General features: G+C 45.0%; 3 protein-coding genes and 1 non-coding gene across 6 annotated transcripts in view; 1 reads left to right on the top strand and 3 right to left on the bottom strand.

Annotated features, from left to right (window-relative positions):
- The window catches only part of LOC137531934 (ubiquitin-like FUBI-ribosomal protein eS30 fusion protein), a 45175-nt gene extending 25998 nt beyond the window's left edge, over nt 1-19177 (bottom strand). Inside the window, exon 1 of one of the 2 annotated variants that reach the window (XM_068251970.1) lies at nt 19155-19177. The gene's annotated coding sequence lies outside the window, so the exon portion shown is untranslated. Of the gene's footprint in view, nt 1-4570; nt 4662-19154 lie in introns of those variants that run through there. The other variant, XM_068251969.1, reaches the window with a different exon arrangement.
- A 347-nt stretch (nt 19178-19524) lies between these two features.
- On the top strand, nt 19525-28356 carry LOC137531933 (uncharacterized). The gene is made up of 3 exons (XM_068251968.1): nt 19525-19913; nt 21459-21625; nt 26685-28356. The coding sequence occupies exons 1-3, from the start codon at nt 19752-19754 to the stop codon at nt 28180-28182; spliced, it is 1827 nt and encodes a 608-aa protein (XP_068108069.1). The 5' UTR covers nt 19525-19751; the 3' UTR covers nt 28183-28356.
- Nucleotides 28357-52082: 23726 nt separating this feature from the next.
- Nucleotides 52083-140920, bottom strand: PRPF39 (pre-mRNA processing factor 39). Of its 2 annotated transcripts, XM_068254153.1 has the most exons (14): nt 140795-140920; nt 128436-128769; nt 115931-116056; nt 115207-115325; nt 112719-112886; nt 100187-100340; nt 98829-98936; nt 96377-96541; nt 95932-96058; nt 85868-86136; nt 70008-70192; nt 69847-69921; nt 61163-61283; nt 52083-52660 (listed from the first exon to the last, which is right to left on the bottom strand). In XM_068254153.1, the coding sequence occupies exons 2-14, from the start codon at nt 128745-128747 to the stop codon at nt 52604-52606; spliced, it is 1986 nt and encodes a 661-aa protein (XP_068110254.1). In that variant the 5' UTR covers nt 128748-128769; nt 140795-140920; the 3' UTR covers nt 52083-52603. The 2 variants fall into 2 exon arrangements, with proteins under 2 accessions (XP_068110254.1, XP_068110255.1); XM_068254154.1 differs by lacking the exons at nt 128436-128769; nt 140795-140920 and adding an exon at nt 115453-115557 and having other exon boundaries at nt 115931-116015.
- LOC137533748 (small nucleolar RNA SNORD127) lies at nt 70261-70335 on the bottom strand. The gene has a single exon (XR_011024212.1). It is a non-coding gene; the product is annotated as a small nucleolar RNA SNORD127 (small nucleolar RNA).
- Nucleotides 140921-144179: the final 3259 nt, after the last annotated feature.

Here is a 144179-nt window from a genome sequence, read left to right as displayed (position 1 = left end):
TTTGGAGCACACAGCATTTCATTAACGTGGCCACACACACACAAATATAATAAAATGATCCAATTTTACAGTAATTCAATAAAACTGGTTGTACAGCAATGAAACTTTTTTTAGTTTGAGAAATCTGATTGAATTTACTGGGTTTTTTTTTCAAGATAAGTTGGTTGGGAGTGGGGGAGTTTTCTGATTTATTGTTTCGATTTTTCAACTATTATGAAAATTGAATGGTGTACGGTAGATTGTCAAATTCTTAATGTATAGACTAACGCAATTTATTTAAAATGTTTTCAGTGTGTGGTATATTGGTGAGATTTTTCACTTGTTACAATCAAAAAATGTGATTGCAATTCATATATAAAAAAATAAATTAATAATAATAATAATAATAATAATAATAATAATAATAATGGCTGGTGCACACCAAAATTGCAGTCCCACTCGCTAGCGCTTAGCGATTTTGATTTTGCGAAGCGATTTTAAGATCGATTTTTGAATAAATTAACGTTTTTGCTCATTCATTCAAGTTGATTTGCGCCAAAAAAAAAAAAAAAAACACAACGCTGCTGTGGGAACACCCTCATAGGGATTCAATAGCCAAGCAATTTTCAAAATGCTGGCGATTCCAAAAGTGTGAAGTGCTTTTGGTGTGGACCAGCCCTGAGAAACAACAAATAGGGCTGGTGCACACCAGAGCAGTTCAGAAGCGTTTTTTTTAAAAAAAAAACCGCTTGCAGTGGGAAAACCGCTTGGCTAATGAAAGTGAATGGGCTGGTGCACACCAGAGCGGTTCGTTTTTTCCACAAACGCAAACTCAGGGGCTGCTGCATTTTTTAGATTTGAAGGGTTTAGCAAAGTGGAAAACCTCTCTGAAAAACGCTAGATCAGAGCATTTTCCAGGCGTTTTAGGTTACAGAAGCTGTTCAGTAACAGCTTTACTGTAACAATATTTGTAATCTGCTACACAAAAACGCTCCAAAAAAAAGCTAGGCATGTTTAGAAAACGTCTCTAAACATGCCTAGAATCGCTCAGAAATCTGCTTTGTTCACACTTAAAATCGCAGAACGCCGGCGATTAACCCGCGATTAGCGCGGAAAAAATCACTGGACACTGTGGCGGTTTTGGAGCGATCGCGATTAGCGTGCTATGCACGCTAATCGCGGAGCGCTCGTCGCCGGCAAACCGATGCATGCATCGCGGTTGCGGTTACCGCTGGGCGGCGGCACGCCCCGCACGGCCCAAGAAACGGTCATGACTAGGGGTCTTCACAAGTTTGCCTCAGGCAGCAAAAAAAGTCTAGAACTGTCGCTGGGAGCATCACACAATCATAGCACAGATCTAGCAGTTTGCCGTGAGCGGGAATTGCGCTATTCCCGCTCAGGTGAGAACGGGCCCTAAAAAAACCTGTAGCGTTTTGCAGATCTGTTAGAGGTTTTTGGTGTGCACTGGGCCATAGTCAGGATTTTCATAATGGATACTAGGGGCAGTGCAGTTTCTAGGCTAAAATGCACCCAGGGCGAAGGTGTAAAAATTGCGCCCCCCCCCAGAGCAAGGTATGGGTGCCCGCAGTATAGGTTTGCCAGGTCTAGTTGCACTTAGTATAGGTCCCCCCAGTATAGGTAGCCAAGAATAGGTACCCCAGTATAGGTAGCCACTTATAGGTCCCCCCAGTATAGGTAGCCAGGCATAGGTGAGCCAGTATAGTTGCCCCCGCTATAGGTTAGCCAGGTAGGTGCCTCCAGTATAGGTAGCCAGTATAGTTGCCCCTGTATAGGTTAGATAGGCAGGCGCCCCCGGTATAAGTTAGATAGGTAGGTGCCCCAGTACAGGATAGCTAGGTGGGTGACTAATATAGGTAGCCAGAATAGTTGCCCCCAGCATAGGTTAACCAGCTGAGCGGTCTGGACGAGCTCAGCTCGTCCAACACCGCCAGCGGCTGCCGCTCAGGCCCTGCTGGGCCGATTTTAACGAAATAAAAAGCAGCACACGCAGCCGGCACTTTGCCAGCCGCGTGTGCTGCCTGATCGCCGCCGCTCTGCGGCGATTCGCCGCGAGCAGCGGCGAAAGAGGGCCCCGCTAGCCGCCTGAGCCCAGCGTAGCCGGAACAAAAAGTTCCGGCCAGCGCTAAGGGCTGGATCGGAGGCGGCTGACGTCAGGACGTCGGCTGACGTCGATGACGTCACTCCGCTCGTCGCTATGGCGACGATATAAGCAAAACAAGGAAGGCCGCTCATTGCGGCCTTCCTTGTTTATTCTGGGCGCCGGAGGCGATCGGAAGATCGCCTCCGGAGCGCCCTCTAGTGGGCTTTCATGCAGCCAACTTTCAGTTGGCTGCATGAAATAGTTTTTTTTTTATTTAAAAAAAACCCTCCCGCAGCCACCCTGGCGATTTAATCAGAACGCCAGGGTGGTTAAATAGGTAGGTGCCCCCAGTATAGGTTAGATTAGGTAGCTCCCCCCCAGTATAGGTTAGATAGGTAGCTGCCCCACAGTATAGGTTAGATTAGGTAGCTGCCCCCCGGTGTAGGTTAGATTAGGTAGGTAGCTGCCCCCCGGTGTAGGTTAGATTAGGTAGGTGCCCCCCAGTATAGGTTAGATAGGAAGCTGCCCCACAGTGTTGGTTAGATAGGTAGCTGCCCCCCAGTGTAGGTTAGATTAGGCAGGTGCCCCCCAGAGTAGGTTAGATTAGGCAGGTGCCCCCCAGTATAGGTTAGATTAGGCAGGTGCCCCCCAGTATAGGTTAGATTAGGCAGGTGCCCCCCAGTATAGGTTAGATAGGTAGCTGCCCCCCAGTATAGGTTAGATTAGGTAGCTGCCCCCCGGTGTAGGTTAGATTAGGTAGGTAGCTGCCCCCCGGTGTAGGTTAGATTAGGTAGGTGCCCCCCAGTATAGGTTAGATAGGTAGCTGCCCCACAGTGTTGGTTAGATAGGTAGCTGCCCCCCAGTGTTGGTTATATTAGGTAGGTGCCCCCCCAGTATAGGTTAGATAGGTAGCTGCCCCACAGTGTTGGTTAGATAGGTAGCTGCCCCACAGTGTTGGTTAGATAGGTAGCTGCCCCCCAGTATAGGTTAGATAGGTAGCTGCCCCCCAGTATAGGTTAGATTAGGTAGCTGCCCCCCAGCGTAGGTTAGATTAGGTAGGTGCCCCCCAGCGTAGGTTAGATAGGTAGCTGTCCCCCATAATGGAGGGGGGAGCCGGAGCTGCGGGGAGGGCAGCCCGACCTCTCCCTCCCTCTCCTGGGGCGCCCTCCGTGCTCCCCCCTCAGACGCATACTCAGGCAGGAAGCGCCGCTGTTTACAACTCACCTCCCTGGCTCCAAGCGCTGCTCGTCTCTCGCCGCCGGTCTTTTCCTCTCTGCCTACACGCTGATACATACGCTGCTTCCGGCAGCGTGTGTATCAGCGTGTATACAGAGAGGAGACCTGCGGCGAGAGAGCAGCGCTTGGAGCCAGGGAGGTGAGTTGTAAACAGCGGCGCTTCCTGCCTGAGTATGCGTCTGAGGGGGGAGCATGGAGGGCGGCCCAGGAGAGGGAGGGAGAGGTCGTGCTGCCCTCCCCGCGGCTCCGGCTCCCCCCTCCATTACAGCGCCCTGGGTGGCGGCACGCCCCGCACGGCCCAAGAAACGGGCATGACTAGGGGTCTTCACAAGTTTGCCTCAGGCAGCAAAAAAGTCTAGAACTGTCGCTGGGAGCATCACACAATCATAGCACAGATCCAGTGTAAGAGCTGGTTCACACAACAGCAGGCGGCGTTGGAGCGGCCGGAAAGCAGCGTCGTGTGATGTCTCGTTCGGGGGCAGTGATACGGCGATCATCAGCTTCCCGTCGTGATCAGCATTTCTCGTCCCCGCAAGGAGACATGAAGCCAAGGCGGCTAGCCAGCCCTGGACGTCACATGCAGTTTCTAGGGCCGGGTGAAACCACACATTAAATAGGGATCGGAACGCCGCATTTCCGCAATCGCCGGTAACCGGGCAATGCTAACCACTCCCATTCACTTAAATGGGTGCGTTTAGCCGACGAGTCCCAAACGCTTGGCGGTAAACGCCACCAAGTGTCACTGTGAACCAGCCCTCAAACCGGCAATAAGAATTTGACAACAAACATAGGGAAAAAGTTTTGAAATCAGGATTTATTGGCTTAACGTAAAAGGTTAGCCAAAAAAAAAAAAAAAAAAAAAGTACTTATCCGTTAGCCGGGCGCATCCGGCAGGTGGCGCTAATTACTATTCCCCCTCCAGGCCGACATGGATAGTAGGGAAAGATGTAACTCGGGTGGAGTTTTGTCGCCACCTGCCGGATGCGCCCGGCTAACGGATAAGTACCAAAAAAAAGTTATCATCCGGATTCAAAACGTCTTGCTTTACTAATGGCTAACACGCTACAACAAACATAGGTTAATCAAAAATAGCTGCATACAGCAAATTTACAGGTCCACTGACAGCCATATACTAGACATGTCCAAACATGCCTCAAACACACATCCCTGAAAAATGCATATATAAAATACTGAACATAATCATCATCTACAAAACTAATATTTATGCCCCATATGCTTTCCTGAATAAGGTACCTTATATTATTCAGCTCTTCAAAATGTACCAAACACAGCAGCCCCAAGATACTATGCTATATAGGTTACACAGTCCAGGCTTCAACACCTGTTACATCACCTGCTTGGACAACAGTTCACTTCTACAGACCACACCCTGTCTGTCAATCATCTGCTAGAGTCAAGTGGCCTCTTCTCTGGTCATGTGATCTATTTTATACACTCAGATATTATCAGTTGTCTAAAAAACAGACAGAAGGTTTGTTCTTTTTATTTAAAGGGGAACTGAAGTGAGAAGAATTTGGAGGCTGCCATATTTATTTCCTTTTAAACAATACCAGTTGCCTGGCCGCCCTGCAGATCTATTTGGCTGCCGAAGTGTCTGAATCACACCAGAAATAAGCATGCAGCTAATCTTGTCAGATCTGACAATAATGGGCTCTATTCATAAAACTTTACCGCAAGTTTTCCGCTCAAAACAGCGGACTTTCCCGACCATTTAGCAAAGTGAGCATTCATAAAGGCTGTTTCCGCAAGAAAAGTTACAATTCCCCAGCAGAGTGAGAAATTTCCGCCTTGTGCTGTGTTTTTTTAGAGTTATCTAGAAAAAAGTAGCAAAATGACCATTTATAAAGATTAGAGGAAGCTGTATGTGGACAGGAAATACCGCTTCCTCTGATGTAGCGAGAAGCCTGCGGATTACATACAAGTGAATGGGACAGACCTCCCAGAGAGAGCAGTGCACGGAGGGACTCTGCCGGCTTAAGTGTTTCCGCATGCCTTCCGACAGCTTACCGCCAGCCTTCAGCGGAAGATCTCCGCTCTGCGATCGCAGCTGCCAACATTTTTATGAATGCCCACCCAGAAGTCTAAAATACCGATGCGGTATTTTCCCTCCACGAGTATTTTCGCCCCAAATTTTTTATGAATAGAGCCAGGGGCGGACTGACAACTCATGGGGCCCCCGGGCAATAGGAGATTATGGGGCCCCCATACCAGTGTTTCCCACCTTTCACGTTATATTTTTACAGACTAAGATATAATCATTTATTGACAGCGCCAAAAAATGGGTGTGGTCACGCAACAGAATGTGGGCGTGGTCATGGGTGGGGCAAAATATACATGACCTTAGCAGTGGTGTAAAAGGTCTGCCGGGGAAGTCTGAACTCTGCCATAGTGTTTCCCCCCAAAATACATGTAATCTGACAGCATTTCACCAAAAATCCATGCAATTTGGCAGAAGTTTCTCCAAAATACAGATAATATGGCAGTCGTTCCCCCAAAATAGACGTTATCTGGCAGCAGCGGTTCCCCCAAATACACATAATTTGGCAGCGGATCACCCAAAATACATGTAGCAGCAGTGGTTCCCCCAAAATACACAGAATCTGGAAGCAGCAGTTCCCCCATTATACACAATCTGGCAGCGGTTCCCCAAAAATACACATAATCTGGCAGCTGTTTCTCAAAATACACTTAATCTGAGAGCAGCAGTTCCCCAAAAATAGTTAATCTGGCAGCAGTTCCGCCAAAATAGGTGCCCCCAGTATAGGTAACCAGGCCAAAAGGTATCCCCAGTGGAAGTATCCAGGTCTATAGGTTTTCCCAGTGCAGGTATCCAGGTCTATAGGTGTCCCCAGTATAAGTAGCCTAATCTACAGGTGCCCCCAGAATAGATAACCAGGTCTATAGATGTCCCCATTTAAGATAGCCAGGTCTATAGATGTTCCCAGTTAAGATAGCCAGGTCTATAGGTGTCTCCTGTATAGATAGCCAGGTCTTTAGGTGTCCCCAGTATATGTAGCCAGGTGTATAGGCGTCCCCAGTATAGCCAGGTCTATAGGTGCCCCCAGTATATGCAGCCAGGTGTATAGGTGCCCCCCAGTATATGCAGCCAGGTGTATAGGTGCCCCCAGTATATGCAGTCAGATGTATAGGTCTCCCCAGTATAGCCAGGTGTATAGGTCTCCCCAGTATAGCCAGGTGTATAGGTCTCCCCAGTATATGCAGCCAGGTGTATAGGTGTCCCCAGTATAGCCAGGTTTATAGGTGCCCCCAGTATATGTAGCTAGGTCTATAAGTGCCCCCAGTATATGTAGTCAGGTGTATAAGTGCCCTCAGTATATGCAGCCAGGTGTATAGGTCTCCCCAGTATATGCAGCCAGGTGTATAGGTCTCCCCAGTATAGCCAGGTCTGTAAGTGCCCCCAGTATATGCAGCCGGGTGTATAGGTCTCCCCAGTATATGCAGCCAGGTGTATAGGTCTCCCCAGTATAGCCAGGTCTGTAAGTGCCCCCAGTATATGTAGCCAGGTGTATAGGTCTCCCCAGTATATGCAGCCAGGTGTATAGGTGTCCCCAGTATAGCCAGGTTTATAGGTGCCCCCAGTATATGTAGCTAGGTCTATAAGTGCCCCCAGTATATGTAGTCAGGTGTATAAGTGCCCCCAGTATATGCAGCCAGGTGTATAGGTCTCCCCAGTATATGCAGCCAGGTGTATAGGTCTCCCCAGTATATGCAGCCAGGTGTATAGGTCTCCCCAGTATAGCCAGGTCTATAGGTGCCCTCAGTATATGTAGCTTGGTCTATAAGTGCCCCCAGTATAAGCAGCCAGGCTTGTAGGTGTCTCCAGGAGGGGAGACAGCCAGTGAAGGAGGGCGATGGGCATAGCAGCGGAGAAGGGGGGAAGTTCCCCCCCCTTCTCTCACCTTGGGGCCCCCCTTCCTGGCTGTCCCCTCCGTAATCTGTAATGTGTCGGACAGCTGGAAGCGGCTGACAGCAGGCGGAAAGTTACCGCTGTTCAGCCACCGGAGGCATCGCTGATCTGTGTGCAGCTAGTCTGGGCTTCTCAAGCCCACACTAGCTGCACACAGATCAGCGATCCCTCCGGTGGCTGAACAGCGTCTCCGCCCGCTGTCAGCCGCTTCCAGCTGTCCGACACATTACAGATTACGGAGGGGACAGCCAGGAAGGGGGGCCCCAAGGTGAGAGAAGGGGGGGGGGAACTTCCCCCCTTCTCCGCTGCTATGCCCATTGCCCTCCTTCACTGGCTGTCTCCCCTCCTGGTCAGGCTTCTCTGGCGGGTGGCGGGCCCCCCCTGACCACGGGCCCTCGGTCCGTGCCCGAGTGCCCTAATGGTCAGTCCGCCCCTGAATAGAGCCCAATGTCAGAAACACTAGATCTGCTGCATGCTTGTTCAGGGTCTATGGCTAAAAGTATTAGAGGCAGAGAATCAGTAGAGATGTAGCAAACGGTTCGCCGGCGAACGGTTCCAGGCGAACTTAGGTGGTTCACGTTCGCCAAGAGAAGGCGAACTTTTGAGGAAGTTCGATTCGCCCCATAATGCACTATGAGGGTCAACTTTGACCCTCTGCATCACAGTCAGCAGGCACATTGTAGCCAATCAGGCTACACTAAGCCCTGGAGCCCCCCCCCCCCCCCCCTTATATAAGGCATGCTCGCCGGCCATTACACTCACTCGTCTGCCTGCTATTAGACAGACCAGGGCGAGCTGCTGCAGATTGTTCTCCTAGGGAAAGATTAGTTAGGTTCTTGGCTGCTTAGCTTGCTCCTGGCTGATTATTATTGCTTTTATAGCACCCCTCAACAGCTCTTTTAAGAGCTAATTCTGTTCTTTGGTTTTTGTTTTTTTTCTGTGTGTCAAACTGACACTTTTGTTGCATACACAGCCTTGCTAATTCATACTGTGTGTGCCACTGCCAGCAGCCCAGCACATTCAGTGACTACCTGTGTGTGTGACAGGGAGCTGCACATTGTACTACCCAGTACTGCATATACCCAGTACCTGTTGTATTTAGTTAACCCACCTCATCACTGCATATACTGCATGTGCCCTCTGGCTAGCACCAGACAGCTCTCATATAGATGGAATGTGGAGGACTGAGGGAGTGGTCCCTTGCAAACACTTTTGAACAATGCCCACCTTTGGGTGGAGCCTCAAGTAAAGCCCAGGGGTTGGACAGGGGCGGTGAGCTCCCTGGAGGGGTGCTCTATGTCCACCAAATATGACATTTGCCATATCTCGGCTTACGCTTTCCGCACACACATGACCATCACATATTCATATTTCTCAGACTAGGCCAGTTCATATGATACCAAACTTGGGCATGTTTGCATGCCCGGTTAAAAAACGGTGGAATCCCCCGAGTTCTGGTTATGCCAGTGGCCCCAATTTAATATCAAAATACTCACAAGATCCGGACCAGCAGAAAGATATAACTTTCACATTTCTCACCTGAACGGTATTGCTTAAACATGCTCAAAATCCTAAACTCCATGCTTTCTTATTCTGTCTATATGGCTCCGGCCAGTCTCAGGGGAAAGCAGGTTTTGAATAGCCCCCTGCTGGGATTAGCTTCCTGAACTCAAGGGTTTGTTCCTGCTCCTTAGCATATCAAAAGAGCCATCCTGCAGTTAAGCTGATGCTATCTCTCTGCTGAGAAAAGACTGCAGATGCTCCTACACAATCAATCCATATTCTATTGATCTGAAGCGCAATCGATGCAGAGAATCGAGTGCGATCGCTTTTTCTTCACGGGCGGTTCCAGGACGCGTCTGCGGCCCCGCAACCGTCCGTGACAACTACCTTTACTGTTCAGTGAACCCACTTCACTGCATCTAACTACCTGTTGTAATAATAAGACAGCTTTTCACCAGCAAATGCACATAATAAGACAGCTTTTCACCAGCAAATGCACATAAGAGACAGATTTTCACCAGTAAATGCACATAATGACAAACAGCCAGTGTCCCCAGAATATATAGCCAGGGATATATGTGCCCAGTATATGTAGGCAGGGGTATATTTCCCCAGTATATGTAGGCAGGTGTATATGTCCCAGCATATGTAGGCAGGTGTATATGTCCCAGCATATGAAGGCAGGGGTATATGTCCCAGCATATGTAGCCAGGGGGTATATGTGCCCAGCATATGTAGACAGGGGGTATATGTGCTCAGCATATGTAGACAGGGGGTATATGTGCCCAGCATATGTAGACAGGGGGTATATGTGCCCAGCATATGTAGACAGGGGGTATATGTGCCCAGCATATGTAGACAGGGGGTATATGTGCCCAGCATAGGTAGACAGGGGGTATATGTGCCCAGCATAGGTAGCCAGGGGGTATATGTGCCCAGCATAGGTAGCCAGGGGGTATATGTGCCCAGCATAGGTAGACAGGGGGTATATGTGCCCAGCATTGGTAGCCAGGGGGTATATGTGCCCAGCATAGGTAGCCAGGGGGTATATGTGCCCAGCATAGGTAGCCAGGGGGTATATGTGCCCAGCATAGGTAGCCAGGGGGTATATGTGCCCAGCATTGGTAGCCAGGGGGTATATGTGCCCAGTCTAGGTAGCCAGGGGGTATATGTGCCCAGCATAGGTAGCCAGGGGGTATATGTGCCCAGCATAGGTAGCCAGGGGGTATATGTGCCCAGCATAGGTAGCCAGGGGGTATATGTGCCCAGTCTAGGTAGCCAGGGGGTATATGTGCCCAGCATAGGTAGCCAGGGGGTATATGTGCCCAGCATAGGTAGCCAGGGGGTATATGTGCCCAGAATAGGTAGCCAGGGGGTATATGTGCCCAGCATAGGTAGCCAGGGGGTATATGTGCCCAGCATAGGTAGCCAGGGGGTATATGTGCCCAGCATATGTAGCCAGGGGGTATATGTGCCCAGCATAGGTAGCCAGGGGGTATATGTGCCCAGCATAGGTAGCCAGGGGGTATATGTGCCCAGCATAGGTAGCCAGGGGGTATATGTGCCCAGCATAGGTAGCCAGGGGGTATATGTGCCCAGCATAGGTAGCCAGGGGGTATATGTGCCCAAGTTAGGTAGCCAGGGGGTATATGTGCCCAGCATAGGTAGCCAGGGGGTATATGTGCCCAGTCTAGGTATCCAGGGGGTATATGTGCCCAGTCTAGGTAGCCAGGGGGTATAGGGTCCCCGTTTAGGTAGTTAGTGACAGGAGCGCTCCCCTCCCCTCTAGCCGCTGCCGCCGCTCCCCCTTCACCTTGCCGCAGCTTCAGACCTCAATCAGCGGGCGACCCGACCAGTAAGAGGGCGCTGGACGCACCCGCTCTATATGCGGAAGTGATGTCACTTCCGCATATCGGTGCGGCGTGCTAGGTCCTAGCGCCCGCCCGCCTGATCGAGGTCTGACGCGGCGGCGCCGGTGGCTATAGGGAGCGAGCGAGCTTCGGCCACAGGGGGAGAGCGGCGGCCGGGCGGCGCCTCTCAGAGGCAGGCGCCTGGGTGCCTTGCACCCGCCCAGGCTCGCCCCTGCCTCACTGCATCTAACTACCTGTTGTGTTGAGTGAACCCACCTCACTGCATATAACTACCTTTACTGTTGAGTGAACCCAGCTCACTGCATATAACTACCTTTACTGTTCAGTGAACCCACCTCACTGCATAAAACTACCTTTTGTGTGGAGTGAACCCACCTCACTGCATCTAACTACCTGTTGGGTTGAGTGAACCCAGCTCACTGCATATAACTACTTTTACTGTTGAGTGAACCCAGCTCACTGCATATAACTACCTTTACTGTTCAGTGAACCCACCTCACTGCATATAACTACCTTTTGTGTTCAGTGAACCCACCTCACTGCATATAACTACCTTTACTGTTCAGTGAACCCACCTCACTGCATCTAACTACCTTTTGTGTTGAGTGAACTCACCTCACTGCATCTAACTACCTTTACTGGTGAGTGAACCCACCTTACTGCATATAACTACCTTTACTGTTCAGTGAACCCACCTCACTGCATATAACTACCTGTTGGGTTGAGTGAACCCACCTCACTGCATCTAACTACATTTTGTGTTGAGTGAACCCACCTCACTGCATATAACTACCTTTACTGTTGAGTGAACCCACCTCACTGCATATAACTACCTTTACTGTTCAGTGAACCCACCTCACTGCATATAACTACCTTTACTGTTCAGTGAACCCACCTCACTGCATCTAACTACCTTTACTGTTGAGTGAACCCACCCTCACTGCATCTAACTACCTTTTGTGTTGAGTGAACCCACCTCACTGCATCTAACTACCTTTACTGTTGAGTGAACCCACCTCACTGCATATAACTACCTTTGTGTTGACTGAACTCACCTCACTGCATATACTTATCATCCCCCCGAGATGGACAAAATGGACAAACCAGGTAGAGGAAGAGGTAGAGGCAGACCCAGAGGAAGGCCACCGGGCACCGCAGGTCTGTGCGAGGTGGTGTTGCTGTGATTTCGTGCGGACCTGGCCCAAAGTACAGTGCTCAGAAGAAGGCACGTGCCATCACTTCCCAAAATTGTGAGGACGTGGTTGAGTATTTAACACAGAACACCTCATCTCCCGCAGCCAGTGCCACCAGCGCTAGTACAAGCACCACATCTGCTGCATTTGACACTTCGCAGGAGTTATTTGGTGGTGGGTGAAATCACTGATTCACAGCCACTACTGCAACAACAAGAAGAAGGCGCAGGTACACCACCTCATACGTCTGAGTTAGGTGGCGATAGTATGGACGTAATGTGTGAGGAGGGGGATGATTAACCACCTGATGTTGGTGCAGTTGTGGAGGTGTCTGAAGTAAGCGAAGCTGGGCAGGAGGATTCTGATGACGATTATACGGATGCGACGTATGTTCCCAATAGAGGAGATGACCCGGGGGACAGTTCAGAGGGGGAGTCAGAGAGGAGTAGGAGGAGACGAGTCCATGAAAGAAGCAGAGGGAGCTCGTCCTCAGAAACAGCTGGGGTCAGTGTCCGGCGCCATGTATCCCCAGCTATGGACAGCCAGCCAACATGCCCTTCAACGTCAGCTGCTGATGCCACCGTAGCGCCATCACCCTAGGGGGGCTCAGCGGTTTGGAAATTTTTTAACATGTGTGTCTCAGATCGGAGCAAAGCCATCTGTTGTCTCTGCCAGCAAAAATTGAGCCGTGGAAAGGCCAACTCTCACGTAGGGACAAGTGCCTTACGAAGGCACCTGTAGAAAAGGCACAAACAGCTATGGCGGGAACACCTGAGGAAAAGCAGCACCCAAAAGACAAGCCACCCTCCTTCTCCTCTTCCTCCTTCAGGTGCATCATCTTCTTCAGCCGCTTTCTCCCTTGCACCTTCACAGTCACCCTTCTCCACACCGACTCTGCCCTTGAGCGTTTCCTTCTCCTTTGCCCACAGCAGTAGCCAGCTGTCCGTGAAGGAAGTATTTGACTGTAAGAAGCAAATGTCTGCCAGTCACCCTCTTGCCCGGCGTCTGACAGCTGAAGTGGCGGAACTATTAGCATTACCATACACGCTGGTGGAGTCAGAGGCTTTCCGTAAATTTGTGGCCATTGGGACACCGCAGTGGAAGATACCAAGCCGAAATTATTTTTCTCCTGCCACCTCCTCTACGCCTGCTACATCCTCTTCGCTGTCGTCATCCTCCTCCTCCTCCTTGGCTGGTGCCGCAATCTCCTCTCCAGCTACACAGCCCCCGCACCCCAGGGCCTATGCTGCATGCCAGGTACGACGATGTCACGCTGGAGATCGGCAACGTGGTGTGTGACAACGGCAGCAATCTCATTTCCGCGTTGAATTTGGGAAAGCTGACACATGTACCCTGCATGGCACATGTGCTGTATCTGATTTGTAGACAGCCCCTATTCAGTGTGCAGCAGGCTTTTCTGTACAGAGCCCTGCCCCAGGGTTGGCAGGAGGGGGCACCATCCAAAGTTTTGCAGGGAGGCCCAGTGAGTTCTAGTTACGTCCCTGACTGGCACTAGATGCAGCTGAGCAGTGGCATAATTACAATTCATGGGGCCCCCAAGTGAAACATTGATGAGACTCCCCCATTGTTCACACTCCTTCTGATGCCTCCCCTTGGTGCCCTTCATAGCCTGGGGGCCCATCTCACAAGGGCCATAAAAAAACACTGCCCATCATGATCCTCACACCCATAACAAGTGTAGCCACAAATACACCTGATTTGAAGTAGACTGACCATACGTCCCGGATTGCCTGGGACAGGTCCCGGATTCGGGGTCCCCTGTCCCAGGCTGGCTTGGGTCCCGGGAAACGTCCCACATTTAGATGCAGGACGTCCCAGCTGCGGGAGTATGTGACGTCAATGTCCCGCCCCCCGACGCCCTGCTGCTACTGCTCCCCTCCCTCCGTCTTCTGCCTGCATTGGCTAAGGATTCCCAGCGCTGTCTGGACCCGCCCCCCGCCCTGATGCTCCTGCTCCCTCCCTCCCTGTCTTCTGCCTCCATTGGCTAAGGATTCTGTCGAGCAGGGCTACGGCAAGATGGCTGCCGAAGCCCTGTACTAGGGACTGTGTCTCAGGGGCTTCGGGCGCCATCTTGCCGTAGCCCTGTCAGCGCGGGAGAGAAGATCAGGAGGAAGGTGGTCCCGGGAGCAGCGCGCCAGAGGCCGGAGACTTCTGCCAGGTGAGTAAATGCTTTCTTTTCCAGGTGAAATGTTTGCCCGCATTGCGTTTATTTTCCGGTGAAATGTTTGCCCGCGTTGCGTTTATTTTCCGGTGAAATGTTTGCCCACGTTGCGTTTATTTTCCGGTGAAATGTTTGCCCGCATTGCGTTTATTTTCCGGTGAAATGTTTGCCCGCGTTGCGTTTATTTTCCGGTGAAATGTTTGCCCGCGTTGCGTTTATTTTCCGGTGAAATGTTTGCCCGCGTTGCGTTTATTTTCCGGTGAAATGTTTGACGCGTTGTGTTTATTTTCCGGTGAAATGTTTGCCCGCGTTGCGTTTATTTTCCGGTGAAATGTTTGCCCGCGTTGGGTTAATTTTCCGGTGAAATGTTTGCCCGCGTTGCGTTTATTTTCTGGTGAAATGTTTGCCCGCATTGCGTTTATTTTCTGGTGAAATGTTTGCCCGCATTGCGTTAATTTTCTGGTGAAATGTTTGCCCGCATTGCGTTTATTTTGTACTGACATGTTGCCCGCATTGCGCTTATTTTGTACTGACATGTTGCCCGCATTGCGCTTATTTTGTACTGACATGTTGCCCGCATTGCGTTTAGTTTGTACTGACATGTTTGCCCGCATTGCATTTAGTTTGTACTGACATGTTTGCCCGTGTTGCGTTTATTTTGTACTGACATGTTTGCCCGCATTGCGTTTATTTTGTACTGACATGTTTGCCCGCATTGCGTTTAGTTTGTACTGACATGTTTGCCCGCATTGCGTTTATTTTGTACTGACATGTTTGCCCGCATTGCGTTTAGTTTGCACTGACATGTTGCCCGCATTGCGCTTATTTTGTACTGACATGTTGCCCGCATTGCGCTTATTTTGTACTGACATGTTGCCCGCATTGCGTTTAGTTTGTACTGACATGTTTGCCCGCATTGCATTTAGTTTGTACTGACATGTTTGCCCGTGTTGCGTTTATTTTGTACTGACATGTTTGCCCGCATTGCGTTTATTTTGTACTGACATGTTTGCCCGCATTGCGTTTAGTTTGTACTGACATGTTTGCCCGCATTGCGTTTAGTTTGTACTGACATGTTTGCCCGCGTTGCGTTTATTTTGTACTGACATGTTTGCCCGCATTGCGTTTATTTTGTACTGACATGTTTGCCCTCATTGCGTTTAGTTTGTACTGACATGTTTGCCCGCATTGCATTTAGTTTGTACTGACATGTTTGCCCGCATTGCGTTTATTTTGTACTGACATGTTTGCCCGCATTGCGTTTATTTTGTACTGACATGTTTGCCCGCATTGCGTTTAGTTTGTACTGACATGTTTGCCCGCATTGCGTTTATTTTGTACTGACATGTTTGCTCGCATTGCGTTTATTTTGTACTGACATGTTTGCCCGCATTGCGTTTAGTTTGTACTGACATGTTTGCCCGCATTGCATTTAGTTTGTACTGACATGTTTGCCCGCATTGCGTTTATTTTGTACTGACATGTTTGCCCGCATTGCATTTAGTTTGTACTGGCATGTTTGCCCGCGTTGCGTTTATTTTGTACTGACATGTTTGCCCGCATTGCGTTTAGTTTGTACTGACATGTTTGCCCGCGTTGCGTTTATTTTGTACTGACATGTTTGCCCGCATTGCGTTTATTTTGTGCTGACATGTTGTCCGCATTGCGTTTATTTTGTGCTGACATGTTGCCCGCATTGCGTTTATTTTGTGCTGACATGTTGCCTATTGCGTTTATTTTCTCGGGTCCGGGGTAACTGTTATTGCATTTATTATTTAATGGTCATAGGTGGCTATGTTTGCTGCTTTGTGGTTACGGTATACTATTAGCATCACACAGTTTCTGCACACCCATGATGCAAAGTCTCGTTTGTCCACATCATGGCGTAAACACTGCTTTCTTATGCCTCGCTGTTACATCATTACGTTAGCTCTGCCTATACAATGTCATGGCCACGCCCATTTTTCGCGGTGGCGCAGCCCCCCCCCCCCCCGGTCTTCATCGCTGCGCGCTCCTCAGTCCTCCCCGCTTTTCGCCGCGGCGCACTGCGCCCCCCCCCCGCGACCCCTCCCCGTCCCAGGTTGGACCCACAAAAATCTGGTCACTCTATTTGAAGTGACACGTGCTGGCAAAAGAAAAAAAGACAAACGGACACCGGGAGCCAGATCTGGTGTAGTATCGCCAGGTGGAGTGGATATATAAAGTAGATCAGAAATATACTCACAAAAGTGGGTTGCTCCCTGAGGAAACTACTCGTATAAGCCTGTATAGAAAAAAAAAACGTCCCGACTCGGTCTTTTCCAGATGTTGTGGTCGCTGCTCCTAAAAAAGTTCACTTTGCAGAATCTACGAACATGAACACCCTACAGAGTAGGGTATATAGAAATATGCTGGATGTGTGCAGGAGGCATCCAAAAAAGATTTCCCTTCATATTAACATTTTAAAATTAGTAATATATCAAATTAAAGGATGGAAATAAAGTTTAGAGTCAATCAAACACATTTATTAGTAGAGAAATATATTTACATAGAAAGAGGGACTAAGTCCTGAAAGAGGGACAAATGAGGAGGAAAGAGGGACAGAGGGACAGGGTTCTCAAAGAGGGACTGTCCCTCCAAAAGAGGGACAGTTGGAAGCTATGCTATGGTCCCCACGTTCCAGAACTGGATCCCCCGTTAGCAATCTCCGACCTGAGACTTCACTTCAAATCAAATATGCTGGATGTGTGCAGGAGGCACCCAAAAAAGATTTTTTTTTAACAAGATAATAAAAATTCTCACTCCAAAGGAGTCTGTAAAAAAGGTTTCCAAATGTATTATAAAAGATACAAACGGCACAGTACAAGATACTGTAAAGTCACCGTGCCCTTTGTATCTTTTATAATGAGTTTGGAAACCTTTTTTACCGACTCCTTTGGAGTGAGAATTTTTATTATCTTGATAAAAAAAAATCTTTTTTGGGTGCCTCCTGCACACATCCAGCATATTTGATTTGAAGTGAAGTCTCAGGTCGGAGGAATTTGATATATTACTAATTTTAAAATGTTAATATGAAGGAAAATGAACCAGGATAGAAAGGACCAGTGTGGTTTGAATTATAAAACAACATATTTTTCTTATAAAATCATTATGGTATGTGTGACTAGGGGTGTGACGGGGGTGTGATCAGGGGTGTGGCTTAAGTGTCCCTCTTTCCCATCTCAAAACGTTGGGAGGTATGCATAGGAGGAACGGGAAGGGTCTATAGAGGAAGCAGGAAATTTGGGCGCATGAGGCAGGTGGACAAAAAGGGCGCCGCCATCCACTCCTATAATAAATATCGTTTAATGGGCGCCCAACAGGAAAAAATGGCGCCGGAGAAAAATAACGTTTTACAAGCGGCGCCCGGAGACTTTTAATGTTTTATAACTGCTTCTCATGATTACACATTATTTCATGATTTATAATTTTTTAAACATTATTTTTAAACGAAAACAGCACAATATTTTTTTTAAAACGTTATTAATGCTTATCACAGGGGGGTCTTAGGTTTAGGCACCACCAGGGGAGTCTTAGGTTTAGGCACCACTAGGGGAGTCTTAGGTTTAGGCACCACCAGGGGAGTCTTAGGTTTAGGCACCACTAGGGGAGTCTTAGGTTTAGGCACCACCAGGGGGGTCTTAGGTTTAGGCACCACTAGGGGGGTCTTAGGTTTAGGCACCACCAGGGGGGTCTTAGGTTTAGGCACCACTAGGGGGGTCTTAGGTTTAGGTACCACCAAGGGAGTCTTAGGTTTAGGCACCACTAGGGGAGTCTTAGGTTTAGGCACCACAAGGGGGTTCTTAGGTTTAGGCACCACCAGGGGGGGTCTTAGGTTTAGGCACCACCAGGGGGGACTTAGGTTTAGGCGCCACCAGGGGGGTCTAGGGGTTAGGGGTAGGTACAGGGAAGGTTCTGTGTGAGAGTAGGGTTAAGTATAGTTTTAGTAACATTCTTATTAATCTTTTATAAAACGTTATTATACATTTCACTTTTTAAACAGGGAGATTAACGTTTTTACAATTCCCGATTTCATACACATTATTTAATGATTTATAACTTTATAAAACATTATTTTGAAACGAAATATAGCACAATTTTTTTTAAACGTTATTCATGCTTATCGTTTAAAACCCTGCGCCCTTTTTTCCCGGCGCCCTTTTTTAACGTACGTGTCTATAGAACCCAGAGCCTTCCCTCTCCTTAGGTATCTGGGTTTTTTTTGTTTTATTTACACTTCAGACTCTCTTTAAGATGGCCATACATTATTTGATTTTCCTGTATGGTTCACCAATCGATTTAATCACTTGAAAGGATCGAGGGAGAATGGATTATCGGTATGTTTAATTCTACTCAAGCAATGGAAATTGGACAATATCTGGTTGAAATGACCAACTTACTGGATTGGACAGGATGGAAGATATCGGTAAGTCGTAATGGAATTGGCTACTGTTCACATGCTTTCGATTGACACAGGATGGAGTTTTGGTTTCAGAGCATGGAGGCAGGCACAACATCGTTCAGATATATAGTGAAGGTGAACCGCATAGGATTCGTTTCTAGCGTGTATAGGCCACTATTTGATCGAATTTTGATCAGCCACATTGTAGCTGATCACACAATAAAGTTGATCGCTTACGTTTAATGGAAAACTGAGTAATGTATGGCTACCTTTATTATTGCTCTAGCACAGCATATGTTACTCACTCGGGCGATTAGCGGGTAATTCCCACTAATCACCGAAGCAATATAGCTTTTTAAAGCGCTAGCGCAATACAAACCTTATGTCAGTGATCTCACTGCCGCAATTGCCACCGATCACGGGTGATTCGCAATTAGCAGCAGTCGCTAAATGCATTGCAGCATTTTGCCACGATTCTGAAACAATCACACTACAAAAAAGCGCTGATCGCGATCGCTTGTGAATCAGAAGAGTGTAGTGATTTTGCCACGCTAATCGTGGAAAAATCACCTGCGCAAACCTCTAGCATTTTTGCGATTGCCAGTGTGAATAGGCCCTCAAGGCCATGTTCAGGGTCGTGCTTTAGCAATATGAAACCTGTCATGAGCTCCAAAATAAGGCAAAAGAAGCAAGAGTATTGGTCAAGGAGAAGACACTCACATTCATAAGGAGCAATTTCAGCCTGACCACATCAAATACAGTACTCTGTTATAGTACAAAGCTTTATTTTTTTTACTCTTCATCAGAAATTATTTTGGCGGAGCTCCTTATGTTGAACACTTGGTGCAGAAGCCCTCTATATACGGCCACCGCTCTCCGCTCTTTAGCGCCCCCTACACGCCGCAACTGTGAAACTGTGAGAGTGGAGGAAAATGTGTCTTGACGTCATTTGCACGCGCGCTCGCATCCAGGAAGTAAAAGCTACCGAACCACTCCTGCTCCACCCACTCTACGCAAAACGTATAGCAGGAAGCGGAAGCGCGGGCTTTGGCGTGGTTTGCTGTGGAGCGCATGCGTGGAACGCTTTGCACATGCGCAGTTGGCCGTGGAGCGCATAGTGCTGCGCAGAGCCTGGCAAGTTTGAAATCGCTGTTGGTTGTATATTTGTTAGCAGAGTGTGAGCTGCTGCTGGAATTCATTTGTCCTAATGGTTGGGTGGCATTGAATGCAGAGACGCACCAGTGGGCAAGTCCAGAGCAGGCTATAGAACACAAGGGTTGCCCAACCAGTTATGTGTTAGGCTGGTGATTTCACCCCATGGCTGCCTATCACTGCTGTGTTCCCTTCTGTAACAGTGATGCCAGGTATAATGCAGACAAGAAGATCTCCTTTCATAGAATCCCAGCCTTCCATGTAGAGCCGCAGAGACACCGCGACTGGCTGACCAGAATTCGGCGAGAGCCAGGACCCAACTTTAAGGTAATGTCATTATTCTGGGGACTTGGGCTACATTCACAGCGACATGTTGCATTGGACAGTATAATCGCATTGCTCACACAGTGTAATGATATTGTAATGGTACGTGTTAGCAGTACGATGGAGTGCGTTTCCTTGCATGCAGTGTGATAGCGCATAATGTGCATGTTAACAGTCACACCGCATGCGATTCAAACCGATTTTTAAAACATGGATATTGTCATTTGTAAGAGCACCGTGATTAACGTAGTAATTGCGGTGCCCTGTATCGATTGGTGCAATACGTTTTTAACCCAATAGCAAATCTAGGGCCTGCTGCAGCTTGCCTGCATTTTCAATTAGGGTAAATGAATGGAAGTGCATGCAAATCGCATAGCAAATGCGTTGATATGTGATCTTCCATTTGAAAAGCGTATTGGTGCGTTTTTTATTATTACTCTGCTAAAATCTTGTGGTATGGATGTTGATACTGGTGTTAAAGCGGGATTGTCACCATAAAAATCAAATTTCAACAGCAACTGGTCTGAGCGTATTAAGTGATAAAGATGCAAATCCTGCATTCAAAACTTTGAAAACTTTTTCTGCTGTTATGGTTTTGAGTTATCACATACCTTAGGAGCACTGGCCCTTTAATAGCCATTGCCATTCAGTTGAATGCTGGGGTTTTTTTTTATCTATAATATATTCCTCTGCTCCTCTGTTTCCCTTTACTTCCCTGCCTAGCTGAAACATGATCCTCTGCTCACTTGTGTTTACAAGCAAGTCTAAGGTGACTCAGCAATTGGAGGAGAAATAAAAAAAAAAGGAATAAATTACATCAGTATTTAGCCTCAAACTGTGGGCAAAAGACATAGCCCCCACCAGGAACAAAATTCTCTTAATTTACTATATAAAATTCACTGAAATCAAAACGTGCACAGTGCAATACATGTGTTATGTAAGTAGATCAAGTATTTATCTACTTATATACGGTATGTGTTTTTCTCCCTGGCATAGTATGGCTGATCCTCCTGCTTTAAGTTAGTTGTGTGCACATTTTACAAAGATTTGTATGGTCCAATACAAAGCTTTGTAAAATTCAGCTTGGACTTGGACCAATGTCATCATCCTCTGCATTTGACTAGTCCAAGTCAAATGCAGAGGTTGATGACATTGGTCCAAGTCCAAGCTGCATAAATTTGACACAAACTCAAAACAATATTTCTCGAAGCCTAATCCTATCCAAACACCCCCACCACTCAATGCCTAACTGATCACTCCGCCGCAATATCTACTGATAGCCAACACTCACCTACTACGCCTTGCCGCAATCCACGCCGATATATCCTTTGTCACTGAATACTCCTTTCTTTTACGCTAATTAACAGGCGATGGCAGCCTAATCCCGCTATTTATCGGGCACCACCAATGCCCATATTTCCCACGAGCGACACAATAGCCACAATTACCATTTATATCCTAGCGCCGCCAGCGCCCAAATTTTCTGCTTCTGAGAGGTCTTATAAGATGTTGGCATATCCTTATATATTATGTTCTCTCTTATTTCAGGTGTCCAGCTGTACCAGGGTCTGTTCCAAACATTTCCTTTCAACAGACTTTGTAAAAACGTTAACCGGTAAAAGGAATCTCAAGCCTTATAGTGTGCCATGTGTATTTCAGTGGACAACCAGTGAGCTAACGGGAGAACAGCTGTCCACGCCAAATAAGAAGATTGGGTAAAATACTCTTCGTTTACTATTGTGACTTTTTTTCAGGGGCGTTGCTAGCCCTAAAGATCAGTGGCACGTGTCCCGGATCTATTCTGGGGTGCCACAGGCAGAGTCAGCTGTGGTGCCTCAATGGCGGCCATACTGGGTGCTGTGGTGTCATGCTGGGTGCTGTGATGCCTTTATTGGGGCATGCAGGGAGCTGTGTTTCTTTTGTGGGGGCATGCTGATAATGGTGGTGCCTCAATAAAAGGCCAGTGGGAACATGGGAGGGGGGCCACTAGACTGTCAGGGAATGCTATGGGGGAACTGCCAGATAACCTGGCAGTCGGCCAGCAAACCCAGCAGAATTTTTTTTTTTTTTGGCCCGGGGGGGGGGGGGGGGGGGGTCTGTATTAATGGAGAGGGGCTTCATCCAACACTTTGCTGGGCAGGCCTACTTAGCTACTTAGGCTGCTGTTAAGTGGAACCTTAAAAGATACCCGAAGAGACACGTGACATGATGAGATAGACATGTGTCTGTACAGTGCCTAGCACATAAATAACTATGCTGTGTTCCTTTTTTTTTCTTTCTCTGCCTGAAAGCGTTAAATATCAGGTATGTAAGTGGCTGACTCAGACAGGAAGTGACTACAGTGTGACCCTCAATGATAAGAAATTCCAACTATAAAACACTTTCCTAGCAGAAAATGGCTTCTGAGAGCAAGAAAGAGATTAAAAGGGAAATTTCTTATCAGTGAGGGTCACACTGTAGTCACTTCCTGTCTGAGTCAGAACTATGTCAGCCACTTACATACATGATATTTAACTATTTCAGGCAGAGAAAGACAAAAAGGAACACAGTGTGCTAGGCACTGTACATACACGTCTATCTCCTCATGTCACGTATCAGTTCGGGTATCCTTTAACTGAGAAGGGTATGGATGTTTCCTTTTAAACAATACCAGTTGCTTGTCAGTCCTGCTGATATCTTTGGCTGTAGCAGTGGCTGAATCACACACCTGAAACAAGTATGCAGCTAATCCAGTCTGACATTGGTCAGAGCACCTACCTGATCTGCATGCTTGTTGAGGGACTGTGGCTAATATTAGAGACACAGGATCAGCAGGAGAGTCAGGCAACTGGTATTATTTTAAAAGGAAAAATCCATATGCTTCTCAGTTTAGGTTTCCTTTAAATTTATGTAAATGTGGCTCCACCCATGACCACACTCACATTCTGGTGCGTGACACACCCATTTTCCTTCTGGAGTGCTCAAAAGTACCCCGAAACTCTTAGGATCCTAGCAGCGCCCCTGCCTTTTCTATCCCTGTCTCAGAATTCAGCGAAAGGATAAGGGTGCCACTGTAGTGTTATAAACAATGGATCCAGTGGTATACCTGTATATATTCATTCAATATATTTCTCACAAATTGGATAAAAATCACAACTTTGCTTGTTTCCATGTTGGCTGCAGCAGAAGGGAGTGCTTGAGAGAGCCGTGACCTTAGCACTGTATAGCAGAAATTCAGTGGTTTTGTTCTTATTGGTTTTCTGAATGGCTAGTGAAAGGGCAGCAGATCAGAATACAACTTGTTCCTGCTTCAAGGCTGGTACCCACAATATGACTTCTCGTCAGAGCGAGGGGTCAAATTGATAATTTCCGGCATGTCTGATCTACTCCCAATCAATGGATGAAATTTGTGCTGTAATTATTGGAAAATGATCTTGTTATAGATTGGGAGCAGATTGGCCTTGTTGGAGATTGTTTTGATCTATCGCATCAGGCATCAGCTAGAACAGTGTGACCCTGGACGGTGCAGCAGAAGATGAGTGGTTGGAAAAAAGGAAATCAACAGCCTGTAGTTGCTAAGAAGTGAAGAGCAGGGCTGTGGAGTCAGAGCAATTTTGGGTACCTGAAGTTGGAGTCGGTGGTTTCATAAACTGAGGAGTCGGATGATTTTTGTACCAAATTCACAGCCCTGGTAAGTATTAGACTAAGGCGTCGGGGTCGAGGAGTCGGAGCCATTTTGGGTACCTGGAGTCGGAGTTGGTAGTTTCATAAACTGAGGAGTTGGGCGATTTTTGTGCCGACTCCACAGCCCTGGTGAAGAAAGCACAGGTTTTAGAGTGAACACTTTAATCTACCGCTGTTATTTTATGGAAACCTATGCAATCCTGCAAGTGGCCTATAGTTGCTCTCGTTTCTGGGCAGATTCTTCAATGCTTTATCTCTCAGAATCAGGCATGAGATCTGGTGTTGTGAAGTTAAGTACCCACTTGTAGATCACTGGCAGATGGATTGGGGATCTCTGCCGATAAACGTTTGTTCCCTAATTAATCTGGCTGAATCTGCAAGTGACAGTTCCTGCAAAAGATCAGTTTCTGCAAAATGCATTCATAGTCTATGATATCTGCAGATCTCATACACACATTGTTTAACGGACAATCATCGGCCGATCAGATCCACCAGGATGGATCTTTGGATCAGCAGATGATTGGCTGATCTGCAGATGAATGTCCGTTAAACTAGGTGTGTATGAGGATCTGCAGATATCATAGACTATGAATGCATTTTGCAGGAACTGATCTTTTGCAGGAACTGATCTTCTGCAGATGCTGATCTGTTGCATGTGTACAGCATCTATGTGTCCAGCATCTTGCAAAGATTTTTATCTGATGGAGAGTTCAGCTCAATAGAATAGACTGTGTAGAATATGGCTCTCATACTACATGAAAGGGGGTAAAATTGAACTGTGATCTTTCATTTTCCAAAGACTTTTATCTGATGTGTGTACCCACCTTTAGAGGGATGAGGAACAGGACTGACAGAGCGGGCGGGTTGTGTAGGGACGGCCTGTACTCATCTGTGACGATCCACCAGTCCAGGTCGCTGAAACACATTGGAGAGGATCGGGGGCTTCCGTACACATGCTGGGCCTAAAGCTAGGAACATGCTTTATATCTAACTCGGTTGACATGGTTATTCCTGATAAGGATATGGGCCAGGAATATAAAGTTCGTACAGATGTTTGCAGGCCTTCTTTAGCAAACTGCCAGGATTGATCGCCTTGCCCGACATCCTTTTGTTTCTTTGAAGTTCCGGGAACAGCATCATGCTGCTTGCACACATACCCTCCTCTGCGTTTGTCACCAAATTGCTCTTACAGACATCTCCTAGAGTAGAATTCTAGTCCTATATCTGTGCTGTTTGTCCTTTATGGCCACATGTTAGATTCTTTTTGTATTAGAATACTAGAGGCACTCACTGAAAAAAGATTTAAATGGGGGTGTTTAATTCAGCACCCTTGACATAATACATTCAAAACCCAGTTTAGACGAAAACCTTTAGCTTAGGCCTCGTTCACACTTGCGTTTTGGCTTGCAAACGGACCGGATCGTATCAGGACCTGATCCGGATTGGAACCGTACGGTTCCGATCCGGATCCGGTCCGTTTGCATCAGGCATGCATCAGGCATGCATCCGGATCCGTGGGGTTTAAAAACAAAAAAAATAACAATTACCTTGGGGTCTGCAGAAGGTGCACCTGTAGAATCAGGTCCTCCGCTGTAGGCCTCACCTCCACCTCCCGACATACTGCCAAACCGCTCCAGCACACTCCAGCACGTTTAGTCACTGCTGCTCCACTGCTCCCCATGTGTCCCCATCCGAAATGGCCGCTAGAATCCGCCTAGGAAGTGGGGTAGAACGTCAGGTGTTTGCATCCTGTGTGTTCTGTGCTTTCCGTTCCCCATAGGTTTCCACATCCGCATGGTGCAGTCAGGATCCGGTCCGGGTGCGTGGGCCGGATGAGCCGTACCCAAAAAATAGCGCATGTTGGAAAAGCCTCTAGAGTCCGGATCCGATCCGGCTCCGCACTGTACGGAACGTACGTATGTGAACGTCCGCATAGCCTTTGCATTGCTATGCGGAACGTACATTCCATTTGTACAGTATACGGTCCGGATCCGGACAGGGAACGCTAATGTGAACCGGGTCTAACAGTTGCTCATACAGCTTTGCTTTCTCCAAGTGGGACTAATCCCCAACAAAGTGCATTAGGTGCTTTAGATCAAACTCATGAGTAAAATGTTTCACTTAGCTACTTAACAAAATAGTGGGAAGCCTCTTTCAGATCTTCTGCAATCTCACCACTGCTGGCAGAGACCCTCTTCACCTCCATGGCCTCCCCCATGGTTATGTATTCGCGTTACCGTTGTGCAGAGGTGCAAGTATGGCCCACGCATGCCCAGTAGCACGAAGCCGCTTGTGCAAGGAGGCAAATAAGCAGCTTTGTACTACTAGGCATGCGTGGACCATACTTGCGCCCATACAGGGACCATTTCAAATATATGCTTATAGGGACCCCGTGCAAGAACAGTGGGCCACAGGAAGATCTGGGTAGCCTCAGGACTACCCAGAGGCTTCCCCATGCTGAAGTAAGGCTACACACATTCTATTTTGGTTAACCAATCATTGACCAATTTTACCATCTCCATGTACTATGAGGGCCAGCAGAATACTATGAACAGATATAGGTAAATAGGTAAGCTCTCATACTACATGGGCATGGTAAAAAATTACCAATAAAAATTGCATGTGTGTACCAGAATGTAAAACACTCACTCATCTTGATTGTTTTTAATTGCATTCTGGTGGTATGTGGTTCTAGATTGAAGTCCCTCAGTTATATCACGCTTTTTCCAGTGTCCTCCTAAAATAGTTTCAACGTTTTCAGATCAAGCAACCTTTGGCCCTAATCTTCTACCATTTTTTGAGAAGCAGAACTAAAAAAAAGTCCCTGAGATCCATTAGAGATGGCAACATTTCTCTACATTCAGTAACCTAAACTCTGAGTACAATTCCTTCTAGTCTATTAATTTCTGTTGTTTGAAATATATTTAGAAACTCCCTGTTTTTGTTGCCTTTACTTTTCTTTTTTTTCTTTTTGGGGTTCCTAGAGATGTAAATGATTTTTAGATGTTTTGAAGTTTTGTATGTATTTGTTTATGGCTTTAATTCACTTTAAAGTTTGTTTGTTTTTTTGTTTTTTTTTACCAACCTTTTTTTTTTTTAACTTGTCACTAGGTCTGCGAAAAACATTCTTCAGCCTATTTTGCCTATACAAACTTCAGTACAGAATAATAATAAGCCACTCCAGCCAGCAGAGATGACGGCATCCATCCTGGACCACTGTTATGACTTACCCCCCATGACTGATGCTGAGATGCTCCATGCAGCTCGTGAAGAGATCGCAAGGTTGCAGCAACGCAATGCTGCTCTGGAAAAAAACAGGTTCTTTCTCGAACGGTTTTGCACAGACTCCAGCCTTATAAACTTCTACACCGGATTCAAAGATTATTCAACTTTAAAAATTGTGTTTTCAACACTGACTGAGACAGAAGGCAGCTCAGAGAAATGGAAGCAATGCCAACAGGTAGGAAACACGAGTGTTAACCGGCAGCGTGTGTCTGAAACCGAGACCATGTCACAAATGGACCAGTTCTTCTTGTTTTTATGCAAAGTTCGGCAAGGATTCCATGACCAAGATTTGTCAGTACGTTTTAACATATCACAAAGTAGGGTTACTAGGATTGTCATTACATGGGCTCACTACTTGTACCTTGTGCTTGGGGAAATACCGCTGTGGCGCAGCCGAGAAACCGGTTGCCAAGATGTGCCGGAGTGCTTCAAAGCGTCTTACCCTCGTGCCCGGGTGACCTTGCATTGTGCTGAAATTAAAGTGCAGACCAGCGATATGGATAGTGTAACATCCCAGATATACTATAATCACAATACTTACAAATGCTTACTTGGCATAGCCCCCCACGGAGCAGTGATCTTTATTAGCCCTTTGTACTCTGGCTGTGCCTCAATAAGAGACATCACAAAGTCTTCTGGCATCTTGGAGCTTTTGGAACCTGGTGACTGGGTCATCACTGACAAAGACTTTATTATACAGGACCTGATGGAGTCTGTTGGAGCATTTGTGGTTGTTCCTCCTATCGTAACCACTACCTTGCCTCCAGAATGCCGTGAAGTCATGCTAAGCCAGCCCAAAGCAGATAAAAATACCATGTACATCTTGGCGTCTTCTGCTGAAGAAGGCCAAGAAACGCTGTTAGTGACTACCTCTACAGGCATGGAGGATGCTGTGGTGGAATTGGAGCGTTCCATGAGTGATGAAGAGGTTGTTGAGGAGGTTGTGACAGAAGAAAAAGTCATGGAAGTGGTGACAACCTCCGATTGCATTATTGAGGTTTGTGAAGAGACTGTCTCATCCAGAATAAAAAATGACGCCTCGAAAAACTTACAGGGTAAGATCGTTATGAAAGATATACAGGCCAGCCGAGAAGAGGTGGTCACCACTTCTCCACATCTGGGACGGAGCGTTGAAGATCCCAAAGGACTAAGCACTGATATTAATTCTCTTGCTCGTCTAAGAATTTGCATCAATCAAGATATAAATAGAGTTCGTCAGTATCGCCTCTTTGATAATATTTTGCCATTTGCCTTAGCAGGCATCACAAATCAGCTATGGGCAGTATGTGCTATGCTGACCAACATTAATGGATCACTGAGCTAGAGGTGTATTTATTTTTTTTCTGTTAACTGTTCAGTTAAGGTCTTTGGTTTTTCCCTGACACAAGTTTAGCATTTCCTTTTAACATTCTACAAAATGTTTGTGTTTGCTCTCATTGCAGATGCAGTACAAATTGCTTTCATTGGAAAAGAGGGTTAAATAAAAGCTATTGTGTTTTGTAACATTTGTAAGCTGGCACTGCTGTTTTAAGGGCATGTTAGTTTCTGGTAAAACAATCAGAGCGTCTAGAGGACCTCTGCCAGTAACAGTTCTCTCATTAGTTTAAAGAGGAACTTTACTGAAAGATGGGGGGGGGGGGAGAAAATCCGTTCATGCTGTTTGATCATTCATGAGCTTGCAAGTCATCATCTTTACTGCTTGCAGACAAGAGGGGTATAAAAAGACAGCACACTAACTGCCATTCTCTATTAACACACCCTCTAACAATGTGATAGGGTAAAAGGTTGATTGTCATACATACACAGTATATGCACAGAGAGATACTGCTTGCTGGGCAGTTGGAAACTGGTTATTTTCCACAGTGTTGCGAGATTCACAGCCATGGCCCTGACATCACACTGTAGGAGGGGTTTCACCACAATATCAGCCCTGGTGATGTCCCTGATGATCTATTCGAAAAAAAGGTAAGATTTCTTGTGGGAAAGGGGGTATCAATACTTATTAGCATGAAGTTCAATCCTAGGGTTAAAGTTTTCATGGTAATCCGGCCAGCACTGGAGCGCGGCTGGACTACATTCACGGACGCACGCAGAAGCGCGTGACTAGTGGGAATTACCAGAGCAGAGTTCCCCAACTCTATCCTCGAGGCCCACCAACAGTACATGTTTTGCAGGAAACCACAAAAATGCACAGGTGAGGTAATTAGTTTCTCTGCAGAGCTGATTAACTTCCTCTGTGGATTTCCACAAAACATGCACTGTTGGGCCTTGAGGACAGGGATGGAGAACACTGTACTAGAGGACAGCAAGGGACCCCATGCACCTAATGGGGATGGAGGAAGCCCCAGGTAAGTTTAAATAAACCCACAACGCCCATCTCAGGTTCCCTTTAAAGAGAGTCTGAAGCGAGAATAAATCTCGCTTCAGACCTCATAGATAGCAGGGGCATGTGTGCCCCTGCTAAAACGTCGCTATCCCGCGGCTTAACGGGGGTCCCTGATCCCCCAAATCCCCTCCGTATAGCGGGGGAGCGCTTCCGCATTGGGGCAGGGCTAACCGCCGCAGCCCTGCCTCCCGCGCGTCTATCAGACTCATACTTCCGCCTCTCCCCCGCCCCTCTCAGACTTCCTTCACTGAGAGGGGCGGGGGAGAGGCGGTGATGCGCGTCTGGTAGACGCGCTGAGAGGCAGGGCTGCAGCCGTTAGCCCTGCCTCCAGGAAGAGCAAAATTTACGACCAAGTTGGTCGTTGATTTTGCAGGGGGGGGGGGGCTTGGGGGTGAAGGGACCCCCCCATTTAGCCGCGGGATAGCGGCGTTTTAGCAGGGGCACACATGCCCCGCTAACTATGAGCTCTGAAGCGAGATTTATTCTCGCTTCAGAGTCTCTTTAAGCATGGGTTTCTTTTATTGCAGTCCACCCATTGCAGGATTGCTGTAAATTACCATTATCACAACAACAAAAATTAATATTTCAAATACACCTACATGTAAGATGTACGTTTTGTCCTAGAGTAAAATAAGAGTTAATGTAAAACAATTTGTCAGTGCCAAGCCACACAGCCCATAATACAGCTGTCACTGGCTGCAACCCTCATTTCCAATTTTAGATATACCCGGTTATAGCGTGTATACATTACACAATAACAGTCCACAGCCCTACTAAATATAAGGCGCTGTAAATTACTTTTGACTTATTGTGACAGGTTTTGGATTAGTCTGTCTTCTCATAGGGGATTCACAAAATTTCCGTTATAATTTATGAAGAGGACTTCCAGGAAATGACCAATTCAACAAAGCCAGCCACCCTACCTCCTTGTATGCCACTATTATGGCAGTTGGACTGTCCCACTGATGCCCAGACAACGATTCTGAAAATAAATGGAATCCCCTCCCCAGAACTGTCAGATTAAGGCCTGGTTTCCACTAGTGCTTTTTGTGTCAGATTTTTCTCTCAGAAAATTTGCATTGATTTTGCAACTAATGCTAGTGAATGGTGCTGTTTCCATTCAATGCAACTTTTTGTACGCGTCTGTACACGTGAAAAAAATCTGAGGTCATATCATTTTTTTTCGGACATCGCATATGATTCGCGTACAATGCTTTGTATAGGCAATGCAAATTATTGCGTTATTTGCCCTAAAATTTGCATTAGATCCATGTTTACAGGAAGTTGTCAGCAGTCATGACTAAGCTGTTACTAGGCAGATTACTTTATATTTAACTATTGCGAATTTTCACGTACGGAAATTTGTATAAAAACGCGTAAAAATTAACATGCAAATTTTCACCAATCTGAAAAATCTTATATAATTTTTTTTGCAGGCAAAAATTTCAGGCTACAGTGAAAACATACCCTAAATCTAGGTTACAGTTATATTGGAAAAAATCAATTTACAGTATAGTGTATGTAATTCTAGCTCAAATGTGCATTTTACATGTATGTGTGTATATGTATTTTTAATTGTACAGTTGTTTGTTTTTTTGCGATAGTGGCCGCGTTTGGACTGTTCCCCAGATTTCTCTACTACTTCCTTGTTTCACTGCAAAAGGCAAATGAGTTTGATAGGAGATAAATGAAATGGGTTGAAATGCTGCCCCTAATTGTGCCCCAAAATCACAACTGTGAGTGAGTGCTTATTTTCCTGAAAGTTTAAAATGGTAAGATATAACAAAAACAGTGTTTAATAATAATGGGTTATTGGATTTAAGTCTGGACACACGGAAATAAATACCGTAATTGTTATTATATTCGTGAAGCACAAACCTCTTCAGTAGTGCCTCACAAAACGCAGGAAGACGATACTTGTCTGTAGTGCCTCACAAAACGCAGGAAGACGATACTTGTCTGTAGTGCCTCACAAAACGCAGGAAGACGATACTTGTCTGTAGTGCCTCACAAAACGCAGGAAGACGATACTTGTCTGTAGTGCCTCACAAAACGCAGGAAGACGATACTTGTCTGTAGTGCCTCACAAAACGCAGGAAGACGATACTTGTCTGTAGTGCCTCACAAAACGCAGGAAGACGATACTTGTCTGTAGTGCCTCACAAAACGCAGGAAGACGATACTTGTCTGTAGTGCCTCACAAAACGCAGGAAGACGATACTTGTCTGTAGTGCCTCACAAAGCGCAGGAAGACGATACTTGTCTGTAGTGCCTCACAAAACGCAGGAAGACGATACTTGTCTGTAGTGCCCCACAAAGCGCAGGAAGACGATACTTGTCTGTGGTGCCTCACAAAACACAGGAAGACGGTACTTGTCTGTGGTGTCTCACAAAATGCAGGAAGACGATACTTGTCTGGGATGAGAAGTGATTCTTGCAGTGTAGCCCTCATATAACACTTACTGTACATTATAATAGTAGAATCCCTTTATAGTAAACTCCATAGGGACTAGGTAATTAGTTTACTATATCAGAAGTTTAAACATTGTATATTTATACAGACGGAGTTGCTGGGACCTGAGGGCTGAGCTTACTATATCCAGAGGTTTACTATTATTAATGTTTACTATAACAAGATTCTACTGTAGGAAACTCCTAGAAAGAGGAATAGTGAAACATTCATATTTACATTTGCTATATGCCAGTTTCCTGTATGTTACTGTATGCTTTGGTGTTAGCAGTTTCTGAGTAAAGCACGATTCTAGGGAAGCCAGGCTTGAGTCAGGGCATCTGATTTGCACACTTGTAGTGGGTTAGTGACTTAGAACGTATCGAAGCAAGGGACATTTTCATTAGGCGAGTAGTGATGAACGCTTCCACATTGTATTTACTTTCAATAAAGCTGTTACACGTAGATTCTCGGATATAGTAAACTCAGTCAGGTCCCAAGCATAGGCCTGTATGAATATACAATGTATGACCAATCCTGATATAGTAAACTCTTCCTGGTCCCTTGGAGTTTGCTATAAATGGATTCTACTGTATTCTAATATATTCTTGGTTTTTGCATGCAGTTTTCAAACTTGTGATTTGCAGCGAGTCTGGCTGTCACAATGCTGAACCTTGAAGAAGACTGGGAAGGGACTGCACTGGAAGCTTGAGTTCAGAAATAAATACCTAAGGAGAGCAAAGCCTCTGGACCCTAATGAAGGTTCCGTTGGCATCCTCCGATCCTCTGCCGCTCTCCGCATCCTCCTGCTGACTGGGGCCACACGCCTATGCTAGCACAAGCGCAGCCGTGCTGCAGCCACACACTAGCACGGAGCTGCACGGCGGTACTTGCGTGTTGGCGGTGCAACCACACACGTCATTTGAAGAGGAGCACATCCCAGATTAGATTACTGATAATTCCCTGTCAGTAATCTTTGGAGGGTCCACGATGGGAGAGTGGTGGACACGGAGGGAAGCTTTATTAAGATCCAAAGGCTTCCCTTTGTATTTGTTCATTTTTGATTTTGTACCTGGGCTTCAGTATACTTTAAACAAGTCAAAATTTGTACAATGCAGCTTTGCATGCTTGAATTCTGAGGTATTCTTATATGCTCAAAGCATGTAGGCACATTTATAGCTAAATGCATAGTAGGATTTTAGTATCTTTTATTACCTTAAAGTGTCCCTGCAGTCAGATAAGAAAGTAATTCATTTTTTACGGACCCAGTATTTATGGAAATTTGTCTTGTTGTGATCTCCTGATGAAATGGAGCCCAGTGCAGCTGCAAGAACAGTATAAAAGTATTACTTGCTGTAGAGGTCAGCCAGTCGACTGATGTTGCTGGCAATGTCCACTGATTCCCTGTTATAAAGAGCTACCCAGATACAACGTCTGCATAGAACTGAAACAGATCATTAAAGGAGAACTGTAGTGAGAGGTGTATGGAGGCTGCCATATTGATTTCCTTTTAAGCAATACCAGTTACCTGGCAGCCCTGCTGAGCTATCTGCCTGCAGAATCACACCAGGAGCAAGCATGCAGCTAATCTTGTCAGATCTGACAATAATGTCAGAAACACCTGATCTGCTGTATGCTTGTTCAGGGTCTATGGCTAAAAGTATTAGGCCACATACACACATCAGACCATAGTCTTTTGAAAATAAAAGATCACAGACCAATTTTACCCCCTTCCATGTAGTATGAGAGCCATACCTACACAGTCTATTCTATGGAGCTGAAGTCCCGATCAGATAGAAATCTTTGCAAGATGCTGCACACAAAGATGCTGTACAGACACAAAAGATCAGTATCTTCAAAAGATCTGTTCCTGCCAAAAATCATTTCCTGCAAATTGCATTCATAGTCTATGAGATCTGCAGATCATCATACACACCTTGTTTAACTGACATTCATCTGCAGATCAGACCATCGTCTGCAGATCTGAAAATCCATCCTGGTGGATCTGATCTTCAGATGAATGTCTGTTAAACAAGGTGTGTATGATGATCTGCAGATATCATAGACTATGAATGCATTTTGCAGGAACGGATCTTTTGCAGGAACAGATCTTTTGCAGATACTGATCTTTTGTGTCCGTACAGCATCTGTGTGTGCAGCATCTTGCAAAGATTTCTGTCTGATGGGGAGTTCAGCTCCATAGAATAGACTGTGTAGAGTATGGCTCTCATGCTACATGGAAGGGGGTAAAATTGGTCTGTGATCTTTCATTTTCCAAAGACCGGACGGGAGCTGCTGATTGACTTTTTTTGTGAAATCCCTTATGCTGCCCAGCCTCATCCTGACTTTGCCTCCTGCAGCCCCCAGGTAAATTGAGTTTGAGACCTCTGGCTTAAAAGGAAATCAATATAGCAGCCTCCATACCACTTTCACTACAGTTCTCCTTTAAGTTGGGAAATGTGGTGTCATATGACCATTAGATGTCGCCATCTTTTCATTCTGCCCATCTACCAGCACAGAGCTATGCAGAAGTTCCTCAGGACTGCTTTGAAGGGGGCTTACAAGGTAGATGGTGTACTGTAGTGAAAATAATGTAATTGATAAAATTTGCTTTTTTTTTTTTTTTTTTTTTTTTTTTTACAATATTCATTTATAAATGTTCTAGTCAGTGTTTATCTATTGTAAAATATTTCCTCTCTCTGATTTACATTCTGAAATGTATCACTGGTGGTGACATCTTTAGTTCTGCCAGGTGATCTGTACGGAATGTTTGTTACTGAGAGTTCTACGCACAGAGGGAGATGTTGCTTGCTTGGCAGTTGGAAAAAGATTTTTTTTTTCCCCCCACAATGCAACAAGGTTCACAGATGGCAATCTGTCAGGACCATGGTCATTACATCACACTGTGGGAGAGATGTCACCACAATTTCAGCCACAGAACTCCCTGATGATCTATTTATTTATTACGCGTATATTCCGGCGTATTAGACGACTGGGCATATAAGACGACCCCCAACTTTTCCAGTTAAAATATACATTTTAAGATATACTCGCCCTATAAGAATATCCCTCTTGACTGTTGGACATTTGTATACTGTACTGTGTGTACTGGTGCTATACTGTATAAACAGGTACAGATACTGGTGCTGTACTGTATGTGGCACCCAGTATAGAACAACCAGCCAATCGCGGCAAGCGATGTACCTTACCGGCAATTGGCTGGTTGTTGTATACAAAGCCTGCATGGATTGGTCAACTATCCCTGTCTCCAAGACTATCAGAGTGGTTGTGCAAACATGCCTCTTTCACCTGCCTGGCCCGCCCTTGTATACTATTACCTCCTTCTCTGCCTCTTAGATCTCGCACTTCTCCATCCTGGCTCGGAAGTTTCAGCACCCGCCCTATAAGACACCTGGCGTATAAGACGACCCCTGACTTTTGAGAAGATTTTCCTGGGTTAAAAAGTAGTCTTTTTTTATACACCAGAATATTCAGTATTTATTGTATTTATAAAGCGCCAACATATTACGCAGCGCTGGACATTAGTGAAAGTTACAGACAATATTTATGGGTGACATACAGCAATAAGACAATACAGGAAAACAAGTAAAACCAGATCACGCAGCCCAGTATAAGTACAGCGTAATGCTTAGTAAGTCACTGGATGGGAGCATGGGGATTAGGCAAGTCAAGTTCACTTGGCTTACAATCTAGAGGGAGAGGTGGGGACACAAAAGGGAGGGGACCAGAGATCTTGATCAGAAAAGGTAAAAAAATAAATAAAAATCAATACATTGAAAAGTGAGCAGTTACGAATGATTGACTGTGGTGTAATCCTTTCATGCTGTTTGATCCTCTTGAGACTGCAAGAGATCATCATTGCTGCTTGCAGACAAGAGAAAAAGACAGCACCAACGGCCATAAACCTAACTTCTAACAATGTAATAGGATAAAAGGTTATTATATACACAGTATATGCGCACAAAGGGTTATGCTGCTTGCTTGGCAGTTGGAAACTGCCTTTATTTTCCATAATGCAACAAGATCCACAGACAGGAAGCTCTGTCAGTGTCATGGCCCTGACATCACATTGTGGGAGGGGTTTCACTACAATATCAGACATACAGATGTCCCTGATGAGCTATTTAAAAAAAAAAAAGTAAATATTTCTTGTCGAAATGAAGGTATTGGCTAATGATTGGAATTAAGTTGAATCCTTAAAGTCCCTCTTTAAAGTAAACCTGTATCCCAAATGTATATTGCAGAGACTCAGATGGATTTTGCCCATCACCATCCCTAGTTTGGAGAATATTGGTGACAAGATCAGAGGATTATTGATTTCCCACAAGAAATCATTACCGCATTATTGAATAGATCATCAGGGACCTCTATGTGTCTGATTTTGCAGTGAAACCCCTCCCACAGTGTGATGTCATGGCCTTGGTCCTGACCGTTTGCTGTCTGAACCTCATTGCATTGCGGGAAATAACAACTTTTCCTAACTGCCAAGCAAGCAGTATCCCCCTCTGTACATAGAACTCTCAGTAACAAACATTCCATACAGATCACCTGGCAGAACTAAAGCTATGGCCATCAGTGATACATTTCAAAATGTAAATCGGGGATAAGAAAGATTTTACAATGGGCAAACACTGACTAAATAATCTATAAATAAATTGTGAAAAATAAGCAATTACATTCATTAATCTGTTATTTTCACTACAGTTCCTCGTTAAGCAGCAGTGCCAATTTGCAATGGTTGAAAACTGTGAAAGATTTACTAGAAAGAATTGTATGTTGGAGAAGCCTTTCAGGAACTTGTCCGACTTCTAGGCTGTACACTGCACCCCTCCGCACTACTGATAGCTAGAGGAGTGGTGCAGCTGTGTAGCCCAACCCTCAAGCAAAAGAGGTGCTTTTCTATTTGGAGATAGAGAAGTGCTTATAACCTCTTGGGCTGGGGGTGGGGCTACAACTTCAAGCTGGCAGAAATTACCCTCAGAAAACTCGGCTAGTAGTTTGGTTTTTATTTACTCCGGATAGAAAAGGAAACAATTTCTGTAAATTGCACAATCGCCTGCAGCAGATTATACAACGCTTCCAATCGCCATAACAATAATGCCAGAAATTGCTTTAGCAAATGCTAGAAAAAACACAGGGCATTTGCTACAGTGATTGGCGATCTGTAGTGGGCCACAGGCTTTAGGGCTGGAACCCACTAGATCATTTTTTGAGCGTTTAGGGATCGCTTTCAATTGCTAGCGATTTCCCTAAACGCTCTGCCAATGTAAGTGGATGGAGCAGATACCACTGGAGCGATTGCAATTAGGCAAATCGCAATCACAAGACATGCAGCATTTTGGGAGCATTTTTCACCAGAAAACTGGTATTGTTTAAAAGGAAATAAATATGGCAGCCTCCACATCACTCTCACCTCGGGTTTACTTTAAACTTCTGTTCTAAGGCTATATAATAGTTGTGGAACATAAGTAGAAGTAATCTGCCTCCTCACACAGGTTACATTTTGTTACTGGTTTTTGTAATATGTGCATTGTTTAGTCCTGTGCAGTTAGTGCACGAAGTACACACATCTGTGACTAAACTGAATGTACTGACTTAGTGATATGCTGTTAAACAATAGCCTTCACTAAACATCTGTAAGTCTCCTCAAAAGAGTCTCCAAATGGGTTTTTTATGCCTTTTCCCTTTAATCCATGTACTGTATATGCTTAACCACTCCACTAAAGCAAATATTTTGACTTTCCTCTGCCGCAAGTTTCAACATCTGACAGCCTTTCATCCGTCTTTAGAACAGCTGATGAGAATTGGGACCCCCCCTTTATTTAGTTTCTTCCAGTTGAGAAGACTTTTAAAGCAGTATTGTCACCATAAAAATCAAATTTCAACAGCAACTGGTCTGAGTATATTAAGTGATAAAGATGCTAATCCTGCATTCCAAACTTTTTCTGCTGTTATGGTTTGGAGGTATCGCATACCTTAGGAGCACTGGCCCTTTATTAGCCATTGCCATTCAGTTGCATGCTGGGGGTTCTTTTTATATATAATATATTCCTCCTCTTCCCTTTATTTCCCTGCCTAGCTGAAACATGATCCTCTGCTCACTTGTGTTTACAAGCAAGGCTGAGGTGACTCAGTGATTGGAGGAGAAAATAAAAAAAAGTTAAGGGAAGAAATGACATCAGTATTTAGCCTCAAACTGTGGGCAAAGACATCGTACCCACCAGGAACAGAATTCTCTTCATTTACTCTATAAGGTTCACTGAAATCAAAACCTGGACAGTACAATACATGTGTTATGTAAGTAGATCAAGTATTTATCTACTTACATACCGGTATGTGTTTTTTTTCCTGGCATAGTATGGCTAAGCCTCCTGCTTTAACAACTGTCATATCTCTAAGCATAGCTGCTGTGAGATATTGCCATGAAGTAATAGTTTTTGAAGTGGAATATAACAAGTGAAAAGTTCCCTTGGACCCTCTCTTTACCATTATGGCCCAGTGCACACCAAAACCGCTAGCAGATCCACAAAACGCTAGCGGTTTTGGGTGCGGAGTACAAGATTTGGCGCAGTGCACACTGAGCGGATTTGGATGCGATCCGCTTGGCTAATGTAATTTAATGGGCTGGTGCACACCGGCGGTTTGAGTTTTTTTGCAAACCGCAAACGTGCAGCAGGAGGCACGTTTGCGGTTTGCTAAAAACCTCAAACCGCCGGTGTGCACCAGCCCATTCAATTACATTAGCTAAGCGGATTTTCAGGCGGATGCGGCCAGCGGATCCGCTCTGTGTGCACTGGGCCTAAGTTAGCAAGCAGCAGTTTTGATAAGCTATTAGCTTCTTGACTATAGGTATAGGAGAACTTCAACATATTTTCTACAGTGGTCATTAAAAACCAAATTGGATTTTTTTTTTTTTTTTTTTTTTTAAATCCCTCTGCGCTTTTAGCTTTGCCACACTATTATTATAAGGTCTAAGAACGGTAGTTTGGTTTAAAAAAAAAAAAAAAAGTTCATGAAATAGTTAAACCTTTGCTTTCACTTTCCATGGACTCTCATGGGGTGATTACACAAGAGAGTTTGGTGAGAGTTTTGCTTCTGTTTGAAGAGTAAACAAAAGTGGAAGGTAAAGGTGCCCATACATCAGACGACTTTGGAGGACGATTGACCAACCAATTTGATTATTATTATCGAAATGGTTGAAAATCTGTGCCGCCAAGTGCAGGCCCGATAGACGATGCAAACAATTTTGTGCCGAAATTGGTTGCGTTAGTCGATCACGCCTGGTGCAAGATGTTGGGCCGGGTGTGCGGTGGCCGATTTTGGAACGAGCACGAAACCTGCAGTATATGGGCAGCTTCGACTAAGCTACACATTTATCTCTAATCAGATTAGAGATACATTTGTCTCTGTCAAATCTGCCCATAATCTTCTGATGTATGGGCACCTTTGCATTATCTGAGTGACTGATCTACACAGCTGTGCTGACTAGCATCCCTGTCAGCCCAGGAGATAACTGAAGATGGCTGCTGCCATCGCTAATTGCGTGGGAATTTTGTCACGCAGACAATATAAATTTGTCTAAAGCCCCATCTACACGATACGATTCTATTTTCGATTCGATTAAATCCGACATGTCCGTTGAGGATTTGATTCAATTCGATTTGCCATTGCAAAACAATGACGAATCAAATTTGATTCAATTTGATTTGTCATTGTTTTGCAATGGCAAATCGAATTGAATCAAATCAAATCCTGAACGGACATGTCGGATTTAATCGAATCGAAAGTAGAATCGTAATCGAATTGTACAAAGAATCGCATCGTGTAGATGGGGCTTAAGGCATATACTCATATGGGAAATGGACCATTCAGAAACAGGTTTTCATTGTGCGTTATATCAGACTGTAATTCCACTTAAGACATTTGTCCCTCAAAGTGGTCCAACAAGGTTGGTTTGTAGACTGTTTGAGAGAGTAGTGGTGGCTTGGGACTATGGATGTTGAAGTCAGATCCACCTGGTTGACATGCTTGTTCTGTACCTAAAGTGGGAGTGGCCTCCCCAAAAGTGGAGCAGCTGTGTACTGTAGAGTAACCAATCAAAATTATTCATCTGTGCCTCTGCTTCAGGTTTCACTTTTTTTTTTTTTGCACAAGTTTCAGTGACTGCACCTGTGGCACACTGGGGCTTGTCCAGTCCTGCCATAGATGGTTCATAGTGTTTTGTTTCTTTAACCTTCATTTTACCAAAACTGTGAAAACAAGGACACTGAATGTCTTTGCACAAATTCTGTGCTTTTTACATAGATAATGACAGACTTGTATGAAATTGTTGATATCTCAGTGTTCTCAACTGGAATCCTTTTTTTCTTCACCAAGCTGTATGTCATTCTAAAAGGATGCCACAGATTCCAGACTACTCAAGATTGAGGACAGCATCTTAACCTTCCATTAGTATTGCACTGGTAAAGCTGTTTCAATGGCAAACATGAGGTGAAAATTGCAATAAAGTTTGGAAACTCCTTGCAGTACTTTTCAGTAACAGTGTTGTGTTCCTTTTAACGTAGACTGATTAAGATCCATATTGATATTGAGAGCAATGTTTTCTCTCAGTTCTATTGCTCAGAAACCACTTTAAGAGATGTACATCTGGATCATTCTGGTAATGTTGAAGTGAATAAGATGGTAGTAAACTAAGTTTATAGATATGCAAACAAAAGGTGTGTGGGATCAGATTTGTAGGTTCAGGTTATGCATTATGAATGTGAACTGCTATGGAGACTGGACATATATAAAAAGCCTGCATGTAGCAAGTTAGAATAGCGCAAACTATTACCTAGCAGTACAGTGACCAGACCCACAAAATTGTATGGGCAGTGAGCGCATGCAGGCTTTGAATAAGGTTGTGTTCACATTGGCGGACGGCCATGTGTTCGGAACACAACGCGTACGAACGCACGCCATCCACATTTGTATGCATTGCGCGGCTTATCCCATTTACTGAAAGTGAAAGCTGCGTGTTTTGGGAAAAATTGGGTGCAGCATGCAATCCCGGACCGCATGCAGTGTGAACATCAGACAGTGCAGTCTGTGCACTGTCTGATGCCGTGCGTGTCGGACTCCTGCACACGTTCCCGAAATGCGGATGGGAACGCGTGCAGTGTAAACGGGGCCTAAGTCCAATGTCCAGTCTCCATTGCAGTCCACACACTGTGAATCCAGCATTAGTCTCTGGCCTAACTGGTTAGCAGACATCTGTAATACTACATGTTCCTGCTCATGCTGGCATGTGCTGCTCATACATGTACACCATGCCCTGGATCTGAACATACAGCCATTTATGTATAGATCAGGCTGCAGGGAGAGTTGTGTAAACATCACACACAGTATGGAATGTGGCATTATGACCGGTTTCCAGTAATAAACTTGCATTAAAAGCAAAAGTGAAGGTATCTACACAATGCCTTATGGTAGGTGAAAATCACCCGTAGGAGCTACTCGCCTCAGTAGGGCAGTGGTTCCCGACCTTTTCCAGCCCAGGGAACACTGTCTGACCAAAATTTTCTCCGGGGAACGGCGCGGGGGGGTGTGTGCAGCCCCCGGTTGTTTGCGCGACCTAGTGGACAAGGCCGTGCGCAGCAGGCTATGGGGGGGGGGGGGCCTAGGGTGCGGCTGCATAGCATAGTTGCCCCAGTGTAGGGAGTTTAGTTGCCTCAGTATAGCCAGTATAGTGCCCCAGTATAGCCCCACAGTATAGCTAGTATAGTGCCCCAGTATGGCCAGAATAGTGCCCCAGAATAGTTCCCCCCGCCCGTCCCCGCCGCTGTTATTACCTTAACAGCTGCCGCTCTCCCGTCTCCGGCGCGTGTATATTTCAAGCAGCATATCTCCGGCTGCTCTGTGTGATGCGGAAGGAGGCAGGGCAGCGGCTTCCTGTAACGGCGATATGTATCGCTGTTACTATGGAAACCGAGCCCTGCCTCCTGCGCATCACACACAGAGCAGCCGGGAGATACGCTGCTAGAATAAAAACATGCGCTGGAGAGGGGAGAGTGGCCGCTGCTAAGGTAATAGCAGCGGGGACGTGCGGGAGGGGGGATAAGAGCACAGCACATCAAGCAACGCTCCGCGGCAGAACCCTGGTTGAAAAACGCTGGTCTACAAATCCCTTCCACCGCTGGGACCCCTGGACAAAAGTAAACAAAAATAATCCCAGTCAGGCCCTGGGGAGGGGGGGGGGGGGGAATAGCTGAGCCTGATTGGTCTGCTCTACTACGCAGGTGTCAGCACCTAGGCAGTAAAGCGGACCCGATTGGGCTTGACCATTTCCGCCAGAGCCCATCAAAGAGCTGGTACTTCGCCTGCACATACCTCCAACAAGCCTTGTTGGCGGACTTTTTGGTTGGTCCCAGCGCTGGATCCCCTCTGCTAAGGAGGAATGGGGAAGCCTCTTTAGGATCCATAGGCTTCCCCATTCCTTTCAGGTACACCTGAAGTGAGATGCACATGATGAAAGCCATATTTATTTGCTTTTAAACAATACCAGTTGCCTGGCAGCCCTGCTGATCTTTCTGCCTTCAGTGGTGGAAACGAGTATTCAGCTTGTATAGCCACACATCAGTCAGAAATATTTGATCCGCTTCATGCTTGTTCAGGGTCTATGGCTAAACTTATTAGAGGCAGATGATAAGCAGGACAGCCAGGCAGTTTGCTTTGTTTAAAAGGGAATATATCAGCCTCCATATTTCGTACTGCAAGTGTGCTTGAAGCTTCTAATTAACCTCCTGAGCGATAATCCCGAGCTGAGCTCGGGATATATCGCGCAGGAGGATTTCTCAGGCCCTAGTGGGCCGATTTGCATATTTTTTTTTTTGTTACACGCAGCTAGCACTTTGCTAGCTGCGTGTAACTTCCGATAGCCGCCGCTCAGCCCCCCCCCTACCCGACCCCTTGCGCAGCCTGGCCAATCAGTGCCAGGCAGCGCTGAGGGGTGGATCGGGACTCCCTCTGACGTCGTGACGTCATCCCGCCCCGTCGCCATGGCGACCGGGGAAGCCCAGCAGGAAATCCCGTTCTGAACGGGATTTCCTGCTTACTCTGATCGCCGAAGGCGATCGGAGTGGGTGGGGGGATGCCGCTGCGCTGCGGCTATCATGTAGCGAGCCCTGGGCTCGCTACATGATTTAAAAAATAAAAAATTTAAAAAAATAGTGCTGCGCCACCTCCTGGGCGATATAATTGTATCGCCCAGAGGGTTAAAGTGCAGAGGCTCAGTATGACGGCCAAGAAACTTTTTCTTTCAGTAGATAGCTGTCCGTAATGGCACGGCTTTCCTACTAGTACGATGCCATTGTGTCACAATATCTAAGTTGCTTGCATTTATATTCTGGTGTAATTTGCAAGAAACTTGAGGTTCTCTAGTTTCTGCTGAGCTTTCCCACAATCACCCTACTCATTTTGTAATTTAAAGTACCCTTGACCTTGTTGTATAATACAGAGGTCCCCAACCTTTTCCAGCCCGGGAACCGCTTTCTGACCAAATGTTTCTCCAAGGACCTGGGGGGGGAGGGTGCTTGAGATGTGGGGGGTGCGCGACCTAGTTACCCCAGTATAGCTAGTATAGTCCCAGTATGGGTAGGTAGTGCCCCAGTATAGTGTCCAGTATGGGTGAGTAGTGTCCCAGTATAGCTAGTATAGTTGCCCAGTATGGCTAGTATAGTTCCCAGCATAGTGCCCTAGTATAGTTGCCCAACATAACTAGTATAGTTCCCAGTATAGGTAGGTGGTGCCCCCGCCACTCCCGTTACCTTATGAGCGGGCAGCCGCTTCCGGATTCCTCCAGGCACCTCTCTCCTTCATGCAGCATCTCCGATAACAGCAGCGCGTATTGCAGGGGAGGGAAGGAGGCAGGGCAGCAGCTTCCTGTAGCGGCTATATGCTACGCCACTTCCTTCCCTCCTTACAGCAGCCGCAAGATGTGCTGCGGTTATCGGAGATGCTGCATGAAGGAGAAAGGCACCTGGGGGAATCCGGAAGCGGCCGCTCGCTCTTAAGGTAACAGGAACGGCTGGGTCGAGAGGACAGACCCGCCGCGGCCCAGCTGGAAACTGGCAACGGACCGGCAGTGGGCCACGACCCGGTGGTTGAGGACCCCTACAATATACTAAGTTTAATGCTCAATTTATTAGCTGTGCTGTGACTTAAGAGTCACAGCACTATCCTCCCCCTTCAGCACCCCCCGCCCTGCAAATCCGTAAATGCAAAGCTCGAGGATGGTCTGGTAGGAAGTGTGAGTACTTCCTCCTCTCTGCCCATCATTTATAACATCCCCTGCACTCACCACCATTAGTTCCTGTTTGCACACCGCGCTGCGGACCTTCGCTAATTTAGATCAGAACGATAGTATACTATCATTCTGAGCTAAATTAGTGCAGGACCACACCCAGCGCAGCTCCGCAGCGCGGTGTGCAAACTAAAAATTGGCGAGTGCAGGGGATGTTACAGATGATGGGCAGAGAGGAGGAAGTACTCACACTTCCTACCAGACCATCCTCCATGTTTCGCTCCAGTCGAAGATTTTGGCTGAACATAGCTTGGGGGGCACTAAAAGAAGATGCTGTGATTTATGTCAATGAATAAATTAGATAAACATTAAACATACTATATTATACAGAGAGGTCAGGGGTACTTTAAGATTTGCATTCTTCTTGCCTTTACTATACTGTTGAGGCCAGGATCCTGCCCATACCAGACTGATGAGCCCCAAGGTTCCCACTAATGATACAATCCTGACTTTAAAGAGACTCCGTAACAAAAATTGCATCCTGTTTTTTATCATCCTAGAAGTTCCAAAAGCTATTCTAATGTGTTCTGGCTTACTGCAGCACTTTCTGCTATCACAGTCTCTGTAATAAATCAATGTATCTTTCCCCTGTCAGACTTGTCGGCCTGTGTCTGGAAGGCTGCCAAGTTCTTCAGTGTTGTGGTTCTGCTATGAACTCCCCCTTCCAGGCCCCTCTATGCACACTGCCTGTGTATTATTTAGATTAGGGCAGCTTCTCTCTTATCTTTTACAAGCTGGATAAATTGTCCTCTGAGCTGGCTGGGCTTTCACATACTGAGGAAATTCAGACAAGGGCAAAGCTGTTTGCAGGAAGAAAAGAGCAGCCTGAAACTTCAGTGCATGAGAGATGCAGGGGGAAAGAAACACACAATGATCTCTTGAGATTCAAAAGGAAGGGTGTATACAGCCTGCTTGTGTATGAATGTATTTTCTATGTGTGGACATACTGTACATCAACCTACTTCCTGTTTTGGTGGCCATTTTGTTTGTTTATAAACAAACTTTTTAAAACTGTTTTTAACCACTTTTAATGCGGCAGGGAGCGGCGAAATTGTGACAGAGGGTAATAGGAGATGTCCCCTAACGCACTGGTATGTTTACTTTTGTGTGATTTTAACAATACAGATTCTCTTTAAAGTCTTACCAAATTTATGTAGTAGAAGGGTAAAAATACTTTGAATGGGTACTTTTGGTATTTTCTCATATTGCAAATGAATTGGTAAGATTGTACAATCAAGATTAGTGAGCTCCATTAACCAACTCGGTACTGTGATAGCGATCACAGATTGCAACATGAAAACAAAAAGCTCTGGTTCTTAAAGGACATCTGTAGTGACAGGTATATGGAGACTGCCATATTTATTTTCTTTCAATCAATATAATATCAGTTGCCTGGCTAGGCTGCTGGTCCATTTGGCTGAAGTAGTGTCTGAATCAGACCTGAAACAAGCATGCAGCTTATCTTGTCAGATCTGACCTGCTACATGCTTGTTCAGGGTCTATGGCTAAAGGTATTAGAGGCAGTGTCATCAAGACTGCCCGGCAACTGGTGTTGCTTCAAAGGCAATAAATATGCCAGCCTCCATATACTTTCTACCTCAGTTGTCCTTTAATGGTGCCAGAGCCTGCTGTACACACATCAAACTATTAGCCAATTTTATTTTAATATGAGAGGTTACCCATCTGTTCATAGTATTCAAAATCTGTTGACCCTCACTAACATGGAAGTGGTAAACATGGGCAACACAGTAATTTGTTAATCAAAATTAGGTGTACCGTATTTTTCAGACTACGACGCACCTAGGTTTAGAGGACAAAAACCAGGAAAAAAAAAAATACTAAACCTAGTGCATCCATGGTGAAGAGGGGCATCTTGTGAATTAAGCCTCCTTAGTACCTCATGCCCCCTTGTGTCTCCGTGTTCTTCTCTGTCCCCATGTGTCCTTCATGCCCCCTTGTGTCTCCCTGTGTACTTCTCTGTCCCCATGTATCCTTCATGCCCCTTTGTGTCCCCCTCTGCATGGGCACAGTACAGGAAGTCCAAGACGTTGCAGTGGGTTGGAGGTTCATATTAGCAGGCTTTAAGTACGGAACTCCTGCATTTGGACTATAAGATGCAATGTACACACACACACACACACACACACACACACACACACACACACACACACTTTTGGGGGAAGAAAAAGTGAGTCTTATAGTCAAAAAACAGTACATACTCACTCCTACGCTCTTCAGGACCTGCTTTCCCAAGCTCCAGCAAGGGCAAAATATGCTACCAGAAAGGAAAGCGGTTCTAACAAATCAAGGAACTAAATCCTTTACTTTTCTTATTCATATTTTTTTTTTTTAAGAATTTTGAATATGTATACAGAAATTTTCATTGTATCTACAAAATTTTTCATCATCAATTGAAAACCGGTAGGTGCAAGCTGAAAAAAAAAAAAAAATCTACTTACCTGGGGCTTCCTCCAGCCCTTAGCAACCGATTTGTCCCTTGCCACAGCTCCAATCCCAGCCACTGGCCCAGGGTCCTCTCTGTTTCAGAAATCAACCGGCATCTACTACGTAGGCATTTGGCCGTGCCGCTCATTATTGCGCTCATGTGGCCTGGAGCGTTCCGCACAGGCGCAGAAGTACACTCCAAACCACATGAGCACAATAACTAACTTCATGCAGGCAAAGAAAATGCTGACCTGGTGAGATTGGCATCTGCAACGGAGTGGACCCCAGGACATTGGCTGGGAGCAGAGTTGCGGTGAGGGACAGATCGGCTGCCAGGGGCTGCAGGAAGCCCCAGGCAAGTAGTTTTTTTTTTTTTCCCCCAGCTCACACCTTCCCTTTAAAAGCAGGCGATGTTTTTTCAGCATTTTCTTGCTTGCTGGGGCTTAAATGGTATTTTATAAACTATGAAAACATTTCCTGTGGGAAAACTTAAGAGACATGTTTAAATTTGAGGTCCTTGATACTCATTTAATTCAGTAAGTCACCTGCTTACACAAAACCCAAACCTTTACAGTCTTAAAAAAAAAAAAAAATACCCATGTTTAGGCCCCATTCACACCTACAAGTACAAAACGTCTGCGATTACCGCCAGCATTTTGCGGTGAGTGATTGTTCCGTGATCGCAATTAAGTGCTTCTATAGCACTAAAGACGATCGCCGGGAAATCGCCTGAAAATGGTGCAGGCTACACATTAGCGTTTGGCGATTTGCATTAATCGCTGGCAATTACCGCAAATCATCCAAGTAAGAACAGGCCCATAGGTTATTATTGAACTGGCACTTTAAAAAGCGCTAGTGCTTGAGCGTTTTGCCGAAATCGCCGGCAAAACACTTGTGTGTGAATGGGGCCTTAATCTACCTTTCCAATCAAAAGGAATATTGGTAGCATGCAAGTTCAGATCCTTCTGTGTAGCTAAAAAAAATTCTCAGCTGTTCTCATGTGAGTGTGAGAAAGCAGTGTGTGTGACTAGGCAGAAACAAATAGTATGGACTCGTTCACACTGGAGGCGCTTTGTGATTTATTTATTTAAAGCGCTGGCAATTTTTCAAAACTGCCCTGAAAGCACTTGTGCAATGATTCTCGATGAGAGGGTTCACATCGGAGCAGTTCCTTTCCGATCCACTCAGAAAAGCATTGCATGGGCCATTTTTGAGGCAATTCCGACTCAATGGAAGGGATAGAAGAAAAAAAAAACCGCAAAACGCTGACAAAATTGCTTTGTGCAGCGATTGTGTTCACGGTTTTAAGAATACATTGTATTATTTTCCGGGTCAAAGAGTTCACTTCCTCACTTGCATCAGGGAGTGAATTAAAAAAAACACTTGGGAAAAAACACTTCACAAAAACGGAACACACCCCCAAGCGCCGGGAATCTGAAAAAAAAAATCATTACAAAAAAGACCACCGCCAACGCGATGGGAACGCAATGTGAACAAGGCCTAAAGCATTCCTTTGTGAATAGTGAGAGAAGTGGGACCCCTGCCATAGAAGCCCATTGAATTTATCAGTAAAGGAAAAATTGTGCAACCAAAAATGTCCATAGTGTGCAAGGGCCCTAATACTTTTAGCCATAGATCTTGAACAAGCATACAGATCAGGTGCTCTAATTAAAGTCTGACTGGATTAACTACATTTGTTGTAGGCAGAGCACACACTTGTATAAGTTTTCTGTGCATGTTTTACTGCATAACTTTTCTGCAAAGCATGTGTGTTTGCATGTAGGAAACCTTTTTCCCAGAAACTAATGTCATTTTAGGGAAAATGTACACAGTGCTGTACTGCTGTCAGTTTTTCTTCCTGCATGTTAAAAAAAAAAAGCTTTCAAGTGTGAACTAATCTATTAACATTAGTTCTCTTGATTAACATTGGTGCTCAGTTTTCCTGTGCATTAAACACACACAAAGAGACAAGTGTGCTTCCCTGCCTTAGCCGATAGCCAGGCAACTGGTATTGTATAAAAATGATAGCAGCCTCCACCTCTCTCTTACCCATGGTTCACTTTACATGCACTGTTGTGATTAGCTCAATTTCAAGCTGCATACAGTTTGCACAAATTGTCTGTTACAAGAGCCCACCAAACCCCTGGTTTGTGAACTGTGTTGTGGTTTCTCTTTGCATGTGATGCAAAGCAGACGTACCACATCACCGGGTGGGCCGACCTCTCTTCTAACCGCTGCCAGCAGCATACATCATACAGCTCCCGCTGCAGGTCACATGACGAGCAGTGGGAGCTGTACAGAGTGTGCTGCACCACAGCCAGCAACTGTAGGAGAGGATGCAGTATGTCTGCTTTTCTGTGTGCTGCTCTGCATGGCTGTGGAAGGATCCCACTTGTTAAAGGGAACCTTAAAGGAGAACTGAAGAGAGAGGTATATGGAGGCTGTTATGTTTATTTCCTTTTAGACAATACCAGTTGCCTGGCAGCCCTGCTGATCCTCTGCCTCTAATACTATTAGCCATAGCCCCTGAACAAGCATGCAGCAGATCAGGTGTTTCAGTGGTTCAGACTTATAAGTCTGATCTGACAAGACTAGCTGCATGCTTGTTTCTGGTTTTAATCAGATACTACTGCAGAGAAATAGACCAGCAGGGCTGCCAGGCAACTGGTATTGATTAAAAGGAAATAAACATGACAGCCTCCATATACCTCTCTCGTCAGTTCCCCTTTAAAAAGGAGCTGTTAGGTATAAGGTCTCAGAGAAAATAAACACATATATCAGTAGCTAAATATAGGCTGTACTTACATTACATATGCATTTCACTGTCCACGTTTGTACTTCACAGAATTTTTATATAGTATATGCAGAGATTGATGCTCCTGACAGCTCATGGCAGGTTCCATGTTTTTCTGTCTTCTATGAAGCCAATTGTGTCGTCATGTCCTCCCTGCTTCCTGATCACAGAAAAGCTCGTACTGAATAACACAGTGTGCAGTGAATATTAATTAGCCATGTGGCTAGGAACAATAGCTGACTCTTGCAGTGTACTCTGGCCGGAGATTTATCAGTGCTACGCGCTGGACTGATTACAACCTGCTGTAACGGCTCATTAGCAGCCGAGGGGAGGGGCCCCAGAATGCTTTGCAGTATAGTATGCGGCTTGCGTCCTGCTTGGGTCTAACAGCTTTTCTGATAAGCACACATCAAAGGTAAGAGAGATTTTTATCTTCACTAATGCCTTTTTGGCTTCCTTCTAAACTGTTTAACACAGGAGAATAGAGGTTTAAATTCGCTTCTGCAGCCTGACAGTTACTCTTTAACTCAAAAAAAATCCATGAGTTTCACTTACCTGGGGCATCTACCAGCCCCCTGCAGCCATCCTGTGCCCTTGCAGCCACACATGACTCCTCCAGTCCCCCGCTGCCAGCTAGTTTCGTTTTTGCCGACTGGGAGTCGGCCGGCCATGCGTACCTTTTTACGCATTCCCGCTGGTGTAGAAAGCCAGAATCGCGGACGTTAACAAGTACATTTTTACGCATTACAGGTGCAATGCGTAAAAATGTACGCATGACACCTGTTACACGTAAAAATGTACTGGTTAGTGTCGGAGATAGCTTTCTGTACCAGTGGGAATGCGTAAAAAGGAAACCTGCAGGGAAAGTAAAGTGCTTAGGTTGGGTAACTACCTCAGGGAGAGGGAAGCCTCTGGATCCTCCAAAGGCTTTTCTTCTTAGGCTGTTCCATTGCTGAGGCCCCAGCAGCATGGCCACACTGGACCTGCACAGAAGCACCGACCCAATAGGGATCCGCTTTGTAGGTTGTGGATTGGGATTAATCCCCTCCATGCAGCCCTCGGTCTAATTCATTAAATACATAATACAATATTCTATTAGTGTAAAGTCACAAGTAGGTTATCTTGAGGCTTTTTTATTTGGGGGGGCAGGGAGTGTGATGTTCTAGGCAATAAAGAAAGACCACAAGCAAGATTATAACATTTGTGATATTGTACAGTTAAACAGGACTCCCTCTTCAATAACTAATACAAATGTTCGATTCCTACTCACCCTTGGGATGCAATTGCTTTTACATGGGTACTCCTGGATCTAAAAATAAAGCCACTGCTGCATGGCCCTCCTATAGTAATGGCTGGTTCACACTTGGCGCTTTTTCAGCGTTTTGCTGATCGCTGGCAATCAGCAAAGCGCTGCTACTAATGTATGCCTATGGAAACATTCACACTGCGGCGTTTGCGATCAATCAATCGCAAAACGCACTGCGTGCATCATCCTTTGGGCGATTGTGTTGTGATTCTTGTTCTATCACAATCACAAATCGTGGCAAATCGCAAAGTTTGTGCTGAGGAATCACAAACGTAATTGCAATAAAGCGCCCAAAGTGAACCGGCCCTAAGATTTGCTATTAACAGATAACTTCACAAAACAAAATATTTCCCTGAATTACAAGATAAAAAAATGGTGGTCTATAAAGATCTGTGTCCTCTGAGCATCAGATTCAGTACTCCCCCTGCAGGCAGGACTTTGTTGCACTGCAAAGCCTGAAGGAAATGTTAACTGAGTAATAGGCAAGATTGGTTTCCTAGGGCAGGTTTCCTTCACAACAAGGCTGTAGAAAGTGGTGATACTTGCCTCTCTCCCCAGGGCAAAAAAAGGGGCGGAGCCAGACAATATCTTTGTAAGGGTGGCCATACATGGTACAATTTTCCATTTTTTCAATTAGATAATTTCGTTCGATTATTCCGTTAGATCAAATATAAAGATTTGGTACTTATCCGTTAGCCGGGCGCATCCGGCAGGTGGCGCTGTTGATCTTAATTCCAATCATAATTACTTCACGTCAACCTGTGAATGTTAACGCCGGATGCGCCCGGCTTAAACAAATCAAGCCGCCGGCTTGCTTCGTGTCTCGCTCTTCTCCCCCTCTTGCCCTCTCTCCTATAGAACACTGGGGAGGGGACATGCGTGTCCCCCAGAGTCGTTCGTCGCAATGCCGCGACGAACGACTCTGGAGGGACACGCATGTCCCCTCCCCAAGGCTTATACGAGAGAGGGCAAGAGGGGGAGGAGAGCGAGACACTCACGAAGCAAGCCGGCGGCTTGATCTGTTTAAGCCGGGCGCATCCGGCGTTTACATTCACAGGTTGACGTGAAGCAATTATGATTGGAATTAAGATCAACAGCGCCACCTGCCGGATGCGCCCGGCTAACGGATAAGTACCAAAGATTTTTCCAGCATGTCCGATCTGATTTTTCTTGAAAAAAAAAAACGGGATAATCGTTAGAATTTCTTGATCGAAAAAAAATAATATATTTTCAACTTTCATTCGATTCGATCATTTAGATCGAATAAACGGGATAATTGAACGTTTTTATTGTACCATGTATGGCCACCAGGTTCAACTGTAGTCCAAGCACAGCCAAAATCGACTCAAAAGCCATCTACACAAGTTACATCAAACAAATGGGATGAAACATTTCATGCCATTCTAAAAATGTCCACTTCAGCAGTGTAAGTATCCAGTTCATCAATTGGAGTAATTCTTTAATGTAGCTCAAAGTAAATATATCGATGTCTGAACTGTTTATTAACAAAACATGACAAACTGTTAAAAAGAAGATACATACAAATGAATATGTATACAGAAAACCTTTCAAAAATCACGATGTTCCAAGAGAAAATAAAAAGTCTGCACATGTGTATAAAGCTGGGCGATTTCTCCATCTGCACTCACCCAACAATGTGCATTTGTCCCTTTTGGAAAACCATTCTTCAGGGAAAAGTTCTATGAAACTAAATGGTATTCAGAGCCACTGTGACTCTCCAATTTGTACAAAATAAGGGAGGGGGAAGGACTCCAATTATAGAGATTTTTTTAAGCATAAAGTGGAATAGAGTGTTATGAAGCGGTTGTTCTTTTCCGCAGCCTTCACTAACAACCAAACAAGATCATGGACTGTGCTCAGACTCTGGATACAGAAACTCCAATACCATAAACCTTCCCCCAAGTGAAAGACAAAATTAGCACGTTTCATGACTTAGGTCAACTTCAGCTGTGAAAGGGACTCTTGAGATGAAACAGTGCACCATCAGGTGGGAGGAGGATTGTAATAATGTCCATAGTTCCAGGCATTCTGGTAGTTGTACTGCAGAAACAAAGAAAAAAAACAATTAGATGTGAAGACAGCAATTTATTTTACATTTTAAAATAAATTCCCTCCCAACCTCAAACGTATGTCTACCACTTCCTAATAATCCCCTAAAGAGATCCTCCATGCAACAGATCCTACAAACCTCAGAAACTAAACCACAGACATCTCCTCTACATAGTAAAGCAGCAGATTTCTGGAAAAACTAGACGCCTTGAGTGAAAGTATCCTTTAAACATTTTAATTTTCCATTTCCAAGGTGTGTGACAGGTGTGTGTTCCTAATAACCACTGTTATGCATTTATATAGCATGGCCATCTTCTGCAGCACTTTGGACTTTGAGCTACTCTGAGGGCCCATTAAAACTCTAGAATACCCATCTAATGCCCCCTGCTGCACCCCAAGGCCAAGTTTTCATGCATTGCTGATACCAGGGCTGTGGAGTCGGTCCAAAAATCCTCCGACTCCAACTCCTCAGTTTAGGATTCCACCGACTCCGACTCCACGACTCCGACTCCTCTAATTTGCATATTACAATTTTGTTGATTAAAAGTATGTAACATGAAATTCGTCTCTTAACTGCCAACGCTTAGGAATTTTACAAGACAACTGAAGTGAGAAGGATATGTAGACTACTATATTTATTCCCTTTAGACTAAAACTAGTCCTTGGTAAGAGTACTTGTATAAGGTACAAACCGGAACAAAGAACATCTATCAGGCCCTAGGCAATGTAAGTGTGGGTACATGTAAGAATGATGTGCAGGTACTCTGCAGGGGAATGAGGAGATTGTAAACAGACAACACCTCTGTGTTCAATGTGCACAGCATTCTCAGTGGATTCCCTGTAGCTCTGTGGGGAGTGCATATGTAGAGTATAGTACTACTGTGTAACAAAGTAAACCTGAGACAGATGAAATTAAAGTTTTATACATACCTGGGGCTTCCTCCAGCCGCCTTCAGGATAATCAGTCCCTCGTTGTCCTCCTCCATCACCTGGATCTTCTGCTATGAGTCCAGGTACTTGAGCCAGTCAGGCGTAGTGCGCATGCACACACTCCGCCGCCAGGAGCATACTACACCTGTGCAGCACTATTGCGCAGGTGCAGAATGTTCCTGGCTGTGGGAGCGGCATGAGGCCGGACAGCGCTGACTGGCTGAATTACCAGGACTCATAGCAGAAGATCTGGGTGGTGGAGGAGAGCGAGGTACTGATTAGCCTGAAGGGGGCTGGAGGAAGCTCCAGGTATGTATAAAACTTTACTTTTCATCCGTCTCAGTTACCCTTTAATTTGTAGTCACCAAACCAAATTTTAACAACATATCAAATTATTTGATTTCATCAGCAAAGGGAGTGCATACATTTGCATAAATCAGCATCAATGCAGAATTATTTCCATCTCGTTGACCATCTCTATTAGTGACACAGCTACACATCAGGCTTTATTCTTACAGCATAGATGTTATTTAGTATATATAAGAGATTCCTGTGTACACATCATATATACAGTCACAATCAGATATGTATATCTGACCTTAAAAATACGGGGACTGCTTTATTGAAGCAGCACAAGTAACTAATTTTGATTGGTTTATTTCATTTTTGTGGACTAAGCATAGCTATTACTGTATATATACTGTATATATACATTATTTTTAATGACTATTATCTGAGAAAAAGAACATTTTATCATATTTTCTATTTTAATTACAGTTACAAATTCATTAGGAGTCGGAGCATTTTTTCCCGACTCCGACTCCAGGCACCCAAAATTGCCCGACTCCACGACTCCGACTCCACAGCCCTGGCTGATACAACCTATGTGATCCTTGAGAGCTTTATAATTCGCGTAAATAAAGTAAGCAAATGGGCACCTCTAAATCGAAATAATAAGAATTGATCTTTTGAGTGATGGCCTGAAGATCTGTTACAGCTTACAGGCATCCTCCCTGCAACCCACCTAATCCTGTTACTCTGACACATCTTGCAACAGTGGCCTGTATATAGAACTCACAAGCCAAATATATCTAAAGCTTCTCACAGGGGCCTATACACTGGTTGATTTTAGCAAGCGATCGACGGCCGATTTGACCGTTCTGATTGAATCTAGAAACTGATACAGCAGAAAGATTTATCGATTTCCAGCCGATTTTGATCGATTTGCTCGATCGGTCCGGACGGAACATCTGGGTTGATCGGCTGCTGGCAGAAGATCGCTGGCCCATAGGGTTGCATTGGATCGAATGGTGCAACACTGCATTTCCATCGATTTTCAATAGATTTAATTCTGAAATCTATTGGAAATCTGTTCCTAGTGTGTGGCACACATCAGATAGATTCCTGTCAGATTCAACCTGACAGGCGTCGGACAGGAATCTGATGGTCGAATCTGCTGCTTGTCTAGAAGTGTATGGTCACCATAACACATGCTAGACTGAACATGACCTAGGTAGCCATCTCAGTCTATAATCTAGCATTTGTACAAGCTTGCCTGATCTTTCAGCAATGACGACAACAGCAGAGTTAATTATTCCTCTCCTTACCCGAGAGCACCTGTGCCATTACACACTGGCCCATTGTCCCTCCTGCCCGTAGCGTACACAACGCTTCTCTGTAGCCTAGGATACATTCATCTGTATGAGCCCATGGCTTGAACTGTCCCTTCTAGGGATCTAGTCGTAGGTCCCTATGGACGATAGTTATGGTGCATATGTATGCACCTTTAGAAACTACTAGCATGACTGTCACTCAAAACAACCATAAATGATTATTTCAGACAATTCAATCTGAAATCTGAACACACAGGCAAGCACACAAGTCAATATCTCTAATGAGCAACAAGCCCCTCTAGCTAAAGTGGTAGTGAGTGCCAAGCAATGCCTAGTAGCAGTTATTCTTATGTTTTTCCAAACTTCCGGTGTAAAGTGCCCTAAAAAGTATCAGGATTCAAGAGAAAAAAAACAAAACAAGTTAAACAGCTGTGCCTTAGGGATAGAAATTTCAAACTTTAACAGAGAAAATTTAGAATCTTCCAAATGACTTTTTTCCATCAGTACAGAAAAAGTTTGTTAAAGAAAAACTGTAGTGAAAATAACAATGAATAAAATTACATATAGTTTACAATATTAATGTAATCAGTGTTTGCCCATTCAAATCTTTCCTTTCCACCGATTTACATTCTGAAATTTATCACTGGTGGTGACATTTTTAGTCCTGCCAGGTGATCTGTACGGAATGTTTGTTACTGAGAGCTCTATGCACAGAGGGAGATATTGCTTGCTTGGCAGTTGGAAAAACACATCGCAAAAAGGATCACAGACAGAAAACTGTCCGGACCATCATCAGGACATCACTCTGTGGGAGGTGTTTCACCACAATTTCAGCCATGCAGGCCCCCCTAATAATTTATATGAGAAAAGGTAAAGGATTTCTCACGGGAAAGGGGGTATCAGCTACTGACTAGGATGAAGTTCAATTCTTGGTTAAAATTCTAATGCCTGGGCCCCCAATGTAATTTCCCATCAGATAGATGAATCAAACAGATCATTTTCAACAGGTCAGATCTGATTTCCAATTGTTTTTGTATAGAAGTGATCAGAAAATCGATTAAAAAAAAAGCAATCGGAAATCAGATTGGACCTGTTAGAAATGATCTATTTGACCCATCTTCTACCTGATGGGAAATTGCATGGTGTGTACCAGGCATAACACGTGAGCACTAAGAATGGGAACCAATGTTTGAACAATGACCTGATCAAATGATTATGTTATCTTAGAATCAGATGTGATTTTTGCAACAGACCAATAGGAGATGACCTGAGTCCGTGATGGCTAACCTTTGCACTCCATCTGTGGTGGAACTACAAGTCCCATGAGGCATTGCAATACTTTAACAGCTCTAAGCATAACGGGGAGGCAGAGGCATGATGGGATTTGTAGTTTTGTCACAGCTGGAGTGCCAAGGTTATCCATCACTGACCTAAGTCTTCCACCTTTTGCCGACTGGACTTGCTGCTATACATTGTTCATACTATGAGACTTTTACGCTGTGTAAAACATTAAAGAGGACCTCCTTGCAAAAACTAAAAATCCGGCAGCACTGCTGTAATGCAGTTATATTTACCTCCAGAGTCTTGTCCCACAAAGCCGTCCGCAAAGTCCCTGCATCACTTCACTTCCGCCGCTTGGCCCCGCCTACTCTCTCCTCCGAGAAAAACGCCAAGCTATTTGCTGCAGTTAACAGCTTGCGTTTTTTTCTCGAGAGAGGGAAGGCGGGGCCAAGCGGCGGAAGTAGAGTGATGCAGGGACTTTGGGAACGGCTTTGTGGGACAAGCATCCGGAGGCAAATATAACTTTGCATTACAGAAGTGCTGACGGATTTTTAGTTTTTCCATGGAGGTCCTCTAATAATTTCGGGCTCATCTAATTTTTCTACATATTTGTTACATCTGGCAGTGTATGCTACACCCAGTTGCATGCAAGTACCTGTTGAACATTCATAATCACTAGAGATGGGACAAATCCCAAATTTCCGCAAATTCGAATTCAAAGAGATTCTCGATTTTCTCTAATTTTTTTAATCTCAAATCTAACGAATCCTGTACATAAGAATTGTGTGATCCGTGTATGAACAGTAGTTAGACTTAAAATAGTATAGTTTGAGTCTACCTACTATTCTTACACAGATCATACAATTTGTCTGTACATATTGAGAATCAGTTTGGATTCGTATTCAAGGAAATTTGGAACAGTTAATTGCATATGGGCCCATATTACATTGCTGCAGTTTTCTCTAGGGATTTACTGAACAGGCGAGTTTCTGCAATCTGAGATGGTACCATACATGTATGAACACATGGTAGGACAGCTTGTTTTCATTGTGGCAGGTATTTTTGTGATTTTTTTTTCCTCCTCTAGAGACAGCAGAAAATGGGCTCTATTAAAGAGACTCTGTAACAAAAATTGCATCCTGTTTTTTATCATCCTACAAGTTCCAAAAGCTATTCTAATGTGTTCTGGCTTACTGCAGCACTATCACAGTCTCTGTAATAAATCAATGTATCTTTCCCTTGTCAGACTTGTCAGCCTGTGTCTGGAAGGCTGCCAAGTTCTTCAGTGTTGTGGTTCTGCTATGCACTCCCCCCTCAGGGGGGAAAGAAACACACAAATGATCTCTTGAGATTCAAAAGGAATGCTTTATACAGCCTGCTTGTGTATGGATGTATTTTCTATGTGTGGACATATTGTACATCAACCTACTTCCTGTTTTGGTGGCCATTTTGTTTGTTTATAAACAAACTTTTTAAAACTGTTTTTAACCACTTTTAAAGAGACTCTGTAACACATTTTTTAGCCTTAGTTCTTCTATCCTATAAGTTCCTATGCCTGTTCTAATCTGCTCTGGCTTACTGCAGTCTTTCCTAACTGCACTGTCTCTGTAATAAATCAATGTATCTTTCCTCTGTCCTGTTTGTCGGGCTAAAGCTTGATTGTGTGGAATGTGCAGGGCTGCTTGTGATTGGTAGAAGCGATACACACCCTCTGCAGGCCCCCTGCATACTCTGAATGACTCATACACTATGCTTAGCTGAGCCTATTAGAAGCTGGTTAGTTTGTTTGTAAACACTGCCTAAAACTTAATTACAAGCCAGGATTGCAGCAGGGAGTGGCAGAAACAGCACAGAGGGGCACAGGAGAAAATAATGAATAGAATGGTATGCTTTTTATTGTAAGAATATTAGAGTACAGATTCTCTTTAATGCGGCGGGGAGCGGCGAAATTGTGACAGAGGGTAATAGGAGATGTCCCCTAACGCACTGGTATGTTTACTTTTGTGCGATTTTAACAATACAGATTCTCTTTAAGAATGGCAATCAATGAAGCTTTTTTTCGCATTCCCAGCTTTTCAGATAACATTCAGCACTGAAAGAGAGTTCCTAATCAGAAGTAAAACTTAGAAAGTGAAAGTCTTTGTTATGTTACGACAAATGAAAAAACAAAAGCACTAGTGTCAGGTGCTGGAAACAAACAGACCCCTATGGGGGTCCTTCAAAAGACTCACAGCGCTCAAGTGAGCAGAAATGTGGAAAGAATAATGAAGAAGCAGGGTAATTGTCCGTTCTATGAACATACAGATCATAATCAATGACTTGTTAGTGACAGATTCTCATTTAGATCACAAAGCGCAAAGAAATGGCTTAAAGCAGACCTGAACTCAACTTTCTGCTCTAAAAAGATTAGCAGCAGCATAACCACCTTTAAAAATGTACCAGAGCTGACAAAGTAAACATTTTATACATACCTTGGGCTTCCTCCAGCCCCATTTGCAGGGATTGCTCCCACACCACCATCCTTACTCTTCTCCCTCTTTGGTACCGGATCCCGTAACTTCTTCCAGTCGTGGCCAGTCTGTGCAAGAGAAGTGTGCCCTCTACATATCTCTCCGGCGGCTGCTGGAGAGATACGTAAATAGCGCACTTCACATGCGTCAGACTGTTCGCGACTGGCTGAAGTGGCGGGATCCGGTACCGAAGAGGGAGAAGACTGAGGACGGCGGTGTGGGAGCGATCCCTGCTAATGGGGCTGGAGGAAGCCCCAGGTATGTATAAAATGTTTACTTTATGTCAGCTCTGGTTTCCTTTAAAGAAAAAACAATTATTTGTTACAGCTGATACAAGTCCTGCAATAAATCAAGATTTATTCATGGAAGCAGACATAGGGTTAACATCCTGTGATTACAAATTAGCTGCTCTGCCATGGCAGGTGAGATTCCTGAGCTGACACAGCCAAGATATCAAATTACAGTGGTGATTAGTCACAGATGAGGGGGAATTAGACTTTACATACATACAGTGTGCATTTCTCTATGTTCTTCTGTTCAAGAGTTCAGATCCACTTTAAATTATGCAAAGAACACCACTAATTTCAAAACTCTGTGCTTCCTATAGCATTGGGACTGGTGCTCATTATGGCAGCTGATTAATGAGGAATATAAATGTGCTAACTTCAATGCGTCCCATGAACAGAATGCCAACGCCTAAAGGATATAACCAGCACACACATTTGTTGACACCCAGTACAGATGGCAGTGGTCTTCAATACAGATGACAAAGATGGTGCTGCACACAGCAATTAAAAACTTTAAATTGTCCAATGCGAATATAAGAGGCAAAGTAGTGCGTATGCACAACCGCGCACATTTAAAAGCAGCAGGGATGTGCCACCAGAATCAGCTTTGTAGACCTATAACCGATAAAGCTAGAAAAGCTACAGGCAGAGGACCTCAAAATATACCTTCCACTTTATTAAAGAGACTCTGAAGCTAATCTAAAATCTCCTTTTTACCTTCTATTCATGTTAAGCAGTATCAGTAGACCTAAAAGATGCATTCCCGCGGCGGAACGAGGGGTTTAGACCCCCCAAAACCTTGGGGCAAATTTCAGGCAGCGCTTCCTGTCTACTGTAGTCAATCTGCGCTGATCGCCGCCTCTCCCCGCCCGTCTCAGTCTTCCTTCACAGAGAGGGGCGGGGAGAGGCGGAGATCCGCGGGCAGAATGACATCAGTAGAGGCAGAGCTACAGCTCAAAGCTCTGCCTCCTCGGGCAGGAAAATCCACTAGTTTCAAAGTCGTGGATGTTTTCCCCGGGATTTGGGGGGTCTAAACCCCTCGTTCTGCCGTGGGGATGCAGCATTTTATGTCTACTAATACTGCTTAACGTAAATAGAAGGTAGAAAGGAGATTTTAGATTGGCGTCAGTGTTTTTTAAGCGAATACTTACATGCATATACTCTGTAGTAGATTGGCTGGCTGTTTAGGTATGTTGGGTGCATCCAGGAAAAGCGGTTTGCATCATTCTGGATGATTGTAGTTGTAGATTCACTGTAGTACACTGAACAAGAGTCTGTAGACACACACACACACACATGGGATTGGGAATGGATACCTCTGGTGACAGAGTTTGTATAAGTGTCACTAGTCTACAGGCTAACCAACGTGTTCGACTGCCATGCAAGGGGGGGAATGGAAAGACACAGCACAGTGCCCCCCCCTCGCGAAACCATAGCCTCTACAATGAAGTTCAGAGCTCTGTAGCCACACCCACCTGTATTGCCATGGACCGCCTTCAGCTTGATTCAGGGCAGCTGCCAAGCTGGGGGCGTGCCATGGCAACACTGGTGGGGGTGGCCACAAAGCTCCAGACTTCATGCTAAGGTCTAACCAATCCTAGGTTCAGATACAAAAAGGGTTCTGCCTCCAATACAAGGAGATCAGGGTTCGAATCTCAGCTCTTCCTGTTCGGTACACGAGCACCTATTTAGCAAGGAGACCTTGGGCAAGGCTCCCTAACACTTGTACTGCTTATAGAGCATGTCCTAGTGGCTAAAGCTGTGGCACTTTGGAGTCCTCCAGGAGAAAAGTGCAATATAAATGTTCTTATGTCTGTCAGTATTTGAACATACACTTCAACCACCCTTTAAAGCGTCCACAAGATTTCTTACCTGATACCAGTTAGAGTAGTTGTAAGCAGACTGTGCACTTGCAGCAGTCGCTGGAGCAGTAGCAGCCGCCACCACTGAGGCATCGTCTGCGTGGTACCTCTTTGAATCTGGCTGTTCCAACCTATAAAAACAACCCAGTAAGAAGTTAAAACCTTTAGGACAATGTTCCAATTCAATAGTCAGTACAAGCAGCAATGATATACAGCAAACCACAGCAGTGGAAAACTACAAATCTGCTGTAAGGCAAGTCACACCATGGCCACTTGTCTGATATTAATCAATATTAATAAAAAGCACTAGAAAAAAGAGAAATAAAGAAGGGCACTGTAATACAGGGTAGTGGCATAAACAGCTGCACCAGCTTTAAAGACCATGCCACCTGCAAAATAAATTCAGGTGTTCCTTGTGATCCAAAAAGTATTTGCTGGGGTTCCTCCAGGGTAAAAAGGTTAAGAAAGGCTGATCTAGAGGCGGAAGGAAGTTTGGATGTCTGTTGCTACTGACCCTGCAGAAAGTTGGAGACTTCTGGTTGTTCCCAATTGCTTTCACTTTGTTATGATACCATTAAAAAGCTGGCCATGGAATGCCAAGTCATGAGGAAATTAAACTGAGGTTCAATATGCACAGCATTTCTTTCAGAAAAGATTCAAATGTTGAAGAAAGACACAGGCTATTGTCAGACACCAATTCCTTTGGGTTACCTGCTGCTGAACACAAATCTCGGTAAAGCAGCAAATGTTACATAATAAACTAATGCAATCTCTGGCTATTTTAGGCCCCGTTCACACTGCACGCGTTTCCAGCCGAGTTTTGGAAACGCGTGCAGGTGGCCGACACGCACGACATCAGACAGTGCATAGAGTGCACTGTCTGATGTTCACACTGCATGCGTTCCGGACCTGTGCGGTCCGGGAACGCATGCTGCACGCATTTTTTGCCAAAACGCGTGGCTGTCCCATTCACTTTTCACTGATGGGATCAGCCACGCAACGCATACAAATGCGGATGGCGTGCGTTAGTACGCGTGGCGGTCCGCGTTTATAATGTGAACGGGGCCTAAAGGGGCACTATTGCTAATTTCATCTTTTTTAGTCCCCTTAAAGAGAACCCGAGGTGGGATTAAACTATGCTAGTGGGGCACAGAGGCTGGTTGTGCACACTAAGACCAGCCTCTGTTGCCCCATGGTGTGCCTCCATGTCCCCCCTGCGCGCCGCTATACCTCCCGCAGTGCTGGCGACACGCAGGGCGTCGCCAGCACAATGTTTACCTAAGCGCTGTCTGTCAGCGACGCTCCCCCGCATCGCCGCACCCGCCCGCGTCACTTCCCTCCTATCAGCAGGAGGGAAGGGACACGGGCGGGTGCGCCGATGCGGAGGAGCGGCCGCAGACAGACAGCGCTTAGGTAAACATTGTGTTGGCGACACGCTGCATGTCGCCAGCACTGCGGGGGTATAACGGTGCGCAGGGGGGACATGGAGGCACACCATGGGGCAACAGAGGCTGGTCTTAGTGTGCACAACCAGCCTCTGTGCCCCACTAGCATAGTTTAATCCCACCTCGGGTTCTCTTTAAAGGAATACTTAAGCCTGCTAAAAAAAAAAATGACTTATTTACCCGGGGCTCCCCTCAGCCCCCTGCAGCTGAACAGTGCCCTCGCCATGTCCCTCCGATGTGCCTGGACTCGCCGGCGGCCACTTCCGGTTTGGACATCACCAGCAGTCAGGCTGGGAACGCGGCTGATTATCCACGTTCCCGGCCACAATAGCGCCCTCTATAATGCTATATAATCAGCCGCGTTCCCAGCCTGTCAGGCGGTGACGGCAAAACCGGAAGTGGCCGCCGGCGAGTCCAGGTGCATCGGAGGGACCCGGCGAGGGCACCGTTCAGCTGCAGGGGGCTGAGGGGAGCCCCGGGTGAGTAAAAGTCATTTTTTTTTTAGCAGACTTAAGTATTTCTTTAACATACATATGCCTTACTAAGCAGGGCACAGCTGTAGCACTTGTGTCTGCTCTGATGTCGCCGCTGCTGCCTAGCACACTTCAGAAGCCGGTCGGGTTACCATGGAAACGGAAAGCAATAGCTGTCCGTTTCATTGCCAGTTTCACAAAAGGGGTCTTTAGCAGCCGGGCAGCGTATCATCACACAGCCGTACCGGTACATCCTGCGCTGTATGGAGGAGGCTGCGTGCTGCACTTTACGGCGGCTGCTGTGGGCTCAGTAACTGCACATTAGTGCAGTTACAACATGGAAAAGAATAAATGAGCTGGCCAGAGAGGTTGAAAATAACGGCAGCTCAAGGATCAGTAGCAGATGCCTCCCTACTACAGAATGGTTTATGCTGAACTGGCGTCTGAAAGGTTTTACTACTGACGTGACTGCCTGGCTCTAAATGTTTATTACAAGTGTAAAATTACATTTTGATAGGACTATATACTGAGCAATAGCAAAACTCCAATAAGGCATATGTATGTTAAGGGGACTAAAAAAGATGAAATTAGCAATAGTGCCCCTTTAATCTATAGCAAATCAGCAGTCTATGTGTCCCTCTGTGAAAAGACCCCATAATCTCAACAGAAAGTTATTCTCATGCAGAATCTGGAAAAGACCTGGCTTGGTTTAGAGTTTGCCTACATATTTGTTGTGGCTTAAAAGTAAAGCCAGGACCAGATCATCCTAGCCACCAGTTCCGTTCTTGCTGTCTATAGAATTCCTTGGTGATTCTCATTCATAGGAGGCCCTGGTGTACAAGTCAATATTTTCCCCCACAAAGGTGTCTAATCATCAAAGGCCTTGCTAATTCATCAATATTTTCAGAGGTGCGGTAGAAGTTCGGTAATTTACTGAAGCCCATTCACAAAGTGACAGCAGAACAGTGATAGTTGACTGTTACAAGCTGTTCTCCATGCAGAGACAGCATTACAATAGTAAGAGGCATCCCCACATCCCTTTATACGTACATGTTTGTTATACTGCGTTTGCTCGCTCTAAATCTGTCTTTTAGTCTTTCTTAACATTTTATTTAATTGCCACAGCTTAGAACTTCAAGGAGACATTACACATGCCATGCTTAGGCGATTTCCCCACTAGCTACTATGCATCTTCAAACAGGAGAGGGGTTAAACGGCCGAACAGAGGCAGGGGAAGCCAATTTTTTTCCGATCTCTCAGCTCGCTGCCTGGGGGGGGGGGGGGTAGAAAAGCTGGACCTGCCAGAGAAGGCTTTGGATCCAATCACAGGAACTTGCAGGAGACAGAGGGTGCTCCTATTGGCTCTCTGTTCCTGTCAATCATGGGGATATCCACACGGAAGGCATTCAAAGTTGGTTTTCGACAGGAGTATAGAAGCCGGTAAATATCAAGTAGTTTACTGTGTTTTGCCGAATGCTCGGATCTTCATGAATTGACATTTGCTGACATGTGTTGAAGGAGTTTACCGCACAAGTCGCTAATTTCAGCTAGCCATGTGGTAACAGCTTTGATGAATTGACATTTTACTAAATGCTCCGTAAACTCAGCTGTTTTCAGCAATACCGAATTCGGTAATGCTTGGTGAATTGACGACAAGTAAACAGAGGTGTCCATGAACAATTAATGACTAGGGATGATCAATATTTCCACGTTCATGCAAGATTATGTACATTTTGTATGTAGCTTGAAAATGGACTGATCAGGTCCCACCAAAGTTTAAATTGATCGTTCCATTTTCAAGATGCATATATTTGCATACAAAATTTGCATAATCTTGCATGAACTTGGAAATATTTGCATCTCATTGATCATTCCTACTAATGACTGTTCATGCCTAATCCAGAACTTAGAGTCTGCAATCCAGCTCTCTGCAAATTTTGAAAATGGCGTTACCTGCATCTGACACCTTTTCTGATTCTAAAAAGTTAATTCTGCCTCTAAAAGGTGTGTGCACACCTCGGTCCTTTAAGTGTACTTGAAGTGAATCAAACATTTTAAACTAAATACGTGGTAAAGCACTTACTGCCAAAACTATTGCTGCTGCACGTTGCTTTTTAGGGTCACTCCCCATACCCAGTTATGGTCTTTTTGAATATTCAACTGGCTTTTCAGTCAAACCCTCTGTGCAGAAAGTGCCCATGCACAAATGCATTAGAACTGGGCAAGCATGTGTTCCGAACAGAGCATGCCCAGTAATTGGAAAAAAAAAGACACTCGCCCAAGAAGAGGGAAACCTCTGAAACCTATGGAGCCATCTTCTGGTCTCCCACTGCCAAGCACAACACCCCCCCCCCCCCCCCACAAGGGCCTCAGCAAGGACACAGGATTCAGAAGAGTCCCTCTTCTTAGGCAAGCATGTTTTTTTACACTCGAGATTTGCTTTGGGTTCCTTTTTCTCTCTCGAAGCATCACCAAGGTAATCCTGAGCTCTGTGGCCACCCCCACCTGAGTTGCCGTGGTCCGTCCCCAGTTCGGTAGCCGTGGCTATTGAGTTAGTAAAAAAAAACTACTTTATTTTTTGGATTAGAAGACGCACTTCTCCCCCCAAAATGGGGGTAAAAAGTCACTGCGTTTTATGAAACGAATGCAACAATTTTGGCCGGGTGTCTGCCCGTTCTGAGTCTCAGTCTTCTGTCCCATGTCCCGATCTTCTTTCCCATTTTTCCCATCTGCTGTCCCGAGTCCATGTGTGTCCACGTGACCCCCGTCTTCTGTCCTGTGTCAGCCATCAGCTGTCCCGTGTCCTCGTGCGTCCCCTCTATTTCCCTTGTGTGGGTATAGCATCTGGTCTAAAGGCTGTAGCTTACCACATAACGGGGGCCAAAGTGCAGCGATGAACGTTCATAGGAAACCCGATTGGCGGTCCATGCACGCAGCCGAAGTCTCTCTGCCTTCACTTCCGCATACGTCACTAACGCGGAAGTGAAGACAGAGAGACTACAGCTGCGTGCATGGACCCCCGAGCGTCTTTCCTATGAACGTGAACCGCTATTCATCGTTGCACTGTGGCCCCAGTTATGTGGTAAGCTACAGCCTTTAGACTAGATGCTAGCAAGGAGGGGACAGCAGACACTGGACAAAAGAGGGGATGCATGAGGACACGGGACAGCTGACACAGGACAGAGGACGCTACGGCCTGCAGGTCAGGTGGGATGCTCTGTCACTCTCTCCCAATTGGTGCGGGCTGTGCTCGGTATGGGCTGAAATTGCTGCAGCTGTGGGATCCGGATGGCTTCTCCCTCCTTCCAGCTCCCAGGTACAACCTGTCCCTCACTCCTGAGCAGAACGTTACCCCAGCGGCCATAGGTTTGCACTTTTCTGAGAATGATGCATGAGGACAATGACGTGCTGGGGGGAAAGGACAGGGGTGTCATGTGCTGGGGGAGGGCCGCATCACATGGTGAGGGGACCAGGGACAGACACAGGGCAGTGGTGTCATGTGCTGTTTGGGGGGCAGGGTCTCATGCACTGGGAGGGGCATATCATGGGGTAAGGGGATGAGGGACAGACAGGGCAGGGGTGTCATTTGCTGTGTGTGTATATGTGGGGGGGGGGGGGGGGTAAGGTGTCGTGCTGGGGGACAGAGGGAAAGTGTTATGTGCTAGAGCAGGCATGGGCAAACTTGGCCCTCCAGCTGTTAAGGAACTACAAATCCCACAATGCATTTGCCTTTATGAGTCATGACTGTGGCTGTCAGACTCCTGCAATGCATTGTGGGACTTGTAGTTCCTCAACAGCTGGAGGGCCAAGTTTGCCCATGCCTGTGCTAGAGGGACAGGGTTACCGGGTGCTGGGAGAACAGGATGTTCTGTGCTGGGGGTGCCCAGGGACATGGGTGTCATGTGCAGGGAGGGACATGGGTGTCATGTGCAGGGAGGGACAGGGTATCATGTGCAGGGAGGGACAGGGTATCATGTGCAGGGAGGGACAGGGTATCATGTGCAGGGAGGGACAGGGTATCATGTGCAGGGAGGGACAGGGTATCATGTGCAGGGAGGGACAGGGTATCATGTGCAGGGAGGGACAGAGATGTTATATGCTGTGGGAACAGGGGTGTCATGTGCTGAGGGGGATAGGGGTATGTGTCATGTGCTAGGAGGACAAGTGCTGTTTTTACAGGGAAAGTGTGTGTGTGTGTGTGTGTGTGTGTGTGTGTGTGTGTGTGTGTGTGTGTGTGTGTGTGTGTGTGTGTGTGTGTGTGTGTGTGTGTGTGTGTGTGTGTGGTGTGTGTGTGGTGTGTGTGTGGTGTGTGTGTGGTGTGTGTGTGGTGTGTGTGTGGTGTGTGTGTGGTGTGTGTGGTGTGTGTGTGTGGTGTGTGTGTGTGTGGTGTGTGTGGTGTGTGTGTGGTGTGTGTGTGTGTGTGGTGTGTGTGGTGTGTGTGGTTGGTGTGTGTGGTGTGTGTGTGTGGTTGGTGTGTGTGGTTGGTGTGTGTGGTTGGTGTGTGGTGTGTGTGTGGTGTGTGTGTGGACCGTTTCAGTGTTTGCTATAGGTACAATATGACCTAGACACGCCACTGCACACAAGACTTAGGTCAGGGGACACACAGGACTCAAGACAGGAGAATATATCAGGACACAGGGGGCACACAAAAGTTATAAGGGGGACACAGAACAGAACAATTAGGGGGGGGGGGGGGGGGGGGGCGGGGGGGGGGGGGAGATACTCAAGATGCCCCTGCACCATGGACGCACCAGGTTTAGTATTTTTTTTCCCCCTGGTTTTTGTCCTTGAAACCTAGGTGCGTCCTATGGTCCGAAAAATACGGTAATCCCTTTCAGTGCATCCAAAAGTGTAAAATTGTGTTCCCAAATCAATGCCATTTTTGCTCCAGTCCCACTCCATGGTCAAACAATGCTGTGAGCCTCTCTTGGTAATGACAATAAGGTATAGAGTGTTTATGACTGCACAAGTTAAACACTACAGAAGGCACAGCAGTGCGGGGGGGGGGGGGGGGACACACAGACTGTAGCAAGCAAGAGACTGACACAAGAGAAACTTTCGATAATTGAGCCCAAAAGCAACTATCAAAGACTGAAGTATTGTCTTCAGATTAAGTAAAGGTAGCTATACATCAGGCCACTCGTTGGCTAATTGACCATATAATTCAATTATTATAATCAGACGAAAATCTGTGCTGCCAAGAGCATACCTGATCGATGATGCGACCAATTTTGGGCTGAAATGGGTGGAATGTATTGATCGGACATGCTGCATGATGTAGGGCAGACATGCCTGACTGGCTGCATACAGTAATGGCGTACGATATCAGGACGAGCAACGAACGCGCTAAAACCCCCGGCCCACGTAGGGTGCGTGTATGGGAGGCAGTGCAGAGACTGATCCAGCGGTGGACACTGGCAGGTAGTGTATACTGCATGGGGAACATTTTACATTAGGGGTGACAGCTATGGGGGCGGCAAGGCATCAGATACAAGTGCGTCAAGGCGTTTTCCCAAGAGGCCTGCAGTGTATGGACAGCCAACAGATCTCTCTCAGATTAGATTCGATCAGAGAGAAATCTGTCTCTTGATCGATCTGCCCATACGTTGCCTGATGTATGGGCACATTAACTCTTAAAGGGATCTAAGCAGCTCCTGGCTTCAAATAGCCGAAAGAGCTGCCATGTTTGAGAAACTCCCTGCTACTTTTCCACTGCCATTATCCAGGCTAGGTGTGAAATTCTTCAAGTGTGACTAATGTTTTCTGGTTGAAGTACAGTGGGGAAGACTCAGGGTTTGTTTGTGGTCAATTTAAGGGGCCCATACACCTAACGATTTCCCCTCCGATATACGGCAGATTCGATCACAGTGATCGAATCGGCTGTGAAATCGCCACGCACACCGCTGACAGAACGATCGATTTCCGTCCGAAATCGATCGTTCCCGTCAATCCGTCAGTGCGGAAGATTTCTCTCGATCACCGGCGGGGTCGGGAGTACGTCGATAGCGGCGCTCGAATGCCCGACGACCGATGCAATACAGCGGGTATACATTACCTGTTTCGGCTGGTGCGAGTCCCCGTTGTCACCGCTGCTTCTTTCCGCGCTGGGTTCCGGACCGGCTGCAGCTACACAGAACTTCCTGTCCCGGGCAGGAAGTTTAAACAGTAGAGCACCCTCTACTGTTTAAACTTCCCCTGGACAGGAAGTTCAGTGGCTGCAGGAACGGTCTGGAGCCCGGAGCGGAGAAGACGACAGCGGGGACCAAGGGACTCGCGCCGGCCGGAACAGGTAATGTATGAGAGGGGGGGGGGGGGGGCATGGGGCAGCAGCTCCACAGATTGTGATCGGTTTCAGGCTGAATTCCATTCACAATCTGTTTGCAGTAAAGGTGGCCATACGATCCCTCTCTGATCAGATTCGATCAGAGAGGGATCTATCTGTTGGTCGAATCTGATGGCAAATCGACCAGTGTATGGCCACCTTAAGCCTAATGAGGCGATTTCTTATCTGCCTTCCATTATCTGTTGCTCCTCAGTCTGCAAGTCCTTTCATGGATGGAATAGGTGCCTAATTTTAACCCTTAAATGTAAAAAGATGAGGTAAAATGAAAGGTTTTTTTAGACCAAATTTTTAGAATGCATTTTTAATTTGCTATAGAGCTGCCCTGGGAATTAAAATGATGCTCAGTTCACACAAAAAAAAAAAAAAAAAAAAAAAAGCGAACTACAAAAGCGTGCTAGTCGGATTCTTATAAAGGAAAAAAAAAAAGTCGTACCCATTTTCCGATTTCCTCTTTAGTGTTTCTTGCTCCTTTAAAAGTTTTTGATGTTCATCATAGGTGGTCAGTAACCTAAAGCAAAAAAGGTAAGACGTTAAATTACCAGATATGCTGTTTACACATTGCAGGCTACACTGAGTCAGAGTGGGTTTACTCACTTATGGATGTCGGAGCCGAAATCTTCCAAGAACTCCACTTTTCTTTGTGAAAACGTCACACGAGTAGTTATAGGCATAGTACTTTTAATGACTTTATCGAAAAGTGACAAAATGCTGGCTTCATTCTGTTTCAAATCCCCGCTGAACTCCAAATCAATAAGATTGAGATACAACTTTGTGTTTTCCTGTCCGGGGACAAAGAGATAGTGAGAGTTGCACGCTACAGACAGGTCATCAATTAAAAGGACTCCGCAGGCAAGTTCAGTTTAGAGGGACTGTTGTCTTCAGAAAATACATACAGATGTCTCATATATCATCATTATTGCCCGAGTGTATCGAGTCAGATGAGAGGCCATTAGCACCCAAAGGGGACGCAGGAAAACTGGCTAGAATGCAATGCTTCCAGGGTTATTAAAGTTCAGAGAGGTCACTGGAATGTTACATTTTAAAGCAGTACTTCAAATTAACAGACAACGGATCCTAGACAACAAATTATCCTAGACAACGGATACAGAAAAACATATCTGTTCAAACATTTATAACTGTTCAGCCAGCAATGTGATACACACCTCACCCCACTGTGTAACCACCTAAACATCACTGCTTTTCAGTTAATCTAAGCATTGGATTGCTACAAATACATTTTGTTTTTGTATTAAATTAAAAAGTGAAATTGCAGCAGAAAAAAATGAAAGTAGCTGGCCTATAATAGTTTTAAAGCAGAGAGGACGTTCTTAATTCAGGTCCACTTTAACAACCCTCTTTTCCCCTCGCACCGGAAGCCGCAGGCAGGTGTCTGGACAACATAGTTTCCCGAATTGTCCCTGAGAGCCCAAGAGATTGTTTTTTCCTAAGGTGGAAATTCATTTTATAAATTAGGCTTTACTCCATCCAAACAAGCAGAATGATATAGATGGAACAGTGGGTGTTGGTACTAGCCAAGATCAATGGTCATTACACAGTAATACTTGCTCCATATGAACAAGTCCGTGATGATGTGAAAACTGTTGGGCTTGGCTAGTACCGCCACCTACTGGTAATAAGAGATACCAGCATTATATGACTTCAAAAGTAGCCAATAGCTTACATCTACTGTATGCATTTATAGCTAGGAACATACATATACATACACTTTTTTTTTTTTTTTTTTTTAAGTCACTCATTTGTAACACAGACTTTGCAGAAGGAATGGACAGAAAGAGCTGTCTTGAAGCGGACCTGAACTCAGAAGTCTTCTCTGCTCTAAAATATACACAAAACAGTATAATAAACTTTAAACAAAAAACGTTTACAGCTGATACAAATGCTACAAAATAAATCTGCACTGTTTCTACTTCCCGATTCATGGAAGCAGACATATTGTCAACATCCAGTGCTTTCAAATTAGCTCATCTGCCATGGTAGTCATGTGACAGCTGAGGGATCAAATTACAACTTGTGATTAGACACAGATCAGGCGGAATTAAACAGGCTGAAACCCTCTAAATACATACAGGGTACATTTCTCTGCTTTCCTTCTGTCCAGGTCCACTTTAAGGCCTGTACACAGTTGGAATGACAGCCATTTTCAACAGTCATTCCACTTTTAGAAAGCCTTTCCCCACAGTTCATCTCTCTGTCAAGTAGCGTTTTCTGCTTTATGGTAAGGTGGAGGAGGCGGGGGGAGGGGAGAGAGAAATGAGTAGGAGTGAGCTGCCCATTCCTGCAACATCATTTCAACACCGCTGATTGGGTATGGGTTCCCAGCGCATGTTGTCCACAGACACCTGCATCTGGAAAACAACTAGAAACCGTCTCAATCCATTCAGCTCCTTAACCTTAACCACGGCAACATTTGTCAAAAGCTTTAAAGGACAACTGAAGTGAGAAGAATATGGAGGCTGCCAAATGTATTTCCTCTTAAACAATACTGATCTAATTGGCTGCAGAAGTGTCTGAATCACACCAGAAACAAGCATGCAGCTAATCTTGTAAGATCTGACAATGTCAGATACACCTGATCTGCTGCATGCTTGTTCCAAGTCTATGGCTGAAAGTATTAAGCCCAATCTACACCATACGATTCTTTATACGATTCGATTACGATTCTATTTACGATCCGATTAAATCAAACATGTCCTCTCAGGATTTGATTCGATTCAATTCGATTTGCCATTGCAAAACAATAGGAAATCGAATTGAATCCTGATCGTACATGACGGATTTAATCAGATCGTAAATAGAATCTTAATCGAATCGTATAAAGAATTGTATCGTGTAGATTGGGTTTAAGAGGCAGAGGATCAGCAGAATAACCAGGCAACTGCTATTGTTTAAAAGGAAATAAATATGGAAGCCTCCATACCCCTCATTACAGTTGTTCTTCAAGTGCGAAAATACCAATGATTTGCAGTACCTGACTGGTAGATTTGTCATCATAAGCTTTAACTTATGATAATACATGATATTGTTTATAGGGTGATAGTTTAAGAGACTATTTTAAAACGAACCAGACACAAAGCATCCTCATGTAATATATATATATATATATATATATATATATATATATATATATATATATATATATATATATATATATATATATATATATATATATATATATATATATATATATATATATATATATATATATATATATATATATATATATATATATATATTTATATCAGTGGGAACATTAGAGAAAACACCTACCCTGCTCTCTGTTTCATTATTTACTGTTCAGCCTGCTTCTAATCAGCCCTGATAAAATCCCTGACTGAGCACTCAGTCTGGCTTTGCTCAGGAATTTTATAGCGGAGTCTGTTCTGTGATGTCGTTTCAAGCCCAAGCCTGCCACCTGCTGGCTCTGCTCAGGAATCATTATAGCCGAGTCATTGTAGCAAAGCCAGACTGTATGCTCTGTCAGGGATTTTATCAGGGCTGATAAGAAGCAGGCTGAACAGTAAATAATAAAAAACAGACAGCAGGGTAGGTATTTTCTCTAATGTTCCCACCAATATATATGGTAAAATACATGAGGGTGCTTCGTCTCTGTTTCACTTTAAAGACTATAGTCTCTATATAGTTTAGAGATTATTCAGTGTAAAATAAACATTTCTCTGAGGAGACTGGTTAATCACTTGCTATATCGGTTTCCTCCAGGGCTGAGGAGTCAGAGCAATTTTGGGTACCCGAGTAGATGGCATCATAAACTGAGGAGGCAGAGTTGGATGATTTTTTTGTACTGACTCCACAGCCCTGGTTTCCTCTAATGCACTCCACGAGCCCGTGTTCACTAGCTTCTGGCGCGTAGCACCATCTCCTTTTAGAGAAATGCTGTGGCGCTTCATCTCAAATACAGGGAGTGCCATGGCAATCTACTAGAAGGGGGCGGGGCTACACGCCAGAAGCGGCCACACACAAGATCCAGGGAGTGCATTAGAGGAAACGGATCCAGCAAGCGATTATAAGTTTCTCTGAAAAGATCGCCAATATGTTTACTGGTCTCTTTTACCTTATCTACTATTTTATTGAGGCTGAGAACTGCAAAGCAATCAGAAACCAACTAGCACAGACATTGATTTTAAAGCGGTTTAAAACCCTGACACAATATTCAATAAAAACATGTTTTCCTACTTTTTATATGCCATACGGTTATCATATTTGCATTTGTGCATAAGTATTATTCATTTAGAAATTATAGGTTCCCAAAAGTACAGTTTTTTGCTTTGTGAACTGACTTTGCATTTTATTAATAACTGGTTTTATTCATTATGTATTGAAGCAGGGCTGTGGAGTCGGTACAAAAATCCACCGACTCCGACGCCTCTAATTTGCATATTACAATCTTGTTCATTGAACGTATGTAACATGAAATTTGTCTCATAACTGCCAACGCTTAGAAATTTTAAAAGACAACTGAAGTGAGAAGGATATGGAGACTGCCATATTTATTCCCTTTAGTCATAGACTAAAACTAGTCCTTGGTAAGAGTACTTGTAAAAAGTACAGGCCGGAACAAAGAACATCTATCAGGACCTAGGCAATGTAACTGTGGGTACATGTAAGAGTGATGTGCAGGTACTCTGCATGGGAATAAGGAGGTTTATAGGTGATAGACAACACCTCTGTGTTCAATGTGCACAACATTCTCAGTGGATTCCCTGCAGCTCCGTGGAGAGTGCATATGTAGAGTATAGTACTACTGTGTAACAAAGTAAACCTGAGACAGATGAAATTAAAGTTTTATACATACCTGGTGCTTCCTCCAGCCCCCTTCAGGTTAATCAGTCCCTCGTTGTCCCCCTCCACCACCTGGATCTTCTGCTATGAGTCCAGGTACTTGAGCCAGTCAGGCGTAGTGCGCATGCATACTCTCCGCCGCCGGGAGCGTACTACACCTGCGCAGCACTGTTGCGCAGGTGCAGAACGCTCCTGGCTGTGGAAACGGCATGGTGGCCAGACTGCGCTGACTGGCTGAATTACCGGGACTCATAGCAGAAGATCCAGGTGGTGGAGGTGGACAGCGAGGGACTGATTAGCCTGAAGGGGGCTGGAAGAAGCCCCAGGTATGTATAAAACTTTTCTTTTCATCCTTCTCAGGTACCATTTAATTATTAGTCACCAAACCAAATTTTAAAGGGGAACTTCAGCCTAAACAAACATACTGTCATTAAGTTACATTAGTTATGTTAATTAGAATAAATAGGTAATATAATTTTTTACCCACCCTGTTTTAAAAGAACAGGCAAATGTTTGTGATTCATGGGGGCTGCCATCTTTGTCATGGGGGCAGCCATCTTTTTGGTTGAAAGGAGGTGACAAGGAGCAGGAGACACAGTTCCAACTGTCCTGTGTCCTGATAACCCCTCCCAGCTGCACACACTAGGCTTTAAATGTCAAATTCAAAATGTAAAAAAAAAAAATTTGCACCAAAGCAGCAGAACGAGAGCAACATCATCAGAAATCCCATCATGCTTTGCACAGCATCAGGGGAAAAAAGCCCGGGCAGTTTTCTTCTGTGCAGCTAAAAATGAGGCTTGGATAAGAGAAACAAAGTTCTGATGCTGTGAAACTGTTTAAGAAACACCAGGCCTTTTCAGTGCTGCTGAGTCGATTTTTAGTCCGGAGGTTCACTTTAACAACATATCACATTATTTGATTTCATGAGCAAATAGAGTGCGCACATTTGCATAAATCATAATCAACTCAGAATTATTTCCATCTCATTGACCATCTCTATTAGTGACACAGCTACACATCAGGCTTTATTCTTACAGCATAGATGTTATTTCGTGTATATATAAGAGATTCCTGTGTACACATCATATATACAGTCACAATCAGATGTGTATATCTGACTTTAAAAATACGGGGTCTGCTTTACTGAAGCAGCACAAGTAACTAATTTTGATTGGTTTATTTCATTTTTGTGGAGTAAGCACAGCTATTACTGTATGTATAAATTATTTATGATGACTATTTGAGAAATCTAACATTTTATCATATTTTCTATTTTAATTACAGTTTAAATTCATTAATTAGGAGTCGGTGCATTTTTTCCCCGACTCCAACTCCAGGCACCCAAAATTGCCCCGACTCCACAGCCCTGTATTGAAGGCAGACATGCTTTGACTGTATCCAGCTGCTTCTCCACAGTCAGAGAATGTGTCACATTCCTCACTTGATACATTTAAGTAAACACAAGATAATCTACAACTTTGGATGCATCCACATTTCACTGCACTGAACTTTCAAGCTCTGTGTGTAACCCTTCGAATGCTGGTCTAGTAAAAAAAAATGCTGGTTGCATATAATATGCTGTAAATAATGTTTTACAGCAAAGATGAAATGCTAGGTTATATTCTGCTTTAAATTTAAGTGGACCTGAACTCAGAATGTCCTCTCTGTTCTAAAATATACAACAGCATAACAACATTTAGGGCCTGTTTCCACTGCAGCTGCACGCATCTGCGAGACCCGTGGCGGCATTTCCGGATCTGTGGCTACGCTGACTAATCCCATGAGTCGTGCCATGCACGGCTATGGGATTTGCACAGATTCGGATGGAAAAGCTGGCCGAATCGCTGGCACAAGCGATTCGGCTGGTGGCTCCATTGCACCCTATGGCAGAGTTTCCCCGCGTGATTTGCCTGCGGGGAAACTCTGCAGATTCAGCCCGGTTTCCGCACAAGTGGAAACGGGCCCTGAAACAAAAACCATTTCCTTGTTACAGCTGATACAAATTCTAAAATAAATCTGTACTGTTTCTACTTCCTGATTCATGGAAGCAGACATTGTTAGCATCCTGTGGTTTCCAATCAGCTTATCTGCCATTGGCAGTCATGTGACACAGAAGAGATCAAATTACAGTTCGCGATTAGAGACAAGGGGGGGGGGGGGGGGGAATTAGAAAGGCTTAACTCTCTAAATACATACAGGGTGCATTCCTCTGTGTGTTCCTTTTGACCTGTGCAAAAAGTTCAGGTCCACTATAATAAAAACATTTTTTATGTTAGTCTAAGAACCAGTCCCATCCATATATTTTGTCCTTATATTCACATGCGATTTGGATTCCCCTGGTTAGGAGCCCCTGCCATAGATCATTACTGCAATGTTCATAGAAAATTACCAACTCAGAAAACTGACAAGTTAAAAATTGAAATAATTTGACTGCACAGTTGGGTATAAAAGATTTACAAAAAAAAAAAAAAAAAAAAAAAAAAAAAAAAACACACACACACACGTCTAGCTATATAGATTTACAAAATCTGTGGCTAATAAATGACACATGCAAGTTAATTTAGCTCAGTTTACCTAGTGTTCAGCATCTAGAAAAATATAATCACAGTTGCCAATAAACCACTCAGAAGTCAAACCAGGTATATGGGTGATGACAATCATAGCTTTCCAGTTTACTATCAAGTAGCAAATCTTAAAGAGAATCTGTATTGTTAAAATCGCACACAAGTAAACATAGCAGTGCTTTAGGGGACATCTATTACCCTCTGTCACAATTTCACTGTTCCCCGCCGCATTAAAAGTGGTCAAAAACAGTTTTACAAAGTTTGTTTATAAACAAACAAAATGGCCACCAAAACCGGAAGTAGGTTGATGTACAGTATGTCCACACATAGAAAAAACACATCCATACACAAGCAGGCTGTATACAGCCTTCCTTTTGAATCTCAAGAGATCATTTGTGTGTTTCTTCCCCCCTGCAGCTCTCATCCACTGAAGAATGACATGCTGATTGTTTCTTCCTGCAGACAACTCTGCCCGGTGTCTGTTATTCCTCAGCATGTGACAGCCCAGGCAGCCAGCTCCTTTCACAGCCTAAAGGTGCGTACACATGCGCGAAAGCAGCCAACGGCGGGTACGTCGGCACCTCCCGCTGGGCGGGTTTTCAGCAGACTGTAGTGCGTGTATACGCACTGTCTGCAGACTGATAAGGCTGTTCCTGAACGATCTGGCAGCCTTCCAGACACAGGGCGACAAATCCAACAGGGGAAAGATAAGTTGATTTATTACAGAGTCGGTGATAGTAGAAAGTGCTGCAGTAAGCCAGAGCACATTAGAATAGGTTTAGGAACTTTTAGGATGGTAGAAAACAGGATGGCATTTTTGTTACAGTGTCTCTTTAAATTGACACTGAAGCGGGAAAAAAATAATGATATAATGAACTGTACATATAGTACAGATAATTAATAGAACATTAGTAGCAAAAAAAAAAGTCTTATTTTCAGTTATATAGCTTTTTTTTAATATAACATTGCATCATTAATAATAATAATTGTAGTTTACAAACTATACTCTATTTTAAACCATAAAACACAGCAGGAACGTTCAAAGGATCATTAGCTCTGCAGTAAATCCTTAAAGGGATACTGTAGGGGGGGGGGGGGGTCGAGGGAAAATGAGTTGAACTTACCCGAGGCTTCTAACGGTCCCCCGCAGACATCCTGTGCCCACGCAGCCACTCACTGATGCTCCGGCCCCACCTCCGGTACACTTCTGGAATTTCTGACTTTAAAGTCTGAAAACCACTGCGCCTACGTTGCCATGTCCTCAATCCCGCTGCTGTCACCAGTAGCGTACTGCGCAGACACAGACCATACTGGGCCTGCGTAGTACGCTCCTGGTGACATCAGCGGGAGCGAGGACCGGGCAACGCTGGCATAGTGGTTTTTAGACTTTAAAGTCTGAAATTCCAGAAGTGAACCGGAGGCGCGGCCGGAGCATCGGTGAGTGGCTGCGTGGGCACAGGATGTCTGTGGGGGACCATCAGGAGCCCCGAGTAAGTTCAACTCATTTTCACCCGACCCCCCTACAGTGTCCCTTTAAGAAACGGTGAGACGGGTTGAGATAAGGCCTTCAGAAAATAGCACTGCTCTGACTAAATTAGTGGGAGAACTCAGATAAGCTCTTTTGCATAGATAACTGAAGTTTCTTAACTCTTCCTCTACAGGAAACAATATGAGACTCATATCTGTGCTACGAATGTTCTATTTTTTAGCTGTAATACACACACAAATCGTTATATCATAAATTTTCACTTCAGATTCCCTTTAAACAACATCACATTTGCTGGAAAATTAAGGAATACTTCCAGTAAAAAAAAAAAAAAAAATTAATAATTATGTTATGTAATGCTCTGTCTTAATGCGGCCAGGATCAGGGAGTCTCAGGATTAATTACTCATCCGATTATTAATGAAAAAAAAATAATGAAGAACAGGGAACCAACACTACACTATAAAACCAATGTACATTAGATGGTGAGGCAAGAGATACTCCACAACAGTTATGACCAGCGTGCTCTAGGTGTCTCAATAAGCAATGACGACAGGATAAACTGCAATTGTGAAGAGAGAAAAAGTAAACACCTGGCATGGCTGACAGTGGAATGTTGGTTTATTCCAATAATTGCATACAGCTAATCTTATGCAAAGGATGAAATCCAAACATGTCATTGTGAAGACAGGAGTCAAACTGTGGGTGCAGGGCACCAGGCTGAGCTCACCACAGTATGCTTGTATTTTAATTATTTCCATAAGATCATGCTGCATGCAGTTAGAAGCTCTATTTAGTAAGTCACCAACCTTTGACTCATAGGTAGTAGCTGCAGTCTGTCAGTTCTGAATGCTGTGGCCACAGTCTCTGGTCTCACATGCTCTAGTCACATATGATGAGGGTGAAAATGGAGATCGCAGTCACAGCCTTCAGAACTCACAGAAGGTGTATACATCAGGGCTGTGGAGTCGGTACCAAAATCCATCGACTCCGACCTGTCAGTTTAGGATTCCACTGACTCAGACTCTTCGACTCCTCTAATTTGCACATTACAATCTTGTTCATTGAAAGTATGTAACATGAAATATGTATCTTAACTGCCAACGCTTAGGAATTTTTAAAGACAACTGAAGTGAGAAGGATACGGAGACTATTATATTTATTCCCTTTAGTCATAGACTAAAACTAGTACTTGGTAAGAGTACTTGAAAAAAGTACAGACCGAAACAAAGAACATCTATCAGGCCATAGGCAATGTACCTCTGGGTACATGTGAGAGTGATGTGCAGGTACTCAGCTGGAGAATGAGGGGGATTCTTCCTCCATTACACATTCTTCATGTACAATCTGAACCAGGTTTATGGGTGATAGACAACACCTCTGTGTTCAATGTGCACAACATTCTCAGTGGATTCCCTGCAGCTCTGCGGGGAGTGCATATGTAGAGTATAGTACTACTGTGCAACAAAGTAAACCTGAGACAGATGAAATTAAAGTTTTATACATACCTGGGGCTTCCTCCAGCCCCCTTCAGGCTAATCAGTCCCTCGCTGTCTTCCTCCGCCACCTGGATCTTCTGCTACGAGTCCAGGTACTTGAGCCAGTCTGGCGTAGTGTGCATGCTACACTGGCGCAGCACTATTGCGGGGGGGCAGAAAGCTCCTGGCTGTAGGAGTGGCACGTGGCCGGACTGCACAGACTGGCTGAATTACCGGGACTCATAGCAGAAGATCCAGGTGGTGGAGGACGACAGCGAGAGACTGATTGGCCTGAAGGAGGCTGGAGGAAGCCCCAGGTATGTATAAAAAAAAAAAAAAAAAAAAAAAAAATCTTTTCATCCGTCTCAGGTACCCTTTAATTCGTATTCAAACCAAATTTTAACAGATCAAATTATTTGATTTCATGAGCAAAGGGAGTGCATACATTTGCATAAATCAGCATCAATGCAGAATTATTTCCATCTCACTGACCATCTCTATTAGTGACACTACTACACATCAGGCTTTATTCTTACGCCATAGAGGTTATTTAGTATATATAAGATTCCTGTGTACACATCATATATACAGTTACAGATATGTATATCGGACTTCAATAAAGCAGTCCTCGTATTTTTAAAGGGAAGGTTCAAGCAAAATAAAAAAAATGAGTTTCACTTACCTGGGGCTTCTACCAGCCCCATGCAGCCATCCTGTGCCCTCGTAGTCACTCACTGCTGCTCCAGTCCCCCGCTGGCAGCTTGCCGACCTCGGAGGTCGGCGGGCCGCATTGCGTAAATTTTTACGCATTCCCGCTAGTGCAGGAACATTAACACATACATTTTTACGCATTACTGGTTCAATGCGTACATTTTTACGCATTGAACCAGTAATGCGTAAAAAGGTATGTGTTAATGTTCCTGCACTAGCGGGAATGCGTAAAAATGTACGCAATGCGGCCCGCCGGCCTCCGAGGTCGGCAAGCTGCCAGCGGGGGACTGGAGCAGCAGTGAGTGACTACGAGGGCACAGGATGGCTGCATGGGGCTGGTAGAAGCCCCAGGTAAGTGAAACTCATTTTTTTATTTTGCTTGGACATTCCCTTTAAAGCAGCACAAGTAACTAATTTTGATTGGTCTATTTCATTTTTGTGGACTAAGCACAGCTATTACGGTGTATATAAATTATTGATGACTTATCTGAGAAATAGAACATTTTATCATATTTTCTATTTTAATTCAGTTTAAGGGCCCTTTTCCACTAGCAATCACAAATGCCTGCAATTGCGATTTTTCATTCATTTTGTTATGAGATTGCGATTTTTCATTTGCATTGCATTATCACTCTTAAAATTGCTCCAGAAAGCGATTGCGATTTCCAAATCGAATCACTATAGTGGAAAATACTTCTCATGATTTCTATAATAAAGTAACAACGCTAGCGATTTAAAAAGTTACTAGCTATTTGGGATTGAGCTGTGTAGTGGAAAGGGGCCCTAAATTCATTAGGAGTCGGAGCATTTTTTTTCCCCGACTCCAGGCACCCAAAATTGCTCAGACTCCGCAGCCCTGGTATGCACAGAGCTCTGGGTCAAAGGTTGGCCAGTACGTCTGAGGAAAATAAAGGATACGCCTGAGGAAGATAAAAAACTGAGATCTACTTACCCAGGGCTTCATCCAGCCCCTGGCAGCCGATATATGTCCCTTGCTGCAGCTCCGGTGTCCCAGGATCCCCTCTGTTGCGGATGCCAAAGTTGCCAGGTTGGCATCTTCCGCGCCTGCCCGAGCCGCTTACGTGGCATGGAGCGTTCTGCACAGGCACAGTAGAGGTAGGCATCTGCAACAGAGGGGATCCTAGGACACCGGAGCTGCGGCGAGGGACATATCGGCTGCCAGGGGGCTGGATGAACCCCCGGGGTAAGTAGATCTAATTTTTTTTCACCCCCTCGTATACTACTTTAAAGCAGGTGTGTCAAAATCAATTACAAAGTGGGCCTGAAACTGTACACTGGGACCTAGTCGCGGGCCAACCTCAATGTCTACTGGCCTCCTTCCTCCCTTATAAAGTTCCCAGGTGTCTAATGACCCCCCTCCAAACCCTATACAGTTCCCTGGTGTTTAATGGTCCTCCCTCCCCTATACAGTTTCCTAGTGCCTAGAGGCCCCAACCCTCCCCTTTACAGTTTCTAGTTTTTACTGCTTTAAAGGAGAACTGAAGAGAGAAGAATATGGATGCTGCCATATTTATTTCCTTTTAAATAATTCCAGTTGCCTGGCAGCCCTACTGATCTATTTGGCTTCAGCAGTGTCTGAATCACATCAGAAATAAAACAGCTATGATTAAAGAGAACCCGAGGTGGGAATTACTTTTACTATTGGGGCACAGAGGCTGGTTGTGCGCACTAAGACCAGCCTCTGTTGCCCCATCGTGTGCCTCCATGTCCCCCCTGCTCGCCGCTATACCCCCCGCATTGCTGGCTGTGTCGCCAGCTCAATGTTTACCTTGCGCTGTCAGTCAGCGCCGCTCCCCCGCCTCCTCCGCATCGGCGCCACCCGCCGCGTCACTTCCCTCCTATCAGCCGGAGGGAAGGGACACGGGCGGGTGCGCCGATGCGGAGGAGGCAGGGGAGCAGCGCTGACTGACAGCGCAAGGTAAACATTGAGCTGGCGACACGCTGCGTGTCGCCAGCAATGCAGGGGGTATAGCGGCGAGCAGGGGGGACATGGAGACACACGATGGGGCAACAGAGGCTGGTCTTAGTGCGCACAACCAGCCTCTGTGCCCCAATAGTAAAAGTAATTCCCACCTCGGGTTCTCTTTAAGGAGCCATGCTTTTGCTCCAATACGCGTGAGCTTTTACCTGTATGTACTATGATGTTGGAATAAAGAGTTTATTATTGCAATCCAGCCAGTTGGTGTAGCAGAAGATCCTTTTCAACTACCATCTACGATTCAGCACTTGATTTCCTGCTATCATCTAGTGTGATACCGGTAATTTTTAGCAGCCCACTCTCCTTTTCTTGACACCAGAAACATGATCTGACAAAGTCAGAAACATCTGATCTGCTGCATGCTTGTTCAGGGTCTATGGCTAAAAGTATTAGAGGCAGAGGATCAGCAGGATCAGCAAGTGGTATTGCTTACAAGGAAATAAATGTGGAAGCCTCCATATACCTCTCGCTTCAGTTGTCCTTTAACCCTACCTCCCCCATATGGCTTCCCTGGTGTTCTATGGCTTCACCTCCAATACAGCTTGCCTGGTGGTCTAGAGTGGTCCAAACATAATACAAAGTGGGAAAGCCACTTGAGGGCCAAATTGAATGGCTCTGAGGGCCAGATTTGGTCCGTGGAACTAGGACCACAGCTTGTTTTGAAGTAAAGTCCTGTATATATTAGTCTAGAATATCTAGTTTTGCCGATGAATCTGGGATTCGAGTGGGTACAAAGAGGATCTCTGGAGGCCGCTGTTTGAAATTCCAACGGTGAAATCTGGTTATAGTTTCTACCACCCAGGGAATCCGAATATGCTCCGCCTAGATGGGCCCAAACTTCTGGTGCCTCCATCCTACTGGACACATCTGAGTGGCCACACCATCAAAATCCCTTCGTGGTATTTTATGTGGTGGAAAAATGCCTGTGCAGTGCAGCTGCACTCGTACAGAGGGGAGTGCGGCTGTAAACAATCTGCCATTTTAATGCTGAAGATGGTTTACAGGGTCCCAGTGGATTACAGGAGTGGCACAAAAAGATCATGGAAGCCTCTGGACCATTCAGAGGCTTCCTCTTACAGAGGCAAGTATCCAACTTCTGTCTGCCATATTGTCTTTAAAACAATACCAGCTGCCTGGCATCCTGCTGCTGATCTCATTGGATGCAGTAGTGTCTGGATCACACACACACCAGAAATAAATGTGACTAAGCAAGTCAGAAATACCCGATTAATATGCTTGTTTGGGGTCTATGGCTTCAAATATTGGAGGCAGAATAATAGCAGGACAGCCAGGCAATATGTATTTGTTAAGAGGAAATAAATATGTCAGCCTCCATATCACTTAGTTCAGGCATAACTACTCTTAGCTACACAAAACAACATTTGAAAGCATTCCCATGCATTCTCATTGTGTAAAAAGCTTTATTTTCACTGCAGGGAAGGTTGCTTAGATCTTTTCATCAGGAAAGGAAAATGTAATCATTGCCAACTGAAGGTCTCTGAGGAATGTGTCTTCACTCCCTCAGCTGGACAGACACCACCATGGCAACAGCTCAGTCACTTCAGCAGAAAAAGAGGGGGGCAGAGTGACACATGCCTCAGAGAGCTTCAGCCAATGACCAGAGAAAAAGTACGCTTCTTCTGCTCTCTGCAGAGAAAACACATCAAATTTTCATTGGGCAATCACTCGCCAATTTTACCACCACCACGCAGGATGAGGGCAAACAGATTGAGTACTATGTACAAATCGTGTAGGTAAGTTCTTAACCGAGTTGGAAGTGAAAACTCATCCCAGCAGTGTATGGTAATCTTGCCTGCACAAGTGAAGCAATCCCTCTTGCACCCTGACTGAGGGGTAAAACTGCTACAATGCAGACAGTCTGCTCCAACCGGGATGCAGGTCTTTGCATTGCACCGCTTTGCTGACTGATATGCCTGCTGTAGGGGTGCTAATTAAGGATCCTGGCAATCTTACTAGCCATTACTCTTAGGACTGCATTGTGGATTGGCAACTATATCGGTAGTGCACAAGTCACTTTGTTTGCCTATACTGTTAAGCCGTACCAGCATTAAGCGCTGTGGATTTTCAAGACTTGTGCTGTGTTCAGTAGCGCTCCCGGCAAATCTGTGTTAAACTGGTTTTAAGCACATATTGCACAGTAGAAATTTATTGAGCACAATTAAAAGTGAAAAAAGATCTACTTACCTGGGGCTTCCTCCAGCCCCTGTCATCTTATCTGTCCCTTGCCACAGCTCTGCTCCCAGCCGGTCCCCTCCATTGCAGATGCCGACCTTGATAGATCGGCAGCTATAGCACCTGCACGCAGCCACGCCGCTTGCGATCACACTTACGTAGCCTGGTGTGTTCTGCGCAAGTGCAGTACTTCTGCGCCTGTGCAGAACGCTCCAGGATGCATGACCGCGTGGTCGGCATCTGCAATGGATGGGGGTGGAGCTGCAGCAAACGATAGATAGGCTTCCAGGGGCCGGAGAGAGCCCCAGGTAAGTAGATTTTTTTTTTTTTTACACATCGGACCTGTCCTTTACGCAACAATAACCTTAATTGTGGAGGCTTGTTCATTTGCTGTGAAGTTTTGCTTACTTCATTGTGCATCAATTATTCTCCCCTGCATGGGAAAATGCTGTCTAATATTGACTTTTATAAAAACCTTCAAAAAGAAAGTTTACCATTCCAGGATTTGAAATGGCTTCAGAATTCTGTATAAATTTGCCCACCTCTGCCTCAGTGCTCACAGGTAAGTGTACTGTATTTCAGACCAGTTCTGTGTATAGGCTTGCTATACTCCAGTGGTTTTGGATGCAGGCCTGGCTCCATTGGCATAAAGAGATCATTTGCATATTCAGAAGCGGTGCATTGTAGGAAACTACAGTTGCTTACTTAAAGTTAACCAGAGAAGTTAAACTCTAAAGATTTAATACTTACCCGGGGCTTCCTCGATCCCCATTAGCTCATCTGCGCATGCGCAGTAGACCCAGACTGGACCCGACAGACGGTTACGTGGGCTGATCACGGCTGAACGGGAGAGGGCGGGAGGACAGCGTGGGACTCAGATGAGCTTATGGGGCTGGAGGAAGCCTTGGGTAAGTATCAAATCTTTAGAGTTTACCATCTCTGGTTAACTTTAAATCATTGCAAATACCTTCTGTTTTAAAGAAGGCATGGGTCACCCTGAGCTGCTTGGGTATTCTGCTGTACTGGTCCAAGTCCTATTCCATAGAGCCATATCAATCCGTGCCATGCACTGATCAGGACCAACAGACCGGAACAGGCTGTCTGCAAGTATTCTGTAAAATTACTGTGAAAAAAACGGGTCTTTCAACTAAGCTACCAGCAGACAAACCCAAAAACTCAGCTTCCATTTTCACCACAACGACTTACTTTGTCTCTCTGTAGAGCGTCAGTTAACACTTTCTTTGCCATCCCCACATTCTTCTGAATTTTGGCATAGAAGCGGGAAAGTTTTATCGCAAAAAATGAAAACTCGCTATTGGTTTTAGCGGTTTTTATGGCTTCCATCAACAGTTTTTCTGCCTCCTTTACGTTTCCATGTCGTCTTTCGAGATTCACGCGCCTCAATCGAACCATCGCCAAGCCGTCTACATACTCTTCTACTGTTTTCAATATGTTCCTGGCTTCATCAACGTTACCTGAAAGGCCAAATATCAAATTAAAAAAAATGCAGAATTAAGTGACCCAGAAGCACACCTGAGCAAAAGAAATGGAGAGAAAAGTGCATAAAATCAAAGATTATCCTCCATAGAAACCACATGAGAAAGTGTAAATTGAGCTGGATCTTTAAGCATTCCTATTGGATAATACAGCCATCTATCTTGACAAAAATAACATTTCCCAGATAACATACAGCCCAGGCTTTTTACCTTCTCCCCTAAATCTAAGGCACCATCTTTACAATGTGCTCCGCTTGTTCAAAAATACATGGAGAAGGGCATCCAATGACCCAAAGCAGGTAAAGGGGTTATGCAGCATGCATGCACAGTGTCAGATGCTATCTTATAGGCATTATCACATGATTAGGAGCCCAGCCATTGGCTTTTATCACTACGGTGAAGCTACATACACATCCTGGATTGAACTCGGCCATGGCAACCGATAAAGAACACCTATCCCGAGTGAATTTAGCATGTACAGCGGCTACCTCACTTCTAAAGGATCTGGCAAGTATGAAATAGGGCTTGGACGAGTACAACAGAGTAACCTATTTTAAGAAGGCAATTACACCAAGCTTTGCTTTTTTAGTAGGAGGGCTTTTTGGTTCCTTTTATCCCCCTATACATTCCTAGTAGTTTGGGTCACCCTGAGCTGCTTGGTTACTCTGTTGTACTCGTCTAAGCCCTATTTCATACAGCCTTATCAATCCCTGGCATGTACTGATGAGGACCAAAAGTCTGAAACAGGCTGTCTACATGTGGGTTTGATATGGCTGTGTAAAACTTAAAGCTATAGGCTTGCTATACACCAGCGGTTCTGGATGCTTGCTTGGCTTAACAAGGGCGAAAAGGGATCATTTGCATATTTAGTAGTAGTGCATTGTGGGTAACCACAAATGTTCATTTATAACTGAATTATTGCAAATTTCCTTCTGTTTTAAGAAGGCAATTACACCAAGCTTTGCTTTTTTTTAGTAGGAGGGCTTTTTGGTTCCTTTTATCCCCCTATACATTCCTAGTAGTTTGGGTCACCCTGAGCTGCTTGGTTACTCTGTTGTAACAAAGAAATGTTTTGCTTTAAAGGTTATTATACTGTTGTGTATCTTTTAGAGCAGAGAAGAAGTTCTGCGTTCAGGTCCGCTTTAAGGTCCACTTTTTAAGGAATATTCTATTCTCAGATCATTTTCATTCTGACACCTGTATAGCATGCTAGCTGAGCAGACGTGAATGGATCACTCAAGGGCTAAGCTCACCGTGTTAAAGCGTACCTGAGAATAGGGGGGGGGGGATACACACAACTGGGGCTTCCTCCAGCCCCTTTGATGCCATTGGCTCCCTCACAATTCTCCTAGACCGCCTCAATTGTCCTCTAGCCGGCCTGGTAAATCAACAAGTCTGCTTCAGTCGGCGCTTTTGCAGTCCGGTCGTGGCTGGTGATGTGCGACAAAGCATGACTTCTCAGATGTACAGATCCGACCAGCAGGGGATCAGAGCGGCCTGGGAGCACGGCGAGGGAGCCAACAGTCTGAAATGGGCTGGAGAAAGCCACAGGTACATATTTTTTTCCCCCTCTCAGGTGTCCTTTAAAGAGAACCTGAGGTGGGATTTAATTATGTTAGTGGAGCACAGAGGCTGGTTGTGCACACTAACACCAGCCTCCGTTGCCCCATGGTGTGCCTCCAGGAACACCTGCGCACCGCTATACCCCCCGCAGTGCTAGCGACACGCAGCACGTCGCCAGCACAATGTTTACCTAAGCGCTGTCTATCAGCGCCGCTCCCCCGCCTCCTCCGTATAGGCGCTACCCGCCCGCGTCCCTTCCCTCCAATCAGCGGGAGGGAAGGGACGCGGGCGGGTAGCGCCAATACGGAGGAGGCGGGGGAGCGGCGCTGACAGCGCATAGGTAAACATTGTGCTGGCGACACGCTGTATGTCGCTAGCACTGCGGGGGGTATAGCAGCGCGCAGAGGGGTCCTGGAGGCACACCATGGGGCAACGGAGGCTGGTGTTAGTGTGCGCAACCAGCCTCTGTGCCCCACTAACATGATTAAATCCCACCTCGGGTTCTCTTTAAGGCATTTTCACTTTATATTAAAAATCCCACAGTGGACGTTAAAGTGTACCAGAGATCTAATAAAAAGAAAAATTATACATACCTGGGGCTTCGTCTAACATCCTTCACGAAAAGTCACTCGCCGTCCTCCGCCTCCTCCGGTAGAAGCCCCGGTATCTCCGTGGCCACACAGCGCAGTCCAGCCGCACGCTCCCGTGACCGTTCTGCGCCTGCTTAGTAGTACTGCGCAGGCACAGAATTCTCCCAACGGGAGCATGCGCACTTCATCCTGACTAAAGGGAACCTGAAGCAGAAGATCCAAGCAGCGGAGTATGACTGTGAGGAACCGATCAGCGTGAAGGGGGCTGGAGGAAGCCCCAGATATGTATTATTTCTTTATTTTATTAGATTTCTGGTTCACTATAAATCTCCCAGTTAAGAAATGAATGCAGAACAACAGCTTTAGAGGATTTCTAATCACAAATTGTTCAAGAATAGTCTGTGAGTAAGTAAAAACTATTGCATACATTTAAAGAGAATCACTTATTACATATTACAAAATTCCAGAAATGCACTTGCATAATGGCAAGTCATAACCGCTGTCGCTTCTGTTATCACCTGGAGGCTCCATACTGGTCTAGCTCACATGGAATGAGGTCAGCAGAATGCATCTAGTAAGCTCCTGTCTCTAAAATTCTGCTTTAACCACTTGCCGACCGCCCACTGCACATTGGCGGCAAAGTGGCAGCCCCAGGACCACATTGGCGTTGGGTCCTGGGACTCTTCCGGGCAGGGGATAGCGCGCATTGATGCGCGCATCCGCCGGCATTAGGCTCCGCCCACCCGCGTTGACATCCCGCCGGCCATACGGAAGCGCTGGCGCGATGTTAAACCCCGATCTGCCGCATACAAAGCGTATAATACGCTTTGTATTGTATACAAAGCGTATTATACAGGCTGCCTCCTGCCCTGGTGGTCCCAGTGTCCGAGGGACCACCAGGGCAGGCTGCAGCCACCCTAGTCTGCACCCAAACACACTGATCTGCCCCCCCCCCATTTTGCGACATTTGGTTTCAAGACTACTCCTCACGGTTTAGGGCCCCTAAAATGCCAGGGCAGTATAGGAACCCCACAAATGACCCCATTTTAGAAAGAAGACACCCCAAGGTATTCCGTTAGGAGTATGCCGAGTTCATAGAAGATTTTATTTTTTGTCACAAGTTAGCGGAAAATGACACTTTGTGAAAACAAACAATTAAAATCAATTTCCGCATACTTATGAAAAAATAAAATCTTCTATGAACTCACCATACTCCTAACGGAATACCTTTAGGTGTCTTCTTTCTAAAATATACTGCCCTGGCATTTTAGGGGCCCTAAACCGTGAGGAGTAGTCTTGAAACCAAATGTCGCAAAATCACCTGTGAAATCCTAAAGGTACTCATTGGACTTTGGGCCCCTTAGCGCAGTTAGGGTGCAAAAAAGTGCCACACGTGGTATCGCTGTACTCAGAAGTAGTATAATGTGTTTTGGGGTGTATTTTTACACATACCCATGCTGAGTCGGAGAAATATCTCTGTAAATGGACAATTGTGTGTAAAAAAAAAAAGAAAAAAAAAGAAAAAAATTGTCATTTACAGAGATATTTCTCCCACCCAGCATGGGTATGTGTAGAAATACACCCCAAAACACATTATACTACTTCTCCTGAGTACGGCAATACCACGTGTGGCACTTTTTTGCAGCCTAACTGCGCTAAGGGGCCCTAAGTCCAATGAGCACCTTTAGGCTTTATAGGGGTGCTTACAATTTAGCACCCCCCAAAATGCCAGGACAGTAAACACACCCCACAAATGACCCCATTTTGGAAAGTAGACCCTTCAAGGTATTCAGAGAGGAGCATAGTGAGTCTGTGGCAGATTTCATTTTTTTGGTCGCAAGTTAGAAGAAATGGAAATTTTTTTTCTTTTTTTTGTCACAAAGTGTCATTTTCCGCTAACTTGTGACAAAAAATAAAATCTTCTATGAACTCACCATGCCTCTCAGTGAATACTTTGGGATGTCTTCTTTCCAAAATGGGGTCATTTGGGGGTATTTATAACATCCTGGAATTTTAGCACCTCATGAAACATGACAGGTGGTCAGAAAAGTCAGAGATGCTTCAAAATGGGAAAATTCACTTTTGGCACCATAGTTTGTAAACGCTATAACTTTTACCAAAACCAATAAATATAGGCTGAATGGGTTGTTTTTTTTTATCTAAAACATGTTTGTCCACATTTTTCGTGCTGCATGTATACAGAAATTTTACTTTATTTGAAAAATGTCAGCACAGAAAGTAAAAAAAATAAATAAAAAAAAAAAATAAAAAAACTATTTTTGGACAAAATTCATGTCTTTTTTGATGAATATAATAAAGTAAAAATCGCAGCAGCAATCAAATAGCACCAAAAGAAAGCTGTATTAGTGACAAGAAAAGGAGGTAAAATTCATTTAGATGGTAGGTTGTATGACCGAGCAATAAACCGTGAAAGCTGCAGTGGTCTGAATGGAAAAAAAGTCTCTGGTCCTTAACCCATTCAGGTTCCGTCGTTTTCACGTGAGAAATGTTCACCTCCCATTCATTAGCCTATAACTTTATCACTACTTATCACAATGCACTGATCTATATCTTGTTTTTTCCGCCACCAATTAGGCTTTCTTTGGGGGGTACATTTTGCTAAGAGCCACTTTACTGTAAATGCATTTTAACAGGAAGAATAAGAAAAAAATGGAAAAATTCATTATTTCTCAGTGTTCAGCCATTATAGTTTTAAAATAATACATGCCTCCATAATTAAAACTCACGTATTGTATTTGCCCATATGTCCCGATTATAACACTGTTAAAATTATGTCCCTATCACAATGTATGGCGACAATATTTTATTTGGAAATAAAAAAAATAGAAATATTTCATCTTTACATTGATATTTAAAAAGTTTAGACCCTTAGGTAAATATTTACATGTTTTGGTTTTTTTTATTGTAAACATTTTATTTGGGTAGTTTTGGGAGGGTGGGAGGTAAACAATACATTTATAATGTAAATGTGTGTTAATTTTAAATTATTTTTTTTTACAGGTGTAGTATTACTTTTTGGCCACAAGATGGCGGCCATGAGTTTGTTTACATGACGTCACTCTAAGCGTAACATACACTTACAGTGACGCATCTGGAAGGGAACGGCCAGAAAAGGCGCAGCTTCTGAGAGAAGCTGTCGCTTTTTCAGCGGGGGAGAGGAATCAATGATCGGGCTCCGTAGCCCGATACATTGATTCCCTGGCTACCGAATCCGCGGCCGGGAGTGCGCGTGCACGCGCGCGATCGGCCGCAGTAGCGCGCATGGTTCCTGGACGTAGAAACTACGTCCAGGAACCAAAATAGGTTAAGGGGTTTTATGACTGCAGTGGTTAAACCAGTATCTGCCATAAAGTAAAGGGGCAAAGGCGTAAGATGCCTGCTGCACCAATATGCAGCTCCTCATTCCCTCCACATCACTCTGCAGCTGCCTGGTCTCTACCTTCTCACCCTTTAAAGTGTACCAGAGCCGAGGGTGGCGAAGTTTTTATACATACCTGGGGTTTCCTCCAGCCCCATCCGCACGGATCGCTCCCACGCCGCCGTCCACAGTCTTCTCCCACTTCTGTACCAGGTCCCGTTACTTCCTCCAGTCGCGGCCAGTCTGACGCAAGTGAAGTGCGCCATTCATGTACCTTTCCAGCAGCTGCGCCCTCTATGTATCTCTCCAGCAGCTGCTGGAAAGGTACATGAATGGCGCACTTCTCTTGCGCAGACTGGCCACATCTGGAGGAAGTAATGGGACCTGGTACAGAAGTGGGAGAAGACTGGACGGCGGCGTGGGAGCGATCCGTGCGGATGGGGCTGGAGGTAACCCAAGGTATGTATAAATTTAAAAAAAAAGGGTTTCTTCAGCTCTGGTTTCCTTTAAGATAAGTTTGAAGCCATGATGGGCTGTCAGTCTGGAGGCATGATTTGTCAAACAGGAAGGATAGGTTCATACCGTAGCGGATAAAAATGAATGCTATAAAACTTGATCTGTTTTCTTTATAAAGTGTACCTGAAATGAAACAAACATAAGTATTTATACTTACATGGGGGGCTTCCTCAGCCCCCTGTAGGTGGCGGCCTCCCTCACTGTCCTGCAGGGCCACTCCATTGTTCAGCGGTCGGCTCCCGTAACTTTTTCAGTCACACTCCACTGCACATGCAAAGTTCTAGTCATGCGCCTTCCCATCCTGCGCAGTTAGTCTTCACAAACTGCGCATGCGCAGAACCCTTCTGTCTACAGGAGAACAATTGGGGAGCGCACACAGCCGGGACCATGCATGCACAGTGGATGCAACGGAGGGCAACTGAAGAATTTACCAGAGATGACTGGAGGACAACAGAGCAGCCCAAGAATGCAGCAAGTAGACCATGGCCTGCAAGCACCAGGCAAGTATAAATGCTTAAAGAGAACCAGAGATGAAGCAACCTCATGTATTTTACCTTATAAATCAGTGGGAACATGACAGTAAACACCTAATTTGCTCTTTGTTACATTGTTCTCTGTTTAATTTGCCTGTTATCACCTCTAAGATAAGAATCCCGACTAAGCAGTCGGTCTGGCTTTGCTACAGAATAATTATAGCTGAGACTGTGTTCTTTGCTGTCTTCAAGTCCAAGCCTGCCCCCTGCTGGCTTTGCTCAGGAATCATTATAGCTGAGTCATTATAGCAAAGCCAGAATCAATGCTCAGTCCGGGATTCTTATCTCAGCTAGATAACAGACACTTTTAGCAGTGAGGATGGAACAGAGAGCATGGTAAATGTTTTCTCTAATGTTCCCACTGATTTCTATGGTAAAATACACAAGGGTGCTTCGTCTCTGGTTCACTTTAACTTTGTTTCATCTCAGGTTTCCTTTAAATGAATTAGCTTGTTACATTGGGCATCAGTTTTTCCATCCGGTTTTCTGTTCCCCACTTGGTAACTGTCACCGCAACCTTCCGTCCACTCGGATCCACTACAAATGCCAGTATACCGATCCTGGAGCCCCATTAGAAGCATCGGGTTGTTTTACAGAAGAACAATGGGAATCCTTCCTGAGCACAAGGGAAGATTATGATTAGTCAACTACTCAGTGAACCAATGAGAATTCTCCCCCTGTGGAAGGACAATTCCCATTGGTCTATTGCAAACCAACTGTAGCCTCATGCTTCTGATAACGGCTCCGAAATCAGTATACCAGCATTTTTAGCATGCAGGGACCAAACGGACGGCAGCAGGCGATTATTTTGTGAAACGTACTCGGCGAGCAATCTGCCTCAGATGCTGATCCAGAAACGTAGCAAGGGACCGAATGGATTGATGTGAATGGAGCCTATTACTTCCACTAAACAACGTTTTTATTGCCAAATGTTTCAAGCTGACTAGGTGGGAGTAGAGCTTTGAACCAGTGCTGTACGTAGTTTCCCTTTTGTTGCAAGCAATAGGTTTTTACACACTACATGACAAATACTTGGGAGAAAATAGCAAATACATGTTCCCTAAACACAGTCAAATTTAACTTTTATCAAGTCAGGTAAAAATAAGGAGTAGCAAAATTATATGAAAAAATAAATAAATCACTGAATCTTAAAGTCAAAATGCAGGGAGTTCCTGACTTGTAAATGCCTGTCAATACAAACCTCCAACCCGCCGCAATGTCGGAGACTCCCTGTACTGTGCCCATGTAGAGGGGGACACAAAGGAGCATAGAGAAGGCCCCAAGGAGGACAGAGGCAGACACATGTGGGACACAAAAAGTACAAGAGGGCATGGGGTATAAATCTTACTAATATTATAAAATGTAGAGGTTTGTTACTCAATCACACAACAATGGCTGAACAGATTTGAATGAAATTTGGCACACACATAGTACATTACCTGGAACAACATACAAGATCATTTTTATCCCCATAATCAAAAAGGGGGCCGAGACAAATACAAATTTCACTGGGAAAATTTAAACTGCAGGTATTTTTATACTGTTAATGGCAGGATTCTCAAACTTTACACAGTTGGTCACTCAGTGACTATGATTAATATTCGGACAAGTGGGTGGAGCCTACAAAAGCCAATCAAAATTCACCTATTGCTTTTCAAGGGGAATATTTGATTGCTGCCATTCTTGCACTGTTAATGGCACAAGCCTCAAACCTGGTACAGTTGGTCAATGGGTGACTGGGGTTCAAATTCAGAAGAGGGGGTGGATCCACAAACAGCCAATGAGATTGGTTTCATTTCAATGCAAACTATTGATGCCAAAGACCGCAAAGCTCACAAACTAGGTCTAGTGTTCTCCCCAGAATTTTTTTCCAGGCGGGTGTCATGAAAAAATAGCCGGGTGGGGCGAGATGAGAGAATGCAGGGCCGGCGCTTCTCTGCTTACAGCATAGGAGGTGAGCTGACGACAGCCGGATTGCTCACCAAAACTAGCCGGGTGGAGCACCCGGCTAAAAGAGCCTGGGGAGAACACTGAGGTCATGGAGTAATTGTGTGTGAAGATTAGAAAAAGTGGGCGGTGCCAACACCAGCCAAATACATACTCCGGCAACGCGGGGCCATCAGCTGGTAGGGCATAACTCACAAGTAGTCCCTTCATCATGGATGCACCAGTATATATTTATTTTTTTTCCTGGGTGGCACCAGTATATATTTCTTTTTTTTCCTGGGTTCTGTTCTCTAAACCTAGGTGTGTCTTATAGTCCAGTGTGTGTGTGCGTGTGTATGTGTGTACATACTAATATACGAAATACATACTAGAGTGTGTGTGTGTGTAAACACATACACAGGCTAAGACAGTGCTATACATGATGTGTCAAAATAATGGTACTTATGCGACAATGTGAATGGTAAATCACCAGGTAGGGTACTATGGTGAGGCTCAAGATCTCAATATAAATACGGAGGTACTGATTATTAGGCTGGGCTATAATCGGTAAGCCAAACCTGAATGGTGTAAATACACCGGCCCCCCAAACAGTGCTAACCCTACACACAAATGACTAGTACCGGTAGTACAGTGAGGTGGTGAATAGTCCTTCATACACATTTCTCAACATGTTTCACCCATAAAGGGCTTCATCACTAGTAATCTAAACAGTGAATGAAAAACAAAACCCCCACCCAACAAATCAAACCACCAGCAGGTCAGACATGAGTGCTTCCGAAGCCCTCCAAGGAGTCCTGACAGCGTATTTGACTTGGTCAAATAACTAAAACACGGGACACATGGGTGGACCGAAGGCACAGAGAGAGGACTGGGAAGGCTCAGGGTTGCTCTTTGGGTTCCAGAGACTTCCCTCTACATAGGTGAGCATCAGCTTCAGTGTCTTCTGGTCTTTGGGCAGCCATCTTCTCCTCTCCCTTGGAGCTTTGTACTCACTGCTGGCATCTAATGGCCAAGTATGGAACTGCAAGGAAAACAGGAAATGGCTCCCCTGGACGTAAAGAAAGTGAAACCTGGACACCTAGCAAGGAGAGCTGCACAGGAGACACTGCCAGGAACAAGGAGAGGTAACTATCCCCACACTTTTCGACCCAAAAATTCAGCTTGCATGCAAGTATATACGCTAACTTTATTTTTTCAGGTGTTCATCTTAATTTTTTAAAAAGAAGTCCTGAGCAGGTAAACTTACCTTGTTGCTCTTCAAATGCTGCCCACAAGAGATGAACCAAAGGCTTCTTCTGCAGGTGAATGGTGCAGGCCCGGGTGTAGACATGTCTTGCCCCCTCAATGCTTTGTTGCTCCATGTACTTGGCATACTAAACAAGAGACAGAGATACTCTATTAACCCCTTCAGGAACAAGAAAAATGCAAAAACGTGAACAATAAAATTCTTGTTGTAAACCCATTCAGCACCTTTATTGAACCACTAGACTAGACTCTGTAAGGAAGGGCGAAGGGAGGCAACGCTGTTGGCATATGCAGCGGTCAAATCTGGTTGCAAGCAGACCATCCCCCTAATGCAATAGATACAGTTATAGATGAACAGAATTCAAAAAAAGAATACAGGGTTAGGAATGACGTCAATGTGTCAAATTGAGAGGGAATGGAAGGGAGAGAGCGGAAAGGGTCCTTACCTTAACCCAAAACTCCTCGTAGAGGGCGCAGGCGATGACACATCTCTCAAATAGGATCACTATGCGTTCATGTGAGCCATTCTCAATCTCAAAATCCAAATACTCTTTCCAGTTGTTCAGTTGGATCTTCTCTAAAGGCTTTACATGGAAGTAGGGACGTTTAATCTGCAGAAAAGCAAACAAATTATATAATAAATAAATAAAAAAAAACAGTTGCACCAATTCTAAAATTGGTGTTGGGAAGCAATAATAGAACTTATATAAATCTTAATTCCTAAGAATCAAGAAGAGGGGCACTGTCAAAGCAACTCTGGGCAATGTTCCTGTAATATAAGCACTTTCCTAATTCTGATCTACAGTGGCTGCATTCAACACATCAAATGAACAATGAATTAATCACCTTTCTCGCATATTGTAGGTCTGTTGAGCACCACAGGCGACATCATGGGAGCAGGTAGGGTTGGTGACAAGCATAGGAGAAGCACAAATGAAGGGTGGAGCACATAGTTGGGGCAGAGTAAGAGGAGTGGAGTTTGGCCAAGGGAACAATATGCATGGGCTAGCTGTGGGAAAGAAGAACGTGGTTGGCTGCTCCAAGCAGTGGAAGATTATGCTAGGCTCCAGACAAGCATCGGGACTATGCTGGCGTTTACAACTCCAGAAAAATACCAATTTCCATTGTTCTCAATATTTAACCGGCATTTCTAGTAATCCCGCTGAAAGTATTTTAGTGCTACTGCCAAGTTATTTCACCTCTGTAAAGGTCAACGGAAAATGCATGTCAAGGCCATTGAAACCACTAGAAGAGTCAGTACCAATCAAATCCTGCAAGTCAATGGTTAAGTACGTCACCCAATTTATTCATTTTCAAAGGACCCCTGAAGCATTAAAATAAGTCCTGAGGCTTCCCTTATCTTCTTACACCCCACCATCCCAGCAAAGAGTCCCACTAAACTTATATAATCTGTAGCCAGTTGAATAAGTGTCTTCTTGGCACGCTCCTGGCTGTGGACAAGCGCTTCCCTCTACCGAGGTTAGCTACTGTTTTTATAACGCTTCATGGATAAAAGTTAATACAATGTAGACCTAAAATTAGGAAGATCAAGAATGGGACTTGCAACTATTTAGGTGAAGGGGGTGATAGTTTAGTCCATAGTTGGGAGTCTGATCAAACTATAGGGACTCACCAAGCTCAGTAAAATGTTGCATGTATATAGCAGTCTGTTACTACATTGTGTAAACAGGATTGAAGTCTGAAGAAGCCTGCACAGCCGAAAGCTTAGGGCTGGTTCACACAGAGGTTCACACAGACTCTTTCCCAGCGTTTACCGGCAGCTACCACCGTAGTGAATGGGAGTGTTCGGCAAAAATTGTGGGGCCCCGTACAGTTTCATACTGTACCCACAATAAAACTTTCCCTGACTTGTAAAAACAGTAAACTCCATGACTTGTGGGGCCCAATTTGACTCAAAGGTTCAATTTAAAGGAATGCTATCAATGAAGGCAATTTTGGCTCAACACCATTAATGAGTTGTTTTTTATTGTAATGTACATGAATGTCAGCGTCTCCGGAAGACACTGATGGCGTCAGACATACGAATAAACCACATTCATAGGTGACGCCACTGATGTAAAAACAGAATGGACCGCTCTATTTCCTGGCTCCCTCACCAATAGTTGAGTTGTAAGTCATGTGGCTGCCGTAGTAAGATTGTTTGAGGAGCGAGACAACTGCTCTTGCTCCTATTCTGCCTTGCCAATAGTATGTAAGAGGAGCGAGTGCATCAATCCCTCCTCTCACTCCTGTTCTGTACAGCACCAGAACTGAAATACACCGCTACGTAATTAAATGTTTACTGTGGCTATTTGATCGCAAACAATGGCAGCCTCTTGTGGAAACCTCTCCACACAAACTGCCAGCCACTGCGCAATGCCTACATTTATTTATTGTATTTATAAAGTTCCAACATATTACGCAGCGCTGAAATGTACATTGAAATGTATTCAAAAGGCTTTGCCCGCAGGACGGAACACTTGACTCACTTGTTTGCCATTGCTATGCAACGGCAAACAACCAATGACGCAGCAGTGTACAGAGCGTGAGAAAGAACAGGAGCGAGAGAGTCTCGTTCCTCTTACAAACTATAGGCCAGGCAGAATAGGAGCAAAAGTGGTTGGCTCTGACTTCTTAAACCATCTTAGGCCCAGTGCACACCAAAAACCTCTAGCAGATCCGCAAAACGCTAGAGGTATTTGAAGCAGATTTCAGAGCGATTCTACGCATGTTTAGAGAGGTTTTCTAAACATGCCTAGTGTTTTTTGGAGCGTTTTTGTGTAGCTACATTAAGCAAAAAAAGAAAAAAAACAAAAACCTCAATTTTTAAAATGTTTTAAACTGGAGGAAGGTCTCAAACAAGAGTTGCACAAAGTTTGCATTACAAGTGAAACTTACTCCTTCTTCAAAAGTCCACCTTTTATGCACTTCATTTTCATTGTAGTTGAGTATTTCCTGATGCACCTCAATTATTCGATGCCGCATGTTTTCAACTTCTGTTGTGCGCTGAGGAGAGAGAAAAAAAAAAAAAAAAGTCAGAATAATCTGATAAATCTTTAGGCTGCTTGGCTTAGTAACTGTAGCTAAGCTTAGTAAACCTGTAAAGGGGGGGGGGGGGGGGGGGGGGGAGGGAGAGGGAAGAAGCCTCTCTATCCTAATGAATCTTCACATCGGGGAAATCCAGTGCTGACATCCCCAACCCCCCCCAAACCAAACAACATGTGGGCCAGTGCGTAAATGCACACTAGCAGCTCCTCGCTTTGGTGGAAATAGCCCCGATTGTGCTTGGCAATTTCCACCAGAGCCCGAGTGGATAGCCTCTAGTACGCATGCGCAGACTCTGACAAGCATCCAACAAGGAGTTCCTCAGGGGTCCCTCTGCTGCAGAGGAAGGACGGGGAAGCCTCTTTATGATCCAGAGGCTTCTCCGTCCTGAGGTGCGTACAAGAGGAATTGGCGCAGGATACAGCCAGTATATGGCTGATCCTGCTGCTGCACAAGTCCTGGCCCTGTTAAATACTATTCCCCCTCCAGGCCGCCATGGATGGTGGGAAATTAAATAATTCGGCTTCCAGCATTACTATTAAAAACACAATAATGCTGGAAGCCGAATTATTGTGTTAAAAGTAACTTCAGCTCCGTTTTCTGATGGCGCCAAAGTTACTCCCCGTGCGCCCAAGTCTCCTGCGCTGGATTCACTGCGGTCGCCTGAGGTAAAGTCCTGATCTATTTTTTTCTTTAACTTTCAGGGTCCCTTTAAAAACTATATTATGAATGCTTCATTAATTAGTTCAATTGCCACCACTCTGCTGGAGTTACTTTTTACCTCCCTGTACTGGCTGTGACACATGCTGAGCCATACTCCTCGCATGCTCTCACTGCAGCCTACGTTGTAAGACGACGGTCAATCAGCCTTGGAGGAACAGTTCTGCAGCGTCTTCCGGAGACGCCGAGTCAGTGGGACAAAGCTCATTAGCTGGTTCACCCATACAGGCACGCCAGCCATCACAGGAGGTGACACCTGTCCATCAGTGGTTTTTTTTAGCCTGATCGATTATTGTATTAAGTGTACGCTCTTTGTTTTTTCAGCTATTGGTCCTCAGTCTTTTTTGAACGGCCCCTCACCCGACATTCCTACAGCTCACCTGCCTATAATCACACTCTCCGATCGCTATCCTTGGTATCTCCCAAGTATGGCACCTATACTATGAAATGGCCACATGACTATAGGAGAGGGAAGGACACACACCACTTACCTTTGCTGGATCGGTTATCTCTTCCAAGCCGGTCGGATATTCAATTTTTACTCCGATCTGCTGGCTCATTGCAGCCAATTCTTTTCGCATCTCCACAAACTTTTCAGGCGTTAAGAATTCTCTAGGTAAGTTGCCTTGTATGTGCTCTTTAAACCTGGATGGAGAACAATTCAGTGCAGAGTTTGTGTCTACACAACACAGCTATACATATTGAATAAAGGAAGGAAGGTTATACAACCTACTATTCACTCAATGCAGCATTGCATGTCCAGGGGACTCTCCTTCACCCCCCATGAAAATGAACACTCTGCAATCTGTTAATGACAGCGGAGCGCACGGTTAGACGGCCAGCAAGCTCAGCTCAAGCACAGTTCTACAGAACAAACATTTGTATTAATCTTGATAGCAGGAGAGCAGCGCTGGACAGATCTGGACACCATATTACAGTGCTAGTCCTCAGTTTCTCTGACAGAAGATTAAAAAATGTTACTCCTGCAACACAACCTATCACCAACCAGCCTCTGGGGAAAGAAAATTAAGCCTTTATGACTTCATTTAAAGGGATCCAAGTAGTAGCCCACGTAAGTCGGCCGGGGGGGGGGGGGGGGGAAATGTGGGGAGAAAAGATGCACAGGAGATTGCGGCATGGAGCTGGCTGTAAGAGGAGGATGCAGGGGGACAGCAGAAGACACAATAAAGGATAAGGAGGACATAAGGGGACGTGGGACATAGGAGGACAGGGGAAAGAGGATGACACGGGTACAGAGGGGAACACCAGGAGAACACTAAAGGTACAAAGGGGGACACAGACAAAAAAACAAAAAGAAAGGAAGTGGATCCAGCAGAGGAGGAGGTGGCACAGTGGGGAAGGCAAGACAAAAAAGAAAAATAAAACATCTCCTGAAAATAAGCCCTAGCACATCTTTTGGAGCAAAAATTAATAAGTCACCGTCTTTTTTTTAGGGAAACACAGTAGGTAAGTGAATGCTTACTTTAACCATCAAAGCCCAGTTTACAAACTGAGAGGTTAGTTTGACAATTAAACAAACAAACAAAAAAAAACACAATACTGGTCAGATCACTTTGAAGAATAACAAAGAGCATGCATATCATTATAGGCACAGGGATAAAAGCAGAAAATATTGGTAAAAAGAACAGTGGAAATACTTTTTATGATACACAAAATATGGATGCTTAGTCTGATTTAAAGACACCATAGTTTTAGATATGCGATGGGTGTAGAAACAGCACTGTTTTGGTAATTGGCTGCTAGGAAGACTACATTTCCCAAGATTTCCACCAATCATATTAATGGAGGGGCAACAATTAGGATATGTCTGGGTATTCCTTAGATATGGCATTAAAGTGGACCCAAACTAAACTTTAATTCAAAATATTTAGTTGCACCACTCTGACACATACAAAAATAAATTAATGCTCCTTCAAGCCTATGAGCATTTTAGTGCATGCTTTTCACCCTTCCCTTTTCATAACTAGGGTTATACGGGTGGCAGCCATTAGCAATTCCTCCTTTGCCGGACACTTCCTACTCCACCACTCTGCCGAATTGTGTCCCAGCAATATGAAAGGAAGGGAGGGGTTCCTCCAATAAATGTAAAATATTGTAGATTTGTCATGCAGCTGAAAAAAGGCTGCTATTTATTATAATTTAGAAAATAGATTTTATTTCTGAAATCTTGTATTTTTAATTTGGGTCCACTTTTAAGTAAGCCACTTTTAGACACCAAAAACAGGTAAAAAAAAAAATATATAAATAAATTAAACTGATCTACATACTGTCTAACCACAACGAGACAGGTCTGACTTTACTTTAGCTTTAATTACATGGGAAATTCATGTATGCGTTAGCACTGTTGTCCAGCCCAATACAGAGCAGAACCAAGAATATCTCTATTTGCATTTCTAAAATTCAGAAAGACTTTTTCCTCCCAGAAATTGGGTAGTTTTCTTAAAGGACTTACGAGGTCAGTTTTAGAAAAAAAAAAAAAGTTAGATACCTGCATCAGTTTGTAAGGCACGGAGGACGCAGTCCACGCCCTCCGTGCCGTTTCGCCGGGTCCCCGCCGCTCAGTAGCCCCCCGAACCGCCCCGACCGCACTGCCCAGGTCGGGCTCTCCATCCTGCAGAAAGATGGCCGCCGGAGCTGGCCGCGGCTGCGCAGTCCGCATAGCCGCGAGTGCGGCTGCGCAGCTCTAGGGCCAACCCCCCGATCCACGTAACAGGCTGTTTCTTGTAGCATCGATCGGGCGGTTGGCCCTAGAGCTGCGCAGCCGCACTGGCGGCTATGCGGACTGCGCAGCCGTGGCCAGCTCCGGTGGCCATCTTTCTGCAGGCTGGAGAGCCCGACCCGGGCAGTGCGGTCGAGCGGTTCGGGGGGCTACTGAGCGGCGGGGACCCAGCGAAACGGCACGGAGGGCGCGGACGGCGTCCTCCGTGCCTTACAAACGGATGCAGGTATCTAACTTTTTTTTTTTTTTTAAACTGGCCTCGTAAGTCCTTTAAGCAAAATATTAAAAGGATATTTTTAAAGGATACGTCCAAGGTCCCAAAAAAACAAAAATCCACTTCCCTGGGGGCTTCCTCCAGCCCCTGGCAGCCGTCCTGTGCCCTTGCCGCAGCTCCAGTGGCTCCCGGTCTCTTCCGGTGCAGATGCTGACCTTGCCAGGTTGGCTTCTTCTCCGCTCCAGCGTACGGCTCACAAGGTCACGCTGACGTCATCCGCACTGTACTGCGCAGAACTACTGCTCAGTACAGTCTGGATGACATCAGTGCGACCACATGAGCCGCACGCTTCAGCGCAGAAGAAGCTGACCCGGATACCGACCTGGCAAGGTCGGCATCTGCACCGGAGGAGACCAGGAGCCACCGGAGCTGCGGCGAGGGCGCTGGGTGGCTACCAGGGGCAGGAGGGAGCCCCGGGTAAGTGGATTTTTGTTTTTAGGGACCTTGGACGTATCTTTTCAACAGTTATAAATAGTTTGCAAATAATCGCTCCTTTAGTAGGGCTTAGCTGGTTCTTCTAATGTGACCACTCAGAAAGCAGGGCTGTGGAGTCGGTACAAAAATCTTTCGACTCCGACTCCTCAGCTTATGAAACCATGACTCCGACTCCAACTCCGGGTACCCAAAATGGCTCCGACTCCAACTTCTCGACTCCGACTCCTTAGTCTAATACTTAACAGGGCTGTGGATTTTGTACAAAAATCATCCGACTCCTCAGTTTATGAAATCAACGACTCCGACTCCAACTCCGGGTACCCAAAATTGCCCCCACTCCGACTCCACAGCTCTAGAAAGCATGCAGTGAGAGAAAACTACCAGCCTTTTAAAAATGCCTTTTGCTGGGCCATCACAATGATCTAGGCTTCTTTAGAAAGGGAGTAATTTGCAACAAGCATGTAGCCAATGGGATCAGGTCAACTTAGCTACATTTTCATTTTGAGTTCTGCTTAAAGGGATACTTAAGTCAAAAATAAAAAATGATTTTTACTCACCTGGGGCATGGCTCAGCCCCCTGAAGCTGTATGGTGCCCTCGCAGCCTCGCTCCGATCCTCCTGTCCCCACCGACGGCTACTTCCGGGCTCGGCAACAGCTGCTGACAGGTTGGGAACGCGAGTGATTCTCCGCGTTCCCAGCCGCTATATCACCCTCTATGCTGCTATATAAAGTTCAGTGATTCAACCCCCTATTAAAATAGTATGGTTTAATACATGCCAAGCTTCTCTTTGCAGCTACCACTAGGAGCAAAGTGTTGCTGCAAGTCAGCTGTAAAACCAGAATTCCCAAGTGATTTCCCCCAAAAGTTGACACCTTGGTTTATAGGGAGCAATACAGGTACCACGGCCTAATGGCCTAAAGTCCAAGTTTACTAGTAAACCATTTTTTATTATTATTAATCATCATCATCTTAAAAGATATATAAGGCGACCTGAGAAGGGAAAAAAAAAAAAAAAAAAAAAAAAATCTCACACCTGGGGCTTCTTCCACCCCCTAGAAGTCCGTCCCTTGGTGCAGCTGCTCAGTCACCCGCTCGTCAGCTATTCTCTTTGTAATGGTCAGCAACCCTAGCAAATCGGTTTCTTCTGTGCTGCATGGGTGTGCGCATGCACAGCTTGTGCTGCCGTGGCTAGAAACATTCTGCGCATGTGCAGTAGAACTGTGCCTGCACAGAAAGGTCCCGGCCATGGGAGCGCACCTGCGCATATGCAGAAGAAGCTAACCCAGTCAGGTTGCCGGCCATCACAGAGGGAACAGCTGACAAGTGGGTGACTGCAGCTGTGCCGAAGCATACAGACTGCTAGGGGTTGGAAGAAACCCCAGGCAATTTATTATTTTTTTCTGGTCGCCTCATGTATCCTTTAAGGATATTGATTAAAGCGGACTGCCTGTTGTAGCACATCTGTCCTTATACTAGGTATACACTTTAGACTCTTAGGCCTGGAACCCACTGAAATCCACAATCGCAAAACGCAACCGCTAGCGTTTTGTCTGAGCAGTTTGCAAGCGGATTCATGCGCGTTTTCGGTCGCGTTTTGCAACAGTGTATTTTTTTGCTCAGCGGTTGTGTAGCGTTTTGTGTTTTTATCCTGATTGGTCCTGTGAATTATTTTTAATTTTGTTACAGTGTGCTGAACTGCAAAACACTAGCAAAACCGCTCAGTTTAGGTTTTGCTGAGCGTTTCTGCTAGCGTTTCAATACTTTACATTGAAGCGCTAACGCTCCCAAAATGCTGCAGGTCCTGCGTTTGCGTTTCTGGGAAACGCAAACGCTCCTGTGGAAGTTGCCCCATCCATTAACATCAGCTGAGCGTTTTGGCAAAACGCTAGCGTATCGCAGAGCTGCCAAAATGCTCAAAAAAACGCTCTTGTGGGTTCCAGCCCTTCGACTCTATCCGAAATGATTGCTTCTGAATGTTTAGGTTGGAAAGCTAACATGCGTGTCCCCTGACATTGCTGGCCTGTCATGTGGGCCAGAAGCCATAACAGCTGACATTAGCCCATCTGGTATGGCGATCAGTTCAGAGGCACCAGAGTAGTACAGAGGCTTGGGGACAGATTGTGTTGCAGACATGAAATATCACATCACAGAAAGAAACTAAGCAACAGCCCAGCGGGAAGTCTTTACCATCCTTGGCATCCAGATTTGTCAAGCACTGTAAAAATAATAACCATGTAAAATAAACTCAGTTCTCCATTCAGCATAATGAGAACATTCGCGGTAATGTTTCCTATAACCACTAGTATCTGACATGATCTAAAAAGATTTACAGTTCATAAAAAGCAGTAAGCTAAAAATAGTTTGTAAGCCCATTCACATTCTTATTACATGCACAACTCAAGATAGATTTAAGTCACAGCGCTCTTCATGCCTGGTTAAATCACTGCCAGGAGCCAAGGTTACTATACAGCACATGCCTCCAGCTCAGCCTGTATAGACATATCAGTCAAATCAGTTTGGAAGGAGCTAAAGAAAAAATGGGGATGCTGTATTCAAAGTTCCTTTCAACTTTCAAAGTTTTTGCCTCTTAAGTTGTTCAGCCCCGCAACCCATGTTTAGGTATACGTTGTTAAGGTTAAAGGAAACCAGAGACGTTAGAAAGATTTGATTCTTACCCGGGGCTTCCTCTACTCCCATAAGCACTGCTGAGTCCCTCGCTGTCCTCCGATATGCCTCCATTCTGCCGCAATCAGCCCCGGTAACTGGCTAAGTCGTGTCAATCTGGGTCTCCTGCGCATGCGCAGGAGGTCCGCGAGGGTCTCAGCGGTGCTTATAAGGCAAGAGGAGGGGCCAGGTAAGTATCAAATATTTCTTTTATAACATCTCTGGTACACTTTAAGGTTAGGTTTTAGAAACTCTACACAGGATAAGTTTTTGGCTTACTGAAAAGGTTAGCATTAGTGCGTAGCTGTTGTAGCTAATGTAATTGTACAGCAAAGGTTAGTGCTGGAATATTTAACCACTTTACCCCCGCCCGTACGAATTTCTCCGTCCCTTTTTCCATCCTTTAACCCCCAGGGACGGAGAAATCCGTACTTTCCGCGCTCCCGCCGCTGCCCGCACTCCCGCTCGTAAACACGCCGCCTGCCGCTAGTAAACACGCCGCCGCCCGCTCACCCGGAGATCAATGAACGGGAAAATCCATTCCCGTTCATTGATCCGCTGCTCTCTGATGGGCAGCACGATCATTGTGAAAAAAAACAAACACTCACAGCCTCCTTGTACATCCTGCGAGCGTCCGGAATAAACGCAATAAACAAAAAGTTACTGTTGCCATCTTGTGGCCAAATAGTAAAACTACACCCTAAGCATTTTTTACATTGAAATAAATTAGTGTTACACAAAAAATTAACTCATTACCTCCCACACTCCCAATTTTTTTTTTTTTTGTAATTAAAAAAAATATTAAAAAAATTACAATTAAAAAAAATACATAAATAGTTACCTTAGGGACTGAACTTTTTCAATATTTATGTCAAGAGGGTATAACACTGTTACTTTATAAACTTTGGGCTTGTAATTAGGGATGGACGCAAAACTGAAAAAAATGCACCTTTATTTCCAAATAAAATATTGGCGCCAAACATTGTGATAGGGACATAATTTAAACGGTTTTATAACCGGGACAAAAGGGCAAATACATTTCATGGGTTTTAATTACAGTAGCATGCATTATTTAAAAACTATAATGGCCGAAAACTGGAAAATAATTTTTCCCACATTTTTCCTATTTTCCCATTAAAACGCATTTAGAATAAAATAATTCTTGGCATAATGTCCCACCTAAAGAAAGCCTAATCGGTGGCGGAAAAAACAAGATATAGTTCATTTCATTGCGATAAGTAATAATAAAGTTATAGACGAATGAATGGATGGAGCGCTGAAAGGTGAAAATTGCTCTGGTGCTCAGGGGGGTAAAACCCCTCAGTGGTGAAGTGGTTAAGATTAGCATGCCCACATTCCTGTGAAACTCAAATTGCTAATCCAGAAATACTGGTGCCCAATTTCTGTGCCCATTAGAAGCGTGCCACCTCCCATACCAGTGCAACACCCAATAAGGACTACACAGCTCCAACAAATTTACAAGTGCATAAAAGTCACATAATCAGTCTGCTCCCTCCCAGGTCGCACAGTGGTCAAAGGACTAGTTCTCTTGTTTTGCATTGCTAGAATCACAGGTTGGAATCAGGACTAAGGTAACACATTAGCAAGCGTTCAGTGATAAAGATAAATCACTGCAATAAGGCAGCAAAAGATGGAGCTTGAAGAAGGACTGAAGTAAAAAAAAAAAAAAGTAAGATCACATTCACAGTGGGAAGTTGTGTTGCCTTCCCTGTATAACAATTGAGCAAAAAAGTAATACCACATGTTACAGCCGCACTGCATACAGTGAAGCATACAGTCATTGAAAAGCATGCTTCACCTCTACTGTCAACGCACCTGCTGCACTGTAAATGTTGCATAAGTGGTGCATTGCAGTGCGGTGTGCCACATTACAAAGTGGCCGTTACACCGCAACGCACCACTGTGAACAGAGCCTTAAAGGGAAATATAAAAAAGTATTTTACATTTTTAAAGGGCTGACATTTTCTGCAGGACTCACAGAATACATCAGTAAGATTAACTACCACGGAAGATTTAAATTACACATATTCTAGGTTGCAGATACAAGGTGTAGACATAATTAAGAAGTCCAATTCACAAAAAGACTGCCTGACACGTGTTTCATGGCCAAGAGCCGCTTCCGGCATAGCTAGCATAGTTGCCCTAGTACAGCTAGCATTGTGTCCCAGTACAGCTAGCATTGTGTCCCAGTACAGCTAGCATAGTTGCCCCAGTACAGCTAGCATTGTGTCCCAGTACAGCTAGCATTGTGTCCCAGTACAGCTAGAATAGTTACCCCAGTACAGCTAGCATAGCGCCCAGTACAGCTAGCATAGCGCCCAGTACAGCTAGCATAGCGCCCAGTACAGCTAGCATAGCGCCCAGTACAGCTAGCATAGCGCCCAGTATAGCTAGCATAGCGCCCAGTATAGCTAGCATAGCGCCCAGTATAGCTAGCATAGTGCCTAGTATGGGTAGGTAGTGCCCCAGTATAGCGCCCAGTATAGTGCCCAGTATAGCTAGTATAGTCCCAGTATAGGTAGGTAGTGCCCAGTATAGCTAGTGTAGTGCCCAGTATAGCTAGTATAGTCCCCAGTATGGATAAGTAGTGCCCCAGTATAGCTAGTATAGTGCCCAGTATAGCTAGTATAGCACCCTAGTATGGGTAGGTAGTATTTTGCACATATGTACTGTACAGAGTATATTGTCTTGTCACCAACTGTCCCTCAGAGGGGCTCACAATCTAATCCCTACCATAGTCATATGTCCAATATGTATCGTGTAGTGCATGTATGATGATAGTATAGGGCCAATTTTTAGGGGGAAACCAATTAACTTAGCTGTATGTTTTTGGGATGTGGGCGGAAACTGGAATACACAAAGGAAACCCACACTAACACAGGGAGAACATACAAACCCCTTGCAGATATTGACTTGGATGGGATTCGAAACGGGGCATTCACATCAAGATTTATCCAGAAACACAACTTTTGTCAACAGAACAAAAAAGTTAAGGTAATTAATGGCTTACTGTAAACACGGGAGTCATTAAGGGCATTAGCTAAAGCAGTTTACGGATTTTTTATAGTGTGTTTTTAGCATCCAGATTTCCCCATTTTACAGGAAGATCTTCACCAGTAGGATCCATTGAAATACAAACAGGATCGGGGAATTAGAGGGACCCCAAAGACAGTGAGCAGTTTCAGGCCAAGGATGAGGGAATTTAGCCCAATATGGGCTTCAATCAGTTGTCTTTTCCCCAATTCAGAGGTACTTTAAGCTAATAAGATGTACTCATCCTGCAAAGTGTATTAAGAAAATATAGCAGAGCTGTATTTATGGCTCATATACAGCGAGTGGAAGCCAAATTTGCACACTGAACTTTGCAATGCTTCTTTCCTCAAGGAATTTTAAATGAATTCACAAGGTGTTACTTGAGTAACTCAGTTTTAGAATAAAAATGTATTGGACGTTACTACACAGTCCATTTTTTTTTTAACTGAAGGACATTAATCATCTTCCAACTTGAAGTGTATCTGTGTACAACTGTTTATGAACAGTTGGGCTTCAGTTGTACTGATCCCGCCCCTTCCCCCCTCGCTAAGCTGGTCTCATTGGGCAACTGTCTCTAGACCAGTGCCCACCAATCCTATCACCAATTTACATGTCTACAGATGGTGCCAGTTGTAGCAGCTTAAAGTGGACCTGGACTCTTGCACAGGACAGAAGGAAAACAGAAATGCACCCTGCATGTATTTAGAGAGTTTAGCCTGTCTAATTCACCCTCATTTGTGTCTAATCACAGTCTAATTGATCTCTCCCTTGTGTCACCTGGCTGCCACAGCAGATAAGCGCACTTGAAAGCACAGGATGTTAATGTGCTTGCTTCCATAAAAATTAGGAAGTAGAACAGTGCAGATGTATTGCAGGATTTGTATCAGCTGTAGCAAAAATGTATTTCTTTAAAGGGGGGGGGGGGGGGGAATAAAATAAAAAAGGAATGCTTCTTTCGGCACCCCTGCAGTTTCTATGGGTTTATTGTGCCACCCTCTTGCCTGAATGTCAACAAAATATTACGTGGTGCTCCTGGAGATCACTTGTCCAGCAGCGGCACCCCTTACAATCAAGAAAAATGCAGCCGAGCGGCAGGGAAGAGAGTCTGACACCGATCACCACAGGATCGCATTGTGCGATATTTTATCTGGCAACAGCCCCACCTAGCAGCAAGTTTTACTGAGACAAATTATACCCGATTTAGGAGCCATGCAGGGAAGTGGCAATGCTGGACACAGTCCAACACAGGAGAAGAATGTGTTAAAGAGACACTGAAGCGAAAATATATATATATATATATATATATAATGAATTGGTTGTGTTCTATGAATAATTACTAGAAGATTAGCAGCAAAGAAAATATTCTCATATTTTTATTTTCAGGTATATAGTGTTTTTTTCTAACATTGCATCATTCTATAATATGTGCAGAATACACAACAGGATTCTTTCAGAGCAGTCTGAACTAATTACCTCTCCTCTGGCAGAGAAAAAGTAAATAGTTAACAGTTAAGATAATAAAAGTCAGAAAACAGCCCTCTCCATGACTTTAAAAGTCGTAGAGCTTAATGGCTTGTTTGCATAGAGATAACAACTGGAGTTTCTTAACTCTTCCTGTACTGGAAACAATTAGACTGATGTATCTGATCTTAATGTTTTATTTCTTAGCTGTACTACACAAACAAATCATAATCTCAGTTTTGTTTTCCCGCTTCAGTGTCTCTTTAATGCAATGAAAGTCGTTCCATAGGGAGAAAAGATAAGCAAGCTTCTGGTTATGCTAGGGAATCGATCCCTTAAAATATTTAATCGATTACATTTAAATCAATTTTGACCAAAATTCGATGAAGACTTTAGGACAGAAAATCTAGGTTGATAGGGGGTAGGACAAGAGCAATCACCAATCAACGGCCTATAGCACTGCACGTTAGCAAAAGCAAGTATGCAGAGGCAAAATCCGATCGTTAAAAATATATAAAAGACAAGAGTTAGGCTACTTGCACACTAAGACGTTGCGTTAGGTGCCACGTTAAGGTCGCATAACGTGCACCTAATGCGACGCCTGGTGCTCTTTTATATGGACGTCAGAGTGAGCCGCGTTGTGCAGCTCACTCTGGTGTCCGCAATGCCGTGATGCGTACTCTTGTGCGCATGCAGCATCACGTGCTCCCGCCGGCCAATCGCCGCACAGAGCGGCCGCTCCAGGAAGTAAACACTGCACGTCACAACGTGCAGTGAATATTAATTAGCGATGTGCCTGGCCGCTCTCCGCTCCTCCCCAACATGACTGCGCATGTGCAGACAGTCTAACGCGGCTTAAGCCGCTCTAACGCCGTAGCATGCTGCACTTTCGGGAGAACGTGCAGCGCTACATGTAACGCAACGTGGGCTGTGTGAACAGCCCACTTGTGTTACATTGCTGTGCGTTGGGGGAGCGTTACAGGCGCACTAACGTGCGCCTGTAACGTCCCTGTGTGTAAGCAGCCTAAAAGTAGGTTTGAACAGGCGTAGCCAACTGCAGCATGGCTGTGCTTTGCAACACTTTAGAGATTACCTAATCTCTGTTGTGAACAGTCTGCAGTAACTACAGCGAAACATAGTGACAAACACACCCAATCTAGAAAAGTTGGGTGTGTATAAAAAACAACAACAGGCGTGTACTACACTTGCATTCACAATATTATAAAAATAGTCTTGAAATTTAACCCACAGCAAGCATATCCATATTGGCATTTTAATTCAATGTCACTTTATGGTTCAAAATAAAGATCTTTGAGAGTAAAGAAAAACTCAACAGTGGTGGCAGCACCTCCATAAAAATGTATATAATAAAAGTAGGTCTTACCCACTAAATGCCATTTATAAAATCTCTTCATTGCTGGCTCGGAGCGGCAGATGTGTCTCGGAAGCACAGGTGACCTCTGCAGTGACAGGCGCTTCCTTCTGGTTTGCAATGATATTCCTCCCAGTCACTTGCATTAGAATGTAGACAGCCTATTGCAAGTGAATGTGAGGCAGAACAATGGGATAGGGCACAGAAGGCTCACAGTAACGCGAAGAGCTGTGCTACGGAGAGGCACTCCTGCCATTAAGAGCTCCTCAAAATTTTTATCATTTAACCCCTTAGCAGCCAATTTAGAGGCTTGCAAGTGCTCCAGACCAATTTCAGCATTTCCTTGCTACTAATTAGTACTGCTATAATGTGTATTTATGGCCACTTGTCACTAGGAGCAGTGTGAGACAATAACAGAGGACTTCTGCTTTCTGTTTCTTTATCCTCTGCTAGCAGAGAGACATCAAAGCATTCCAAGAATTTACAGCACAATAAGTTCTGGCGGCTGATGTCAAAAGCAGTGCACTTATCTCAAATGAGAATTCCTTTGAAGCTGCTAATGGGTTAAAAGGCAAGACCAGCGTTTTACCAGCAGATGGTACATAGTTTATGGAGGCAAACTATACAATAACATTTCTATAGCGCTTTTCTCCCATAGGACTCAAAGCGCTTAGGCTTTCTCAGATTCAGTAATTGGTAGTAGGATGAAGTACTCACACAACAAAAGTTATATTTCTGCAAATGCCAAACTGAATAGGTGGGCTTTCAGTATGGATTTAAACCCGTCCAGGGATGGAGCTGTCATGATCTGTTGAGGTAAAGAGTTCCAAAACGTAGCGGCAGCAAACCAGCACTAATTTTGCTGTTCTATTTAGCTGGGCTTTACCAGCTGAAGGAACAAGGTTGTCTAAGCATGTCAAACTACCTCTATGAGTTGTTAAATTCCAAATTGGATCATTACTATATGACCTGTTACAAAAGCAGATGTTGGCTAGTGAGATTGCAGGATTCATCAACTTACTTCTGAAAATGTTGAGCATACATCTGTGTAGGAATACTGAGCAGGCGACTGTATATGGATGTAACGCCACTTAGATTTCCCAGTTCTGTCTCATAGTTAATGTACATCTCCCACAGCTTGTCTGACCGAAAATCTAAACCTGCAGACATGATGGCGTGCTCAAACGTCCTGAAAGGGAAGGGGAAAAGAGAGTCACATTTATGGCTGGAGAGGTAGTTTACTATACCCAAATTTATTAGAACGAGATTATAGTGTGTGCAGTTTACTATATGAGAAGTTTACTATATCAGAATTAAGTCTCACATTGTAGATTTCGAGATGTATTTGAGAGAGAATATATACAGTGGAGGAAATAATTATTTGACCCCTCACTGATTTTGTAAGTTTGTCCAATGACAAAGAAATGAAGTCTCAGAACAGTATCATTTCAATGGTAGGTTTATTTTAACAGTGGCAGATAGCACATCAAAAGTAAAATCGAAAAAATAACCTTAAATAAAAGATAGCAACTGATTTGCATTTCATTGAGTGAAATAAGTTTTTGAACCCTCTAACAATAAAAGACTTAATACTTAGTGGAAAAAACCTTGTTTGCAAGCACAGAGGTCAAACGCTTCTTGTAATTGATGACCAAGTTTGCACACATTTTAGGAGGAATGTTGGTCCACTCCTCTTTGCAGATCATCTCTAAATCCCTAAGGTTTCGAGGCTGTCTCTGTGCTACTCTGAGCTTGAGCTCCCTTCATAGGTTTTCTATTGGATTAAGGTCCGGAGACTGACTAGGCCACTCCATGACCTTAATGTGCTTCTTCTTGAGCCACTCCTTTGTTGCCTTTGCTCAATGTTTTGGGTCATTGTCGTGCTGGAACACCCATCCACGACCCATTTTCAGTTTCCTGGCAGAGGGAAGGAGGTTGTCGTTCAGGATTTCACGATACATGGCTCCGTCCATTTTCCCGTTAATGCGATTAAGTTGTCCTGTGCCCTTAGCAGAAAAACACCCCCAAAGCAAAATGTTTCCACCCCCATGCTTGACGGTGGGGACGGTGTTTTGGGGGTCATAGGCAGCATTTTTCTTCCTCCAAACACAGCGAGTTGAGTTAATGCCAAAGAGCTCTATTTTGGTCTCATCAGACCACAGCACCTTCTCCCAGTCACTCACAGAATCATTTAGGTGTTCATTGGCAAACTTCAGACGGGCCTGCACATGTGCCTTCTTGAGCAGGGGGACCTTGCGAACCCTGCAGGATTTTAATCCATTGCGGTGTAATGTGTTTCCAATGGTTTTTTTGGTGACTGTGGTCCCTGCTAATTTGAGGTCATTCACTAACTCCTCCCATGTAGTTCTAGGATGCTTTTTCACCTTTCTCAGAACCATTGACACCCCATGAGGTGAGATCTTGCGTGGAGCCCCAGAGCAAGGTCGATTGATGGTCAATTTGTGCTCCTTCAATTTTCGAACAATCGCATCAACAGTTGTCACCTTCTCTCCCAGCGTCTTGCTAATGGTTTTGTAGCCCATTCCAGCCTTGTGCAGGTCTACAATTTTGTCTCTGACATCCTTGGACAGCTCTTTGGTCTTTCCCATGTTGGAGAGTTTGGAGTCTGCTTGATTGATTGATTCTGTGGACAGGTGTCTTTTATACAGGTGACTAGTTAAGACTAGTGTCCTTAATGAGGGTGACTAATTGAGTAGAAGTGTCTAACCACTCTGTGGGAGCCAGAACTCTTAATGGTTGGTAGGGGTTCAAAAACTTATTTCACTCAATGAAATGCAAATCAGTTGCTATCTTTTATTTAAGGTTATTTTTTCGATTTTCCTTTTGATGTGCTATCTGCCACTGTTAAAATAAACCTACCATTGAAATGATACTGTTCTGAGACTTTTCATTTCTTTGTCATTGGACAAACTTACAAAATCAGTGAGGGGTCAAATAATTATTTCCTCCACTGTATATATACACACACACTTTTTTTTAACACACACACACAGTTTAGAACATGAAGGATTGTTGCAAGATCGTGCACTGCTACTTCCTATGCAGGGACACTCATTACACAAAAACACCTCAACAGGGGAAGGTTCACAAGTCACCATCTTTAAATGACTTCAGAGGTGACGATTACAATCTATTTTTAACCACCTGGCACTTCTTCCAGCCCCTAGCAGCCATCTCAGTACTTGCCGCAGCTCCGATCCTCCTCTGTGTCGCGCTGGCAGCCTGTAATAAGTGACCTGCCGGCAGGTTGGCACTTCCACATCATCTGGCATGCACTGCACCTCCGCACAACTATTGCGCAGGCAGTCTGCATTACACGTCAGATGACGAGGACACGAGGGACTGAAATGGCTGCTAGGGGCTGGAAGAAGCTCCAGTGAGTAAAAATAGATTGTAATCTTCGCAGCGAAAATCCTTTAAAGCAAAGAAATATTAAATATCAATCATTTGCCTCACACAAGCGCCACATAAGGACAGAAGTATCTCACCCTCTCAATGTGGTACACGTTTCAGGTTCAGCTGGATCTAAAGTTTCCTTTAAAAATTGGAGATAGTGTATCCAAAGATCAACACTTAATGTAATAGCCTGGATTCCTCTGCGGTACACCTACAGAGCAAAAGAAACACAAAATACAACAAAGAGTGATATATTTCACATGCCGCATGTACGACGTCTATCCGGTCAACCTTACAAATGCTAATAATTTGAAATTTCACTGAAAATCTGCCATTACCATTGAAGTGGAGGCTGGATAGAACATGGCTCATGTTCTGAGCTCCACTTGCAGGGTCTTGATCTTCAATGCGCGGCTGTATTCTTAGCAGGAGCAGAGGGCTGGCTTTGGGGGTACAGACCATAAGGCACAGACCCATTAGAATCTCATTCACAGCGTCTGAGCACAAATTCATGAACACGCAGCAAAATATAACCGGCATGATTAAAACTAGACCACCACAAAACGAATGACAGAAAAGCCCTGCCCTATGTGTTAAGCTGCAGTGTAATACAGGCTTGCACTGCACAGCTTGACAAACTGTCGAGATTTAATGCACCTGTTAACAAAGAAAGGAGATATTAACACAAATGTCACGCTGAGTGACAAATGTTGCAGTAATAATCCTGCTATGACCTTACGCAGGGCCTGAAGCAGTCTCCGAGCTGATTAAAAGTCCGGTCTTCTGTGTCTAATGCCAACCCAACATCAAAATTACCTCATCAGCCTCCAGGACGTTGTTATTCCGCTTCTCCAAGTCTGCGTACTTTTTCCAGTAGCCATAACAATATGGGTAACGGGCCAGAAACATGTCAAATACTCTCCGTGCAGCTTGGATGTGGTTCTGTAAAAATTAAAAAAAATACATACAAATTATTGTTATATTGTGGGGGTCTGTGGATAAAAATATTTTTCTATGAAAATTAAATTAATGACGCACTTAGGTTTAAAGGGCATAAAACATGAAAAATATACTATATACAGTGGTATGCGAAAGTTTGGCCAACCTTGTTAATTGTCATGATTTTCCTGTATAAATCGTTGGTTGTTACGATGAAAAATGTCAGTTAACTAAATCATATAGGAGACACACAGTGATAATTGAGAAGTGAAATGAAGTTTAATGGATTTACAGAAAGTGCACAATAATTGTTTAAACAAAATTAGGCAAGTGCATAAATTTGGGCACTTGTCATTTTATTGATTCCAAAACCATTAGAGCTAATTATTGGAACTCAAATTGGCTTGGTAAGCTCAGTAACCCCTGACCTACATACACAGGTGAATCCAATTATGACAAAGTATTTAAGGGGGGTCAATTGTAAGTTTCCCTCCTCTTAATTTTCTCTGAAGAGTAGCAACATGGGGCTCTCAAATGACCTGAAGACAAAGATTGTTCACCATCATGGTTTAGGGGAAGGATACAGAAAGCTGTCTCAGAGATTTCAGCTGTCTGTTTCCACAGTTAGGAACATATTGAGGAAATGGAAGACCACAGGCTCAGTTCAAGTTAAGGTTCGAAGTGGCATACCAAGAAAAATCTCGGATAAACAGAAGTGATGAATGGTGAGGACAGTCAGAGTCAACCCACAGACCCGCATCAAAGACCTACAACACCATCTTGCTGCAGGTGGCGTCACTGTGCATCGTTCAACCATTTGGCGCACTTTACAAAAGGAGATGCTGAATGCGAGAGTGATGCAGAGGAAGCCTTTTCTCCACCCACAGCACAAACAGAGCCGCTAAAGCACATTTGAACAAGCCAGCTTCATTTTGGAATAAGGTGCTATGGACTGATGAAACTAAAATTTAGTTATTTGGGCATAACAAGGGGCGTTATCCATGGTGGAAAAAGAACACAGCATTACAAGAAATACACCTGCTACCTACAGTAAAATATGGTAGTGGTTCCATCATGCTGTGGGGCTGTGTGGCCAGTGCAGGGATTGGGAATCTTGTCAAAGTTGAGGGACGCATGGATTCCACGTAGTATCAGCAGATTCTGGAGACCAATATCCAAGAATCAGTGACAAAGCAGAAGCTGCACCGGGGCTGGATTCTTCAACAAGACAACGACCCTAAACACTGCTCAAAATCCACTAAGGCATTCATGCAGGGGAACAAGTACAACGTTCTGGAATGGCCATCTCAGTCCACAGACATGAATATAATTGAAAATCTGTGGTGTGAGTTAAAGAGAGCTGTCCATGTTCAGAAGCCATCAAACCTGAATGATCAGAGATGTATTGTAAAGAGGAACGGTCCGAAATACCTTCAACCAGAATCCATACTACAACCTACAGGAAGCGTTTAGAGGCTGTAATGTCTGCAAAAGGAGGATCTACTAAATATTGATTTCATTTCTTTTTTGTGGTGCCCAAATGTATGCACCTGCTGAAATTTTGTTTAAACAATTATTGCACACTACCTGTAAATCCAATAAGCTTCATTTCACTTCTCAAATATCACTGTGTGTCTCCTATGTGAGATATTATAGATAGATAAATAGATAGATAGGGGGAGATATAGATAGAGAGAGATTATATATTAATATACATTAGACCTGATGTGTCCATAGTCCGGGGGCATCTTGTAGATGTTAATAAAATAATAGAGGCGCCTCACGTCCAGATGTCAGCCAATAGGCAGCCTCACAATAGGATCACAGTTTCAAAACGTCAATAAAATAATAGCCAGATGTCAGCCAATAGGCAGCCTCACAATAGGATCACAGTTTCAAAACGTCAATAAAATAATAGTTTTAATCCATATATTCCAATAAAATCTGATATTTTATTACTCCACTGAGAGAATCCATATCCTCTTTTTTCGTGCACTGAGCTGCACTTTTAGGAGAGGAAGATTATTGGGATCTCTGGAGGTGGAATCATCTTATCCAAGGGTGTACCATACAGCGCTGCTGCATCTGTTGACATATCTTGTAGATGTTGTCCCTCAATCATTGTGTCCTCCTGTGTCCCCCTGCACGTCTCCCCTAGTGTCGGCTTCTGCTGATGACTGATCAGCAGAAGCCGACACTAGGAGAGCCATGCAGGACAGGAGAGGTCTGTGTTAGTCGCTGTATCCGTTGAGGCGAGTCGCACTTCCTCTTCTCATACTTACACACAGGAGGCAGAGGAAAATGCACACTAGAGTGGTAGACACACAGGAGGGGACAATACAGGGAGTCCCTGGCATCGTGGAGAGTCGGTGGTTGTATCAACGGATGTTTGTAAGTAGGGGGACTCCCTGTATTTGGCATAAGATGCAGGGACTTTTTCTAACAATTTTTTTGGGGGAGAAAAGCGTCTGATATGCCGAAAAATAAAGTATGTCATTCATCGGCATCAAGACTCATTTCTGGTGACAGTTTAGCAAAAAGAAAAAAAATTATCAAGGTTGACTATGAGAAGTCTGTTTTATTGTATGGCGAGGGCAGAAGGGAGGAATGAGAGTGCCACAATGGAAAATACAGTGGAGTTCAGCTTAAATAACATCCAAGCTGAAGGGTAGAATATTACATTGACTTACCTGGGGCTACTTCCAGCCCCTACCAGTGTATCTGGTTCCTCGCTATAGTTCTGGTGCCCTCCAGCGGGCCACTAGCCCCTCCGAAACATCCCTGAACACAGCTGTGGTCATGAGCTACTTCATAACTATGTGCCTTTCTCGATACCACTGCCACGGTCAGGATTGTTCTGCGCAGTTCACACGGACTTAACTGCTCAAGCGTAGAATGCTCCCCGCAATGGGCCGAAGCTCGCAACCACAGCTGTAATAGGGGATGTTACAGAGGAGAAAGTGGCACCCTGGAGGGCAGCGGAAATACAGCAAGGGACCAGATAGACTGCTAGGTGCTGGAACAAGCCAAAGGTACATAAATCTGATTTTACCCCCTTCAGATCAGATGTCCTTTAACCTCCTTAGCGGTAACCCCGTGCTGGACACGGGGTAAGCTGCCGGAGGGTGCCGCTCAGGCCCTGCTGGGCCGATTGGCATCATTTTTTTTTTCAAACACACAGCTAGCACTTTGCTAGCTGCGTGTTTGTTGCGATCGCCGCCGCCGCGATACATGGGCCCCCGCATATCCCTTGCGCAGCCTGGCCAATCGGCGCCAGGCTGCGCTATGGGGTGGATCGGGATTCCCTGTGACGTCACGACGTCGACACTCCGTTCGTCGCCATGGCGACGGGGGAAGCCCTCAAGCAAATCCCGTTCAGAACGGGATTTCCTTATGGGCAAGCGGCGCCGGCGGCGATCGGAGGGGACGGGCGGACACATGTAGCTAGCGCTAGGCTAGCTACATGCTAAAAAAAAAAAAAAAAGTGAGAAAAACCCTCCCACGGCCGCGCAGCTGCACGATTCATATCGCTAGGGAGGTTAAAGAAGTGAACTGCAGTGAAAATAATGGAAAAAAAAGTGCTTAATTTTTACAATAACCATGTATAAATTATTTAGTTTATTTAGTCAGCGGTTTCCCATTGTAAACTCTCTACTCTTCCTGATGTACAGTCTAAAATTTATCACATGGCAACATAATTTACTCCTGACAGGTGATCTCTGTGGAAGGAGATGCTGCTTTTTTGGCAGTTGGAAACAGCGGTTATTTCCCACAATGCAATAAGGCTCCCACAGTGTGATGTCAGTACCTAGGTGCAGACATCACACTGTGGAAGGAGTTTCACCACAATATCAGCCATACAGAGCCCCCTGATTATCTGTTGAGATTTCTCATGGGAAAGGGGGTATTCAGCTACTGATTGGGGTGAAGTTCAATCCTTGGTTATAGGTTACATAGTTAAAGTTATTTGGGTTGAAAAAGACATACGTACATCAAGTTAAACCAGAAAAAAAAAAAAAAAAAAAAAAAAAAGTACAACACCAGCCTGCTCCCTCACATATCCCTGTTGATCCAGATGAATTAGCCCCAAAAGGGAAAAATTCCATTCCGACTCCAGATGGCAATCAGATAAAATCCCTGGATCAACACCACTGGGCATTACCTAGTAATTATAGCCACGGATGTCTTTTATCGCAAGGAAAGCATCTAAGTCTCCTTTCAATGCACTTTCTGTGGCAATGCATTCCACACCTTAATCACTCTTAAATAAATGGCTAAAACGTTTTTCCTACGCGCGCAGTTCCTCTTTAATATTCTCCAACTCAACAGATCACCATAGTGGATGCTGGGCTCAGGGACAACCACTGGTATCGAAGTCCCGGCAGAACCATAGGACTATCATTGGACCAATGGGAATCCTCTCCAGCACCAAGGAGCATTTTCAATGGTTCACCAAGTGGATGGATCAATGAGATTCCTCCATGTTGCGAGGATGGATTCCCCTTGATCTAGCCAATGGCGGCCTTATGATCCTGCGGGGTCTCTGAACTTCTAGATGCTCGTCCCTGAGCCCAAGAGCAATGTCAAAAGCAGGGAGGACTCGAATGGTGCTGAAGACAGTGGGCTGGATTCACAATGATTAAAGTGAAAATCTCAGCAGATGCTGCAGCAAGGCAGCGCAACGCTCAGGATATGCAATAAATGTGTGTGAACCTAGCTTAATGGGGCTTTTAGGTTTCCTTCAGTGCATCACAAAAAATTTCACTTAGCTAGGTACAAGCTAAGGATTGTTCCAGCTATTCGTTTTATGACTGTACAGGCATATCCAAGTCTTCTGAGTGCAACAAGCAGTCAGCCAGCCTGGATATTAGCAACTGATTCTCTGTCCCCAGGCATCTTTTGTCTTTGCTTCCCTCCTTTTTGGAGTCTACATGATCAGTCATTGCTTATCTGAAGACAGTGGGGGAGAAATGAGTAATCACTTTGGCAATGTCACACAACAGAATTAATTGGTACTATGTATTAAGCAGAGGCTGCTCATGTTACTCAATGTAGCCAATTATAGCAACTAGAGCTGCAAAAACTAGTTGCTGTGGCATGCCATAGTTGTTAGCAAATACATTGGATAACAGTTGTAGCATCTGCTAAACAACTTAACTGCAATAAAGTCTACCATGTGAGATAGAGACTGATGCAATAAAGTTGCTGTGTGCAGGGAGCATGCAGCAATTTTACTGTTACTAGCTCCAGCAGCGCACCATCGCCCCCGTGACTATTCTAGTCGGCAGGTTTTCAGAGTGGGGTAGTGGTACAGGGGATTCAGGCAAGTAAATCTCCACTTTTTCCCCCTGCCTCGGGTATCCTTTAGGTCTTTTGTATACAACCTTTGACACCAGCTAAAAGTGGGTTCACACGCTCAATCTGGAAAGCCAAATCTTTGAACAGCAGCAACCCAAGTACATTGTTCTATTCCTTACCACTCCCACTAGGAGCCATTCTGTGCCAAATGTCATCCCTTCTCCCACCTCCATAGTAAGAGACAACAGGACGCTACCGGTTAGTTGAGTATGTGCATTCTGCACCTTTAGTTTGAGCTATACTACTGAATGGCTAACAGATCACATCGAAAACAACCATATCTAAAGGTCAACATAAAATAGGAATGAACAATGTTTAAGGCCGTGTTCACACTACACTGCAAACAAACCGTAAACATCCCGGTAAGTGCATCCACTCGGGACCTGAGAGGATGTGCTGGTGTCGTTCACACTGGCATTTGCGTCACTGCTTGTCCGTAATGCTGCTCCTTTCATCATCGTCCGCTGCCAACCCTGAGACCAGGAAGCACGGGGCTTCCTGTTGGTTTGTAAAAAAAAAAAAAAAGACACCATGTAAATACTCTTAGTAATAGGGAGAATTCTCATTGGTCCACATGAACCAATGAGAACTCTCTGTTGCAGGATGATTCCCACTGGTTCTTTTGCAAACCAACAAGCAGCCCTATGCTTCCTGGTTACCAGGATAGCAATTTTTACAGGACAGGTATGTAGTTTTCATTTAGCAGGAAGCCTAGTGGGAACAGAAACTGTCTCTTCCATAGGCTTACATTGTACATTCGCCAGACTACCTGCGATCTGGACCCTGGCCCCACTAAGTTCATGTTGAAATGCCCTGAACTATTTACACCGGCATTCCACAAAATAGTCAACAGCTCCTCACAAGAAGGGTGGTTTCCCTCTACTCTGAAAGAAGCAATCGTCAGGCTTCTACTCAAGAAACCATCCTTAGACCCAGATGCTCTAAACAGCTACAGACCTGTCTCAAACCTCCCCTTTCTGGGAAAAAAAAGTTATTGAAAAGACTGTCTACCTCCAACTTGAAGCCAGGCTCTCCAGAAACAACATCCTTGACCCTCTTCAATCTGGCTTCAGGAAATATCACAGCTGTGAAACAGCCCTCACCCAGATTTGCAATGATCTGCTCATTGCAAGAGACAAGGGTCAATGTTCCATCCTGATTTTGCTCGACCTCTCAGCGACTTTTGACACAGTCGATCATGAAATCTTGCTCAACAGGCTACAAGAGTACTGTGGCATAGATGGCATTGTTCTCCGGTGGTTCAACTCCTTCCTGGCTGGCAGAACACAAAGGGTAGCCTTAGGGCCCTTCCTCTCCAACCCTGTACCACTAAAATACGGTGTACCTCAGGGCGCAATATTATCCCCTTTACTGTTCACCATATACATGCTGCCACTTGGAGAAATCATACAAAAACATGGCCTGACATATCATTGCTATGCTGAAGACACCCAGCTATATTTGTCATTCAAACCTGACGTCACAGACCCTACTCCACAAATAAACGCATGCTTAGCTGAGCTTCAGGAGTGGATGAATAATAATTGGCTAAAACTTAATGCTGACAAAACTGAGGTTCTTGTTATCGAGGGCCATGGCTCAACAGCAAAGCAGCCCCAGTCTCAACCAACACCGCTAAGGATAGGGAGCTCAGACCTGAACAACTCAGACTGTGTGCGCAGCCTGGGAGTACTGATTGATGGGAAACTAAGCTTCAGGAATCACATCTCAGCTGTTGCGAAACATTCCTTCTTTCACCTAAGGAATATTGCAAGGATTAAACATACAATTCCTTCAGAGGATCTTCCAACCCTTCGTCACATCAAGGTTAGACTACTGCAACGTCCTCTACACAGGCCTGCATAAGAAAGACTTACGCCGCCTGCAATTAGTACAGAATGCCACCGCAAGGCTGTTAACGAGCCAACCCCGCCATTGCCACATAACACCAAAAGGTAAAAGATTCCCAAAGCAACCTCTCTCCCAGGGCTAACAGCCTGGTCCACCGGTGCTCAATCCCTCTGTGGATCACCACTTCCACACAACGAATTCCAGGTACAGGTATGAAAGAGGCACTCAAAAGGTGATGATTAAACTTGCGTTTAATAGAATAGCTTAACACGACATGTTTCAGGGTTTCCCCTTTCCTCAGGTGTATAAGCACCCTCCAGAACATTGCTCTAATATCATTGACTACTACAGGTTTGTGGATGACATCTTGATCCTCTGGAAAGGGGAGAGAGATGAACTTGAACAGATGGTGGAGGAAGAAAATTTAGCACATCCGACCATCAAGTTCACTATGGAGTGTTCTGATAAAGTCATCCACTACCGCGATATAGCGATTACGGTGACAGATTATGGGTTCAAAACGGATCTGTATACCAAACCAACGGATCGGAACAACTTGCTCAGAGTGGACAGTTTTCATAACAGGAACGTGATTAAAGCTATCCCCAAGGGGCAATTTTTGCACGCCAGGCGGATAGCGTCCACTGAACAAGGCTATTTAACTGCATCCGATCTGCTGGTAAAGAAATTCGAAGCAAAGTGATATGATTCTCAGTATTTAAATAAAGTGAGAACTGAAGTGGGGGGAGTTGAGAGATCTACCCTGCTAAGCAAACAAACTAAACCGACGGACGGTCTGAACGCATACCATTCGTGCAGACCTATTGCAGGCAATCCAGCCTGGTGAGAGAAGTGGTCAGTAGGTATTGGCCGGTCCTCCAGCAGGACCCTACTTATGGTATGCGGTTTAAAGAGCTTCCGTTATTTTCCTACAGGAGAGGGAAAACAATAAAAAATCTGGTGGACAATGTTGACTTATCTACTAGATGTGTGGAGATGAGTAAATTAACCAGAAAACGAGGGACATTTCCGTGCTTAGGCTGCAACTGCTGCGGATCGATCATGAAGGGTGAGCATGTGATGCACCTTCATGCGGGAACGAAAATCGGGATTCGGTCGATGTACACGTGCAATGGCAGTTTTGTAGTCTATGCATTGAAGTGTCCCTGCGGTCTGATGTATGTAGGGAAAATAACCAGAGAAGTTAAAAGAAGGATTCAGGAACATAGAGGTTCTATTCGTGGTTATGATCCATCCAAACCTAAAAGTCACACCCCGGTAGGCAAACATTTCTTTGCCTCTGTACATGGGGTGTCACAACTCGGGTGGATGGTACTAGACCATGTACCACCCTTAAAGAGACTCTGTAACAAAAATTTCATCCGGTTTTCTTCCATCCTACAAGTTCCAAAATCTATTCTAATGTCCTCTGGCTTACTGCAGCACGTTTTACTATCACCATCTCTGTAATAAAGCAACTTATCTTTCTCTTGTCAGACTTGTCGGCCTGTGTCTGGAAGGCTGCCAAGTTCTTCAGTGTTGTGGTTCTGTGATGCATCTCCCCCCTCCAGGCCCCTCTCTGCACACTGCCTGTGTGTTATTTAGATTAGTGCAGCTTCTCTCTGCTCTATTATCTTTTACAAGCTGGATAAATCGTCCTCTGAGCTGGCTGGGCTTTCACATACTGAGGAATTACATACAGGCAGAGCTGTCTGCACCCTGCAGGAAGAAACAGCCTGACACTTCAGTGGAAGATAGCTGCAGGGGGAAAGAAACACACAAGTGATCTCTTGAGATTAAAAAGGAAGGCTGTATACAGCCTGATTGCGTATGGATGTATTTTCTATGTGTGGACATACTGTACATCAACCTACTTCCTGTTTTGGTGGCCATTTTGTTTGTTTATAAACAAACTTTTTAAAACTGTTTTTAACCACTTTTAATGCGGCGGCTAGCAGCGAAATTGTGACAGAGGGTAATAGGAGATGTCCCCTAACACACTGGTATGTTTACTTTTGTGCGATTTTAACAATACAGATTCTCTTTAAGTAGAGGAGGTGACAGAGATAGACTTTTGCTTCAGAGAGAAGCCAAGTGGATGAGGAAACTAGACTGTATAACCCCTCGGGGGGTTGAATGATATGTTTAGCCTAAAATGTTTCCTGTAATTTACAATGTCATTTATTTCTCCTTTCTAGGCCTTGATGCCATGTCATCAGTTGGTGGGTGGTAAAGAGAGGGAGCAACCGTATCCCTGGGGCAGTGAGTCTAAACTGTGTAGTGGCTAAGCTGTCATGATGTCATGTATATTGTATATCCTTGTTGGGATTGCATAATGTTTTGCTTAAACTATTGTTTACTAGGTGGTTATGTGGGTAGACACTTGAAGTGTAGTGCCCAGTAAGATACTATGGACTGACCTGGAAAGGTTGATATGGACTTTTTGGACTCTATGGTCAGCTGACCAGGTGGGTGGAGTCTTCACTTGAGGGTGTGGTGCATTCACATAACACCAACCCTGTGCTCACTCCACTGGCTACCGATAAAATGGAGAATTCTGTTTAAGATTGGCTTACTGACATTCAAATCCTTGCACAATCTGGGCCCTGGATACCTGAAGGACTTGTTGCAACTGCATCACACCCCCCACAATCTTAGATCAAAAGGATGCAACACCTTGGTCACCCCCAGAGTCCACCTCAAAACCTTTGGAGACAGAGCCTTTTGTCATGCTGTCCCTACACTTTGGAACTCCCTGCCACACCCAATCAGGACAGCTCCATCCCTGGAAGCATTTAAGTCTAAACTGAAAACCTACCTCTTCAGTCTGGCATTCATGAACATCTGACTATCTCCTCTGTAACACAACCCAGCCTGCAACCCTATATTAATCTGAGACACAGCTATGCGCTTTGAGTCCTATGGGAGAAAAGCGCTTTACAAATGTTATTGTTATTATTGTTATCTGATTTGTGTTTGCAGCCCAGCAGCAGAAAAATGCAGCTCATAGGCATGTTGCATTTTCAGTCCGTTGATTGCGCTTTGCATTTTCACCGTTTGACAGTGTGAGCGCATCATATTTATATAGGATGCATTCGCTGTCCATTTTTGCTCTTAAAAAGGAGGTATAATGCGTCTAGATGTAAAACAAGGGCTACTTAGCCCCAAGCATGTCCCTTGCCGCAGCTCTGCACACAGCCGTTCGCCTCCTCTGCCTCCCGGTCCGCGGTGACGACGTCAGGCCAAACTGGAGGTCGGCCTGACGTCATCACCGAGGACCGGGAGGCAGAGGAGGCGAAAGGCTGCGTGCAGAGCTGCGGCGAGGGACATGCTGGGAGCTTGGAGCTGGACGAAGCCCCAGGTAAGTAGCCCTTATTTTACATCTAGGAGCCTGATAACTCCTTTAAAGGGGTTCTGTGGAGGGGTTAAATAAACAAAATCCAACACTTACCTGGGGCTTCTATCGACCCCCTGCAGCTGTCATGTCCCACACCATCCTCCTATTATCATCCGTTCCCCGCCGCCAGTCCCGGTAAAATATTCGTCTAACAAGAATTAGACGCCTGATTAGACTGGGACCAGCGGTGGGGAACGGAGGATTGTAGGAGGACGGCATGGGACATGACAGCTGCAAGGGGCCGATAGAGGCCCCAGGTAAGTGCCCGTTTTTGTTCATTTAACCCCCTCCACAGAACCCATTTAACTGCATTCTATTAAAAGCAGCATTTTTCACTTCAGTGTGAACGGGCTCTAAAGCTTTTAACACTCGCTAGATAGCTCTCCTGGTCAAAGTGGGCGCCTCTAGAGACAAGCAACGTGTGGGACGGCGAGAAATAAAGCCTGCCGGATCATCTCGTCTGAGCGAAGGGCTAGGCTACGGTTCTCCTCCAGACCCCTCATACTCTGTCAGTTTGTGTCTCTCTGTAGCAGTTTGGGGTTGAATGGTGTACATACAGGTTGCTAGAAAGCAAGCTAGCAGCACATCTGTACAACATTCAACCCTGAACTGTCATCCAAGGGATAGAGTCCTGACCCGTGTGGGCAACAGTGATCGTATGAGGATTTAGAGAACAGCTGTGTATGGAAGGATATTGTGCCATCTTTATGGCAAATGATGTTTTCAGTAGAAACTATAATGTGAGGTATTTAACCACTTGCCGACCGCACACTCATACCGTGCAGCGGGAAAGTGGTAGCTGGAGGACCAGCGACGCAATTCTGCGTCGCCAGGTGCCTCCCTAATTAATCAGGAAACGCCGCTCGCGCGAGCGGCCGTGTCCTGTCAGATCACGGAGCGGGTCTCCGTGAATAGCCTGCGAGCCACTGATTGTGGTTTGCAGACTAAATGTAAACGTAGGAGACACGTCTCCTTTGTTTACATTGTACGGCAGATCGGCGATCCCCGGCCAATCAGCAGCCGGGGATCACCACCATGTGACAGGGGACAGCCTGTCACTGGCTGCACAGGACGGATAGCGTCCTGTGCAGCCCCGATCACCGGGGGGGAGCAGGTAGGAGAGGGAGGGGGGAATTTTGCCGCGGAGGGGGGTTTTGAGGTGCCCCCCCGCAACACCCAGGCAGGCAGAATAGATCAGACCCCCCCTGCACATCATCCCCATAGGGGGGGAAAAAAAAGGGGGGGCAATGTGATCTCTCTGCCTGCTACCTGATCTGTGCTGGGGGCTGCAGAGCCCACCCAGCACAGATCACTAAAAACAGCGCTGGTCCTTAAGGGGGGGTAAAGGGTGGGTCATCAAGTGGTTAAAGGGGCTATGGACTGTCTTACCAATTCAGATATTAAACAAGATGGAATTACCCCGATGTTCTCCCGGGCAACTCCATTATGCCACTTTCTGCCCCGTAAAGTCTGCAACTCTGCTCAGTCCAGGCCGCGCGCACCACCCCATCAGCTCAAGAGCACGATGGAGGAGAAGTATGTGCAGTGGCCCGCAACCCAGCTGGATCATGGACTTCACAGCGGCACAATAGAGAGGACAGTGAGGGAGCAGATGGGACTACAGGGGGCTGGGTGAAGCCCTACGTAAGTCAAAATCTTTTTCTCCCTATCATCTCAGGTTTACTTTGTCTAAGCTGCAATATTTGGGCAGAAACCAGATTAACAAGCATCATGTGCAGCTGATTCAGTTTTCCCAGCACACTTTGGTAAACTCACCTCTTGTTCTATATAATGTAGCAAGTAAGTCCAAGTTGTAAACTCTTCCGGATTGGCTTCTACAGCCTTCCAATATTTGTCAAACTCCGCTGGGAGTGGAGGCTCAGGTTCGGGCTGAGGTACGGGCTCTGGCTCCACTTTCGGAGCAGGTTCTGCCGCTGCCGCCTCCTCCACTTCACAAGCGGTATCCTGTTCCGGGGATTCCTCCATTGCTGTAACTTCCAGGATATCTTTCCCAGACTGGGGTGCCTCCGCTGCACTGTTCTCCGAATCCTTATTCACAGGACTGGCATCAGACTTTGAATCTTGCATACTGGCAATTTAACAATGCCAGCTTAATGAAAGTAGGGGGGAAAAAAAACAGACCTTTAATGAGCAACACACAAATTTAGTTCATATTCAAAAAGACCAATCTTGAGTTTTAGGGACATCAGAGGTAAAAATAAATTAAAATAAAAAAATACAATTGTATCTATCCTCAATCTACTGAAAATGACTTTTTTTTTAAACACATTCCACAGCTTTACTTTATATTTAAATCTAGTTTTTACTGTTTCATTGTCTCTGCTCAATGACACCTTCATTGAAGTATCAAGTATTTGTGTGGAGGCGCTCAATGCATAAAAGATAGGCTAATAAGCTGATAATCTTATAAAACAGACAGAGAAACACTCTTGCTTGCTACACAGCCATAGCAGTTAAGGCACCTGTTTTTTTCATTGACTTGAGGAAGCGGGCAAGTTCCCCGCAAAAGGCGTTGTCAATTTTATGTGCTTGAATAAAATACCTTTTTTCAATAAACTGCTCCAAATTCTTCGAGAGGTAATATTCCCTCTCTGTTCATAATTTTAACAGCTTATTAGCCTATCTTTTATGCATTGGGCGTCTACACCCCTGTTTTAAATGTGAGTGCGACCACCCAGTTCCTGTCACAGACCTAGAAAACCGAGCAGGGACGGTTAATTTCTCGCCTGCTCTGACGGTGGTTGCAAGGATTTGCAACCCACCTTTGTGAGTATATAGATCCTTAGCAATTTGCTTTCCTGAACCTTACACGATTCTGCCCCATTGGGCTCCAGGTCTCCTTTTGTCTTTTAGATGAACCTGGGGTTATCACAGGAACTATCCACATAAGCTATCTAGTTGTGTGCTTGGCACTGTACATGCACAGGTCTATCTCATGTCACATATCACCTTGGTTGTCCTTTACTAAAGAGCTAAATACACATCAGTTATGTGTATTACCTTTTATTTCTTTGCATACATCATCTTCATAATCAAACTGAGTTTTCTTCTTTATGGTTTAATAAGTATAGGTTCACTATGATGAACGAGCCATCTCCCATGCACACATTACCAGTAAGCTGCATACTTGCTGTGAACACTCCTTGGCAGCTCTGCACTGGCCCAATAGAGCTGACGTCACAGTAACTGACAACATTATCGGGTCAGTAGAAAGTTTTGTGAATGTGTCTCTACAAGGAATGAGGTGGAGGAAGAGCGAGCTATAAGTAGAAGAGAGCTTAGTCCAATTGGCACTTCCCAGTATACTAGGCCCTGCAAGGACCCAGGTAATGTATATATCGGTTTACAGTGGTTTGCAAAAGTATTCGGCCCCCTTATAGTTTTCCACATTTTGTCATATTACTGCCACAAACACGAATCAATTTTATTGGAATTCCACGCGAAAGACCAATACAAAGTGGTGTACACGTGAGAAGTGGAACGAAAATCCTACAGGATTCCAAACATTTTTTACAAATAAATAACTGCAAAGTGGGATGTGCGTTATTATTCAGCCCCCTTTGGTCTGAGTGCAGTCAGTTGCCAATAGACATCGCCTGATGAGAGCTAATGACTAAATAGAGTGCACCTGTGTGTAATCTAATGTCAGTACAAATACAGCTGCTGTGTGACGGCCTCAGAGGTTGTCTAAGATAATATTGGGAGCAACAACACCATGAAGTCCCAAAGAACACACCAGACAGGTCAGGGATAAAGTTATTGAGAAATTTAAAGCAGGCTTAGGCTACAAAAAGATTTCCAAAGCCTTGAACATGCCACGGAGCACTGTTCAAGCGATCATTCAGAAATGGAAGGAGTATGGCACAGGCCGAACAAGGAGAGCGCTGATCAGAATTACAGTCAAGAGGCCGATGGTGACTCTGGACGAGATGCAGAGATCTAAAGCTCAGGTGGGGGAATAATGTCCATAGGAGAACTATTAGTCGTGCACTGCACAAAGTTGGCCTTTATGGAAGAGTGGCAAGAAGAAAGCCATTGTTAACAGAAAAGTATAAGAAGTCCCGTTTGCAGTTTGCCACAAGCTATGTGGGAGACACAGCAAACATGTGGAAGAAGGTGCTCTGGTCAGATGAGACCAAAATGGAACTTTTTGGACAAAATGCAAAACACTATGTGGGGCAGAAAACTAACACTGCACATCACTCTGAACACACCATTCCTACTGTCAAATATGGTGGTGGCAGTATCATGCTCTGGGAGTGCTTCTCTTCAGCAGCTTCTCTTCAGCAACATGGAAGCTGGTCAGAGTTGATGGGAAGATGGATGGAGCCAAATACAGGGCAATCTTGGAAGAAAACCTCTTGGAGTCTGCAGAAGACTTGAGACTGGGGTGGAGGTTCACCTTCCAGCAGGACAACAATCCTAAACATAAAGCCAGGGCAACAATGGAATGGTTTAAAACAAAACATATCCATGTGTTAGAATGGCCCAGACAAAGTCCAGATCTAAATCCAATTGAGAATCTGTGGCAAGATCTGAAAACTGCTGTTCACAAAAGCTGTCCATCTAATCTGACTGAGCTGGAGCCGTTTTGCAAAGAAGAATGGGCAAGGATTTCAGTCTCTAGATGTGCAAAGCTGGTAGAGACCTACCCTAAAAGACTGGCAGCTGTAATTGCAGCAAAAGGTGGTTCTACAAAGTATTGACTCAGGGGGCTGAATAATTACGCACACCCCACTTTGCAGTTATTTGTAAAAAAAATGTTTGGAATCATGTATGATTCTCGTTCCACTTCTCACATGTACACTACTGTAATAATATGTAATGTTATTGTATTTATAAAGCACCAACATATTACGCAGCGCTGAACATTAATTTAGGTTACAGGCAATATTTAGGGGTGATATACAGCAATAGGACAATACAGGAATACAAGAAAACCAGATCACACAGCACAGTATGAGCATAAGGTAATGCTTAGTCACTGGATGGAGGATGGAGCATGGAGATTAGGCAAGTTAGGTTCACTCAAGTGCATAGCATGGGTGCACAATAATGGAGGTGCATGATCAGGTAGGACACAAAAGGAGGAGGACCCTGCCCAAAGGCCTACAATCTAGAAGGAGAGGTAGAGTGTTCTCCCCAGGCTCTTTTAGCCAGGTGCTTCACCCAGCTAGATTTGGTGACCACGCGGCTGTCATCGGCTCAGCTTCTCCCCTCCTCCTATGCTGTAAGCAGAGTTGCCCTGCGTTTTCATCTCGCCCCACCCGGCTACTTTTGCATGCCACCCGGCTACTATTTCATGCCACCCGGCTGGAAACAAATTCTGGGGAGAACACTGAGAATGAAAGGTAGGGACCAGAGTTCCGTTGTGGGTTTAGAGCAATTGTGAGGGGTGGTAGGCCAGAGTGAAAAGGCGAGTTTTGAGGGCCTTCTTGAAGAAGATGCTGAAGGTGGGGGCTGCCCTAATGGGTGGAGGTAGAGGAGTTCCAAAGTGTTTGAGCAGCTCTTGAGAAGTCCTGCAGGCTTGCATGGGACTGTGTGATGCGGGGGGGGGGGGGGGGGGGCGGTCAGGCGACGTTCATTGGAGGAACGTAGTGAGCGGCAAGGTATGTACCTCTGAGTAAGATCAGAAATATAGGTTGGACAGGTTTTGCGGACAGGTTTGTAGGTCAGACAATATTTTGAAAAGGATTCTGGACTGTATAGGAATCCAGTGGAGGGATTCACGGAGGGGAGCCGCCCTGGTGGAGCGATGGGAGGAGTGGATCATTCTGGATGCCGCATTCATGATAGACTGCAGTGTGGCTATTCGGGTCATAGGGAAACCAGACAGAACGGCATTACAGTAGTCGAGGCAGGAAAGTATGGATGAGGAGTTTGGGGGTGGCAAGAGTCAGGAAAGGGCGAATCTTACATATGTTACGAAGGTGGAAGTTGCTGGACTTTGTGGGGAGCGAAGGAGAGTTCGGAGTCCAGGGTGACACCCAGACAGCGGGCTTGAGAGGTAGGGCGAATGGTAGTGTGGTTAACAATGACATGCACATCTGGGAGGTTCAGGGATAGCCGGGGTGGGAAGATCATAAATTCCGTTTTGTCTAGACTTAGTTTCAGGAACCTAGCGGACATCCAGGAGGAGATAGTTGATAGGCAGGAGGACACCTTGTCCATGATAGTGGTCGAGATGTCAGGGGTGTGGAGGTAGATTTGGGTGTCATCTGCATACAGATGATAGTTAAAACCCATGGAGGAGATAACCGTGCCAATAGAGGATGAGTATAGGGAGAACAGTAGGGGGCCAAGGACAGAGCCTTGGGGGACTCCCACCGAGAGGTGGTTGGGGTGGACGAGGACTCATTGAAGGAGGAGCGGTTGGAGAGGTAGGATGAAAACCAGGTCAGGGCGAGATTGTGAATGCCCATGGACTGGAGGAGTAGGGGATGATCCTCTGTCAAAAGCTGCTGAAAGGTCAAAGAGGAGGAGAATGGAGTATTTACCTTCAGCTTTAACTAAGGCAAGGTCATTGACCACTTTGGTGAGAGCAGTTTCGGTTGAGTGGGCAGGCCGAAATCCAGATTGCAGTGGGTCTAGCAGTGAGTTGGCATTGAGGTACTGGGTCAGGCGTTTGTGAACCAGATGCTCAAGGAGTTTTGAGGCAAAGGGGAGGGAGATAGGGCAGTAGCTGGAGGGTTTCTTGAGCAGGGGTAATACTGTGGCCTGCTTGAAGTCTGAGGGGAAGGCGCCTGTGGATAAGGAGAGGTTAAACAGGGTAGTGAGGACTGGGGCCAAATCCGTGAAGTGAGTCTGAAGTAAATCAGAAGGGATGGGGTCAAGGGGGAAGTAGTGGTATGGGAAGTCTGCAGTAAGTGCTTGACTTCCTCAGTGGTTGTAGGAGTGAAGGAGGTGAGTGGAGGATAGGGTGGAGGTGGAGGACAAAATGTGGAAAACTTCAAGGGGGCCGAATACTTTTGCAAACCACTGTATTTATAAGAAAAAAATATTGGGGGAGAACTATGTAAAGATACCCTTTTTTTTTGTCCAATCTAATCCATCTCTTTGTAATAGAAGGGACTGCCCAAAGTATCCATGCAATATATTCATTCAGCTATCCTCCTACTACATAGATTTGGTAAGATTGTAAAAAAAAAAAAAAAATTTGATTAGTGGCTGCCATCACACTAATACTCTTGTATCTAGCAGTACATTCTATTTTTTAATTTGCAGTTTCATGCCACTTTAAAGTATACCCAAAGCAACATGTGACATGATGACATAACATACAGTGGAGGAAATAATTATTTGACCCCCTCACTGATTTTGTAAGTTTGTCCAATGACAAAGAAATGAAGTCTCAGTACAGTATCATTTCAATGGTAGGTTTATTTTAACAGTGGCAGATAGCACATCAAAAAGGAAAATCGAAAAAATAACCTTAAATAAAAGATAGCAACTGATTTGCATTTCATTGAGTGAAATAAGTTTTTGAACCCCTACCAACCATTAATAGTTCTGGCTCCCACAGAGTGGTTAGACACTTCTACTCAATTAGTCACCCTCATTAAAGGACACCTATCTTAACTAGTCACCTGTATAAAAGACACCTGTCCACAGAATCGATCAATCAAGCAGACTCCAAACTCTCCAACATGGGAAAGACCAAAGAGCTGTCCAAGGATGTCAGAGACAAAATTGTAGACCTGCACAAGGCTGGAATGAGCTACAAAACCATTAGCAAGAAGCTGGGAGAGAAGGTGACAACTGTTGGTGCGATTGTTCGAAAATGGAAGGAGCACAAAATGACCATCAATCGACCTCGCTCTGGGGCTCCACGCAAGATCTCACCTCGTGGGGTGTCAATGGTTCTGAGAAAGGTGAAAAAGCATCCTAGAACTACACGGGAGGAGTTAGTGAATGACCTCAAATTAGCAGGGACCACAGTCACCAAAACCATTGGAAACAAATTACACCGCAATGGATTAAAATCCTGCAGGGCTCGCAAGGTCCCCCTGCTCAACAAGGCACACGTGCAGGCCCGTCTGAAGTTTGCCAATGAACACCTGAATGATTCTGTGAGTGACTGGGAGAAGGTGCTGTGGTCTGATGAGACCAAAATAGAGCTCCTTGGCATTAACTCAACTCGCTGTGTTTGGAGGAAGAAAAATGCTGCCTATGACCCCCAAAACACCGTCCCCACCGTCAAGCATGGGGGTGGAAACATTTTGCTTTGGGGGTGTTTTTCTGCTAAGGGCACAGGACAACTTAATCGCATTAACGGGAAAATGGACGGAGCCATGTATCGTGAAATCCTGAACGACAACCTCCTTCCCTCTGCCAGGAAACTGAAAATGGGTCGTGGATGGGTGTTCCAGCACGACAATGACCCAAAACATACAGCAAAGGCAACAAAGGAGTGGCTCAAGAAGAAGCACATTCAGGTCATGGAGTGGCCTAGTCAGTCTTCCAGACCTTAATCCAATAGAAAACCTATGGAGGGAGCTCAAGCTCAGAGTTGCACAGAGACAGCCTTGAAACATTAGGGATTTAGAGATGATCTGCAAAGAGGAGTGGACCAACATTCCTCCTAAAATGTGTGCAAACTTGGTCATCAATTACAACAAACGTTTGACCTCTGTGCTCGCTTCCACTAAGTATTAAGTCTTTTATTGTTAGAGGGTTCAAAAACTTATTTCACTCAATGAAATGCAAATCAGTTGCTATCTTTTATTTAAAGAGAATCTGTATTGTTAAAAATCACACAAAAGTAAACATACCAGTGCATTAGGGGACATCTATTACCCTCTGTCACAATTTCGCCGCTCCCCGCCGCATTAAAAGTGGTTAAAAACAGTTTTAAAAAGTTTGTTTATAAACAAACAAAATGGCCACCAAAACAGGAAGTAGGTTGATGTACAGTATGTCCACACATAGAAAATACATCCATACACAATCAGGCTGTATACAGCCTTCCTTTTGAATCTCAAGAGATCATTTGTGTGTTTCTTTCCCCCTGCATCTCTCATGCACTGAAGTTTCAGGCTGCTCTTTTCTTCCTGCAAACAGCTTTGCCCTTGTCTGAATTTCCTCAGTATGTGAAAGCCCAGCCAGCTCAGAGGACGATTTATCCAGCTTGTAAAAGATAAGAGAGCAGAGAGAAGCTGCTCTAATCTAAATAACACACAGGCAGTGTGCAGAGGGGCCTGGAGGGGGGAGATGCATCACAGAACCACAACACTGAAGAACTTGGCAGCCTTCCAGACACAGGCTGACAAGTCTGACAAGAGAGAGATAAGTTGATTTATTACAGAGACTGTGATAGCAGAAAGTGCTGCAGTAAGCCAGAACACAGAATAGCTTTTGGAACTTGTAGGATGATAAAAAACAGGATGCAATTTTTGTTACGGAGTCTCTTTAAGGTTATTTTTTCGATTTTCCTTTTGATGTGCTATCTGCCACTGTTAAAATAAACCTACCATTGAAATGATACTGTTCTGAGACTTTTCATTTCTTTGTCATTGGACAAACTTACAAAATCAGTGAGGGGTCAAATAATTATTTCCTCCACTGTATGTATGTACAGTATAGTAGAAAATACTTGTTTTATTTTGCAGCCTGATAGAGTTAATTTCTAGGCATGGAAGTGACAGCTTCCGTCTCGTCGGTACCTTGTCGAGAATATAGTAAACCTCACTGATAAGCAGATTACAGCCATAAAAGTTTTCCTGGAAGAATACAACTTCTGAGGGCAGGGAGAGATAAAATTCATAAACTATTGACCTTTTTCTAACTCTGGGACACTTAATAGGCTGCCACTGATTGGAGACAGTAAAACATTCAACCTACTTATGTTTAAATATAAAAGAAAACCCAGGGATACTTTAAAATGTCATTTCTAGGAGTAGGTGGTTAAATATAACTCTTTAGCTCATCAGTTTATTTTCACCTCGGGTTCACTTTCATACTATGGGTACTGTGGCACCACATTTCTATAATAAAATATGCAGTACTTATTTTATTTTAATCCGGACTACCTAGAGGTCTGGTGTGTTCCTTTCAAATATTTTATTGAACAGTATTAACACAACAATGGCACATAGAACATAGCCTACAGAGATAATCCAATGTTCTTTAACTTCTTCCCAACATGGGTCTCAATGATCAACAGGCTGTCTGGTGTTTAACCATGGAGCCCACATGCAGCAAAATGTTTCCAGGTAATTTCTAAGTACTTTTTTTCATTTTTATTAAATACAAGATTTAACCTCCCTGGTGGTAAGCACGAACTGAGCTTGGGCTATGCCGCCGCGGAGGATTTCTCAGGCCCTTGTGGGCCGATTTGCATAATAATTTTTTTTTTTTGGTACACGCAGCTAGCACTTTGCTATTTGCGTGTACAAACCGATCGCCGCCGCTCCGCCCCGATTCGCTAGTCTAGCTACATGATTACAAAAAAAAAATTAAAAATGTAAAGTGCTGTGCTGCCCCCTGGCGGTTTTAATAGACCGCCAGGGAGGTTAATGATCCAGAACACAATATTATGTGTTTAGGACAATTTTGTGATATGGTCCTTGTACACAAATGCGTCAGTTGCATTGCAGAATAATTCTGAATGTCAACTCATTGCCCATACAATACTATGGGCCTGTTCACATCTCTGCGTTGTAACGGATTGCGTCATTCTAATTTGCTGCATGCAGGTTTTGCACTATCATGTATTTCCAGTCTCCATTGCATTTCACACTCATAACACATGCACCACGCAACGCACACAGGGCTCGAGTCACTAAAGCGTGATTACTGCTATCACAGGTTTGCAATACCATGTATCACAGCAGTTGTCACACGATCTGCCGCGTGCAAAGGTTTGCGCACGCAAAGCATTACTCCGTGCGATAAACGAATGTTTGCGTGCGATCAGGCGCTTGAGATTGCACGCAAACCTTAGTTTATCACACAGAGTAATGCTTTGCGTGCGGCAGATTTTGTGATAACTGCTGTGATAGCTGCTATCACGCTTTAGTGAATCGAGCCCACAGTGTGAATGCAGCCAGAGTAGGTAGAAGAGATTTCGTTAATGATATAAAATAGATCTTAGGTTCTTGAGGGACTAGGCGTGTTATATTAAAAATGTATTTGGCAAGCTGTTGCAAGGATGAAAGCTTTTTGGACAGGACCAAATTACAGGGAATATATCTAGCACAAGTGCAACTGCACAGCTTGCAAGTACTAATAATACAGGACAAGGTATATGGCAAATATTTAATCATTTCACTTTTGATTACCTTCTTCTAGTAGAGAAACTTAAAGGGATACTGTAGGGGGAGGGGGGGGGGGGGAGGGGGAAAAGGAGTTGAAGTTACCCAGGGCTTCTAATGGTCCCCCGCAGACATCCTGTGCCCGTGCAGCCACTCACCGACGCTCCAGCCCCGCCTCCGGTTCACTTCTGGAATTTCAGACTTTAAAGTCTGAAAAACACTTTGCCTGCGTTGCCGTGTCCTCGCTTCCCCTGATGTCACCAGGAGCGCACGGCGCAGGAACAGACCATACTGGGACTGCTCAGTACACTCCTGGTGCCACCAGCGGGAGTAAGGACACGGCAACGCAGGCCCAGTGGTTTTCAGACTTTAAAGTCTGAAATTCCAGAAGTGAACCAGAGGCAGGGCCGGAGCATTGGGGAGTGGCTGCTTGGGCACAGGATGTCTGTGGGGGACCATTAGAAACCCCGGGTAACTTTGACTCATTTTCCCCTGACCCCCTTACAGTGTCCCTTTAAGATTTCCCCCCCAGAATTGCACATTTCTGCTACTTCCTGAAGACTGCCTAGCAAATGCCTGCATCTTAGTTTGAAAACCACAACTCTTGGGCTAATCGAGAAAGCACACACAATTCTACAGTGTTCCTAAAGCAGAAAACATAAGTTGGAAAATCGGGTACCGGTATTTTATTTATAAGTAGCCCTCACAAATCATACGTTTCTCCAGCAAAACCTTGGTTGACCCCCACTCTGTCCTCATGCTCTTCCCTCCTGCCATGGTGTGCCCCAACCCACAGGCAGGCGCCTATCTGCCAAGTGTTATAACAAGTGTAGCCACCCCCATTACCGAATCAAAGCTGTGGCCAGAACACCTGTTCTGGAGGACGGCCGCTGTATGGAGGCAAGAAGCCGAAGCACCCTGCAGCTGCTGTTCTCCAGTAATCACAGCTGGTGGGCTGTAATACGTGTACAACCTTGTCAACGAGGCAATACAATGGGTTGTATTAACTTCTTATAAATGACTTCTAACCTAATTGATAAAAATAACCTTTCAGCACATTTACAAACAAAATAATCACTCCAAGTTAGTTATTCCTAATTAACTTTGTTTCAATATTACTTTTACCTTATATTATATTTTTGCTCTTTGAGGGGTTAAAAAAAGTAACAAAAGGTGAAAACTGAGGAAAACAGGTGAGAAAGCTTTATTAATCATGCCCAAGATTCCAAGAACCATGTGATAATAAAGGGAACTTTCCTGGGGCTTCTACCAGCCCCCTGCAGCAGCCCTGTGCCTGGAACAATCCTCCAGTACCCCTGCAGCAGATACATTTCGATTTCAACGACAGAGCCAGTAACCGGCCACTACTCGTGTGGCCATAGCTGCATGCGTCCTCAATGACGCTCCTACCGCCAGAAGCATCCTGTACATGTGCAGTACAAGATTTTCTTGTGCTGCACATGCGCAGGATGCTCACAGCAACGTGAGCGTGATCGAGGATGGCAGGTGCAGTGGCCATCGACTGGCCCTGTCGCCAAAAATGAAACAGTCACTGCAGGGGGACCAGAAGATTGTTCCAGGACGGTGCGGGTACAAGGCAGCTGCAGGTGGCTGGTAGAAGCCTGAAGTAAGACATTTTTTTTCAGTTTGGGTGAAGTTATGGGTACAGAATAATTGACGATTGCTGAAATTCTGCATATGGAGGTGTCCATTGAGCTGATGGTGGGATGCAAAAAGCAGGGTGCCCACATGCTGGTGGTGGGACAGTAAAAAATAAAAAGTGAGGTGTATGCACGCTGGTGGTGGGACAGTAAAAAGCAAGGCGCACACACACTAATGGTGGGACAGTAAAATACAGGTTGCACACATGCAAATGGTGGGATGGTAAAAAGCAAAGTGCACACACACACGCGCACACACACACGTGGTGGAACAGTAAAAAGCGGGATGCCTACATGCTGGCACACAAAAAGGTGCCTATTCACTGGCACACAAAATGCAGAGTACCTGTGTATTGCAATACAAAAAAAAAGCAGGGTGCCTGTGCACTGGCTCACCCCTCCAATAATTATTTCTCTGGCAGCAATATGTGCATAGCCTTTCCCAGGGCTGTTTCACACTACCAGAGCATTTTAAGCACCAGGGATTTTCAAAGCTCTAGCTAATGCAATGGGCGATTTATATAAAATCACACTGCTCAAGTGAGAACACTAACACAGCACAATTAAAAATCACAAGCGCTTGGAAAAAGCTACAGCAGTGTGAACCAACCCAAAGATGTAATAAAATGACTCCAAGAACAATGTGATGTAAAGCGATCGATGATGGCAGAAATGCTGCATATGAAGGTGCCCATGGGCAGGTGGTGGGACACAAAAAGTAGGGTGAACAAACTAATGGTGGGGCACTAAAAAAGTCGGGAGTCGTGCGCTGGTGGTAGGACACAAAAAAAGCGGAGTGCACGCGTGCTGGTGGCAAGCAAAAAGCAGGGTGCCCATGCACTGGGGATGGGATACAACATGGGGTGCCGTGTTTACAGATGTCAGTCGCAAAATGGGGGTGCACAAGGATATGTGGAGAGATGCATGAACTGGTTGTAGGGAGGTGTGTGCATGGCGGCCTGCCCATGAAAGGTGACACACAAGGTGCCTAAAGTAACTATATAAGCGTAGCTGGGCAGCACTGTCAGGTCCTGCACTACACGTGGCCATCCACATACGGGCCACTGGGCGCTAAACTCCATTCACCAGGCCGCACACATACAGCTGTCTCGTCTCAACGGAGTTATCATCACCCATCCAATGCCACCGATATACCAACACCCGCGTGGTAAACGCCCCCTTCACTGGGCCCTCCACATACCAGCCGCAGAGCGCTCCTCCCGGCCTCCTCGGTAACCGCCGCCTCCTTTGTCTCCCAACACTCCCTTCCGGTGCAATGTCGGCCTGTGTGCTACTGCTACCCTAATGCTATGCTGGTAGACGTCACGGGCATGCGCAATGTGAATTTTCTTCTTCCCTTTCATTGCGCAGGACCAGGGGCAGCCGAGATTACGCTATACAGAGTTCTGCGCATGCGTGTTCCGAAGGCACGCCATATCTCACTGCGCGTGCCTGTGTGACTTTGCCTGAATGAACATTCAGAAAGAGGACCTGAACTCAAAACTTCCTTTCTGTTCTAAAAGATACACAAGAGCATAATAACCTTTAAACACAAACATTTCTTTGTTATGGCTGATACAAATCCTAAAATAAATCTGCAGTGTTTTTCTACTTTCTGATTCATGGAAGCAGACATATTGTTAATAATATCCTGTGCTTTCAAATGAGCGTATCTGCTATCTCTGCTGTGGCAGTCATGTAACATGGGAGAGATCAAAATGACAACTTGTGATTAGATACAAATGAGGGGGAATTAAACAGGCTAAACTCTCTAACTACATACAGGGTGCATTTCTTTATGTTTTCTTTCTGTCCTGTGGAAGAGTTCAGGTCCATTTTTTTTTTTAACATCCAGGGGTCTCAGGTGAGTTGTCATGTGACATTCCCGCCCTCCGCTCAGTGTTTAACCCTGATTTTTGGGGTCTACTACCAGCTTTGAAAATGGGGCTTACTAGTCAAGCTAGTCAAAACCAATGTTTTAACAGTTTATTCCCTGCTGGTCCACTCAAGTTTTCCTTGCCCCTGTCTTTATAATCCCCCTGAGATAATTGGTGTTGCTGTGTCTTCCACTCTTGCCAACCTCTGAGAAGTTTTTTTAGTTGCAAAGCTCAAAAAATGACAGAACATTGTTTTTTGGTACTTATCCGTTAGCCGGGCGCATAGGGCAGCACGGTGGCGTAGTGGTTAGCTCTCTCGCCTTGCAGCGCTGGGTCCCTGGTTCGAATCCCAGCCAGGGCACTATCTGCAAAGAGTTTGTATGTTCTCCCCGTGTCTGCGTGGGTTTCCTCCGGGCACTCTGGTTTCCTCCCACATCCCAAAAACATACAGATAAGTTAATTGGCTCCCCCTAAAAATTGGCCCTAGACTATAGTACTTACACTACATATTACATACATAGACATATGGCAATGGTAGGGATTAGATTGTGAGCTCCTTTGAGGGACAGTTAGTGACAAGACAATATATATAATGTACAGCGCTGCGTAATATGTCGGTGCTACATAAATACTAAATAATAATAATAGGGCAGGTGGCACTAATTACTATTCCCCCTCCAGGCCGACATTAATGGTAGGGAAAGATGTAACTCTGGTGGAGTTTTGTCGCCACCTGGTGGCGCTAATTACTATTCCCCCTCCAGGCCGACATGGATAGTAGGGAAAGATGTAACTCTGGTGGAGTTTTGTCGCCACCTGGTGGCGCTAATTACTATTCCCCCTCCAGGCCGACATGGATAGTAGGGAAAGATGTAACTCTGGTGGAGTTTTGTCGCCACCTGCCGGATGCGCCCGGCTAACGGATAAGTACCTGTTTTTTTTATTGACATTTAAAATTGTCGATCAGCACATGCGCAGTATTGAAATTCGCGATCCAAAGGGGAGTTAAAGTTGGATAGGGGGTAGTTAGATTTAGGCATCGGGCAGGGGTAGATGATGGTGTTAGATGTCCGAGAGGGGTAGAGGTTAGTGTCTGACATCCGAAAGGGGAAGGTCCGAGGTAATTAAAAAACAAAAATCCACTTACCCAAGGCTTCCTCCAGCCCCTGGAAGTCACCCTGTGCCCTCACCACAGCTCTGCTCCAAGCCGGTGCCCTGGGGTCCCCTATGGTGCCGATCCTGACCTCCTCAGGTGAGCATCTACTGCGCCTGCGCGAGAACCGCTCGGGGTCATGCTGACATGGTCTGGAGTGTAGTGCCCCAAGTGACTAGAACACCATCCTGACTCTCCCCAGAAACCTTTTCTCCACTCTAGTGCCGCAGAATGAGGAAGAGCAATAAGTCCCAGGTTCAAACCAGATCCTCAAGGGACACCCTGACGCAGCTAGGCAAAAACATCCCGGAGATATTCTGATCTCAGACCTCAACATCAGTGGCTGGGTCCCAGCCCAAAATGGCACTGGAGAAGAAAGGCCCTCCTCAGACAGTTCCCCAGAACAAACAGCAAAGAGCACAGACAGACTGAGCCATCCACGGTAAGAGATATAAAAGATCTGGCGACGGATATAAAATCTTCCCTAGCCTCCACGATCGCGGAAGTGCGGGCAGATATGGTGGACATTGCCGCCAGGCTAGATGTCATCGAGAGGGTGGGTGTGAGGAGGGATGAGAGAATCAATGCAGCTTCCAGAGCCTTAAGTTAGCACAACGTCAGACTCATGGACACAATGGCCTCCATTCACAATTAGTTACCGCATGCAGTAATGAAGTGTCGGAAAATTACCAACCAATGTATGACTGTTTTAACATTCACAATGTTTTCCGACAGAAAATACCGATTGTGGAAAAATTGCGGGAAAAATCGATAAAAGTGAAGTAACATGTTATTTTAGAGGAAAATTTTGCAAAAAAAATGAAATGCATAATGAAGAAAGTTTGCATTGTTTTATCCTTCATTGCCGGAATGCAGCGCAATGTCCCACTGTGAACCTACCCTCAAGTTATAGAGACAGTACAGTTGGCCAAAAGTTTTGAGAATGGCACAAATACTATTTTTCACAAAGTGTTCTGACAATTACATCTAGTTTATGTAAGGAGTCAATATTTACAGTTGGCCCTTGTTTTTCAAGACCTCTGCAATTCGTCCTGGCATGCTGTGAATCATGCTGTGAATCATGCTGTGAATCAATTTCTGGGCCAAATCCTGGCTGATGACAGCCTATTCTTTGCTTTCATTGCTTAGTGAATTGGCCAGAATTTGTAGGTTTTCGTTTGACCACCCGCATCTTGAGAATTGACCACAAGTCAATTCAATTGAGGTTTGGGGAGATTCCTGGCCATGGACCCAAAATTTAAATGTTTTGTTCCCCCAGTGGAATTTAGTTATCCATTTGGCCTTATGGCACGGTGCTCAATCATGCTGACAAAAGTACTGTCCAGTTTTTACATGGTGGGGTGCATAAACTTGCCTGTGTCGCCATGCTTCATCCTCTGTTATTCCGAATATAATGCGTAGCGTAGAGCTCATTGACCGACCACTTGACGCTAGATAGGCGAGTCGTCCCCCCTCGACATGGCCCATGTACACCAGCACCACATTGCAAAACTGAATTTTGCGCTCACCCACTCATCCTTACTTCCCATCTCTCT

Source organism: Hyperolius riggenbachi, chromosome 9, assembly GCF_040937935.1.
Source record: "Hyperolius riggenbachi isolate aHypRig1 chromosome 9, aHypRig1.pri, whole genome shotgun sequence".
In the NCBI taxonomy this organism is placed as follows: Eukaryota; Metazoa; Chordata; class Amphibia; order Anura; family Hyperoliidae; genus Hyperolius; species Hyperolius riggenbachi.
This window is presented reverse-complemented; position numbering and strand designations above follow the sequence as displayed.

Excerpts from the sequence above, each read along its gene's own strand:
- PRPF39 (XM_068254153.1), bottom strand. The coding sequence starts at position 128,747 with ATGCAAGATTCAAAGTCTGATGCCAGTCCTGTGAATAAGGATTCGGAG. Across the intron at positions 96,059-96,376 it reads ACGAGGAGTTTTGGGTTAAG|TATGCCAAGTACATGGAGCA; the intron begins GTAAGGACCCTT and ends TCTCTTGTTTAG. Across the intron at positions 52,661-61,162 it reads ACTACTCTAACTGGTATCAG|TACAACTACCAGAATGCCTG; the intron begins GTAAGAAATCTT and ends TTGTTTCTGCAG.
- LOC137531933 (XM_068251968.1), top strand. The coding sequence starts at position 19,752 with ATGGCTGCCTATCACTGCTGTGTTCCCTTCTGTAACAGTGATGCCAGG. Across the intron at positions 19,914-21,458 it reads AGCCAGGACCCAACTTTAAG|GTGTCCAGCTGTACCAGGGT; the intron begins GTAATGTCATTA and ends CTCTTATTTCAG. Across the intron at positions 21,626-26,684 it reads ACGCCAAATAAGAAGATTGG|GTCTGCGAAAAACATTCTTC; the intron begins GTAAAATACTCT and ends ACTTGTCACTAG.